Here is a 144,179-nt window from a genome sequence, read left to right as displayed (position 1 = left end):
CAACCTCAGTTCCCAAACCAGGTCTATTTAGAAGCTTTACTTTCTGGATTTATAGTGTCTGTACTAGGCCAATTTAAACAATTTCAGTCAACAAGCCCTGTATGATAGATTGCATGTAACATCCTTACAAAAGGAGACTATAGGCTTGGATTGCATTTGACCTTTGGTAGGGGTGCAATCCAAGGAGTCTCAGAGTTTCCCCTCAAAGTCATTAAAACTAACAACCAGGCAGGGAAAGACCTATCTGTAAGCCAAGAGTAGCACCTGCACACCTTGGGGGTGTGACTGAGGCATATGTGCAGCTCCAAAATAAGTAACTTGTGGTGGGTGCTGAGAGGTGGCTCAAAGGATTCTTGCCTTACCAGCTGGCTGGCTTTGGGAAGTTAAATAACCTCACCTAGTTTAATCAATGTAATGATCATATCTACATCACTTTGTGGTGTGTGTATCAAAGGAGATCAACAAAATCATAGCTAATATTTATTATGCACTTAATATGTGCCAAGAACTATTCTGAACACTTCACACATATTAGCGCATTCAATGGAAGTTGAACAGTTCACACAGTTCCCAGCCCATAGTAAGCCCTTAATAATTGTTGGGTGTCATTGTTGAAAGTAACAGTCATAACGGATTCTTTCAAAGCACACATAGTGCGTTAAGATCTGTTTACTATACACCCTTAATATGCATAACAAGTTTGTGAGTAGGTACTATTACTCACCCCATTTTACAGTTGAAGAGACAGACACTTAGCAGAGAGAAGTTTAGCACAAGGTCAAGGGCTGGTGACGGGTAGAGCTTGGATTTGAGCCTTGGTAGTTCCTGTAAAGGCTGGGCTCTTAACCACTGCCTCTCTTGCAACAAATATTGACTAAGTTCCTTCTAAATGCCAGGCACTATTCCAGAAGCCTAGAATAAATTAGAGCTACAAGCAGGGAAAAAAATATCTCTGTTCTCCACCTCCTTGAGAGGGACACAGATAATATACAAATAAAATTGTATATCTGCATCTTAGAAAGTGCTCAGTGCTAAAAGGAAGAATACAAATGGAAGAGAGAGGCAGGTAAGATATTCATTGTGTGGGAAGTGTTGAAATTTTGTATCAGAGAAAGACTCACTGAGAAAGCAATGTTTGAATCAAGGCAGAATGAAGCTGAGGGAACAGACCATGAAGATACAGGATACAAGCACTGTAGGCGGAGGGAACTGTTGCAAAGGCCCTGAGGCCTGTATGGTTGGAAATAATTCTGTTAATCGGATCCATACTCCCTCTTTGCCCCAAATTGCTGAGCTTAGCAAACCCATCCCTGGGGATAAAGGAGCAAGGGTTTGGAAGTAGATTTGGAAATATTGCTGCTTTATTACAAATCTAAATGCTGTCCTGTAGCTGAAATGACCTGTTAGGACAGTCACAGCCCCATCTCCTGAAGGATGAGTTCACATCTTTTGGTCGCCCCTGGAGAATGTGAAAGGGGGTAAAACTGAAGACAACTTTATGCAAAACCACTTTGATCTGAGGATTGTAACCATTTAGTGTTTATTGATTTGTCTTTCCTATTTTTAGGAAAGTGGGAGCATGTTAATTAAACATTTTTGAGAGAAGCTTGTTTCCAGGGCAGACGGCTTAAGTGTCCCTGAAAGCCAAATCCTTCGCTTTCCAACAGAAAGAAGCTCCTAGGAAGAGCGCATGGGGACAGCCTTAGTCACTACCTCCCAGCAGGTCGGATTCTGGAACCAGGCAGAGGGCATCTCTCTCCATGTCTCTCCTCGCCTTGTCTTTTACCGTTGGCCTCCTATGTGGAGAGTCAACAAAGCATAAGTGAAGTGTCAGTGCTTTTAACAAAAAGTAGGAAAAGTCCTGTTGGATTTACTGGAACATGGCTCCATTAAATGTGAGCCTGTCAGAACAAGACTGCTCTGGAGTCTTGGCACCACACACTGAACTGGCAGCACCAGACAGTGGTCAAAATTGGCCCCACCTCTGGCTCCTAGGGAGGCATGGGAGCTGAATGCTGGTTCTCTGCTGACTAGACCACCCAAAATGTCTTACTGGCCAAGGAAAAGAGGAGAGATGGAGGGGCTCTCACTGGAGGACTTGCAAACATACACAAACTGACTTACGCTCTCTTTAGATGTATTTCTTCTTCTCCGATGTTATATGTGTCTTTTATTCTGTGTTAAGATTCCAGTGTTGTTTTACTATACTTTCAACATTAACACCTAAAACTGAGTCCTCTACTATCCCTCTTAGGCTACTGAACTCTTTCCAAACCCTGAAAAGCATACATTATTATCTTCATTTTCCAGAAAAGGGAAGTTGGGAGACATTGTTTATTCTACTTAAGATCAAAAGTTAGTAAATGGCAGGCAAGGGTTTGACCCAGATCTTAATACTCTCCAACACATGCTCTTAATCATTATATTAAAAAGCTTTTCTTGTGTCAACTATCTAATACATGAAAATGTTTGTCTACTTACACACAAATATATATGCCTACACATTACATGCACATGTACATATTACCCAAACATCAGGTCTACTTATAGCCCCCACCAAACACACACACACTTATACATACATTCAAATATGGGAAAGATTAGAAAGAATTAACAACAATTACAAAAAGGGTGCTATGCACTGTGCACTGTTGCATGGAAAGAGTGAACAAAGAGAAAAAATGAAGAGAAAAAATTCCTCCTTGGGATGAGAATACTTAGGGTCTCTTCTCTTAAGCAACCTTCCTATATAGCGTACCTAGCACTTATCCTATCTTATAACTGCAAGTTTGTAGACCACCTTTCTCCAATTTCCCCTCTTCCCATCCCTCACCCCTGGTAACCACAAATCTAATTTCTTTTACTACTGGCCTGTTTTTTTTGTTGTTGTTTTCTGATTTAGATTCTACATATAAGTGCAGTCATACAGTATTTTGTCTTTCTCTGTCAGACTTAGATTACTTAGCATAATGCATGCAAGGTCCACCCATGTTTCAAATGATAGGATTTACTCATTTTTATGGCTGATGATATTCCATTGTGTGTGTATATATATCTGTCAACTGACACTTAGGTTTTTTCCATGTCTTGACTATTGTAAATAATGCTGCTATGTCCATGGGGATGCAGATATCTTTTCAAGTTAGTATTTCATTATATTTGGATATATTCCCAGAAGTAAAATTGCTGGATCATATGGTAGTTCTACTTTTAATTTGTTGAGGGTCCTCCATACTGTTTTTCATAGTGGCTCTCCCAATTTACAATCTCATCAACAATGCATAAAGAATTCCATTTTCTCCACATTCATGTCCACACCAGCATTTGTTATGTCTTGTCTTTTTGCTGATGGCCATTCTAATCGGCATGAGGTGATATCTCGTTACGGTTTTAATTTACATTTTCCTAATGACCAGTGAGTGATATTGAACATCATTTCATGTATCTATTCGCTTCTCATAAAACTTCTTTGGAGAAATGTCCATTCAGGACTTCTGTCCATTTTTAAATTTGTCTTCTTGCCATTGAGTTGCTTGAGTTCTTTAAATGTTTTGGATATACAACCCCTTATCAGATGTATGATTTGTAATTTTTTTTCCTGTTCGGTGGGTTGCCTTTTCACTTTGTTGATGGTTTCTTTTGCTGTGCAGGAGCTTTTAAGTTTGATGCAGCCCCATTATTTATTTTCTATTTTGCTTATGCTTTAGGTGTCATATCCAAAACAATCATTACCAAGACTCATGTCAAGGAGATTTGTTACTTTGGAATTTATGCTGCAGGAGCACCAAGCAATTTGAGGCCAATTCACCCTGCCCGCAACTTGTGCACATACGTGGCTGTTCACACCACATCTCCACCCCAGACCCTGCTTCTCTATGGCCTCTGCTGCAAGGCCCTCTTACCTACTCTTCACCTGGCTGCTCCTTCAGGCCTCTTGAAGGCACACCTGAGACATCACTTTCTTCAGCAATCCTCTTTAATAATCCCTTTACTCAATGTGCTATGTCCTTACTCTGTGCTCTTGTAGTTCATTGCATGGCCTCAACTGTCAACCATTATTTGTATGACAAGGTACAGCTCCACAATATCTGGGCCTTTGAGGGTGGGGTCATGTCTTGGTCCTCTCTGTATCCGGGACTCCAAGCCCAGTAATTAGTACAAAGTCAGGGATCAAAGAAGAACTGAGTGACTCCAAGTGGATTGTCTCAACTGTCCACACTTTCTTCTTTGAGAAGAAACTTAGATATTTAATTCTGTAATAATAAAAACAATATACAATTCAAATTGAGAAAACAAATATCTATAACATATATCTTCTGAGGATATTTTTTAACTTAACTTCTCATCCAAGAAGTCTCAGTGAATTTCTTAGTATACTTTAAAAGTGTACTGTCACTTGAATTCTATTTTTATAGCTGCTTACATGTAATTTTCTAAGTGCTTCTATATTGTGTGGTTGGGTATATGCATGCACTTGTGTAACAGAAAGAGAGGGAAGGGGGAAGAGGATAAGGGGGAGAGACAGAGAGAGATAAGGAATCAGGAGAGAAGGGAAGGAAAAGAGGGAGTGGGGAGGAAGGAGCAAAAGAGGGAGAGGGAGAGAGAATAAGGGAGAGAAAGAGAGAGAGAGAGAGAGAGAGAGAGACAGAGACTTCCTCTTCAGGTGCAAGCCCTTTGAGGGCAGGGACATTCATCACTTATCCTTGTTCGACTTAGCTAACTTGGGAATCTACAGAGAGCAAATTCTCAAAAAAGGCTAAGGCCTACTAGAGAAATATCTTTCTCCTCTGGAAGGGAATTTTAATGGATCGGTTGCTAAGTGAATTGAATCCATTCTAATGAAAGCCAGTCCACCCTCCATTTCCAGAGAGCAGAAACACCAAACATCTTGCCATTCCAGGTTGGGAATTTCCTTAAGAATTGTCTGCCTGTTGAGTCAAAATGTGCAAACATGCTTTCAGTAAAGGGAAGAAACCTCTCAGAACCAGATCACCACCTATATGTGTCTCCCTGGGCCAATGCCCTACAGTAAATTCAAATGCTGACTTCATAAAAAAGGCCTAGGCAAACCTCTCTAGCAGGGAAAGCAGTCAAGAAGGTATTGGTACACGCATGCGCACCCATTTTAGAAAAATTCTTCTTGAATTCAGTTTTCTGCTTTACTTAATTATACATACCTGATTAATGAGAGAAGCAAAATAAAACAATAGAGGTCAGAAGAGTCTAGCTGAGGACATAATAAAAACCCACAGTAAAATACAATGAAACGGAAGGAGAAGTCACAGGGAGTCATAAAGAAACACTGCCACCTTTGAGGAACTGATAAAGATTTTAGAGACTTCCAGTTAGTTTTGGGGGACTTGACCTTTCTTGGAAAACAGTAGACACTGAGGCTGAGCCACAGAGAGTTAGGGATATATTCAATTTATGTTTTGGAGGTAGAGGGTATAGTTAGTAAAGGTATAAGCTCCAAAATTAGTATTCTCAAGGATTTGTGGCAGTTTTTTCTGATTTCTTTTTTTTGCTTAAAGGGCAACCCCTCTTTTTATTTCAATAAAGATTATAAGATGACAGATTCTATGGGGTCATTTAATAAGCTCCCTGTAGTGATGGTTAAATTGGGGTGCCCCTTACAGCAAAGCAGGGGTATAAGGCCAGAAACTTATAATAAATGAGTCATTTTTGTTCCTTAGAGTGGAGGCAGCTAAGTGACCAATGGAAAATTCTAGGAGCCTCTTTTTGAGAGTCTCTAGTAATTTTATAATCAGAGTTAAATTCACAAGAGAGACTGGGCACATTCCTAAGATTCCAGCCTGTTTGGCAGAAAGAGCCCCAAGAGAGTGTCTCACAATAGGGGGAAGAGCTGGCTGCCTACCAGAAGGAACAGAAGCCAGGAGGCAAGAATGGAGGTACGTATGATCGGAGGATGAGAGCAGAGGAGGGAAGGGGAGGCTGCTGAGACACAAAGTAGCCAAGATAATATGAATAGAATGTGTTAGTGGTAGTTTATTAACTTAATAATTAATCAGGAATATCAGAAGTCTGGTAATGGAGAGAGAGTCCCTCAAGAATAAAACAAAGTTTCTTAGAGAAAGTGGTTTAGGGTGGGCCTAGGAAGAACAACTGAAATGAGGATGACCTATACCGACTACAGTTTAAGCATGCAAAAAAAAAAAAGATAGTTCTTTTTATCCATGTCACCCATCTTCATGGGAAGCTGTGAAATACAGTGGTAAAATGCATGGACTCTGAATGCCAACTTCTTGGCTTCCAATCCCAGATATTTAGCATCTGTGTGACCTTGGATAAGTGATTTCTCTGTGTCTTAGTATTCCTGTCTGTATAATGGAGGTTGTGGTAAGGATTAAACAGCTCGATTCTTGCCATGTCCTTAGAATGCTAGCTGTGATTATCTTTCTTACCTAAACAACTAGTTCGTATGGCCTCCTCCTCTGGTAACTCGAGCAGGGCTGTCTTAAGTGCAGGGTCTTTGTCTTCAAAATGGCATATCAGATATCACATATAAAACACACAGCAGGCCTTCCTAAATGTTGAATAAATGACTGAAATAATGTGCTTTTCTAAAATGCTCTTTAGCTGTTTAAGGTGAGTTTTCTCTCTAAGTTAGTTCCCTGCTAAGGAAAGGTGACGGCTCGAGAGCTAGGGACAAGTTAGGAACATGTCCTTTGCCTGCTTTCGGGGCCATGTGTGAAGAGCTAAAAGGGGATGTACCAAAGGCACCTTCGAGTCATCGCCCACTCACCTTCCTGAAGTTTATTTCGCAGTTCCGCAGGAGCAGACGGGAAAAGCTACGTGGCGATAATAAGCTATTTTGTCTCATTCCCCAAAGCACTGGCCTTTGGATGCTGAGCGGAACTGTTGTTAGATTTGTCTCCAGCATGCGCTTTGTGAAATACCTAAGGCCCCTTTGAGGTGCCAGTCATGGGAGAACCCTAGGGTGATCTCACTCTGTAGGGTGGTTATGAGATTATCTCCTTGTCCACTGGGGACTGTCAGTAATGGCAGCTCAGAACAGCTGCGGAATCTGAAGGAAGATGAAAAAAATTCTCACCAATCCCCAGCGCCTTGATGCCTTCAATGAATGCAGCCTCTGTCTCCAGCTGATTTCATCTAATGTGATAACACTCATGATAATAAATATTGTTGAAAATAAAAGTCACTCTGGGGATTGAGAATCAGTAGGACAGGTGTTCAGAAGGAGACGAGTGCAGTAATTGGGTGACTTATTCATTATTGGAAATGCCGTTTAAAATCTATTGCATTTAAAACAACAATACTTCGGCTGCTCTCTGGCCTTCCAAAGTCATTAGCTGGCATTCTTTATCTGTTTGTTTTCCTCACTGAAGGGAGGTTTTTAATGTCACATAAGAACTAACTTGACTCCCTGCCAGCATTCCAGAGTAAATGATGAAGCCTGGTGAGGCTCACACATCACTCCGCACGGTGTGTCTCCTCTCCAGAGCTCATCGTCTCTGCAGTCAGGGAGGGAGCGAGCTACTGCAACTCCTGCTCGACAACAAAGCCCATCGTGTCGTGGGGCAGGACTGTGGCTTTCTCCAGTGCACATGGCCAAGCCCCTGGAGAACTTTTAGGGAGGAGGTATGTGACTGACACCCAGTCCACTCTTTTTGACAGGAGACACAAATTAATAATACTGTTGCTGATGGTACCTTCCTCTGGCATTTTTGACGTACATCATCCAACTTTATAACAGTCATGATGGCTGTGATGGCCATGGTCCCCTACTGTCAACAGGAAGGACCAATTCCCCCTTGGAAATGATGAGCTCTTGATGCCATTCTAGCAAGTTTCGATTTGTTCTTGAAGTTGATTTGGAAACATGCATTCACATTCTTTTGTCAACATTACTTCCTAATTCTACATGGATTTCCCATGACTTGAATTTCCAAGGCTGCATTTGCTCTGGTCATTGGAGGGATCCTTACCCTGATGGGTGTGGGAAACTGGATTTGCAAACTTACTGTGGCCTAGAAGATTTGCTTACCTTCTGCAGGGATAACCTATTGTGTTCCTGATGAGCTTCACCTTCTGAGTGGACTCTTCAAGGTTTCCCTGAGTATCAAGAGAAATTCCTCCACAGGTAAGGAACCATATAGGTACATTACCCTTACCCTTATTTTGACCCTATGTAAAGTTGTCTGGAGAAATATTGCATCAAAGCTTCATTTTTAAACTTCTAAAGGTAATCCTCTGGAGTTATTTCCTGCTGAAGATATTCCTGGGATTGGAAGAGTTGGGTGAAGAGTGGGTAAATGTTTCCTATCCTTGTGGGAGAACAAGTAGATAAATTTATTTATACTGAGGTTGGAGCCCAGGACATGTTGGAAAAAAATAAACAGGAAAGCATCTCATATTCTACTGGGCTTGAGGAACAAGGCAGCATGCTGAAGACCGGGGACCCAGCGATCAAGGAGGCAGAGTTTCCACCCTCTGGGAATTCATGGGTGTTTGCCAAAAGGCAACTTAGATTCTACAGATGCAGCAGAAAGACCAACTCCAGTGTGACCAGATAGCTGCCAAGGAATGAGCTGTAGGATGGAAGACAGGAGGCTGGCATTCTACTGTCCCTTCAGCCATTACACATTCATTTCCTCTCAGTTTCTTACTGATCCTTCAATAGATCCTTGTGTGTGATTGTGTACAGCTGATCTCCCCTATCAGGCAAGAAGGGCCAGGAAGACAGGGACCATGTGTCTCTTGTACAGACTACATTCCCAGACCTTTGTGCTTGGCATCAAATAGGTAAGTATTAAAATTTGAGGGTAAATTTAAAAAGAGAAGTTTTGCCTCTATTAGTCCTGAACAATGCCAAAGCTTATACTTAACATCAAAAAGCCAAAACCCGAGCCATAAAAAAAAAAAATTATTTAGTCCCCTTACTTTATCCCATAGATGGGGAACTTTGCCTTGAATGGAAGTGACTTCTTTAGAGATGAGAACACTGTGGGAGAAGACAGGATGGGTTGCTTGGAAAGATGGTAAATACCAGTCTTTTGTGCTTGCCTTGTCCTATATTTCAACTTATCCCATCTTTTTTTTTCAGCTGATGGGCACCCATGGAAGAGGAGTTGGGAGCCTGCTCCTTCCCCACCCTGCTCCTCCCAGGGCTCAGCCAAAGTCTTACAAGCCAAGCCAAAGTAGAGACAGCCAGAGTGCATCTTATCACAGGGCAGCTTATGGGCCAGGAACTCCCAACAGGCTGCTGAGTAGAGTCTCAGATATACCAGAGGTAAATTAAATGCATTAATCTCAGTGAGAGTCACCATTGAGGCATAGAGGGCTGCACAGAAATTTCCAACAACTGGCCTCATTTTCTTCAATAACAAATAAAAAAAAAAAGGGAAAGGGAGAGTTTGGGTGGATATGGGAGGCTTTTTTCTGCTCTGTATCTCCAGACGGGTAATCAAAATGAAGTTCCAACATTGAGAATACGCATTTCATTTTATTCTGTACTTGAAAGCAAACACATTTGGCCCTTTCTCCTGTAATAAGGCAAATCCTTTATCTGTTATTCATTTAAGAACATAAAGATGATGCTATGACACCAACACCCTGCAAGCTTCATTTCAGCCTCCTCTCTGCATAAAAAGGCAGATTCATTCTGGTTAAGATAGTTTTGTGCCGAGTACATGACATTCATTCTCTTAAACCCATGGAGGCTGCAGTTATGTGGATCTGTTTAGGTTTTCATTTCTATTTTTCAATCATTTTATTTCTATTCATGGGCCTGAGAAAACCGCCTCCTAAGACAGGCACCAAGGTTGACTACACATTTTGTAGGAATTGAGGGAAAGTTCAGCACAAATTGAACCCTGAAATGCCTGACTTGGGCTCATTTTTCAGGATTTGACCAGGAATATGGAATGATGGGAAAGAAGGTAAGACTAAAAATCAAAAGAGCTGGATTCAGTCCTAAGCTGTGTTGGGCGATTTGGACTGAGTCAGTTAATAGTCACAACAAAACTTGTCTTTACTCCGTTACCCCATTTAAGCCTCAACATAATCCAATGAATTGGCACTATTACAAATCTCACTTCATATCCAAGGAAACAGTCTTACAATGGTTCAGTGAGTTGTCTTTGGGTACACAGCTGCTACGTGAAGGAACCAAGGTTTGGACTTGGCTCAACTGATTTGGGAGCATGAGTTCCTAGCAGCTGTTTCATGCTGCTTCAGGACCTCCGTTACCCTCTGAGGGAGCTGGTCTTCTTGCTAAAATCTGGTAATGCCTCTTACCGGGGAGTTTGGGGTAGAATCAACTCAGAAAATACAAGTGCATTGGAAATTATAGAAATAATATAAAGGTAAGATATTGCTATTTTTGCAGCAAGATAATAATGTATTGGGCTAACCAACCCAAATACTGGAGGGTATCCCGCTAGCAGATCACATCCTGAGGATATAGGGACAGAACGCACTCCTGGAGATACACGTGTGCTTTTCCCAAAAGGAACTGATGTGGCACACTGAGAATCCCCGTGGGAAGAGACTTAATCCTGAGGCAGGAAATCAGGAATTTGGGACATCCTGTAGAGTATAATAGGGATGAGTGGGGAAATTTCTCTACTACTAGATGTCAGTTTGTTCTGGACCCACAGTGTAGACAAGAACAGAAGCAATTAATTTGGGTTGGTGTGAGCTTCTTTAGGTCCTAGGGAGCTGGCAACAAAGAAGGAGGTTCATGTAGCGATGACCCTGGTGTAGCTCTAGTTTGTAAGCGCCCTGTTTACACCCCTTCACCCTGAACATTTCCATGAATGTCCATAGAATCCCATGGCAACCAGTGACATTCACCAGAGGGCTTTCGCTCAGGCCATTCCAGAGGGTCTTGTCACAGATGCCAAGGCGTTAATGCTCCCAGGGGAAGCCCTCAAGCAAGGATGGATGAGAACTGGAGGATAAATGCACAGTTTCTTCACTCCTGGTGGCCAACTGAGGATGTACCAGCTAGGCCCGCAGAGGCCCTCACCTGAGGTGGACCCTGGCTGCCCAGCAGTGCCCCCCTTGACAGCATGCCCTCTTCAGGCTCCCTCTTGTTCCTGTCTTACTGCCCGGCTCCTCTTCCAGGGCTTCCTGAGCTCACTTCCTACATCAAGTATTTGCACTCAAATTCCTATCTCAGGCCTTCTTCTGGGGAATCCCAGTCTAAACCATTAAGTGAGGGGGCTATTCCTACACACCTGAGGTAACACTGCAGAAAGAAGTGTGCTGACTCACTCCCCAAACCAGCAGTAAGAAGGACTTTGAGGACAATAAGGTAGTTGTTTATGGCAGGCTGTTAGGAAGAAGCACTGAACCTTTGCTTTTTGATGCTGGCAGCTGGTAAGATGCGACATCCCTCCAAAGAATCCAGCATCCCAGCCCAGGCTTCTAGGGTCAGTGGGTGGTAAGGGTGCATCTGCCCTGGTGAACGGAAACCTCATGGAGCTCTGACCATTCGATCACGGACAGTTATTCAAGGAGGAGGTACCTCAGAGGTACACAGGAAAAACCTGGACTTCCTTCAAAACTGAGAACATGCATTCTCAAAACTATTCTGGGTGGAACCAATGTGATCTGTCAATATTTATACCATAACATTATGCGGCTGGATGTAAAGGATTATTAATATTTTTTAGTATTTATTTTTTAATTAGTATTTATTTTTTTAAATCTCATATAAACTCATTTCATGGAATAGTTCTCTTTTTCTCAGATGAAAAAGAGAGGGAGAGAAAGAATACGTTTTGGGGAGGGAAGGAACATGGATTTGCAAAGTTTAAGTCTTCCAGGGCTTTGCCTCTCACTAACACTGATGCTCTGAAGTGAAGTTGCAGCACTTGGATTTTAATTCAGTCCATTAATAAGTGAATTATGCAATTAGTTGATATGCAATTAACTAGATTCACAACGCATGTAGAGCTAACTGGGTCAGCCTGCGTCTGGATGACTGAAATGTGCCTCGATGAATATGCCATCAAAGGACAGGCAGGAGAATGGGGAGTCAGATTTCTGAGGCAGGGAATCATGCCTGCCGGCTGCTGAAAGTGCTGCAGATAAAGCCTCGGTCTGAGTTGGCAGGAGGAGCCAAAGCAGCACAATTCAGGGCCCCAAGGGTCACCCTCTCTGTTGTAGCAGCATTGGTCTCCCCAGATGAGCTTGGACATAGATCAGTACATCCCAATTCCTTCTGGGCAGAAAGCATGAGCAGTTGGGTTTGGACTGGAATTTACCAGTAAATCACTAGCCAAAAGTAGTTCTGGCAGCACAAGATGAAAACCTCTCAGCACAGCACAACCATTCCCTGGGAAATAGAATTTTGACTGATCCAGATGTAAAGTCAATCAAAATACTCAATTTTGTGATATCTAATTCCAACTGGAAAATGTAAGCAAATGACACATTCAGTTGTGGTTTTGTGGGTGTGACCAATCAATGCATATCCAGGAATTTGTCTTACAGTCAAGGCTTTTAGTGTACAAGTTAAGGTTAACAGCAGAAGCTTATTGATAGCTGTGACTAAAACTGATATGTGTCATGCATGTGCATGCATGTGTGTGCACATGCTTATATGTGTGTGGTGAGTGTGTGTGTGTGTGTTTTCTCTGTAGGGAGAGGAAAACTGAGGGAATGACTAAACTAAATTCATTTAATTTTGCTTTTGAATTCTTTAAAAATGTTTCGGGATTCCCAGTCTTCCTGAATCAACCTGTACTTTAGGATCCCCACATTATTCACTTGTGCATTCTGGTTCCACCTGAGGAGCATGAATGTGAAGCACTGGGCATTCATAGGAACATTCATTGTAATAACATAGGGCATTAAGAGCTCTTCTTGCATGTGGGGGTCCTATGATGTGATGACTCATTATTGGCAGGAAGATATTGACATCACCATCCTTGGCACCATCACGGGACTAAGGACAAACTAAGTATGGTCTCTGATATGGGATTCACCACCACTGATTTGCTGCATAAATCACCTCACCTCTCAATGTCTGTTTCTTTATTTAGACAATGAGAAGATTGGCCCAGGCTGCTAGTTCCCGGCCTGTATTACTTCCATCTGTGAATATGATAATGAAGGAAGTTAGAACAACACGGTCGTTCAGAGCATGAGATTGAAATTCAATGATTTTGGGGTCAGATCTAGGTTCAGCTACTTAATAAGGGCTTGACATTGGTAAATATATTTAATCTTCTTAAGCTTCAGGTCTTCAACTATAAAGTTGGGCAATTTTAACTATTCATTTGCATGGGTTTTGAAAAATGCACTCCATGTAACCCAAACCCAACCGAGATACAGAGCACTTCCATCACCCACCAGTCACTCCTACCCACTACGCTGTACTGGCATACCAAGGGTGTGGCACAGTGGGTGGGAATGAGTGATGGGTGGTGGAAATGCTCTAAATCTTGACTGAGGTAGTACTCACATGGATAGATGCTTCTCAAACCTGTAGAACTGTACACTTAGGACACGTCCATTTATTGTATGTCAACTTTACCTCAATAAAGTTGAATTAAAAAGAAAACACCTTTGGGAGTAAAGGAGTTCTTTAGCTCTCTCTCCAGGAGCAGGTTTCCCAGTGCAATTCCTAGATCATAAGCCAAATAGCAGAGGAGTAGGCCGAGGTGAATTGAGGTTTTAGAGCATAGGATGAGTATCCATGGCAAAGGTATTGAATCTGTCTTGATGGTTGACCTTCTGGGGCTGATAAGTGCTTCATTAGTCATTATATTTAGCATAGGGTACTGAAGTACATCTTCTCTTGTGACCCATGAATGAAAACCAGTCTAACTTCCTGTGTAGTGACCCCCATCCTGGCACAAAGGCATCTGAAATCTCCAGAAGAGATGGGCAAAGGGAGACCCCTAGCGTTCCTCACGGACCTGACCACCATCCTACAGCCACCAAATGAGACTAGAGACAGACACCTCCCATTACATTCTTTCAAACTCAGAATTAGCTTAAAAACAAAATGCTCATACACAAAAAAACAGCTTCAGATTTAACCCCAAGTGTCAAATGTAAAGAAGTGAGCAAATTGCTAAAATGAGTTGAAACACAGCCTCAGGACTTCTTACCACACGCTGTTAGTCTCTGACCTGAGTTTGTGATCAGACCCAATTAGCAGGTGCTACCTGAAAATTATGGAGCTGAAAGGGCAACTTACAGATCATCTACTCAGAGGATTTCAGATTATTTTTAGCCACCAAATACTTTCCTCAAACCAAATCTTATGCGAGGATGTAAAGCAAAGAAAAAACAAAAAGAGAGAGAGAGAGAGAGAGAGAGAGAGAGAGAGAAATGCATAAGTAATACAGTAGAAGCAAAGATGGGATTTCAGTATCCTATCCAAGCACCATCCCTAGGATGACCTCTGAGGAATCTAGTTTCGCAAGCATGGGGTTTGGTCCAGTGTCTCTATTCCGTCAGTTAGAAAACTGAGGCCCTGAAAGGCTATTGCTCTACAGTTAGGCAGTGACAATCAGTGAAAAAAAAAAAAGGCTTTTTCCACTATACAAAGCTGCTCAACTAATAGCACAGAAACCCATTACTCTGGGCCAAATGATTTGTTCCATTCTCAGCCACTCCTGAGAACCTTGAGAACTCCATGCAGAAGTCAGCCAGCTCAGATTTGCTTAGCAACCATGAGCCATCATTCACTAAATATTTCTTTCCAGAGTCAGCATCCTGATTTAGAGAATCTTGTACCACCCAGACTGGAAGAGAAAAGTGTCTTTGCAGTTCAGGAGGAAACGGAGCCTGAAACAGGAAAGAAAGGAGAACAAGGAGCTCTTCATGGTGGAATATGTGACTGGTCCGGGGTGGGGAGTGAAGGGACAGTGGTCAGAAAAGCATGGGGGAGAATGAGACCCAGTTGCATCTGGTGTCTCTGAACCAACTGATGGACTGTCAGCCTTCCACAACCCCTCCCTTTATGCTCAATAGTCAAGTAAAACCACTAATACCTGGAATCCAGCAACCCACAAAGTTGAATGAAAACCCCAGCTACCCCTGAAGACTTTTTTGAAAGGTTACTCTAGCATCAAGCTCTTGGGACACAATAGGAAATGAGCCAGGGGGTGTCTCCCAGGGCAGCTCAACCTAACTGGGAGATGCAGTGGTTCTGACCCTTGGAACCATGAGCCTCACATCATCCAGGAGCCACTGATCCACCATGGAGAGCAGACCCATCCTGGAGAGCAGATTGATTACCACCCCTTAGACCGTCCCTTCCCAGATCCTGGCTCAACGTTAGTATAGGTCCCTGGTGTTCTGGAAGAAGGAGAGGATCCTTCTAGATGAGCATCAGTGTGTTCCTGATGGGCCAATTCTTGGACAGCTACTGATGTGCCCTGGCATTTGAACCCTGGAAGATACGAAGGTGCTACCAAGCAAATGCCTGCAGTCTAGGTGTTCCCTACTCTGCATTCTAAGCTCTACTCCAAATCACCACCAGCCTGCTAACAACAGAGCTTTGTCTGTCTATAGTCAGCTTCCTATGGTGTTGAGCTGAGAAGCAAAATCGACCCAAAGTGGTCCTCTGAAAAGTTTAATAAACCCCTTTTCTGTCACAGAGGGATTTGGAACCCACGGAGAACCAGAGCCTCTCACTTTTTAAAAATTGCTATCCTGGTCTAATAGCTAATGAAAGTAGAAAAAGTTCTTAAAAGATATTTCAAGATGAACTAGTCATGTTCCAAGGAGCTTGGTTGGAGTTATCCAAATATAGAATCATCTGGGTCTCTTTGCCCCTGCAGGTTATCATGGTTAATGAATTTGCTGATGCAGCCATGTGACAGCAGGGCAAGCCCAGGACTCCAGCGCGTTACCCCTTACACTAGCCATAGCCACGTGTGGCCAGTGACGACCGTACTGGGCAGGACAGACCAAATGTCCTCTCTCTCACTGCAGAGATCTTTTGTTTAGTCATTCATTTGTCTGCTGTCAAATATTTGAGTATCTACCAGATAGGTGTCAGCATGCTAGCTGTTATGTCTGATTCTCGAACTACAAGGCTGGAGAAGTCTTCAAAGAGAGGATTTACCTGACTCTCAAAACCTGAGAAGCAGTTCTTAATGGGACAGCGCTGGGGAGTAGGAAGTGCCCTCCAAGAAGAAGCACGAGCATCTGCACAGTGACTGTTCTCCCTCCCGTGCCCCCTCTGGGCTCTGAGTTTGCTCAGTTCTCGGCATTTTTGCAGCATCCCTGTACTCAGCCATCGGCTCTACTCTCTGCCTGGGTGTCCTTTTGAGCCTCAGTCTCCTTATTTGTAGAATGGGAGTAAGGCATATTCTCAGAGCATTACTTTAATTAGCAAATAAAGCACAAGAGAGGGAGGTGTGTAGCACAGTGCATGACACATATCAAAAGTTCAACAACCATTAGCTCATTTTTTTTTCTTTATCAGGCCCAAGCCTGGAGTTCTCTAGAAACCATGCTTCTGCCCAGGCCCCCGGCTGCAGAGGGCCATGTCTCATGCACAAGAGCTGTGAACAATCTATACTAGTTGTGCAGTCCAGAATCTTCTCTGGTTAACATTCAGTCTCCTGCGATGCAGCCCAGGGACAGGGAAAAACCATGAGCTTTGGAATCAGGGCAAGGATTCTTGAGCTCTATTGTTCATCTGCAACCTAACCTTAGGCTTATTCACTATGCATTTTGGTTTCCTCATCTGTTAGGTGTGGCTGACTCTTCAACTCACAGGACTGTTGCGAGGAGTAATATGATGACATACAGTAGGCACCTAATATAGTCCAGGACATGTGTTCAGGTTTGGTTCTCTTATCCTTCCGGTGTTAGGAATTCAAAAATTCTAGTGAACAGAGATGCTGTCAAGAGATCATCTTGTTTAGTCACAGCCATGTGTTGCTTACGTACCATGTGTGGGCACTCGGTTGCATGTTCTCTTTTCATTCTCACATATTATGCCATGTGGAGACGAGGGAATGTTTTCAGTCACATAGCCAATGGCAGCTCTTCCTCCCCAGCCCACAGCTGCTTCCTAAAGACCAAGGGGGAGGGATGGGTTTCCCTGCCACAGGAGCATTCCACACTTAGCATCACAGTGGGGCAGAAGAGGAGCTGGGACTCAGGGAGAGCTGGTCATGGAAAAGCACCCAGGCAGGCACTGTGAGCCCTTGGCCATGAATCCTCCCCAAGGCCCAGCGATGAGGCAAAGCTGTATGCCAGAGGCTCCGGCACTCAGGGAGCAGCCTATGTAACTGGAATTGGAAAAACTGATTCGTACAAACTAAATGAGCCAATAGGAGCAGTGGTCAGGAGTAGGGCCCGTGTCCTCACCCCGAGGCCAGTTTCTGGGGCCTCCTGCTGCCCTACTTACACACCCAGTTGTTTCCCTCGGTCTTGTCTCCACTTCATGACCCAGAGCAAACTCTGATTATCAAAACTTGCAGGCCCTCCTGCTGATTCACCTGCCCCTCCTGAATCTGCAGAACTGGAGGAAATGTGCTCCCCAGAGAGTCCTGCCTCCGGCTCTGCTCCTGGAGAGCTGCTGCTGATGTCATACCACAGGCTCAAAGTGCAGGTCCTGAACGGTCCGCTCTCAGATTCTGCACATAGTGCTTTGCCCAGGTTCCACTTGGCAAGTGGACAACTTGTACAACATACCTGCAGACACAGGGTCATGGTCTGTGGGGTATTAGGCCCAAAAAGTAGCTTCATTTTGGATGAAGACATAAGGATGACCTTCTTGAATCAGGAGTTAGAGTAAGCAGCAGTTTGAGCAATGGGGTTGGAAATATGCACATATCTATATGTCCTGTTTGCTGGTGATTCCTTCTATAGCATTTGTGATGACAACCTGCCAGGGAATGTGAATAGTGTGGTCCTGTTACATGTATAGAGTATATCATATTTTTCAAGCACTTTACATATATGAATCTATTTGTACCCATTTTCCAGATACAAAAACTGAGGTGAAGGGTAGTAGTTATCCAGATAGTTCACTCTGAGGCCAGGACTAAAGCACAATGACCAGCCCTCATTCACTCTTTCATTCAACAACTATCTAGTAGGTTCCTACTGTATACCTAATAGAGGTTAAGTGAGGGGGATACAGCAATGAGCAAAAGGCCCCAAAATCCCTTTCCTACAATAGAGCTGGGTGAGACAGACCATAAACATAACTAAGAAGTAAGTGACATATTATGTGAGGGGGACAGTGAGGTGCAGGGGAAGCAGGAAGCCACAGTGGCCTCAGGAACTTAAGTAGATTGAGGACTTGGAGATGGTAAGGGAGATCCTTCTAAAGCTATGGATTTTTCCAGGCTGCATTCCTACTCTGAGCCATGAGGTGTGCACAGCAACACTGTCTGAGAAGATGAATGGGCAATCTGTCAGGACTGAGGCCTTCTTGGCTTGCCCCAGCCAGCAGGTGGTGCCATATTGCCTAAGTGGTGCTTCTGAACACAGTAGAACAGAGGCTGAGCCCAGCCCTGCTAGGAGATCTGATCCGAGGACTGGCAAAATGAAAAGATGTCTGCATGGATACAAGAAAGTCTTAATGAGAACTGGGAGTGGAGACAGTGGCGGTGAGGTTTTAATTAGCAGAGGGGGAGTGAGGATACTGGGGCTGACCATCCTCACTGGGAGTGCAACAGCCAAGGTCAAGGTGCCACATGCCACGGCACACCACGCCTCCCCTCTGGACTGACTCCCTAAGCATCAGGAGCCCAGCTCCACTGCCTCACTCCCTCCTTTCTCTCCCTCCCTCCTTCCTCCTGGACATCTGATCCTCTCATTTCTCTTGATACCCTCATGCTCAGCTCTCCCCCTTTCTCCATGCCCTCAGGCCCCATCACCACACTGATGCTGGGTCCTTCTTCATCGTCTTCTCTTTGTGTCCAGTTCCCTCTCTACATGCCCAGCCTCTCCCCTGCTCTCCTTTCCTCTGCTGGGGCCAGGCCTGCAGCCTGTCACCCATTTATCAATGCATTCCAACTGTAACTCAGGTATTGATCTGTGTTTGTTGTTTTTTTTTTTCCCTGTAAACTTGGGCTGTAAAGGTTTCATTAGCCTGGCTCACAGTCATTACATCAAGTAATAGGAAACATCCATCTTCCTTGGGCTTCACTTCTGCACCCAATGGAGATTGGTTTGAGGAGCGTTAATCAAGCTATGAAAATCATTGGCAGCTCATTCCTTTATGATGAAAAAGCTGGTTTGCAGCCTCACTGGGTAGCAGAGCCCTGACACTTTAGAGACCTGCAGCAATTATGAGCTGTGTGGTTTCTGCTCAGGGAGACTACTTTTTGCCTAATGCCTATATGCAAATCACATTCTTGGCTTTAATGTGATTCTCCAAGTTGTGCGCAGTATGAAGAAGGCATGAACAAGGCTGGGCTTTCTGCAGATCCCTGGGCAGAAGGGAGGGTTGTCAATCACTGCCATGGATCCCTGCCACAGCCAGGCCTGTGCAGAGGTGGGGAGGCAGTCCACCAGAGTGGTGTCTTGTGTGTGATGGAAGCTCAAATATCAGTCACTTGCTTATCTGCTCAGCTCCTCCCACCCAGCCTTCCAGGTAGAACTAAGTTCTTCAAAGATCATTATGACTGCTCTGTGGTTTGTGGAGGCAGGGCAGGGGGTGCAGAGGCCAGAGAAACAGAGACACCCAGTGTTCCTGGTCAGCGGCAGAGGTGGCTGGGGCCAGGGTGGTAGGAGAAGTGATGCTGGAAAGGGTGGGGAATGTGTTTGATACCTTAGAGACATGTATCAAATACCAGGCACAACTCTGTGAGATAGAAACTATAAACCCATTTTCCAGATGAGGACACCGTGGTGCAAGCATATGAGAACCATATTCCTGCTCACAAAGCTTCCTAACTGGTCTTTCCCCAAGGTTACAGCTTGAACAATGTTTTCTCTATAGCTGTGATGGAAGCATTTATTTTATAAAAAGGGTTGGCCAGAGCTGATGAAGGGAATAGGGGCAAATGTCTATTTTGAAAAGAGGCAAGAACAATCTAATCTCCTTATTAACTACCCATAGCCATCACATTGATCTACTCCCCACAGATATATTTCCTGCATTCTTTCCTTTCTGACTTAAACATTATGGTTTATAACACAAGTCATTGAAATACCTCAAACAGCAGGGAAAAGAACTTCCCCCTCCAAGGTGTCTGAGGGGAAGCCTGGAGCAGCAAACAGCAAGGAACATTTTTAGAAGTCGCCTGTTTTATCTTAAAAATGTATACAAATGCTGTATTCTGCTTCACAATGCATCTCTGTTTATTTTAATGTTTAAAACTATGTTTTAAATTGCATTCAAGTGTTACTACTTGAAGACATAAGATAAAAAGATTTATCTTCCTGAATCATCTCTCCTAATATAGAGGTACTTTGTCACTGAGCCAGGCATGGTTTTGAGTGTGTGGTTCAAAAGGCCTCCTTCTGAGGTTTTGTTATCTCCACCTGCAGATGTGGAATTGGGCTTGGAGGAGAAAGTGACTTGTCCAAGGACACACAGTTAGTATATAGCAGAATCAGGATTTGAACCCGGATATGTCTGTTCTGACAGCTGTGCATGAGGCCACATACCCCTAGGGGTTTGGAAAGTCGATCTGGATGGTCTGGAAGTTCATGTGGAAAATATACGCTCATGTTTCAGGTGGATTGGCCACAAAGCACGCTCATCCTTCAGTTGTGGGTATTTCCAGGGAGGAGGATGACAGAGGAGAGGCTGAGAGAAGCTAATATCGATTCTGGGACTGGCCCCTGGAGGACAGTAACTGACAGATCAGCAGTCCTTTCCAAGGGCCTCATTAAAGCTCAAGTTGGTGCACAGGTGGTGGATGGTCACAGGGGCTGGGCCTACTGGGCAGAGGTGACAGTCCACTTGCAGTGGGGCCCAAGTTAATGCTGAAGCACTAAGCTCAGTTTTCAGCCTTTGCTGGAGGAGTAGGTAAGAAAAAGCAGTTGTAAAGCCCAGCTAAACAGATCACAGTTCAAGAAAGAACACCAGCTCTAAGAAGGAAACCAGTGAGCCCCATCCTCCAGGTTTAACCGTGTGCAGGAGTTGGGGCGAGGGAGAGGAGGGTGCAACTTGACCGGCATCTGAGGGCTACCAGCCCATCCAAACTCCTCACCTCAAGGTTTCTGCAGACCTCACTATCCGGCAGGGTTGAGCTCGCTGGTCTGCTGCCTTCTCTGGCCAGGTCTAGCTTAGGAGGTGGGGAGGGATCACATTGAGATTAGGAAGCATGGTGGTTATAGTTGAGAAATGTTAGTAAAGACAGCAACTGACATTACCTAAAAACGATCTCCTGTTTTGTAGCAGAGGAGGGGTCTATGCAGCCTTCCCCTTAACCTGTCAAGAGTTAAATCCCCCATCCCCGCAGTCCAGCCCACTGCAATTCTAATTTAAATTGCTGTATGCTACTGCACAGTTCAATTTTTATTTATGTTTCTGACAAAGCAAAACAGACCCATACTAGTCTCCAAATAACAGCCTTCACATTTACATATATATATATATATATATATTTTTTTTTTTTTAATATGGAAAGAATCAAGCCTCAAACCTATAAGATTTGGCCACCTTTTTTCTTTTCTCCCAAAGTTCTGAACTGTACTCATGGGGTTAAAATAGGAGCTGGATACAAAATAGAGGGAACCATATTTGAGGGGTCTCCCTGTTTCTGATAGATGTCTTGATATTTTGCCATTTCTTAGTCCCTATTCATTCCAGCCAGGGGAAAATCCAGTTTAGGTCATTTTTACTCAATGAAAGAAGAGGCTGAGATTCAGCCAAAGGGATGAACGAGTTCATTTGTAACCTCAGGGCGAGAAACACAGCTGACTGCAAACCCAAAACCAGTTAAAAGAAGGGAAGCAAAGACTAAGAGTGAATTGTCAATAACCATCCTGGGGGAAAAGGCTAATCTGGAGCTTCAGGGAACTCGTGGGAGGGCTGAGATCATTCAGGACCTGTTCAATATGTTAAAAGGCAGTCATTTCCCAGGGACCCAGGGCACCTAGTTCCAGAAGGGCTGGAGGAACAGTTAGAAAGAAGAGAAATTTATATCAAACCACATATTAACTATTTGTTAGTTAACATTTATTGAGTTCAACTCCTGTGCCAGACACTGTGCTAAGTATTTTGTGTATATTTCATGGATTTAGCCTCTCAAAAGCATTGTGGGGAAAGACTTTCTTTTTCTGTTTTACAGGTGAGAAAAGTGACATCCAGAAGATAAGAGACTTGCTCAAGATCACACAGCTAAGATGTGCTGGAATTTGGACTTCAACTGAGGTATGTATAACTACAAACCCTTTCATTTTAACCATTATATTTTACTGTCTCTTTATACTGCTTGTAATAACTTTGCTATTGTTGTCTTGAGTTGATAGTTAAACCTTGTATTATTTCAAATTTTGTGTTTGAACAGCTTGGGTTTCCTCCCTGGTTATGAGTTCCATTAGGAGAGACGGTTTTATGATTTTCTAATAGCCTCCCAAATGAAAAAAATGTCCTAAACATAATAATTTGCTTTTTCACAGTACTTCATAATCTTCAGAACATGTCAGTGTACGTATATTTCCTCACTCCATTCCTATGAGAAAAATAGACTATTATTATCTCTAATTTACAGGTAAGAATGCAGAAGCATAAGGATTTTTACAGTGTGACTCAGTTAGCAAATGAAAGAAAAAGACCTGACGTCCTTGTTCATTTTACTTCTATTCCAATGTCCTTTTGTGTCAGGCACTGTTAACTGCCATCCTAAAAGCTAATTCTCCTTGCTAACAGGCAACACCTCACCCCACATTTGTTTAGGAATAAGAGAGGATCCCTTGATTTTTGGAAATATGAGTTTAGACCCTAATCTAGCGGTGGGCATGAATCCCATTTCAGTCAATGAGATGTAAAATGAGGAGAGTTTTCCTCTCTGATGAGAGAAATACCCTGTGCTATTCATGTTTCTTAACTGGAATGTAGGACTTGATTCTCGGCACTGCTGCAGCTATCTTATGACCATGAAGAGATAAATAGCATTGCAGACATGTTAACTTGAGCCTTAACATCATTGCACTCCTGAATGAACCTAAGCTCCTGCCCACCACCACATCTTCATTATAATAAAATATAAAACAAACCTCCATTACTTGTCACTGAAAGAGTTCCTACCGATTCCACTTTCTACTTCACCAGTGAAATGGCACTCAACTGATGTGTGTTTGAAAGAATACGATCTATAAACATACTTTGTATAGCATGGGCAGTAAACAAATTCACTGCATGAATGCAAGCATCTTAATTTTATTTTAAACACTTACTGATATCCTTAATTTGTATTTGGATTCCTACAATCCAGTTCCCCACAGTTCAGAGTGAATGTACCTTACTAAGAAGAAAGGCTTCTCTGTCCAATTGTTACTGAACCATGTGCTGGGCCTGTGGTGAGAACTGTGACTGTAGGCAAGTCTTTCTGTGCCTCAGTTTTCCTTTCTGTATACTGAGCTCTCTCAGCTCAGAGTTTGGTGTACAGATGAAATAGAGATAAGAGATGAAATGCAAAGAGCAATGGGAAGGGGTACTCAACACTTACTAAAATGAGTATTAGGTTCCTACACTGTATTTGGCATTTTACTGGTGAATTCTCATTAACTGATGATCTTACAAGGTAAGTATTCTTTGAACACTGAGGGATATGTTAGGGGTATGACAGGTAAGCTGAGATACTTCAACTGGTCCCACACCAACAAAGAGCTTGAACTAGGTTATTTGGGTCCAGCACCCCATCTTGTCACCTATTAGAGCTTCAGAATGTAAAGCTGTCTGGGAGGGCCTCTCTTAGGCCAGGCTACTAGGTCACCAAGAAACAAAGTCAGTAGAATTGATTTCTTAGTGGAACAAATGAGAGTTTTTTAATCCTTGTGGTGACAGTGTGTTGAATTATAGGCTTAAAAGGAATTTGGGGGGAACATGAGCTCTGCCTCTAGCTCCATACAGTAAACAGTCACTTAGAACCAGAATTTGGCTCTCGGAGCTCTAAGAACAGCCATGTTTAAACAGAGCAAGTTGCAAAACTTGCCAGACACAAGCAGGGAAAAGATTGTTCCATGTGCAGAGAAGAGAAAGAATTCAGGGAAAACAGTATGAGTGCCAAGCAACCTTCCAGAGGCCTGGCAGCAGGGAAGGTACCCATTAGGATTCCCACACCCCACCTTCCACACTCAGCCCCCTGAGAGATTCTATGTGGTTTTAAATCAATCCCTGAACCACTGAGAGAAAAGTGCTTAAACCTTCCCTAGGGACCATTACAGATTCAATTCATAGATGAATAAAATGCGGCTCCTGCCCTCAGGGTGATCAGTGTCTATACAGAAGCTTGAAAATGTAAACCCATCAATATTAAGTGAGATGAGTATGGCATTGACCTTACGATTTATAACTGGAATCTCTGACCTGTGCTTGCTCCTTTATTATAATTGGTAAAGTCTTTCTAAAAGGCTGAGATAAAGTTTGTTTGGAATGACTGTTAGAAACATAGAGATCTTGAAATGAGGCATATTATTACTAATATTTAGGTAATATATATAAAGCATGTAATGCATTACCTATTACGCAGGAAGAAGGTGTCTGGTATTAAAAAGTTCAGGGCCCAGAGGCTGTGCGCCTGATTTCAGTCCTGCCTCCTCCACTTACTTGCTGCCTAGGTGACCATGGTCAAGTCTTCGGGCCTGTGTGTGTGCCTTGATTTCCTCATCTGTAAAATGGAATAATAATGCAACCTACCTGCTGAGTCATACAAAGGACCCAATGTGTTAACACATGGGATGTTCTTAAAATGTGCCTGGTGCAGAGTGAGTGCTCTGCAAATCTTAGCCATGAATAGGAATTGCTCCTTACATGGCAAGTACTCAGAGTAGTAGTAATAAGAGTCAGTTGGAGTTGGAAAAGCAGAAACAAATGCAACTGGTAAGTGGTTGCTTACCATTGGGACCACCGAGAGGGTGAGAAGAACATAGGCTGTGGGAACATTATACTGTCCGTGGGGACGGCTGTGATGTGATGAAGGCTTGATAAACTTCTAAATCCTCAACTCTTCTCAGGTTTGCTTCTGGCCAGAGCAGCACTCTGCTTCCAAGGAACTCCAGATAAAAAAAGCGAAGGGAAAGAAAACCATTGTGGAGATTACAATTTACTGAATAGCTCCCACCTCAACCTTAAATTAAGGTGAATTTGGGATGGGGCAAGTGCTCTGATGTAATCTGAAGTGACTTTTCGGTTTGATATAAAGCCATAGAAAATGCACAGGACAGTTTAAAGAACAGGCAAGGTGAGTGAGTTGCATTAAAATGGGAATGAAAAATAACCCAGAAAATGCTATTTATTGTAAAAATTGCCGGCATGCTTACAGCTGCTTTGATCATCTTACCTCAAAGAAAGCAGAGCCAACAAAGTGAAGTTTCAGAAAAGGGCAGCAAAATGATCAGAGGCATAATGGTGAAAAGAGGTCTTTATCCCTAGAAGGAAAGAAACAATTGGGGAAAAAAATGTCTTTGGCTTAATAGAGATCTATTGGATAATGAATGGTGAGTAGCGGCCATTCAGGTGCTGCCCTCTCCCCTGTCCCAAATCACAAGCATGAGAAGGAATTTGAAAGGACTGAAAATAGATAAATGGCCATCATATGTTTAAAGCCTCAACCGGGGGAACTGGCAGCCTCGGGGCATTTTTAAAGCAAACAATAGAGTGACTTTCTAGAGAAGATCAAAAGTTCTGCTCTTGCCCACTAGCGACTCATCATCCAGTGGTGTTTGCTGGAAAACAGAGGGGCGATGGCCCCCACTAGACCCTCTGTAACAGAGAAAGCCTCCCCTGTGGCTGTCCACGGTCTGTTGAAATGCAGGCAGAGGAAAAAAAAATGACTGAATCATTTCCCTTTTGGGATTCAGAAAATGCAACAGGATAGGGTTGAGGTGACACTTTCAGATTTTAAATGATGTGAGGTCAATTTTCCTACCCTCCATATCCCTCACCCACCTTCCTTAAGGAAGAAAGAATTAAGTGAAAAAACACTCAAGAGTTTTTCCAGGACCAGCTGTATCACCTCCCCAGAGAGCTTGTTAAAAATGCAGAATCCTAGTCCCATCCTGTACCCCCAAATCAGAATCAGTTGTAACAAAATTCGCTGGTGATTTGCAGGCACTGTAAAATTTGGAGGTTTATTACAGTCTTGGGAAATTCAGAGAAAGGATTAGGTGTGCCTCACTCCCAGCTGTGCCATCCACGCACTGTGGGAACAATCAGTTATCACCATAAATAAGCCTCAGTATCTTCATCCCAAAACTAGGAACTGAATTCCTGTCAGTATTAAATTAGATAATGCATTTACAGCACTAGGACTGGATCTGACAGATAATAAGGATTCAAAAAGTATTAGTGAATATGTAGGTTACTTTTGATACTTTTGATAACCATCCAACTACTGAGAACTGTGAAGACAGACTTAAGAATGAGTTACAAGAATAAAGAACCTATACAAGCAATAAGAAAAAGAAACAAGGACCTGACTCAACATCCTACCTGTGAAGGAGGTGTGTTAAGAGATGGATCAGGGGGGACAGGGGAAACTTGCTACTTTTTCAGAGTATGTAAGCACCTTCACACAAAGCTTAGCTGTGAACATGCTTGAGAAACAAGCGAATGGGTTACAAGTTCATTAAGAAAGACAATGTGTGGCTCTTCTGTGTCTATGTGTGTGTTTTTTCTTGGTCATTTATCAAATAATTTGATCTTGTTTGATCTGTTCCTGAAGTTGTTAAGTCAGGAAAATCATTTGCTTTAATTTATTATAAATACTGATTTAATAAAAAAAAAATACTGCACAGTAATCACCTGGAATTTCTCACTCACTTTACCAAAGCAAGATTCAATCTACGACTCAAGTTATTCCTGTAATAGTTCCACAATCCTGGTATTATCAGAAAGAAATAACTCAGTAATGATGACAATAAAATGGAGGAAAGCACAGAACTGCATCAGCCTCAAATGCCCAAAATAGTGGTTAGGATGTGTCACAATAGTAGAAATGATATACGTTGCTTTTAGAATTCACATTAAATAGAATTCTGGGAGAAGATGCCATTTGGGTTGGGAGTTAGAGCAATCAAGTGACCTGATACCAGTCTCTTACACCTGGGCCCACAGCCTGAATTGGGCAGCTAAGTATCCCATCTATGATGGAGTCACTGTAATCTCTTAGCTCATGCAATCACCATTTAGACACTGTTTGGAGCAGACATTCCCTCCCACCCTTATCCTTCATCTAATGAATAGCATGTTATAGGCAGTAATAAACAGCCGCCTGTTATTCACAGACAGATGTATACCTTTGACAAAGGTCTGAGCTAAATCATCTGGATTGTCTCTAATAACAATGTTAACGACCGTCTGCATTAGCTTCAAGTTGTAAAACATCTTTCCTTGATGTTTGTTCAATATTTTCATGAGAACTAGAAACATCTATTATAGACTCTAGGATACTAAAGGGCTCCTGAAACACAGTGCTATCATTCATGCTGGAGGCATAGCTAAAAAAACCCACAAATATTTGGAACCCAGCTCTATCATTGCCCAGAAAGAGAGAAATGCAGTCCTGAGCTATCGCCGTGGCTGTCTAGAATATTTCTCCCAAGTAATATATACGTATCCACAGTGGGAAATCATGGATTTCTAAATAGACTTGTGTGGTTCAGTAACTTTCTAAACAGAATGGACACCAAGCTATGAAAGTGAGTTTTGTGGCCAAACTGCCTACTCTAGTACTGAATTATGTATTTTGTCAGTATGTAGATATGTAGGAGTACAAATACAAGAATAACCTAACTGTTCAGAAATGTGGATTAACCAATGAAAGACCTTAAAAATAGCCAGGAGCCTATAGAGGAAGTAGTAAAGAACCCATAGAGGTTAATTTTTTTAAAAAAGGAATGTGTTCTCTATTGCCATGCTCAGTGGTCCTGAGATTATGAGACTGGAAGATGAGTAGAAAAGATATCCCCTTGAGAGCTTCCTTCCAGAAAAGTGAACAAATATCTTCTGCTTGTTAATTCAAAATTTCTTTGAACTCAGGAAACTACTTAAGTCTCATCTGGACTTTGCTGAAGGCAGAACTTTCGAATTCTAGTTCCTGTTCTCTATTCCAAATTTATCTTGCTATACCCATAAATGCCACCCTAAATAATTGTCAAGTACAAATCTTATTAAAATGACATATTCTGTCCCCTGTGAGCTGGAAGGAGATTTGATCCTCTAACCCAGGCCCTTTCAACCCATATCCCATGTTTTTGACTCCCTACCATGGTCTGCACTTGGATTATTTTATATCACCCAATGTTATCTAACTCAAGAATTCATGATCTGTCCTGCCACCTCCATCTATGTGGCTCCATTCCAAGTACCTCAAGCCTGCCCCCAGTGACTGACTCTGCTCTCAGTAGTACCATTGTACACAGTCTAGAAACTTTTTGCCATTTTGATTCCTCCTTCTTCTTTATCCTTGAATCTAACTTATTACTTGGAAATATATACTTTCCTGAATTGTCCATCACTGTTACTCTTCTGCTTAATTCTCAACATCCATTCACTTTTTCATTTAATACTTATTTGGAGGCGGGGAGCATATCTTATGTTCCAGTTATCAGTCAGCACCTTTGAAGGGCTAGACCCTAGGAGTAGGTAATACTCAGAAAGTAGCTTTTGAAGTCTGAAATCCTGCTGCTTGTTAGTTCACACTGATTGGTTTGATGTATTCTGTTTCTAAGCTAGTTGGCTGCTAGAGAGTAAAATTACTCTGCAGAAAGATGCCATAATCCAGAGCCTCTCTAATTCTTTACACTCAATGTCTAGAACAAAAAAAAAGAGACGTACTAAAAGACAAAACCAAAAGGAAAAGAAAAAGTAGAAAACAGTCACAGATGATACAGCTTGGTTTTCAGAAATGCACTTTAAAACACTGTAGTCAATACGTTCAAGAAAAAGGGTAACAGGATAGAGAATTTCACCAGAGAATTTTACCAGAGAATATGAACATACCAAACAGAAATTCCTGAACTGGGAAAAAAAAATAGAGCTCTGCAATGATAAATCCTATAGACAAATTTTGCAGCAGATTTAATCTAAATATCCTTATGAGGCCAACATAACATTTTTACCAAAATATGACAAAACCATTATACAAAAAATTAAAAAAAAATACAAGTCATATTTCTCAAAAATCACAGTTTCAAGAATTCAAAATAAAATGATTAATATAATTCAACAGACATGTATATTAAATTTAAAAATATTATCATCTCAGAATATTTGATGACAGTCAACAATTATTTTTCATATAAAATTAAAAGAAAAACTCTTTAAAAAATAGAAATAGAAAGGAGATTCCTTAATCTGATAAAAATTAATAACAACTACAAACTATAGCAATAAAAATTAATGGAATTTTGAACATTCCTTTGAGACCAAGAACAAGACAAAAATAACCACTATTACCACTTGTATTCCATATAATGGAGACCATAGGCCCGTGTAATAAACAAGAAAAAGAGGGTATCATGATTGGAAAGAGAGAAATAACCCATCATTTTTCACAGATGGCATGATAGTGAGCCCAAAAAATTTTAAATCATCTACCAAAAATAAGTGTTAGCATTAATAAGATTTAGCAAGATTATTGGATGTAAGGCTAATTATATAAAAATCAATGATATTTCTATATACTACTAACAAACAATGAGATTTTGAATATCACAAAACATATATCATTTACAATTTTGTATAGCACTGTGAGGAATAAATTTAACAAAATGTACAACACTCATTCACAAACACTACAAATCATTACTAAGAGAAATTAAAGAAATTCTAAGTAAATGGAGAACTATTACCATGTTTGTAGACTGGTGATTCAATAGTCCAATACTGTGAAAATGCTAATTTTTCTCTAATTGCTACATAGATTCCAGGTGATCTGAATCAATATCCCAACAATAACTCTTGGTGGAAATATTGATCCATTGATACTGAAATTATCAAAATACAAAATGCTAAAAATAACCAAGACTATCTGGAAGATAAGACAAAAGTTGGGGTCTTGAATTGTTAGACATCATGACTCATTATAAAGCTATAAAACTACACTAATTAAAAAAGTGTAACATTTCTTGTGCAAGTTTGGGTAGAGATCCCAGAAAGAAACCCACATACAGTCATTTGGTTTATGACAAAGGTAATACTGCGGTGGTGTGAAGAAAGGATAATCTTTTCCATAAATGATATTGAACAAATTTAATATCAATGTTGGAAAAAATAATTTTTACCCCCCACCTCCCATTATATGCAAAAAAGCAAATTCCAGATCAATTTTAATCTCAATATAAAAGAAAAACAAAGCTTTTAGAAGATAAAAAGAACACTATCTACATTACTTTTATTTAGGCAGATTTCCTGAAAAAGACATAAACAATACCAGCCAACTGAAAAGACTAATGAAATGGACTTTGTTAAAATTAAGAATTTCTGTTTTCACACCTAAGAAAGTAAAAATTCAACCCATAGAGTAGGAGGAGATATTTGCAACATATATAACCGATAGAGGACTGGACTCATAGCCAGTATATATAAAAAAATACTTTAATATCAATAAGGTAAAAGACAAAACATCAATTAAAAAGTGGGGAAAAGATTTGAACAGGCATTTCCCAAAATATGATACCTAAATGGCCAATAATCACCTAAGAACATGTTCAATTTCATTAGCCATCAGAGAAACATGAATTTTAAAATACTAAAATATCAATGCATGGCTTACATTGAAAAGATGAATGATACCAATTATTGAAGAGAGAGAGCAACTGGAACTGACATACACTAATTGTGGGAGTGTAAATTGGTATACTCACTTTGAAAAATTGTTCTGTGGCATTTTCAGAAGGTAAATGTATGACTTAGAAATTCTGTTCTTGGATAAATGCCCAATAGAAATGTATACATGTATGCACTGAAAGGCACATATAGTAGTTTTCATAGCGGCATTATTCACAGGGATACAACCTGGCAATAGCTCTAATATCTATTAACAGTCCAATGTTTAAATTATGATATATGTATGGAATGGAATACTCCATAACAACAAGAATAAATAAACTATTGCTGTATGCAAACATGATGAATCTTACATACTATTGAGCATTAGAAGCCAGATACACAATGTATGATTCCATTTGTGTAGAGTACCCCGACGGGCAGGACCAACTGATAGTGGCAGAAGTCAGGGTAGATATTACCTCTGGAGCTCAAGTAGGTAAAGAGGAAGAGACATGTGGGGAGTCCTGTTGTGTTGGTAAGGTCCTATTTTTTTCTCTGGATGGTGTTTTCATGGGAGTTTTGACTTTATAAACACTACACTTTTGATTTGTGTAGCTTTCTTTATATATTAAACTTGAATTAAAAAACGTCTTAGTAGATGGGTTTCAAAGCAAAAGCAGTGATCAACAGTGTCTAAAATGTTAAAGAATTAAATAAAGACAGTAAATAAATACCATATTTTTATTAAATGGAGGCTATCAATAATCTTAGCAAGAACAATTTTAGTTTCCTCATACTAGCTACAACACTCTCTTATTTTATTGCAGTAACCTTAGAGGTCTCCCTGACTTCAGTATTTCCCCAATTTTAATTCACCAAGATTTTTTTATGCTAGACAACCCTCATTAAAGACTTCTTTGCATCATGTGATTTCCCCAAGAATATAATGGTTTTCTATTTTTAGCCTTAGCATATCCACATTTTCCTTCTTAACATTAAGATTCCTCCATCATCTCACCTCTATCTTGAGAATTTACTTTTGATAACCTGTCATGAGTTTTCCCCCTTAGTCTGGCTGATTTCTTTACAATTCCACATACATTTTCATTGTCATTTACAGTTCATCGTGACTATTATCATTATTTACCCATTTATGACCAACATTAAAGACCTCTTTTGCCACTGCAAAATACTGCAGCAATACCAAAATGCCTTCCGGTCCTAGATGAAATTTCTGACATCTATGACTACTAAGAAGAGAACTCTTGCACAAAGATCTCAGAGTAAAAGATTTCATGAGAAGTCAAAAAACACTTTTCTTGTAATTAATCAAATTAAATTACAGTTACTCACTACCTGTGAACCCATGGTATGATAGGATTAACTAGGGGCAATTTTCAACCCAGAAAGGATCCCTGTGAGTCCTGACTTCTTAGTGTTTTATCAAAGTTATAGACAGTACTTGTTGGCTTGAAATTTATCAACCCCATCCCCTCCAAAGATATCATCACCTTCTAAAAGTTCATTTCCAAGTCTCTGCACACTAATATCATCCACTTCCTACTCACACAAGTGCTGAGACCCCTTCAGCTTACTATTCTCTTCTTTTTCACTTAATTACTTGTCAAATCCCCATGATTCTAACTTAAATGTATCTCTTCAAACAAACCCCCTGCTTTTCAACCCTACTGCCTCTGAGTTGGTTTAGGTCCTTATTACCTCTCACTTAAATTTTTGGAACAACTTCATAACTGAATTCTCTCTCTTCTATATATTCCCTTGCATTACAACTTCCAGAATACCAGAAAAAAAAAATCGTATTGGAAATAGTGTTCAAAATATCCTATTGGTCTCATATTGCCTTTAAAGTAACCCTAGTGATGTGGCCTCACATCCCAGGTCCTACATAAATACCAGTCCATCTTTAGCTTTCCCTTCCACCATGGCATTTCCTCTAATCCTTACCATACCCTTGATTTCCTAACTTACCTTTGTTCATCCTGCCGTTTCTCCTGAGGTGGCCTTAATTACCTCTATACTTACCCATTCCCTTCTATGTCTGTGGCCAACCCTCAAGCCTCTATTAAAATTCTGCTCCCCAAAAGTCATCTTGGATCTCCTGTTTCTATATTCATTTGGCTCTGCTCCCCCCATTTTGCCATGTTCTCTGACTGTGGCTTCATTTAAACATTTAGCGTATCTCAAGTATTTATGTCTCCCACTCTAAGAAGTACATCTCTAAAGTGAAGAAGTGGTGCCTTAATCACATGTGTGCCTCCCCCATTACTCTCTATCCCTATCTCTATCTCTGTCTCTATCAGGTATCAATTTATTGTTAATTGGCTGATGTCTTATGTCAATAGTCATAATCATCATCTCCTTAGGGCATAGGTTTTACTTGGATTATGCCATTTAATTTTTGAGACAACACTAAAAAGGTTGGTATTATGGTATAGAAAAAGCAAGCCAATGTAGGAGTTGGAGCACCTGGATTTTCAACTACAGCTCTGTCACTGATTTGTGGTGGCTTCGGGCAAGTCATGTCCTGCTCCTGACTCTCACGCCCTGAGCTATAAAAAGAGGAGACTGGGCCAGCTCATCATTTCCAAAAGCACGTTCCATGGAACACTGGCCCTGCAGTACACTCTCTCTACCATAACAGATTCTACAGTCAAATTAATTTGGAAAATATCACATAATACGTCTCTCTTGTAGATAATTGAACAACACCATGTTTTCAATTTGCAGGTCATGAACAATTAATAAATAGGCCATGAAATTAAGTGGAGTACAATGAATGTTTTTAAAAACAAAAAAGAATAAAATTAGAATAAATGATGTCAAAGATTATTGCATATAGTAATCTTAAATGTTGTTTCATGAAACTTTTGTTTGAGTAGCATGTGCATGTGCACTATGCATGCATGTGTCTTTTTAATTGAAAGTTTTGGCCAACCATGCTTTAGAAACACTGCAGCACATGCTCACATATTCAAGACTCTAAATTATCTTGCAGTAAATTGCCTTTTGAGTCTTTATCCCAGCCTTTGCCAAATTTAAATGTTATGTACCCACTCACCCACACACATCCATTTTTTTTTTGATATAACACTTACTGACATGTTGCCAGACATGATCATTTGAAGAAACACGTATCAGGAAACAACTATAGGTTTATATGATCTCAGAATTTCCTTTACCCTAAATACACATTCTCTGAGTTGGTGAATAAATAAGCAGAAGTAACAGAACTTTGCCTTCCGGAACATTCTGGGTTAGGACACACAGGGAGGGCAAGGTGCTCCCTGCTTACAGACGAGCTCAGGAAATCTGGATTTTTCTTTACCCATTTTCTTTCTACTTTCAGAATACTTCTCTCATGTTATGTATACACTTTCACACCAGACTGCAAAAAGAGAAACTCCCTCAGAGGGCTCACAAACCAGGACAAGGCAAACCCCCTTTGCAGGTGCAGAGGTATGATGGGCATGTCAGAGAGTAAGCGGAGCCCAAGGGCACTCCTGGCTGTCACTGATCACCCAGCCTGCCTTCATGCTCAGAGCTCTTTCTGTCCACGGTTCCTGAAGCACTCCCCAGAGGCACTGCAGCAAAGCTCTTGGCTTCCCACATGGTTTGTCCTTATTACACAAGCACAACCCCCAAAATGCTTTCTCAGCTATACGGAGATGCTGCTGGAGATGGAAACCACCAAGAGAGGGCTTGAAACAGGGCTCCTGGCTGCAGATTGCTCCCGGTTGGCATCTACTTAGTAGTAGGACTTCCTAGAATCTTCATATTGAGTCCAAACATGAAACAGTTGAAAGATTGGCAAATGTGAATAGAAAAATAAAAAATGAAGTCCAGCACAGAGAGTCCAGTTTCTAAGAAAGCTTTGCTCCCTTACTGTACCCTCAAACCTAGGTAGTTCTGGCATGCAGAGGTGCATGTGTCTTCCCCTTAATTCCCTTCTCTTTACAGATCCTGAAGTGATATGTACCTCTTGGCAAATTTGGTTGTAGAATGATCCTCAGCAGCTGTTGTTCTTGAAATGCATTCAGAGCGTCTTGGTGAACCAGCCTGGCCTCCAAGTCCATGTTTTTTCTTCACGCTGTGGATGAGGCTTTGCCCTGCTTAATTCTCGGGTGCAACTCCCTACTTTGCCATTTCAGGTACAACCAAGTCCGTAAATACAGAGACATAAACTATCATACTAAAGAGGCAGAGAGCCTTGGAATAGAGTTGTATGCAAATGAGGAATCCCAGGACCACAGCCTGATAATAGTCAAGTCAGTCTGGCATGTTTCCCTTCCATATCTGCTTTGGACAGCTGCTTGGAACCCCCCTTCTATTTCTTTCTCACTTCAGCCCCCAAACCCTGGAGCTGTTGCTCTTGACTCTTGGCAGCTGAGAAGTACAGTTTATCCTGTCTATGGCACAAACCCACTCAGGTTAAATTGTTTTCCTATTTTCAAACCACTCAAGGTCAACTCAGAGGCATCACTAAATTTTCACTGCAGATTAGCCTGAATTAAAGTCAGTTCCCCCTACAGCACAACCTGGAAAAAGGGATCAAAGTGTCTGAGACCTTTGCCGTACCCCAAAGGCCTCTCCACTTAATCCACTTCCCACCCTTTATCTCAAAGAAATTGTGCTTTTGTTTCCCACAAGTCCATCAACAACTCATAAGATGGGTGCCCATTTCCAAGTGAATGTCTTCTCAAGTCAAAGTTCAGTCAAATTTACTTATTGGGTTATTAAAGGATTAAAGAATTTTAGAATGTTAGTTGACACTTTCTCCTAGAGCTGTAATGATTTAAATGTATGATTTGGATCATGTGTATTAAGCATGACCATTTATGCTTTGTTTTATAAGAGGAGAGTGATACCTTTTAAAGAAAACAAAATGAGAAAAGGGTCTGCCATTTTCTAGTGACTAAAACAGCTTTCAAAGATAAGTGTATTACTTAGGGTTCTCCGGAAAAACAGAGCCAGTCAGTGTGTGTGTGTGTGTGTGTGTGTGTGTGTGTGTGTGTGTACAGAAGGAGTTTTGTTATATGGAATTAGGTTATGTGATTTATGGAGGCTGAGAAGTCCCAAGACCTGAAGTTGACAAACTGGAGACCCAAGAGAGCTGATGATGTAAGCTCCAGTCTGAAGATCAGAAAAAGTTGGTGTCCCGGCTCAACAGTCAGGCAGGAGGAGTTCTCTGTTTTGCTCAAGAGGTCAGCCTTTTTGTTCTATCCAGGCCTTCGACCGATTGGATTAGGGACAGCAGTCCACTTTAGTCCACAAATACAATTGTTAATCTCATCCAAAAACACACTCACAGACACACCCAGAATCATGTTTGACCAAATGTCTGGTCATCCTGTGCTCAGTCAAGTTGACATAAAATCAATCATCACAAAAGGCTTCTTGGGGCTACCATTTGGCCTTTTCCTTCAAAACAAAGAAGACAAGAAGCACCGCTACCCACTGGGCTAAGAAGAAAATGCAAAATTAATTGCCCAGAGGGTCAGCAATGATGGCAGAAATTTGAATCCAAGAGATAGAAGGGAAGACAGAGGTGGTAACCTTCAGTGTATAGTTAATGCTGTTCTTGAAGGGGTCAAGTTGGCCAGTAGTTGGTATTGTCACTGTGGCTAAGTTGGCCAGGACAATCAGAACAACATTTGGCCAAGAAGCTGGTTGATCACATAGCCAAGTAAGTGGAACAGAATTACTTAAAGTTCCAGGAAATCTAAAATCTAAGATTAGGGAGTAAATGACTAAAGGGAGTCACATCTGCATTCCCCTCAAATCCATATGTTGAAACTTTAACCCACAATGAGATAGTGTTAGGAGCTGGTAATCAGGTTTAGATGACGTCAAGAGGGTGGGGCCCTAATGATGGGATTAGTACCCTTATAGAGACTCAGCTCGTTCTCGCCGCCATGTGAGTATCTGCAAAAGAGGACGAGAACTCAGACCAAATATCAGATCTGCCTGTGCCTTGGTCTTGGACTTCCCAGCCTCTGCAAATGTAAGACATAAATGTTTGCTGCTTAAGCCACCCAGTTTGTGGTATTTTGTTACAGCCGCCTGAACTGGCTAAGGCAGGAAGACTCCGGCATTGAGTAGGGGATGCAGTTGGCCCACAAAAAGTCAGGCAGATGAGGATATCTCAGTTGTTAGTGAAGCTCATGGAAACCACACTAGTATGGATCAATTAGATACATCAAATATAAAATAGAGAAGATTAAAGTGGAATTCCTTTTCCCAACAAGACTGAAGCAAATATATCACACCCATAGTACCTGCCAGGTGCCGATGTGCACATGCAAAAATATGAGACTAACTAAAATTTTTGTTTTAATTAACAATGTCATAACAGTAGCAGCTGTAACTTTCAAAGGAAAATACTTGAAACCGTATAATTTGGACCTAAATAAATACACAGCAACATTACGGCACACTGGTAGCCAACATGCACTAGAGACATTGTTATAACATAGACAAGGACCAGCCTGCAGGGACAAAGGTGGAGCCCAGGGGGAAACCTGTGAAGCATGGGACCAACTCAAAGATTTTGCCTGCAGCCATCCATCACTACAAGAATAAGCTAATCCTTTTGTGAAACAGCATCACACCTGTGTTACAAATATTTTGATTACTGACACCAGGTTACCTGTTTAATAAACCTCTGTATGATTCAGCCATCATCTTATGTGAGCTTTTCTTAATTCATTCTTTAGTTTCAAAATCTCCCATTTTATAATCAACTTATTGATGGGTTACATGGTGGTGGTGCTTAAATTATCCAGACAATGTCCCCCCAGCCCTTATACAAACACACTTGTAACTTACTGTTTTTAAGTTGTGTATCAGTTCGTTTTTGATGCATAACAAATCAGCCCAAATTGTGGTTTTAAATAATAACCTTTATTATTTTTTTAAGGAGTTGTGGTGGGTTGCCTAGGCATTTCTTGTCTGGGGTGGTTTGGTTGATCACTGTAATCAGCTGATGGCTCACCTGGGGCTAGGATGGCTTTCCTTACCTCTTGGTTGATGATGTCTGTGGGGGCAATAAAGATGACTTGTTCACATATCTTATGTTGTCCAGCAGGCTAAACTGATAGTGGTCATGGTAGTGGTCACAGGATTCACCAGACCAGCAAAAGGGGGCAACTCACAAAATGCAAGCAATTTTCAAGCCTTTTCTTTTTTTTTTTTTTTTTGTAGATAATTATTTTTTATTGAAGGGTAGTTGACACACAGTATTACATTACATTAGTTTCAGGTGTACAACATAGTGATTCAACATTTATATACATGACAATTCTAGGTACCAGCTATCACCACACCAAGCTGTTACAATATCTTGACTATATTCATTACATCCCGGTTACTTATTATTTTACCATTGGAAGTGTGTACTTTTTTTTTTTTTTTGTGAGGGCATCTCTCATATTTATTGATCAAATGGTTGTTAACGACAATAAAATTCTGTATAGGGGAGTCAATGCTCAATGCACAATCATTAATCCACCCCAAGCCTAATTTTCATCAGTCTCCAATCTTCTGAGGCATAACAAACAAGTTCTTACATGGAGAACAAATTCTTACATAGTGAATAAGTTACATAGTGAACAGTACAAGGGCAGTCATCATAGAAACCTTCGGTTTTGCTCATGCATTATGAACTATAAACAGTTCAAATATGAATACTCGGGGGGAGGGGCGGAAGATGGCGGCATGAGTAGAGCAGCGGAAATCTCCTCCCAAAACCACATATATCTATGAAAATATAACAAAGACAACCCTTCCTAGAATAAAGACCAGAGGACACAGGACAATATCCAGACCACATCCGCACCTGAGAGAACCCAGCGCCTCGCGAAGGGGGTAAGATACAAGCCCCGGCCCCGCGGGAGCCGAGCGCCCCTCCCCCCAGCTCCCGGCGGGAGAAGAGCAGGCAGAGCGGGAGGGAGACGGAGCCCAGGGCTGCCGAACACCCAGCCCCAGCCATCCGGGCCAGAGCGCAGACACAGTACGTGCCCAGGGGACCCTGGATGCTAGGGAAACAGGGCAGCAAGAACAGTGAGCGGGCACTGGAGGCCGGGTGCCAGAGGACATAAGAAAAGCGCGCGACCATTTTTTTTTTTTTGCTTTTTTTGCTGTTTTGTTTTGGCGAGCACTTTTTGGAAGTCTTAAAGGGATAGGGCCCCCAATACTAGGGAAACAGGGCAGCAAGACCGGTGAGCAGATGCCTGAGGCTGGCGCCGGAGAATAAAGAAAAACGAGCAGCCACTTTTTTTTTTAATTAAAAAAAAAAATGTTTTTTTTTTTTTAATTTAAATTTTTTTTTTTTTAATTTAAATTTTTTTTTTTTTTTTTGTGGTCGTTGTTTTGTTTTGGCAGGTGCTTTTTGGAAGTCTTAAAGGGGCAGGGTGGGACACTTAATCCAGAGGTAGGGAATCCGGGATCTCTGGGCACCCTAACCCCTGGGCTGCAGGGAGCAGGGAGGCCCCTTACGGAGATAAATAGCCTCCCAGCAGCTCCTGCTCCAACGCAACTCCACCATTTTGGAGTAGCTGCCCGAGCCAGGCCACGCCCACAGCAACAGCGGAGATAAACTCCATAGCAGCCGGGCAGGAAGCAGAAGCCCTGTCTGCGCGCAGCTGCGCAGCACAAGCCACTAGAGGGCGCTGTTCTCCCAGGAGAGGAGGGCCACAAACCAACAAGAAAGGAAGTCCTTCCAGCCGTCACTCGTCCCAGCTCTGCAAACTATTCCTATCACCATGAAAAGGCAAAGCTACAGGCAGACAAAGATCACAGAGACAACACCAGAGAAGGAGACAGACCTAACCAGTCTCCCTGAAAAAGAATTCAAAATAAGAATCATAAACATGCTGACAGAGATGCAGAGAAATATGCAAGAGAAATGGGATGAAGTCCGGAGGGAGATCACAGATGCCAGAAAGCAGATCGCAGAAATGAAACAAACTCTGGAAGGGTTTAAAAGCAGAATGGATAGGATGCAAGAGGCCACTGATGAAACTTGAAACCAGAGAACAGGAACGCATAGAAGCTGACATAGAGAGAGATAAAAGGATCTCCAGGAATGAAACAATGTTAAGAGAACTGTGTGACCAATCCAAAAGGAACAATATCCATATTATAGGGGTTCCAGAAGAAGAAGAGAGAGGAAAAGAGATGGAAAGTATCTTAGAAGAAATAATTGCTGAAAACTTCCCCAAACTGGGGGAGGAAATAATCAAACAGATCATGGAAATACACAGAACCCCCAACAGAAAGGATCCAAGGAGGACAACACCAAGACACATAATAATTAAAATGGCAAAGATCAAGGACAAGGAAAGAGTTTTAAAGGCAGCTAGAGAGAAAAAGGTCACCTATAAAGGAAAACCCATTAGGCTAACATCAGACTTCTCGACAGAAACCCTACAGGCCAGAAGAGAATGGCATGATATATTTAATACAATGAAACAGAAGGGCCTGGAACCAAGGATACTGTATCCAGCACGACTATCATTCAAATATGACGGTGGGATTAAACAATTCCCAGACAAACAAAAGCTGAGGGAATTTGCTTCCCACAAACCACCTCTACAGAACATCTTACAGGGACTGCTCTAGATGGGAGCACTCCTAGAAAGAGCACAGCACAAAACACCCAACATATGAAGAATCGAGGAGGAGGAATAAGAAGGGAGAGAAGAAAAGAATCTCCAGACAGTGTATATAACAGCTCAATAAGCGAGCTAAGTTAGGCAGTAAGATACTAAAGAGGCTAACCTTGAACCTTTGGTAACCACAAATTTAAAGCCGGCAATGGCAATAAGTACATATCTTTCAATAGTCACCCTAAATGTTAATGGGCTGAATGCACCAATCAAAAGACACAGAGTAATAGAATGGATAAAAAAGCAAGATCCATCTATATGCTGCTTACAAGAAACTCACCTCAAACCCAAAGACATGTACAGACTAAAAGTCAAGGGATGGAAAAACATATTTCAGGCAAACAACAGCGAGAAGAAAGCAGGGGTTGCAGTACTAATATCAGACAAAATAGACTTCAAAACAAAGAAAGTAACAAGAGATAAAGAAGGACACTACATAATCATAAAGGGCTCAGTCCAACAAAAGGATATAACCATTCTAAATATATATGCACCCAACACAGGAGCACCAGCATATGTGAAACTAATACTAACAGAACTAAAGGGGGAAATAGACTGCAATGCATTCATTCTAGGAGACTTCAACACACCACTCACCCCAAAGGATAGATCCACTGGGCAGAAAATAAGTAAGGACACGGAAGCACTGAACAACACAGTAGAGCAGATGGACCTAATAGACATCTATAGAACTCTACATCCAAAAGCAACAGGATATACATTCTTCTCAAGTGCACATGGAACATTCTCCAGAATAGACCACATACTAGGCGACAAAAAGAGCCTCAGAAAATTCCAAAAGATTGAAATCCTACCAACCAACTTTTCAGACCACAAAGGCATAAAACTAGAAATAAACTGTACAAATAAAGCAAAGAGGCTCACAAACACATGCTCCTAAATAATCAATGGATCAATGACCAAATCAAAATGGAGATCCAGCAATATATGGAAACAAATGACAACAACAACACTAAGCCCCAACCTCTGTGGGCCGCAGCAAAAGCAGTCTTAAGAGGAAAGTATATAGCAATCCAAGCATATTTTAAAAAGGGAGAACAATCCCAAATGAATGATCTAATGTCACAATTATCGAAATTGGAAAAGGAAGAACAAATGAGGCCTAAGGTCACCAGAAGGAAGGACATCATAAAGATCAGAGAAGAAATAAATAAAATTGAGAAGAATAAAACAATAGCAAAAATGAATGAAACCAAGAGCTGGTTCTTCGTGAAAATAAACAAAATAGGTAAGCCTCTAGCCAGACTTATTAAGAAGAAAAGAGAGTCAACACAAATCAACAGTACCAGAAACGAGAAAGGAAAAATCACGACGGACCCCACAGAAATACAAAGAATTATTAGAGAATACTATGAAAACCTATATGATAACAAGCTGGGAAACCTAGGAGAAATGGACAACTTCCTAGAAAAATACAACCTTCCACGATTGACCCAGAAAGAAACAGAAAATCTAAACAGACCAATTACCAGCAACGAAATTGAAGCAGAAATCAAAAAACTACCAAAGAACAAAACCCCCGGGCCAGATGGATTTACCTTGGAATTTTATCAGACATACAGGGAAGACATAATACCCATTCTCCTTAAAGTTTTCCAAAAAATAGAGGAGGAGGGGATACTCCCAAACTCATTCTATGAAGCTAACATCACCCTAATACCAAAACCAGGCAAAGACCCCACCAAAAAAGAAAACTACAGACCAATATCCCTGATGAACGTAGATGCAAAAATACTCAACAAAATATTAGCAAACTGAATTCAAAAATACATCAAAAGGATCATACACCATGACCAAGTGGGATTCATCCTAGGGATGCATGGATGGTACAACATTCAAAAGTCCATCAACATCATCCACCACATCAACAAAAAGAAAGACAAAAACCACACGATCATCTCCATAGATGCTGAAAAAGCATTTGACAAAATTCAACATCCATTCATGATAAAAACTCTCAGCAAAATGGGAATAGAGGGCAAGTACCTCAACATAGTAAAGGCCATCTATGATAAACCCACAGCCAACATTATATTGAACAGCGAGAAGCTGAAAGCATTTCCTCTGAGATCGGGAACTAGACAGGGATGCCCACTCTCTCCACTGTTATTTAACATAGTACTGGAGGTCCTAGCCATGGCAATCAGACAAAACAAAAAAATACAAGGAATCCAGATTGCTAAAGAAGAAGTTAAACTGTCACTATTTGCAGATGACATGATACTGTACATAAAAAACCCTAAAGACTCCACCCCAAAACTACTAGAACTGATATCGGAATACAGCAAAGTTGCAGGATACAAAATCAACACACAGAAATCTGTGGTTTTCCTATACACTAACAATGAACCAACAGAAAGAGAAATCAGGAAAACAACTCCATTCACAATTGCATCAAAAAAAATAAAAAGCCTAGGAATAAACCTAACCAAGGAAGTGAAAGACTTATACTCTGAAAACTACAAGTCACTCTTAAGAGAAATTAAAGGGGACACTAACAGATGGAAACTCATCCCATGCTCGTGGCTAGGAAGAATTAATATCGTCAAAATGGCCATCCTGCCCAAAGCAATATACAGATTTGATGCAATCCCTATCAAATTACCAGCAACATTCTTCAATAAACTCGAACAAATAATTCAAAAATTCATATGGAAACACCAAAGACCCCGAATAGCCAAAGCAATCCTGAGAAAGAAGAATAAAGTAGGGGGGATCTCACTCCCCAACTTCAAGCTCTACTATAAAGCCATAGTAATCAAGACAATTTGGTACTGGCACAAGAGCAGAGTCACAGACCAGTGGAACAGACTAGAGAATCCAGACATTAACCCAGACATATATGGTCAATTAATATTTGATAAAGGAGCCATGGACATACAATGGCGAAATGACAGTCTCTTCAACAGATGGTGCTGGCAAAACTGGACAGCTACATGTAGGAGAATGAAACTGGACCATTGTCTAACCCCATATACAAAAGTAAACTCAAAATGGATCAAAAACCTGAATGTAAGTCATGAAACCATTAAACTCTTGGAAGAAAACATAGGCAAAAACCTCTTAGACATAAATATGAGTGACCTCTTCTTGAACATATCTCCCCGGGCAAGGAAAGCAACAGCAAAAATGAATAAGTGGAACTATATTAAGCTGAAAAGCTTCTCTACAGCAAAAGACACCATCAATACAACAAAAAGGAACCCTACAGTATGGGAGAATATATTTGAAAATGACACATCCGATAAAGGCTTGATGTCCAGAATATATAAAGAGCTCACATGCCTCAACAAACAAAAAACAAATAACCCAATTAAAAAATGGGCAGAGGAACTGAACAGACATTTCTCCAAAAAAGAAATACAGATGGCCAACAGACACATGAAAAGATGCTCCACATCGCTAATTATCAGAGAAATGCAAATTAAAACTACAATGAGGTATCACCTCACACCAGTAAGGATGGCTGCCATCCAAAAGACAAACAACAACAAATGTTGGCGAGGCTGTGGAGAAAGGGGAACCCTCCTACACTGCTGGTGGGAATGTAAGTTAGTTCAACCATTGTGGAAAGCAGTATGGAGGTACATCAAAATGCTCAAAACAGACCTACCATTTGACCCAGGAATTGCACTCCTAGGAATTTACCCTAAGAATGCAGCAACCCAGTTTGAAAAAGACAGATGCACCCCTATGTTTATTGCAGCACTATTTACAATAGCCAAGAAATGGAAGCGACCTAAGTGTCTAAAGTGTCCATCAGTACATGAATGGATAAAGAAGATGTGGTACATATACACAATGGAATACTACTCAGCCATAAAAAAGGGCAAATCCAACCATTTGCAGCAACATGGATGGAGCTGGAGGGTATTATGCTCAGTGAAACAAGCCAAGCGGAGAAAGAGAAATACCAAATGATTTCACTTATCTGTGGAATATAAGAACAAAGGAAAAACTGAAGGAACAAAACAGCAGCAGAATCACAGAACTCAAGAATGGACTAACAGGTACCAAAGGGAAAGGGACTGGGGAGGATGGGTGGGTGGGGAGGGATAAGAGGGGAAAGAAGTAGGGAGGTATTAAGATTAGCATGCATGGGGCGGTAGGAGAAAAGGGAGGGCTGTGCAACACAGAGAAGGCAAGTAGTGATTCTACAACATTTTGCTATGCTGATGGATAGTGACTGTAAAGGGGTTTATAGGGGGCCCTGGTATAGGGGAGAGCCTAGTAAACATAATATTCGTCATGTAAGTGTAGATTAGTGATACCAAAAAAAAAAAAAGAGCAGTTCCTGTGTGGTAACCTCCAATGAGTTCTACACAAGGGTATAAAGGGCATATAAAAGTGTAGGCAAAGGGTCTGCTTGTGTTTATACAGAGGATCAAAGCCTAATTTGGCTACCCCGAAAATGAACTAAGATACGATATGAAAAAGAACTTCCAACATCAGCACTCTCTGGAAGACTCATGCCAGAAGATGATCATCAAAAGACCCCAACAAAGATCCATGCACTGCTACAGCTGTAGATGCACTCATCCCACCAGTTCCTGGACTTGCCATGGGAATGAGGAAGGAGATATCTAAGCTGGCCTGTGCATACAGTAAAACAACAAATTCGACTGGATCTATACTGTTGGAACTCAGTCAAGAATTAGGAGAAGTGCAAATTGTAGCACTCCAAAATCTTACAACTACAGACTATTTACTGTTAAAAGAACATATGGCATGTGAACAGTCCCCAGGAATGGGTTGTTTTAATTTGTCTGATTTCTCTCAGACTGTTTAAGTTCAGTTGGACTATATCCATCATATCATAGATAAGTTTTCACAAATGCCTAAGGTGCCTAACTGGTTTTCTCGGTTTCACTAGAGATGGCTGGTAATTACAGGTATGCTTTGGTTATGTAACTATACTCCTATTATGTTAATGTGTGTGCACAATTTAAGTAGTAGCTTAAAACCTATACATGCTGAAGTTACTCTATAAGAAGATATGTCAAAGAAATAATCAATCTTCCCATGTTTTCTTCCGCCTGCTACTTCTATAGCTTTTCTTCTTCCTTCCTAATTACAACCCTTAAATAGAATTCGTGTCTCATATCAAATTTACCGAGTATCATAATTCTTCCAAGTGGTAAAGATACCTCAAGACAAATGTTGGGCATAGAAGCTACAGGGCATAAATATGCAAAGAAATAAAAAGCTAACCATTTCAAACAATAAGGCTTCTCTCTCACTTACCAACTTTACATTTCCCTGTATGGCCCCGGAAGATGACTGGTTAGCCAGAGACGGGTAAGATTCCTCAAGGGAGGAACAACCTAAGACAGGCACAGTCGCAGGGGGGTCATCAGGTGAGAAATTGGGGATCAACAGAGGTGAGGCTTAGAACCTCACCCCCCTGTTCTGAGAGAAATCTTCTGCATACGTGGATGTTTTATTGCCGTTGTCTAGCTTGGATTAACACATAGTCTACAGGCACACACCTGATCATCTACATTTGCTCTCTTACAACACTAAACTATGTTTTCTACCTTTATCTTGTATCTACCTACCACTTCAGCATTTTATTAAAAATCATAATAATAAAGAGAGAAATGTGGTATCCACATATAAATCAAGTATAAAAACCAAATGAGTATTCATATTTGAACTGACTGTTTATAGTTCATAATGCATGAGCAAAACCGAAGGTTTCTGTGATGGCTGCCCTTGTACTGTTCACTATGTAACTTATTCATTATGTAAGAATTTGTTCTCCATGTAAGAACTTGTTTGTTATGCCTCAGAAGATTGGAGACTGATGAAAATTAGGCTTGGGGTGGATTAATGATTGTGCATTGAGCATTGACTCCCCTATACAGAATTTTATTTTTGTTAACAACCATTTGATCAATAAATATGAGAGATGCCCTCACAAAAAAAAAAAAGTATACACTGCCAATGGTAAAATAATAAGTAACCGGGATGTAATGAATATAGTCAAGATATTGTAACAGCTTGGTCTGGTGATAGCTGGTACCTAGAATTGTCATGTATATAAATGTTGAATCACTATGTTGTACACCTGAAACTAATGTAATGTAATACCGTGTGTCAACTACCCTTCAATAAAAAAATAATTATCTAAAAAAAATATATTTATATATGAATACTCATTTGATTTTTATACTTGATTTATATGTGGATACCACATTTCTCTCTTTATTATTATTATTTTTAATAAAATGTCAAGCCTTTTCTTATGTTATATCTGCTATTGTTTCATGGACCAGCACAAGTTGCACAGGTAAACCCAGAGTCAGTATAAGAGAAAATTAAACAAAAGAAATTATTGCTGCCACGTTATAAATAGTATACTATAACTGGGTATTGCCAGTCATCCCTGCTCTTCTATTGGCATAGACTCTACCACATTACAACTCTATTATGGCAGTTGTAACAATCAATTCATATGGATTTGCAGCTATAGATTATGTGTATTATCATATCTGACAATATTGTCACCCCTACATAACACAAGTGTGGCCACCGCAAGTGTATAAAAACCCCACACACTTTAGTACAGTTCCTTAACCTCTTAACACTCCCTTGTTTTTAGTTAAATAGTAATAATTATGTGAAAAAGCTATATTCAGAATCTAGCTCTCCACTTCATGCCCTTTGATGACTCAGCATTACGTGGGTAATGTACATAAGGTGAGAAAAATACAATATACAAAATTCTTAACTTATGAAACAGTTAAATTAGGGAGGTAGATAGTGATTCATCTCCTCACAATGAAATTCTTCACTCTTACATCAGGATTCTTTAAAATAGTAAGCTCCCCTGGGGCCTCTAAAATAAAACTCATCACTAAACTTTGCATGTGAATTCTTGGGACTCTGCCCACTGCATATAGCAAAGTATTCCTGTATTGATTGTTTACTGGCTGGCTCCTGCTCGACTTAAAACTCTACATGCAAGAAGGGCTGTGCCCCTTGGAAGAGGGTATGAATCAAAGCAGCTATGCCCAGTGGACACCTATAAAGCTCATACCATTATGTGATTTCCAACATATGAACATTTCATCTCATATTACAATATCTTGTGGAACCTAACTCCCTGCCCAGAAAGGGAGAATTGAGTTCACCTATCAGCCTTCAGTTGGCAAGGGGTGTGGGGGAGGAGCAATACCAATCATGAAGACCAGGGGCAGAACTGGGGATGAGCTCTCCCTGCACTGCCCAGGCACTATCTCGAGGGTCCAGACCCCACAGACAACCTGCTTCATTCTCTCCTGCTCTGCTCCTAACTTTGCAGTGATTAATTTTCTGCTCTTGACTGACACAGACCTTAAGGAGCAAGCATCTCCTTTGTGTTGTGTGTTCAAGCATGGCAAAGCAGGAGGCACAGAATCCACTGAGGGGGAGAGCAGCAGGGCCTTGTCCTTCAGCTTGCAGCCTGCTCCTCCCCCTTGCTGGTTCCTGTTCCATTCCACTGGGGCTGTTGTGAGCCAGCAGGTTATGCAACATCCTATGGAAGGCGCTTATTTGAAACTTTGATAGATGACAGCCCAGATGACAAACAGACTTCAGTCTGTCAAGCAAACATCTTAAAGTATCTGCATTTGCCAAGCAGCTGTTTTCTTTCTCATAGTCCATCAGGGCTGCACTTGGCTATTCTGGCCCTTTCAGGGGAGGGGAACCGCTGTGTCTCAGCAAGAGGCTGTCAAATTGTCCCACTTTTCCTGCCTAATTCATATAGGGATATCCGTATTTATATTGATCCAGGCACACGAAAATCATACTCACACAAGGCATTAACTTGGCAGAGATGATCCAAAGCAACTTTACACTTACTAAAAATTGCAGGTCATCTGCAAAATGCATCCATTTAACCTGGTCAGTGATGTATTTTGTTTCCCAGAAATTGCATCAGTGATTGAATATATGTGTGATATATACATATATATATGTATGATATATAGACTGTTTCCTGTTAACTATTTAGAAACCCTGCCCATCAAGTTCCTACTGCAGCTCACCTAGACATTAAGTGACAGCAGCTCCCACTGTGAACATGTCCCGTTGGAGCTCTCATCCCACTCCACTCAGATGCGACTCTAGCAAAATGCTAATTGCAGAGGGAAAGAAGCATTACATTGACTGTCACAAGCTCCTCATGCCACAAATTCACATGTGTCAAGATGGAATGCCAACGTACCTCCATCAGTAAGCTTTCCTTAGCTCCTATTTCTACTCTGCTGTGGAAAACTTGACCCAGGTCATTCAAGCTGATCTGTTTCTTCTAGTTTAAAACTCAATGTCTTTTTGCTAAGTACTCCCAGTATGTGGCCCCCTCCCACCTCCCTGATGACAATGACCAGGGTAGGAAGGGGAGGGAGGGTGGCATGCTCTGCGTCCTCCAGGGCTGTAGGGGGAGCTGTTATCTGGTCTGTCCCCATCCTCCACATTTGTCAATTACCCATGAGATGCTGCTTGCCTCTTCCCATCCTTGTTATTAACCCTTCCAGTGATATTCACCATTCCAGCATATCCCGGGAAAGCAAGGAATATACACTCTGCATCGTCTCTGTCCCAAGCACAGGCTGCTTAGGCTCTGTCTGCTCTCTCACCCTTCAGCTCAGGACCCCCAGCTCTTCTTCCATGACCAGACTGGAGTGCTGGGATTCTGTGAGGCTGAATATATGTGTGATATATACATAGATAAATATGTGTGTGTGTGTGTGTATTTATATATGATATATCTAGTCTGTTTCCTGTTAACTATTTGGAAAGCCTGCCCATCAATTTCCTACTGCCCAGACAAATGGGGCACAGGCCCGTTGGTCTGGGCACCTCACTCACCTGTGCTACTCCACAGCTGGGGCACCCGGCTGTGTATAGTGAGTCCATGCCCGGGAAGGAGTGTGTAAGCCTTTTCTGTTGTCCTCTTATTCAACTTACATGGGATAGTCATCCACCACCCACCATCCACCCAACATTAGCTCTGGGATGGTGTGAAAGTGGGGATCCTTCGTAGGGTCCCTAACTTTGATATTGTCTGACATCCACTTCCACATCTCCCTAGAAAACACTGCAACCAGCGAGGATTTGATCACCTCGGCTGGTGGTGTGGAGTCTAACTTCTACAACATCATGTATACTCTATCCAATTATTGCTGTGGAATATATTTTCTGTGCTAATACTTTTATTCTCTCAAAAAGCCAAGTACCCGCAAATCTTAACTTTTCAGATTCAAGACTATTATTTCTGCTATACATTAAATTAAATATTTAATAAACACAATAAACTAATTTGTTTAAGTATTTGTCTACCTTCCACCAAAGACTGTGCTTATTGGAAACCATTGCATATCGGAAACCATTTATCTTGGCATAAACGTTCAAAGGTACATGAAAACTTGGTGCTCTGGGGTAGGGGGAGAAGAAAGAGTATATATCTAAAACTATTATCTACTACATTCTGATGATAAATTCATACTCAGTATTTTTTGGCACAAAGAACACTTGATATACATATGGATACTTAATTATCATCACTATAACACACAATCAGCTGTAATAATAATAATAATAATAAATGGAATATCTTTTTTTAATAATAAAGAACTTTTCATGTCTATTTTAATACCATGTGTTTCACAATACTGGTATGTCAGCATTACTAAATTTTTGTATATAACATGTCACAGCAGCTGTTAGGTGACCAGCAACTTGGCAGCAAGGGTAGCATTTACCTTTTTTGCTGTACGTCTAGTGCCCAATATAATGCCTAACACAGGTGCTCTAGGAATGTTGGAATGTAGTGGTGTTTCAAGTGGAACCGGATTAAAATATCCAGATTCAGGTTTTGCCTGCCAAATACACTCTCTATTGAAAGAGACATGAATCTATAATACATCAGAATTTTAGAATCCTTACTGAATCTGCTTCCAGGAAATGTAAGGTGGCTTGTCCAAGTGCGCCAGGACTACAGATCAAAAACCTCCACAGACTTTAGTTCAACCTTACTTTACAAACTATGTCCACTTTATCATTTATCACCTCCGAAATTATGAAAATTATTTATTTCCTAGACCCTCTTGCTCAGATTCTCTTCTACTTTGGTTTCTCCAGAATCTTGCACACAGATTAAAAAAGAACAAGCAAGCAAGAAAACAAAAAACAGAACTGAAATCCATCCAAGAAAATGGGACAAACTTAAAGCAGGCTTCTCAAGAAAAAGAGAAGTTTCTTGAGAGGGGCTTTCAGGACCAAGCCTCCCTCCCTATGTCCCTTGATAGCCTTGCTCTAAGAGCAAGATGAGAAGCCACCACTAATAAAAACTTTATTTTCACATCCCATGCTTGTGCTTGGTTAAAAAAGGGAGTCAAGCATAATATTTAAATATCAGCTCTTAACAGTGACACCTCTCATAGGAAAGACGGGTAGACTCGTACACCATCTCTCCTCAGTCCAAGATTGGTTTGTGAGTGAGTGAAAAGGAAAAATTCTTTTAAGATGTAGGAAAGGATTCCAGAAAACAGTGAGTGGAAGCATCTTTCAGACCTCAGAGGCAGCTGGAGAAAATTGATCAAAAAGAGAGGTCCTGAGGTTTGCCCCACAGAAATGAAGCATCCATAGTTCTCCAGGCTTCACACTTAGAATGGGTCCCTCAAGAATGAGCCGCTGTAGGCAGCCAACTCTTTATATGCTCAGACATTTAACCTTTCCTTTTCAGGTTCAAAACAAGGCCAAAAGCAGACAATTTATCCCCTATAATTTTCTTTGCCATATCTCTTCTATATAGCTCAAACTTGATTCCTCTTATTTTATAAAATTCCAATTTCAGTCAGATCTGTAGATAACATGTGCTATGATTTTTGAAATATTTTAAAAATCAACTTCATCTGTAGTATTTAGATACAGTATTTTAAAAATACATGTATATCAATAATAGAAATAATAGCTACACATACCTAAGGGGATTTTTGAATGTTTTATAAAAACGTAAAGTACTTTCTAAGTATTTCAGGGAGTAACTAATACCTCTAGAATCAGAATACCTGGATTTGAATCCTGCCTCTGTTATTTCCGACCTGTGTGACTTCTGGACTTAGATTTTATCTTCCATGAACTGGAAATAATAGAAATCTATTTCATTGGGTTACTGTGAGGATTAAATGAGTTAATATAAGTGAGATCCTTAAACACTGCACAGGCAATATGTGCTTAATAGATGTTAACTAATTTTAATATTATTTATTCCTTCCCACCTTCTCCTTCACCATCCCTCTTACAATGCAAAGATGTTTTTGAGGTGTCCCATTGGACACAGTCAAGATCACAGAAAATTAGAATTGGAAAGATACCTGTCCGGGACTTTCTCATCCTGAGGTCTCAGCTCAAATGGCACTTTCTGGGAATAGAGGCTTCCTTGACCACGCTGGGTGCTCTGTGCCACCTCCCACCACCATTCTCATCAGAGCACTTTGGTAATTTCATCTGTAGCACATTCTCCAGTCTGTACTGGTTTCTCTCATTTATTTACTTGTTAAATGTTTATATATTATTTAGCTCTACATCAATATACATACACACATGCATATGTATTATTTTATTCCCCTCAGGGCTGTAAAATAAATTCAAAGATTTTGCCTTTTCATGACTATCCCTAGTGCCAGACAAAGGTGGTGCATATAATAGTAAGTATCAGTTGACTGAATGAGTGCTATTATTTTGCAGGAATACTGGAGCCTAGTAGATAAGTACTTTCCTCAGGGTCACATAGTACTCAAGAGTAGGATGGGGAGGAGACCAGACTAATCCTATTGCACATACCATGTATGCAGTAGACTAGAACAGTGGTGCACAAAGTATGATGGCAGACCACAGGGAGTCCTCAACACCTATTCAGAAGTCCATGGGGGTCAAAATTATTTTCATACTTATACTAAGAATGCTATTTGATTTTTTCATTCTGTTGACATTTCCACCAGTGATACAAAAGCAAAGGTGAGCAAAAATGCTGGCCTCTTAGCAGGAATCAAGGCAGAGGCACCAAAGTGTCTTAGCAGCCATTGAATTATTCTTCGCCACCACATGCTCACAGTAAGGGAAAAAACACACATAAAAAAACTGGGTCACTTAAGAATGGTCTTTAATAAATCTTTAAGTAAAAAATAATAATTTTATTAAATCTCAACCCTTAAATACAGATCTTTTTAATATTCTATGTGACAAACTGATGTACACATAAAGCACTCATGTTGCAACACCAAGTGTGATGGGAATTTCAAGGAAAAGCACCTGTACCATTAAGCTGTGAACTCAGTGAGCCACATTTTTCTTAGAACACGTATTTGCTTGAAAGAACAAATACCAGACAAACCACAGTTATTCAGACATGGGCGTTTGGCAGGCACTTTCTCAAAAATGAGCAAAATGAGCCTGTCACTTAAAAGACAACCACTAAGAGTATTTGTTGCCAATGATAAGATGTGTGCTTCTGAGCCAAAATCAGAATTAGAAAAAGTATGTATCTGCCACCATGAGCTTGACAACTTCACACTATTCAAAGACTTTTCTTATGTGATCAGTAGATATATTAATAAATGTGACTTTTAAATCGTATATTATGAAACATGTCAATTTTTGGATGACCTAGAATAACGCAAACCAATCAGTATTTTCCAAATAGCCAACGCCTGATGTCATGAAATCACACATGGATAAGAGATCCATTGAGAGTGAAGACAAGACAATGATTTTTTCTGTAACAGACTATGAGAAGTGCACTAACATGATTTCAGATTCCATATTGCAATTAATCTTTAAGCTACTACTCCCTGTCCTACTTGAAACTTGTGTTTTTTCCTACTACATATCTGAGGAAGGCCAGATTTTCTTCATATAGTTCAACCAAAATAACCTCCTAACAGATTGAAGGCAAAAGCAGATAGGAGAATCCAGCTAAATTCTATCGTCAGACATTAAATAGATTTGCAAGATAATAAATATGGACACTTTTGTTTTTACTATTTTTTTTATTTTAGAAATTATGGTTATTTTTCATGAATGCATTTTGATGAAGGGTTTGTTGTTATTTTACATGAATAACTATTCTCTTTTTTTTTAGTTTTTTCCTTCTAGTAAGGCAAATAAAAAAAATTGGTGATAATCAACACACACTATTTCTTTGAGGATCTCAATTATTTTGAAGTGTGTAAATGGGATCCTGAGAGTATAAAGTTTTAGAACTGCTGAAGTAGAACATGCCAGGTGGTGTTAAAATCCATAAATGCTTATGGAAGTATCAGGAGGTGTCCTGGATGGTGACTTCCAAGGTCATAAAGCTCATGGCATCTTGTCATCTATGATTTAGTTCTGTGAGGCTCTATTAGTATCATCTTAGAATTAATGAGTGATCTCTGAAATTTAAAGATTAGTAAACAATATACATATCCGTATTGGTCATAATAGCAGTAAAAGAAAGTCTTCAGGGCTAAAAATAACAAAGATTTATTTTTTACTAATGCTAACTATGCTTTCCAGGTTGTCTGGGGATCTGATGTAGAAGGAAAAGAAGGGATGCAGACTCAACAGTCCAAGTAGGTTTACTGCTGAACCTGAGAGGACCTCTGTTCTCGGGATCACTACAAAGAAGGCATCTCTCACAGGCTAAGAGGCTTTTTATGGCTGGGTTTTCCAGCGGGCTTTTGAAGGGACAGGTCAGGGAAAAGGTGGGCTTGTGGCTTGCCGACGTTTCCCCCAGAAAATGCTTGAATGAAACCTAGATCTCTCTGAGATGGCGGGTGGGCTTATTCAAAACAGTGGTACTTCTGTCCCTGCTCTATCATAACGCATATCTCTTCACTCCAGGATCCAAGCGGATATGGGAAGTGCTGCTGGTTGTATTGGCAGGGAAAGGGATATGGCGAATTGTCCATCTTAAGAGAACTGGCTCTTGAAGCTCTCACCAAGAGGTGCTCTCTGGCTTTTGGTCAAAGCACATCTCATGGCCCTGCCTAACTTCAAAGTGGTCTGGGACTTGCCATCTGCCATGAGGCCCTGATCCAGAAGCAGGAAGGTTGGGATGCAGAATCTGTAGGAGGCAGTGTGCATCGGCGACACTAAAGACTGTCACAGTGCAATGCTTCATTCAAACCATAAAACCCCATTTATAAAATTGACTGATACCCCACTCTTCATTTGTCCAGACATAACTTTTCATAGTTGAATTATTTCATGCATACTATTTTGTGTTCTTTTTGTTTGACATTATTTTAAATACCTCCATAGTTATGTTATTGATAAGTTTAATGTCAATGTTAACTTTTACTCTGTTGACAAATATTTTATACATTTCTTAATTGTTGATTATTGGGTGGTAACTAGTCTTTTACTGTTCTAGATGGACTAGCAATGCACATCGTTATAAGAAAATATTTTTTTAATTTAGTTCTTTGGGTAATTTGACAAGTAGGATGGATTTTGGTGAGGACATGTGTTATAGAATGCCCACCATTTTATAAACTTTTGTGAACAAGGATCTGGCCTTATTAATTTCTGTATCTCCAGAGCCTAACAAAATATCTGGAATTTGGTAGATAGTTCACTCTTAGATCGCTTCCCAGAATTTTTACACCAATTTGCAACGCCACCAGCACAGAATTATATGCTCTAACAGACTTTTTTAATAGTTTGAGCAGTAGGTTTCTTTCCATTTATTTAATGATTAGCAAAACTAAAAAAATAATTCTAAGATTTTCCTCTTGCTATATGTATTTTCGTTCACATGTGCTCTACTTAGTAAAGCAAATCTGGTAATTCCTCTTAGGTATTTATATACTGTCTCTATATATTTTGGTTTTCAAAGATTTGGGGGTGTTGACTATGGGCTCACTGAAATAAAGAAAAAAAACTCAGAATAAGTGGAGGTGAAGCCAGTGAGCCCAGCTGAAGAAACAAAGCATAAAATTTTATTCTTGTTATTGTTAACATGTACCATTCATTGAACACATTGTATAGATATTATCTCTAGTCCTCACACCGTTACTGAAAGGCAGATCCTATTATAGCTCCATTTTTTTAATGAGGAAATTGAGGCTCAGAAAAGTTGCAATTGCCCAAGACAATACAGGTTGGAAGAAGCAAGTCAGGTTTTGGGTTTGCTTGCCTGAACTCAGAGTCTGGGCTTTTTCCCTACTTTGAGCTTCCTTCCAATACTTGCTAGAGGACCTTGTCAACAACCCAGCACAAAGTCTAGGGAGGAAGTGTGTCCTTGGGCCCACTGGACTGGCACGGTCACATGGGCTCCATGGATCAAGTGTCCACACACAGAGGTGTGAAGGCGATTCTGCCGTCATAGGAACAAGGACATCTGACCGGAGGCAGGGTCCCTGGCAGGACCCGAGGTGATACAGCACAGGACGGAATCCTCCAGGGCGTGAGTGCAGGAGAGAGGTAGATCCACAGCCCAGTCAAAAAGGTGCCATCTCAAAGCAGGCACCATGCCATGGGGGTACAGGAGGATGAACCAGCGGCATGGCTGCAGCATCGTGGCATGCTGGGCACACACACTGCCTCTTGAAGTAGGCAGCAAATTCCAGACCTCACCTCCCGCTACTAAGAAAAGAACGGGCTAGGAAGCCAACCGACAGAAAACTCTTCCTTAGTTCTCTAGTTGGCAGCCTCCGTTACATGGAACTATTTACATTTTGACTAATTAAAATGGAATAAAGCTCAAACATCAGTTCCCCAGTAATACTCGCTATGTTTCAAGGCCGGTAGTCACATGTGGGTAGAAGCTACTGCTTTGGACACAGCAGATGCAGAACAGTCCATCCTCACAGAAAGCTCTGCCGGCCAGCGTGGCTGGACTGCTGCTTCTCCAGGTGGACCGACAACAGCTGCACCTGGAAGCCTCCAGGAACCGGACAGTCTCCTGCTTTGGAAGTTTCAGAACGCAAGACCTGCAGGTGATGTGTGAACTCATTCAGGTTGAGCAGAAACACCTGGACAGGTGCAGGAACTTGGTGGCTGAGCTCTGCCTGCTGAACACCTGGGCCACATGAGCCGAGTGGGGCTGAGGGAAAGAGAAACCACCTCCAATTTGTCATCTTTATTGCAAATGTTTCCCCTGGTCTATTGCTTTTCCTTTTATTTTAGTTTGTTCATTTTTTATGAACATATTTTTGGATCCTATTAATATTTAAGAGATTGAGATAGTGAGAGCCTGCCTTGGCTCTTAGTTGGGAACAGTCCTATCCCTCGGCCCCCACCCCATCCCTCTTTGGGTCTGGAGCCAGCACCTCTACAGTCTCCCTCCCCTGAAGGGGCGGTTTCCTCGGCTCAGAGCTGTGCGGTGTTAGCTGCAACACAGAGAAGCCACTGCGAGGGCTCCGTGCCCCTGCTCTTCTGCCGAGCAACCCTACACAATGCCAGAGAGCACAGCGCTTCTGTGTTTCCAGGCAGTGATAGGGGCCCATCTTGCAAGGCCTCATAAATATTTAACAATACGCACTTTGTAAAGAAGAGTGTTATTAAGGGCGGTACTGCCGGCAGCTTCAAAGGTGCCCATCTATCAGCAGCTGCTAATGCTGTGTGCACACACCGGCCTGCAACAGCCCCAGGCAAATCAGCTCCTTATCTTTTAGGGGGCATTGGAAAATAATTTAAAGGAATTTTCTAATATTCCTGGCCTTCAGAGGAAAGGAGCAGGCTCTTCTCTGAATGGAGAATCACCTTCCAACAAATCAGGTACCTAAGAAAAAAAGCAGTGATCAGAAGAAAAAATAAGTGTGTGTGTGTGTGTGTGTGTGTGTGTGTATGCACACCCTCAAATGTCCACACAGAGAAGTGGCCTGTCCACCCAATTTTTACCAAGGCTTCTTTTATTCCAGCACTACCAGATCAATCTTTTACCTCATGGATGCCAGGCCCAGGCCACTTATTTCAACACTTTAAGCTTTAGTGTTACTGGCTCAGTTTTCTTTACTCTGTGGATTGGATATAGCACATTGCAATTCAAATCACCCCAAACACCACAGTAAGCATGAGGTGATCACATTTCCTCCTAGGTGTGAATGGCTCTCCACAGGGGCCTCCTTCTGGGAGCCTGGAGGCTGGGACAGCCAGCGTGACCTGGCAACTCCTTTTTCCCCCGGATGATCATCACTGGAGGTAAATGCTTGGGAGATTAAGGTCTCCCACTCTACGAGGTACAGAAAATATCCTCCATTGGCCATTCTTAGTATAACCTGTAAATCGCAAGGGGTTAGAAATAGAAAGGTTGTGTCTGTGCGTGTGTGTGCACTTGCACATGCTTACAGAATTTTTTCCCCAAAACAATACTTGTGAAGGGGTCTGCAAAGCTAAGTTGACTGGCTCAAGGTGACCCACAGACACCATCGAAAGAGCCATAAAACACTGCCTCCTAATGTCTGCCAGACAAGGAATTGACTTCTTAGCACTCACATGGTTTAAGTTCTGTGTGAATAAACAGTGTTTCCATGGAACTCACCTTTCACATACAGAAGCAGAATCCTAGGACTGTATGTATAAATGGGAACCCTGTACGTAAAATAGGGATCCATCTGCCTTTTGGTGAGTGATTCAACATTTTAGCCAGTAAATGGCCCAGATTGTAGCCAATCACCATGTGTTTGCTGAGAACATGTAAGGGAACCTACAGGGAACTACATGTGCTAACTGAACCACACACTAGTGTAGCCATCACAAACCCATCTTACATATTCATAAGCAAGCAGTTTCCAATGTATAAGCTTTGTTCCAAATTATAATCAAAAAGTTCATTTTTAAGTTAGTTACTTGGGACCTGGAATAAACTTTCCCATAGAAATGTAGTTATAAATAATGCTCCAACCTAGCCCACAAATGCTGGTAATGTGGTTCCAGTATTATATTTACATACAGTTGCAAGAAAACTTTGTAGGAAACAATAACTGTGCAATACCAGTAATTAAACCAAACAGTGGAACAATAAAATGAAATGTCCTTTTCTTTTTCCATGGGCGCTTATTCTTGAGGAAAGTAAGATTAATCGGAGGAGGACGAGGAGGTAGATGGAGGGTGTGTGGTGCTCTAGAAGGAGGCTTTCGGGTTACCTCAAGGGTTGTCGAGGTTGATGGCACAGGCTCTTCAAAGCGCCTCATTTCACTTCAAAACGTATGACTTGCCTTTCGCATGAAACAGGTCTATAGCTCATGCTACTTATGCCTTTCCTCTGTAATTAGACTGTTTTTATTTTTCTTTCACCAGTTGAGAAAAGAGAGCAAGAGAAACAGGGAGCAGCAGGGAAGAAAAGGGAAGGAGAGAGACTGGAACGAGGAAAAGGGGAAGTAATTTTCTTGAAGCAACTAAGCAAAATTTTGAAATGAAGAGAATGAATTGGGGGTTTAAAAAAAATCCACGAGTGGAAGATTGCCTTGGAGGTGTCAAATGAATCAGTCAGAGGAAGGGGAGAGAAAGGGAGGGAGGGAGGCCGTGGGTCCCCCCATGGAGAGGAAATGCCGTCCTCGGCAGCGTCTGGGCAGGCCGTTAAGGATGGTATCTTTGTTGCTGACTGAAGTAATGAGACAGGGGAGGCCTATGGGTGCAGGGGGCGAAGATAATGAACAACTGTCCCCTCTCCCAGAAGGGGCTACAACAGGAGCTAAAGAACACCTCCCACTTTTCTGGTGGTGATGACCCACATGGTGGCTTCCTGGTGCCGCTGTCTTTCTCATGACTCAGTACCCCAGGGCTTTCAGGCTCCCCGGATCCCTCTTCCTCTGGGTGGGAAGCCCAGGCTCCCTGCCCCTCCTCTCTCTCCTTCTGGCTTCTCCCTCTGTGCCCTAGTCCTGCATTTCTGCATCTCAACTCTCATGTGCTTCCTCTTCCTCAACCCCAAAGATACACTACCACCAACTTGGAATTTGATAGATTTCTCCAAAGATTTTGAGGTAAGAGGAATTTTAGGCTTAAAGAGAAATGGTATCAAATTCAATGCCGGATACCACTATTTATAAAAATCATCCACTCTGCCCCAGCACAAGACCCGTCCTCCTAGCCGGTCCACCTGGTGCTGCCCTGCAGCCCTAGGGCTCCGTCTCAGCCTCCACCCTCAACACTCCCTACCAGAGGCTCACTCCCTACCTTCCTGGAGTGGCTAAGTGCTTTGCCATTCTGGGTAACTTCTAGTAACTCTCAGGACAGGACAAAGACGGTAAACATGCAAGAGTCCATCATCTTTCTCATCACCCAGTGGCGGTAAAGCAGACGAGGGCTTCTCCCCAGTCTTCTCCCCCTTCCACTGGGAGAGAAAAGGTAACAGCCAGGAGACAGACTTCTCAGAAGGGCAGCCATGGTGAGAGCAGACTGTTCTCCCAGGAGCTGCCGCTCTGTGGGCCTGAACCAGTAGTAGGAAATCTTGCAGGAGGATGAGAAGAAGGAAGTGAAGAGGGCTGCAAGATGGAGGGGATGGAACCGTGTGCAGGAAAGGAGAGCTGCCGGCAGAGGGGAACCTGGAGGATCCCAGGAGTTGTGAGCGTTTAAGAAACATGGGCTCTGTTCTCAGACACAGGCAAAGACAGACGTCAAGAGATGCAAACCGAGAACTCCAGTGTGGACTCTGCTGCTTTAACATGGATCACGTGGGTCAAGGCTTCTGCTTTATTATGCATAGAGATTTAATTCTCTTTTGTCTCAATCCTCCACTGCAGACCAGGCTTTGGAGTCTAACCCAAAGTCCTATTAATTGGCTTTCCTAAACAAAAGAGCCATCTTCCCTGAGATAAAACCTGCTCTGCCTTATAATGCACAAGTGGATGAAGTCATTTAGTTTTTTAAATAGCAATCTTTTCCCATCAGGCTATACTTATTATATGTGTTTCTTTATAATCCACGAAGAGTTTTCATATAATTCCAACCTGGCAAATTCCATCCCCCAAACCAAACCCTCATTATTCAGGTAGTAGCTGTTTAACAGTAAAAAAAAAAATTTAATCACCACCAAAAGAATTAAAAATAGAAAAATATTGCCACCTGGAAGACTGGATCAAAGCCAAATGACAAGTATCTTCCCATTACTGGCTGTAAGACCCAGGAAAGGGAAGGGGCAGGTGAAAAGTAGAGAGATCAAGACATGGAGTCAGCCAGAAGTCACGCTGAAGTGGCCTAGACCCTGAGCGCAGCAGCAGTAGCCTGGAACACGAAAGGCCTTGGCCCCTCCTTGGATCTCTATGGACATCACCCCTGCCAACCCTACTGTCTTCAGCTGGAGCCCCCAAACATGGTGCCTCCCTTATTTTCTGGACTCAGTCCTCTGCATTCATCCTGCCAAGAAGGCTTCTGCTGGAGGGTGAAGGACACATGACAGTGAGAGCCCATGACCCCTCCCTCCACCCCGCGACCTCTCAGGTCATCTCTCGATGTGGGCGTGCACCTGTCCTCAGCAGGCAGGTCCCAATCCCCTGCTCAAGAGGCATGGCCCAGTTCCCATGGCCGCTCCTTCCCGACCAAGTCCCAGCGACCATTCCCACCCCAGGCTGGCTACAAGCTAAAGAGGGAGAGGAGAAAACTACTGTCGTGCTGGTAGAGGTTGATCTGATATTACTGTGGTGAATATCTTAGGCTACATATTCTAATTTCCTAACTCAGATTGCATTTATGACTGAAATAGAAGAATTGGTTACTTAAGAACCAATCTGATAGGAACCTAGCTAGGCTCTGGAGACTCGCCAGGATTACTTACTGCTGATCCTTTCTTACTGGCCAGTGTGCACACCTGTTTAATAGCAAGCAAAATAATCAAGGGCCTGCCAGGATTTTCATCCAATTGCAGTAAGGGATGTGAGAGAATAGGAAAAAACAAAACATTTTATATCTTGAGTAAAACGTGAGACCTCAGTTTTAATTTCATGTGACTGCTTCCACAAAATCATTTCAATCATGCTTACATGTTCTTTAAAGCATATTACTGGTCTCATCATTTTGGCTGGGATTTCAAGGATTCAATCCACCCAAGAACATTCTGGAACCAGGTAGGAACAAAAGACCACTCACAGATGGGACTAATTCAAAAATCAGTAATCATTTAAAACAGTTTTTCAAACTAGAAATTATGATCTATTAATTAGTTATGAAATGAATCTAGTGGGTTATGACCCAGTTAATTATTTTTAAATGAAATTGAATGGCTGGGATGAAATAGAAAAGAATAGAATAGAGTATAAAACATCATAACACATCACCCATAGTAAGGTTAAATATTGTAATATTGTTTAACAATGATTTTGTTCATTTTATGTGATATATATATATATATCTCATACATATATATGTGAAATGTGTGTGTATATTTGTCCATGTGTGTGGGGTTAAGGATATAAAATAAATCTTATGCTGCATCTCACAGTCAAAAAAGTTTTAAAGACCAAAAAACAGCATGTGCAAAATCCACAGAGAACGGGGTCAGGAATCAAAGGCAGCATCAGAAATAAAGAACAGGAAGTCGGAGAGAAGAGTGTGAAGAGGGGTCAGACGAGTTCCAGATGTGTCTTCAGCCGCCCCCTTTTATTTTCTTTTTCTCGAGTGTGAGGCAGTGCTCATACTCAGAGTCCTTAAGGGCATCTTGTACCTTTCACCTTTGTCAACAGAAGGAAGAAAGAAAGGAGAAAGAACAGGGGAAGGGAAAAGGAGAAGAAAGGGAAGAAAGGAAGAGAAGGAACAAAAACTTGACCATGATAGTGAGACAGCGGGGGAAGCTTTACCCCTTCTTACCCTTTTCAAACAATCTCAGCCTACTCAGCCTCTGGGGCACATGTGCTTGTAAAAGGACACTTTGAAATGAAGGGAATTCCAAGTTGTGATCAAGGCACAATGCACGTTACAAGATTGCCACAGGTGGCGTATAAAAGGTTGTGGTAGTAATGAGATCACTGTATAATGGAAAATGCCCTGGTGATTAACCTTGCAAACTTACTTGTCCAAACACCTACCTTGTGCTGATCAAATGGGGTATGTGGGGTCCTGTCACTCAGATGCCATCTTCCCAGGTGTATGCTAGCTGGAAAAGACCCCAGCAGAGGGGATGAGCTGCCCAAGGGCTGCCACCCTGTGTTGACTTTAGATGGCGCCTTTCCCAGTGAAATGTGAATGGTGCCCCCTGAAGTGCAACATGCAGTGGCCTTGACTGTGTGATCCCCAGCCTCCTAGGCACCTGTGGCCAGAACTCCACCTGCAGAGCTGTCTGTAGCCCGCCCTCTGTACTAGAAGTGTGGGCACAAATCCTGGGTCTTGATCACCAGAGGTCACTGCTCGGTGTTCAGCTGATCTCACCATGTCCCCTTGGGCTGGTGAGGTCTCCTGATGGCCAGGTGATGTGCATCACTTCATATTTAAACTACTCCTAAGAAATCTGGTAGGTCTAGTTTGGAAAAATCTCCTTTCGTTACAACATGCTTATAGCAAAAGACTCTCCCTGTCTCCCACCCTGACCTTCCTTCTTCAAGGGCCACCGGAGCTTCCAGACACCTTCAGTGAAGCTCTTTCCAGCTCTCTCAGCTCTCGCTGACCTTCCTCTCCTCTGAATTACCATGGCACTGAGGTTTTGCCCTACCTAATTTAATGTATTAAATACCATCGCATGCTGCTCACTGCAGTCTCATGTGTTAGTGCTCATCTAGACTGTTAGACTGCACATTTCTCAGGCTTTGGTATCCTTTGCAGCACCCAGCACCCTGCAGTGTCTTAAGGGACAGGCCACATTTAGGCTTGTCTGTATGAAGTCAGTTCTTTGGCCATCACCTCTTTATGTGTGAAAAGTGACCTGTGTACCAATAGATTCCTCTTGGAGGACTTATGAAGGGTTAGACATGGTGTCTGGAGACAAGAAAGAGAAAATAAAAGTGATTTATATACCAGACAGAATATATAGGGCTTTACATACATCATTTTACTTAACGCTGACCACATTCCCATTTGGTAGGTATTTTTAACACAAATTTATTGAAGAAAGAATGGAAAATCAAGGAGGTGAATTTCTCCAAAATCATACAGTTAACAAATGGCAGAGCCCAGAACCCAAGTCTGTACTCCCTTTATAAAAATAGCATCTTTAATGTAGGTTAGTCCTATTCTGAATTTCAAATAATTCAGGTAGATGGAAAAGTGTCTCACATTTGCTAAGGCATCATTCCAAATCCCCAGAAGGCATGAGGACATTCCTTACCAGGCAGTTAAGCTGGTTAGTTATTCAGGCACCAGCAGGACTGCAAACTGTGTCTCATGGACTCGGTGACCTGCACATTGGTCATTCATAAGAAAATTTTTTGCAACCATCAAGATAAGACGAAGGCTGCAGAAAAAAGAGAGGCAGTAAGTGAATTCAAGATCCAGAAAAATTAGAGTCAACAAATGAGAAAGAAGCAAGACAAAACTGGTGAAGAGATGCCTGGAACAAGTCAGAATATGTACCCAGCTTTCAATAGAGCTGATAATCTCTTGGAAAGACTGCTGTTTGTCATTGTTACAGGGAAAATAGAACACAGGGAAGGCCTTCATGGCCAGAAGGCTTAGTACTCTTAAGCCCAGGTGAAAGGATAATAATAATGAACTTGGGCACTCACTATGTTGAATACTATGTTACATTTTTAGCACACATGTATTATCTACATTAATGAAAACATGGTGAAGCTGACTGGTTCAGCAAAAATTTATTGATCTTTTATGATGTGCTTAGGTACTTTTCTAACCAGAGTACCGTAGTGAACAAAATGGGACAAAACTCTCTTTCCCCTACATTCTTGGAAATATTATTATTCCTATAATACAGATAAATAAATCAAGACTTTCAGAGAGGTCAGGTAACTTGTCTAAATCATACAGCTACACCATGGAGGAAGGCCTGAGTTTGAATCCAAATCGGTCTTCTTAGCTGACGCGGAGCCCCACCCCTCACCGCCTCCAGCTATACTCAGAGCACACTGTCTGGCATGTCCCCTGTTAAGATCCCACTCTTAATTATCTCTCTTCCTAGAGCATTAGACTCATGGTCTATTACGGTCTGTTCTGGCCCTTGATCATGTTGTCATTTACTATTTTCTAAAAGTTTCATGGATGTGAGACTGCTTACCTATCTAAATTGAAAATTCCTAGAAGATTGGACAAGATAATATATTCTGCAGCATTTCAGAGGGCTGAGTGCATTTCACACAGATTTTTGAGCACCTGTTAATTTGCCAAGGCACAGTGCTCAACACCACGGTGAATAATAAAAACCAAATAAAATACTGCCTTTGCCATTCAGAATCGTATAACTTAGTGAACACTGTCATTAACAATTGACTAATGGAGTTTCATTTCAACTAATCCTATTTTTGAGAATGCATGAAAACCTGGGTAAAGTTCTCAAAGACTAGAAAGAGACAAACGCATGTATATTTTTAGAAAGGCAGAAAGATTAGGGCTCAGAAAGTCAGAGACTAGTAACAGCACCTAACTTGCCCATGAAAGAGGATCTTAAGACAAATCAAGAGAGAACCGGCTGGGAGAAAGATCACTGAGTGCTGGATAATGACCAATGTGGCTTTAAAAGGAATATGTCATGTCTGACCAATCCAGTTTACGTATACCCCCAAAGAGAAAATGGACCTTGTGGAAATGGCAGAGCAATAAACATATTATAGCTTAACTACAGCAAGTTTGTTGATTTGCCCCATGTGATTTGCTGATAAACAAGGTAGTAAAATATACCTAGGTGACTATGTTAGAATGTGGGCACACTCAGACAAAACCACAAAAGGGTTACTGGGTAAGAATGGGTTGGGTCCTAAAGTATTTCCAATTTCCATTGATGACATGGGTGATAGGAGCAAGGGTGGGCTTATTAAATCATAGGTTATCCCAAATATGCAGTGCAGGCACTCCCTGTTGGACAGGCCAGGAATTCTTTACATCTCAGACAGATTACTGAGGAAACAGTTGAAAAAGGGAATGGGTTGGATTGTAATAGATAAAGGCTTGTAGGCAAACAACTTCTGCTCTTTCTCTTTTTCTCTCTTAACTTTACTCTTGGGTGACAAGTGGGGAGGGAGCCTTCGCTTGACGCCAGAGGCTGTGATGTGGGAGAGACTCCAACTTGGCTTAGGGTTGTGAGTCAGTCCACTGGGGCCTTGGTTTTCCCATCTGTGCAATGGGGTGACAGCTGGTCTAATGTACAAACATTATCATGTGTGGATTAGCTAATTAATTATCATTAGGGCCTTAAAAATGTAAAGTGTTGCATAAATTCTAAGTAGTATTATGCTTCACATAAAGGGCAAAGATCTTGACTTGAAAAGAAAATGGGAGGAAAAATTACAAGAGGCAGAATGCAGAAACACAGGAGAGAAGCTATTAGCCAGTTTGGGGAGGACAATTGCAAGGGCTTGAGCGTCATAAAACATCTGTGGTAATTTCCACTCACCTCTGCTCCTCTAGTCGCCGGGAGGGAGAAAGCAGCCTGTTGTCTTTAAGTAAAGAGTCAGGGAAGGCAATAAAATGAGGCTTTGCCCTTGCCAAGGTTGAGGAAACCTCTCAAATATCATACAGTTTTGGATATTCTAAATGAAGAAATTACTTAATCTACCTGGGGGAGTGTAGCTATTGCATAAACCAATGTAAACAAGCCTCCGGAATCCAGCTACTAAGGATCCTTTGACCACCTGGCTAACTGCTTCAGACTGACAAGTTTCCTAGGCTGCCCTTGAAACTCAATTTGCTGACACTCAGTTCATCCCAAATTAATGGAGTTGCCTGGTCAACAGCCAAAGCTGCCCTTTTGGGCTAGCTTCAAGAATCCTTCCTGGGGTATAAGGGAAGCCATAATGACAAATTCTAGATGCCCTAGTACCATGGAGTGATGTCAGTGAAATAAAATGCATTGGTCTGAGGGGAGGGAGGGGTACTCTGACTAGGTCTCCTATTGGTAGTGGTCAGCCAAGCCCAGAAGTGTCAGAGATTGGGGGTAGGAGTTGTTTCAGAAGCCAATGCCTCAAGCAAAAAGAAATACACTGTTTGCCCACTTTTTTCCTTCCTGGTTCCAACCACCTGCCCTCTGAAGCATCCCTCTAATAAATTACAAGAGACTTGTCAAGTAGTTGATCCTATTGTTAATCAGACATGTGTCTTTCCTGGGCTTCCTGCAAGATCAAGGGACTGTCAGCTTCCTCCACAGGGTCCCAGAGCCACTTAGGTGTGCTCAGCAGCCTTCGTGAGGGCAGGAGAAGGAATATGATGCCCTTAATGTGGCCAAGTGCCCCAGGAGAGGCCCAATGACAACTGCATGATCACTGTCAGAGTCTTCTTGGTGCCATCCATCCCAGGTTACCCAAGGACACTGGTGCTATCCAAGACTGTGGAATAGAGAGGGCACAGTTTGGACCTTAAATATCCTATCACAACAGACAGTTCTCCAAAAAAGAAATACAGATGGCCAACAGACACATGAAAAGATGCTCCACATCGCTAATTATCAGAGAAATGCAAATTAAAACTACAATGAGGTATCACCTCACACCAGTAAGGATGGCTGCCATCCAAAAGACAAACAACAACAAATGTTGGCGAGGCTGTGGAGAAAGGGGAACCCTCCTACACTGCTGGTGGGAATGTAAGTTAGTTCAACCATTGTGGAAAGCAGTATGGAGGTACATCAAAATGCTCAAAACAGACTTACCATTTGACCCAGGAATTGCACTCCTAGGAATTTACCCTAAGAACGCAGCAATCAAGTTTGAGAAAGACAGATGCACCCCTATGTTTATCGCAGCACTATTTACAATAGCCAAGAATTGGAAGCATCCTAAATGTCCATCAATAGATGAATGGATAAAGAAGATGTGGTACATATACACAATGGAATACTACTCAGCCATAAGAAAAGGGCAAATCTAATCATTTGCAGCAACATGGATGGAGCTGGAGGGTATTATGCTCAGTGAAACAAGCCAAGCGGAGAAAGAGAAATACCAAATGATTTCACTTATCTGTGGAATATAAGAACAAAGGAAAAACTGAAGGAACAAAACAGCAGCAGAATCACAGAACTCAAGAATGGACTAACAGGTACCAAAGGGAAAGGGACTGGGGAGGATGGGTGGGTAGGGAGGGATAAGGGGGGGAGAAGTAGGGGGGTATTAAGATTAACATGCATGGGGGGGTAGGAGAAAAGGGAGGGCTGTACAACACAGAGAAGGCAAGTAGTGATTCTACAACATTTTGCTATGCTGATGGACAATGACTGTAAAGGGGTTTATAGGGGAGACCTGGTATAGGGGAGAGCCTAGTAAACATAATATTCATCATGTAAGTGTAGATTAGTGATAGAAAAAAAAAAAAGGGCAGTTCCTGTGTGGTAACCTCCAACGAGTTCTACACAAGGGTATAAAGGGCATATAAAAGTGTAGGCAAAGGGTCTGTTTGTGTTTATACAGAGGATCAAAGCCTAATTGGGCTACCCCGAAAATGAACTAAGATACGATATGAAAAAGAACTTCCAACATCTGCACTCTCTGGAAGACTCATGGCAGAAGATGATCATCAAAAAACCCCAACAAAGATCCACGCACTGCTACAGCTGTAGATGCACTCATCCCACCAGTTCCTGGACTTGCCATGGGAATGAGGAAGGAGATATCTAAGCTGGCCTTTGCATACAGTAAAACAACAAAATTTGACTGGATCTATACTGTTGGAACTCAACCAAGAATTAGGAGAAGTGCAAATTGTAGCGCTCCAAAGTCTTACAACTACAGACTATTTACTGTTAAAAGAACATATGGGATGTGAACAGTCCCCAGGAATGGGTTGTTTTAATTTGTCTGATTTCTCTCAGACTGTTCAAGTTCAGTTGGACAATATCCACCATATCATAGATAAGTTTTCACAAATGCCTAAGGTGCCTAACTGGTTTTCTTGGTTTCACTGCAGATGGCTGGTAATTACAGATATGCTTTGGTTATGTAACTATACTCCTATTATATTAATGTGTGTGTGCAATTTAAGTAGTAGCTTAAAACCTATACATGCTGAAGTTACTCTACAAGAAGATATATCAAAGAAATAATCAATCTTCCCATGTTTTCTTCCGCCTGCTACTTCTATAGCTTTTCTTCTTCCTTCCTAATTACAACCCTTAAATAGAATTCGTGCCTCATATTAAATTTACCGAGTATCATAATTCTTCCAAGTGGTAAAGATACCTCAAGACAAATGCTGGGCATAGAAGCCACAGAGCATAAATATGCAAAGAAGTAAAAAGCTAACCATTTCAAACAATAAGGCTTCTCTCTCACTTACCAACTTCACATTTCCCTGTATGGCCCCGGAAGATGACTGGTTAGCCAGAGACGGGTAAGATTCCTCAAGGGAGGAACAACCTAAGACAGGCACAGTCGCAGGGGGGCCATCAGATGAGAAATTGGGGATCAACAGAGGTGAGGCTTAGAACCTCACCCCCCCATTCTGAGAGAAATCTTCTGCATACGTGGATGTTTTATTGCCCTGGTCTAGCTTGGATTAACACATACTCTACAGGCACACACCTGATCATCTACATTTGCTCTCTTACAACACTAAACTATGTTTTCTACCTTTATCTTGTATCTACCTACCACTTCAGCATTTTATTAAAAATAATAATAATAAAGAGAGAAATGTGGTATCCACATAAATCAAGTATAAAAACCAAATGAGTAGTCATATTTGAACTGACTGTTTAGAGTTCATAATACATGAGCAAAACCGAAAGTTTCTGTGATGACTGCCCTTGTACTGTTCACTATGTAACTTATTCATTATGTAAGAATTTGTTCTACATGTAAAAACTTGTTTGTTATGCCTCAGAAGATTGGAGACTGACAAAAATTAGGCTTGGGATGGATTAATGATTGTGCATTGAGCATTGACTCCCCTATACAGAATTTTATTGTCGTTAACAACCATTTGATCAATAAATATGAGAGATGCCCTCACAAAAAAAAAAAAAAAAAAAAAAAAAGGACAGACTTCCAATGGTAAAATAAATTAGTAACCGGGATGTAATGTATAGCATAAGGAATATAGTCAAGATATTGTAACAGCCTGGTAGGGTGAGAGCTGGAACCTAGAATTATGTATATAAATGTTCTACCACTGTGTTGTACACTTGAAACTCATGTAATGTAATACTGTGTGTCAACTACCCTTCAATAAAAAATAATTATTTAAAAAAAAAAAATATCCTATCACAAGACTCATTGGACTTTTTACCAGATTGCATAGCTCTAGAGAGTTGAGTAGCAGTGAATTAACTTTCTGTCCTTGGAACTCAATTGTCACTATGATAATGCAGTACAAATCATCCCATGCCCAGAATGCAACAGAAATTAGGACAGACAAAAATGAAACAGGCAGGATTTTAGACTACTTTTTGAAACTTGACCTTTTCTAGGATATTTTCATGGGTCATGGGACATGGGCACTTTTGTTTAGGAATTAACATACATTTTCTTATGTTGGCAGGGACAGAAAGAAGCCAAGAACAGTCAAGCTGTCAGTAGGCAGAAATGAATGTGAATGGAACATTTTTCACATCAAGTCAGCAGCACTTCTTGGGAAGCCCCATCACTTTTTAGCTCCAACTAGCCAGCTAGAGGAGCATAAAATAACAAAAACAGAATGAAAAGGATCTTGCTACTTAAATTTTTGAGAACACTAACACCCCCAACTCAACTGGGAGCTACTCCAAAGCAGACACTATTTTAATGCCTTTTTTGAAGCCTCTAGCACATGCCTAGCACACAGTAGGTCTTCAACAGAGATTCGTGAATGAGCAAAAAATTAAAGAGCAAATTACAAAGTGCCCAGAAATGTAGTATAGTAACCCAACATTTGCTTTAGAAAATGGAGAAGATCATGTATTAACTTTATAAATGCAACTTCAACAAATGCATTTTTAACAAAATGCAATCCATGTTAGGTCCTGGAAGCCCTCTTAGAAGTAAATTTCTTCAGGCTCCCCTTGGTCCGTTAGAACACAATGGCTATTTCTCCCCCTACTCACATCATCTGCTCAGAATATCTAAGATCTGTGCAGCTGCTTAGGCTGTCCTGAGCATAATTTATGTTGGTTTAGGAGTTAGGCTTATAGGATTAGGCTGATGATCATAAACCTTACCCATCATAAGATCCTGAAATCATTATTCATTTTAAAAGGAGTATAAAACCTTAGGCAAAACTAATAACAAATGTATGCCAACTCTAAGACCAAGATGAAGCCTAAATCCTGTCTAATTTGGAGAGCTCAGGCTGGAGCAGATCATGGAGAGAAGCTGAGGATTCTCCTTCCCTGAAGGACTCGCGGATGAGGAGGACAGGCCCACTGCTTCTAGCCCAAGCCAGGCATCTGACGAGGATCCACCTGACAGTTCTCTAGTCTGTAGTTTGAACAGAGAAGGATAAAGAGGGCTAGAATCCACACTCTTGGGCTGAGGAATGCCCAGGGGGAGAAAAAAGAGCTGGGATCAGGACAGTATCCAGGGAGGGGAAGGCAACAGTCCTTAGTTATAGGTCTTGAAATTGCTACCTGCCTTTCATCGGTGTGAAAGACAAGAAATGGAAGAAAAACATACATTGGCATCTTGAGGATGGGGCTCATGATCAAACAGAAAAACTTGCCTCCAGCAAGACAGACTGTGAATTTGCCCATGCAAACAGTCCACTGCAGAGCGCTGAGAGCAAGATGCACAAATGAGGGGGAGGAGAAGCCAGTCTCAACTAGGGGTGTGTGATTTACAGCCCAAGTTCAAAGTGACGATAATACCATGTTTTTACTTTTTAAATTGTTTTATCCTATTTTTCCAGCCCATAAGGAATGCACCTTGGTGTCAACAGAACTCCTTTGTCTTTGTAAGCTATTTTGAAGCAAAATATCAGTAAATTACTTCCCAAACCACCACACAACTAGATCATGCTGAGAAAATGGGCTTTGCAGGAACGCAGTAAATTGTTTCTGTCACAGAAGAAAATACAACCAGTAGAAATCGTTATGGATGAGTCATTATGAGAAGGGGCCAGAAAAATTAACCTTCATCCGTTTTCTTTGTCTTTGTGCATGCAGGGGAGGGTGTGTATGTATGGGTATGTGTTTATTTGAATTCACCAGCCACACTTAGGAGTCTGGAGCTAGGAAGTGTTTCAGCGATAAGCAGGGCTGGCTCCTTCATTGGCACGTGTGCTACAGGATGGGGAGAAAGAGGAAAAGCCGACTTCAGATATGATACTGCTGAGAAGGTGTTCACATGATAGAAGGACCAGGGGCTCTGTTATTAAAGGAGAAGGGAGGAAACACTTTCATTTTGAAATCTTTCTTTAGTGCTCTAGACTGAACGTGCACCCAAATTTATACACTGAAACCTAATCACTGGTGTGATGGTATTTGGAGGCGATGAGGCCATGAGGTCGTTGGGTCATGAATGGGATGCGGGCCCTGGCGACAGAGACCTTGAGAGCTCCCTTGCTCCTTCCACCATGTGAGGACACAGCATCTATGAGCCAGACACAGACTCTGTCAGCATGTTGCTCTCAGGCTTCCCAGCCTCCGGAACTGCAAGAAAATAACGTCTATTGTTATAAGCCACCCGGGCAGTGTATTGTTACGGCAGCCCACAGGGACTAAGACGTTTAGGTTCACGATATAGTACCAGACACAGGGCTAAATGTACATATCACTTCTTCTAATTCTCCCCACAGTTCTATTTGACAGGTGCTCTTATTAACCCCATTTGACAGATAAAGAAATGGAGGTTTGGTTTTTCAGGTGCTTTGTGCAAAGCCTCCGAGCATGAAGTGGCAGGACTGGGATTCACATCAAGGTGTCCTGGTTTCCAGCCAGTGCCTTCAGCAGTCTTCTATACCTCCTTGGATGGGGCCTATGTGGGATATGGGCTACCGCAGACAAAAGCCAGCATTCTGGAGACAAAGTATACCCCTGAAAGATGTGGAGGAAATTATTCCCATCCTCCAGGTTTGAGCAAATATTTTCATAATTGCCTGGCAGATCCTCACCTGGTATTTCCCTTCCAGAACCCTCCTGTCACCAGGAGCCCAGATAGGGACCCCCAAGCATTCCCAGGGACACTCTGAACTCACTTCACTTTGCTCCAGCCTCCCCCACTTCCCCTGGATATAAAATCCATTTCCAATCACATGATAATGATTTTTTCCTGCCCCCTGTATGCAAACAATGGTACAGAAAAATGCTCTTATTAAAGTGTTAAACATGCCTTAATGTGTTGTGATTGATTTCACATATGGAATCAGGGACAGGGTAACACTGTGTGACAATGGATTTGACACAGGCACCGTCTGACTAGCTGAACACAGCTGCAGGGAGCTGGTTCTCTGTGTGAGAGGTGATTGCCCAGTAGTCCTGGCCAAGGGGTCTGCTTCTGTAAGCAGTGCCCTAGGTGGACAAGACAGGACTCAGAGGTTCACCTTAGACCTGGCAGGGACCATTCATCTCCTACCCAATGGCAAGTCAGATCAGTTTACAAGTGACAGGGATTTGAGGGCTCTGTCCTGCCACATGAATTTGTGGTACAAAGCCACCTCTGAAGTCAGCCAAGCTCTGGAGACACCCTGAGGCAGGTGCAGGTCAACACTGGTTGCCTGGGGCTCAAAAAACACATAAATTGGGGGAAATGGGACAGGTAGGACCACACTGCACAAACTGTGTCCAGTGCTCACCAACAGCACCCACATCTGGCTTCCAACTCAGAGATCCTCTGTTTAAAACCCAAAAGCAACCAGAAACATGCGTATGCCTAATGTCTAGTTTGCAAAGAATTTCCACAAACAGGAACACATGTTCAATTTTCTCGTCAACCTTGCAAGGCTGGGATGCTTATCAACATACAGAGAGAGCTAGATTATTCTCCATTAGGGTTATTGTATAGGTACCTGGGATGTTTTTCAGGAACAACCAATACCTCCACATGCCCTACAGGATCCCTCCTCAGTTGATCTGAGATGGGGGTCAGGTACTGGTATTTATCTTTGTATGTATGGCACAAAACTTCATTAATAGATACTGAAATAGGAATTTTCATAGTATTACTTTTATTTTGATTTTTTTTTCCAACCATTTAAAAATGTAGAACCAATCTTTGCTGTAGAAACAAAATAGACAGAAGGCTGGATTTGGTCCATGGGCCATAGTTGGCCAATCTTGCTTTGAAACAACCTATATTTAACTTTAGTTTGCTAGGATCTCTTCTTGCCTCTCACCCCATCTCCCTCATGAATGGTACACCCCCAAATCACCTTTGCAGCCTCCTTTGCAGGACAACCTTACCCCAAGCATCCCCCACTCTGTGCTGACCCCTCCTTCCTTTCTTTCTGATTTCCTAGGTATAGTTTGCCAGCCAGCTTTTTTTTTTGACAAATGAAAACTGTATGTTTTAAGGTACCCAAAGCAATGTTGTGAGGTGTGTATATATTGTGAAATGATTGTCACAAGCTAATGAACATAGCCACCGCCTCACAAAGTCACCTGTGTGTGCAGTAAGAACAGTCGAGGTGTGCTCTCTCAGAGACCTTCAATACACAGTATGTCAGTGTTAACTATGGTCACCGTGCTGTACATTAGGCCCCCCAAACACATTTATCTTACAACTGGAACTTTGTCCCTCTGATCAACATCTCCTCTTGCTCTCAGCCCCCAGCCTCTAGGTGCCATTATTTTTTTAAAGTTTCCCCAAATGATTTTAACATATAAACAGGCTGAGAGCCACCAAACCAGACAAACATAAATGAGTTGATTGAAGAGAAATGTGCCACAACTGGAGAGGGGCATCACATCCAAATAAATAAATTTAGGAGATAAGAGGAGAAAGAGCAAAAATGCAGGAACACTTAAATCTGGCCTGGTTTGACAGAAGTTAGGGAGGATAAAGTCCCAATGCCTGGTGCAAGGTGAACACATCCTGTATCTCATTAGTGCAATGCTCTCTCCGGTGACATGCCACTGTCCCCGAGTCTGCTTCCAGCCCTGTGACTTAGAAGAGAAAGAGGAGAGATGTCCTCTCAGAGGAAGGTGTGCTTGGTCCAAAGTGAGCCCAAAAGAAGCCTGAGGAAAGAACTGTTCTCTGTCCTTGCTTTATTCTCTACAGATTTACTCAAAACAATTTTTAAAAATGTCCTCAACTCCTAAGGGACTCATTTAGCAGCACACAGTCTCCTTTCATGAACTGTGAATTGTACTGATATACTAATCTCCAGGCACGGAAAATACTCTTTGCAGCCTGAGTTTCCACAGAAACTTGGGACAATTCCTACAGGATTAGACGAATAATAATAATAATAATAATAATGTCAACGACAATGTCTACCACTTGTTGACCACCTGCTCTGTGCCATGACCATGCAGTGTACTTTAGAGGGACCCTCTCCCTCTCCTTTTCTCACACACTCTCTCTTGAGACAGGTGCCATGAACATCCCAATTCACAAATGAGGAACATGAGTCTCAGAAAGGGTGAGTGCTATGCCTGGTGTCACAGACCGACAGGCACCAGATCCGGGGCGTCTAGACATGCCCGGCTCAAGCCCTTGAGGCTGACGGGAGCAGGTGGGCGGCACACTTTGTCGCCTGCCCCTTGCAGGAGGAAAAAATTAACAGTAGGAGTTACTGTTTCCTAAGCAAATACTTAAGCCTGGCACTATGCTAAGCCATTTATATATACATTCTCTTATTTAATGCTCACAAAACCCTGAGAGGCAAACATTTCATCCTCAAGTTACTTATAAACCATTACAGGTTCAAAGCTGATGGGAGAGAGCCCATGGCTGGTAAGAGGACATTCTTTGACCTGCTGGGCTCCCCCTGCCGCTCCTCAGCCCACGCCTGGGTGTACGCATGCGCGGAACTATCCCTCCTCAGCAGCACGTTCACCCTTCAGGGAGGGAGGCGATTCTTCCTTCTAGCTGGGAACATTCATTCAGCCTGCTCCGTCAAGGTGGTGCTACGACCACCATTCCTTTGGCACAAGACTGTTACGTGCCGAGGGGGGCTCAGGGCCAGGATAACAGCTGGAATTGTGGCCCGAGCAGGGCTTCGACGATCAAGCCAACTGGGGCTCAAGTCCTGGCTGCATTGCAAGAAATGAGTGAGTCCTCTCCCCTCTGGGCCTCAGTTTTCTCATCTGTAAACCAGTGACTAAAACAGCAAGTTCTCAAGAGTGTCAAAAGCGCTATAAGAAATAATGTATGCAAATACTTAAAGTGCTCAGTCTAGTGCCTGATTGCTTGATTAATGGAAGCTATTATTTCTCTTAATGGCTAAGGGAATGGAGGCACCGACCCCATATTTTGCCCCTATTTCCAATAGTGGGAAAAACTCACAGTTTTCCCATTAGTAACTGTCATTTCTATCCCCTAGAGAGAGCCCAACTACACCTGGGCTTGAAAGGATGCTGAAGCCCAGAGGTAGGTATGGAGATAGCTAAGACTAGCAGCCCTTGCGTCTTGTGGCATGCCCCTCTGCACATGCCTGTACACATGGCCCAAGCACCCTGGCCTGTAAGAGCCAGTGACAATGCACCCAGGGTCCCTGAGGAGGCAAAGGTGCTATACTGCCTCCCATCAGCACATTCCATGTACAAACATACGAGTGCACACACCACACACATGCCAACATGCACATGTGCATGGGACATCCACATATACTCACCCACATGCACACATATGCATACATACAACCCCCCCACCATGCAGCCCAGTCAATATTCACTGCAGAGACAGCTGTGTTTATCAGGCACTGGAGCTTTCTGGGGGATGCAGCAGGGGTCCTCTGAGGGATTTGCAGGCCCTTCCATGGCTTTAGAAATCTGCTTTCCCATCAGCCTTCTTTCTGCCAGTCACCTTCTGTCAAGGAGCGATTATGTCCCTTTCTGTCAGGAACACTGAGTGATTGTGGCAAGAAAATTGCCTGCAGCGATAGGGATTTAAGAAACGCTTTCCCTGAAAATAGTGCTCAAATTAATTAACTTGGAGGAAAGGTTTGCTTTTTTTTTTTTGGAGGCTGGATTTAATTTATTTTTTTCCCAAAGAGTTTTTTGTTGTGTGATAAATGGTGAAGAGAGTGTTAGCTCCGTGGACATCATCTAATGTCAGGGAGGCCGTGTGGAAGGGAAGCCAGCCCTGTGAGAGAGCTGCACAGAGGGCAAGGAGGCCTGGCTTGGGGTCGTTGGAGAAGAGCCTGGCTCACACAGGGGAAGCAGGACATATTTGAAGGTAGGAGTAAGTACTGATGAAGAAAAATCTACAGTAGGATTGTGAAACAATACTCGTAGTGGAACATGCACAAGGGTAAGCCTGTGACAGACTGGATGCCAGCGCTGTCGGATACTAACGTAATAAATGCACTTCGTCTCTCAGCTACTGCTCCTTTACTTATACAATAGGATAATAATTTAGATCAGTTCTGCCAGTTGGGCTGGTCATCCTGAGGACCAGGCGAGGTCTACCTGCAGCTGCATTTTGTGTTCAGCTCTGTTACTCCTGAGCTGAAGGGTGGTTCAGGCAACAGGGCAGAGGCCAGTGGACAGAAAACACAGGTTATGTTGTCACGAAGACCGGAAATCAAAGTCAGTGCCTCTGCATAAGCTGTGTGATTCTGGGTCTGTAATTTAACTTCTCTGAGCTTTTATTTCTTCACTGCAAAATGCAGCTAAAAATAAACACATTAGAGCATCACTGTGGAAAAATAATCAGTTGAAAGACCTGACCAATAACTGAATGATAAATATTGGTTCTTCCTTCTACCCTACTACAACTATTAAGCACTCAAAAAGTATATGTGTATGATGAATATTTGAATGGACACAAAAGATTACATATGATACATGCATTTATTCTTAACAACTGTTTCTGTGATTTATTTTTCTCATGCACACTTTGGTCCCAGTCAGACCAGAATGCGAACCATTAAAATATCATATGAAAGAACTCACAGTTTGTGTGGAATTTTCAGTTTAAGATGCTCCAAATCAACTCCGTAATCCACATTGGGTTACCAGTCTTTCTGGTAGCTACCTTTTCTGGGTCTTGTCTCCAGCTTACACTCAAGAAAAACAAAAACAATTCTTATCTACTCTACCAGCATTTCTTAACCCAGAGTGCGTGGATGGACTTTTCAGGGTCCGTAATCCTTTGAAACCTAAAATATTGCATTAAGTTCATGTGCATATTCCTGAGGATTACATTTATAGCTTTCCTTGGGACAGGGGTGGGGGTGATTCGTGATACTGCACAAAAAACTAAGACAAATTGCGATTTGTCTATCACCCAATAGAATATCAGTGGCAAACCAATTTAGAATATATAAAATTCCAAGTTGAGTATTACATAAAGAATGTTGCAATACTTCTTTTATATCATTTTTAAAGCTGATTTGAAGAAGGCTCTTCAGAAATCATTCTTCTTAAAGTCCACATGCCCACATTCAGATTTCACACCCAGACACACACACACACACACACACACACACACACACACACACACACACACACACACACACACACCCTCGCAGCTTCAGGCTTGACACTTCCTATGGCAGCTGCGTATCACAGAGAACCAGAGCCCTGAAGAGTTTATGTTTCTGCAGCCTCCTGCCTCTCAAGAACATGCAAATCTTTCAAAGCATCTTTCTGGCCTTGGCACTGCTCTAGGCTGGTTGTTCACAGTTTGCAGGTGAAGCAAAGGGAAGGAAAAGATTTTGCCCTGAGATACACAGCAAGGATTATTCCTCTAAGCCCTGACTAGTAGGCCATAATTAAGAGAGGGACACAAGAAGCAGGATTTATGCAATAGAATGACTAATGAGGACTTTTAAAGCATAAGAAGACAGTTTTCTCACTGGGAGCTTGGCAGGGACATTGGGGTTCATACCCAGTCCTCTGGGAGGCAGCCCTGAGACTCTGGCTATGGTCAGAAGCAGTTTGACAGGCTTGCAAACACCATTCTGATCAAAGGTGAGAGTGAGGCATGATGTCTTTCCACTTTCAAAGAACTGCCGAAGGAAAGCCATGCTCTTAAAGGTGATTCGCATCATTTCCATACAAACTCTAGGGCATCCTAGGGTACAGACCTAGACTTGCATTCAACGATTACTAATATAGCTACTAATATATTACTCTTATTTTCACGGCTTGTTTGTGTGCTTATGCAGTATTGGAAAACTCAGCATAGGAGAAGCGAGTGGAGAAGAGGGTATTCGGCATTCTGTGAGTGGGTAAATTACCCCAGGTTCAAAACTGAGAGGAGCAAATAAAGAAGGGTGTAAACCGGTTGGCACAGCCCTGGTCTGCTCTATTTCCCTGCCTCACACTCAGTGCCCGGCACAGAATTTCACATGCAGCCAGTATTCAAATACTTGCGTAATATCAAAGGGTACTCACACCTTCTTTCCTCATTCTCATCTCAAGAATAACAGCCTTTTTCATTTAAGGATGGAGCCTCAGAGTGAAGTTCATGGACAACCTGCTTTAGAATCACCTGAGGACCTTGTTTAAAATGCAGCTTCTTGGATCCTTTCCCAGACCCACTGAACCAGGATCTCTAGAGATGAGGTCCAAGGGAGCCTTATGTTTTTTCAAGTTTGAGAACCACTGACTTAGACAAATGATTATTTGTTGGCTAATACCTTTACATCTTCTCTGAAAGTCCTTAGTGAATCAATTAAACCATGTATTGAGGCATCTTTAGAGATCTTTAGAGATAACCCTCTACAAAGCCTTTCTTCTGACTGATTTAGAATTAAGTATCAGAGGGTTTAGACACACTAACTTTGAGGGTAAATTTCACTTGTACTGCCAGTTCCTTCATTAAGGCCATCTGCCTCCAAGCTAGAATGGTGGTCCCATAGTGTTCTTCTTGCCTCTGTAACTCACCTTCCCGGGTGACTTGGGCACACGCCTGAGAGAGGACCACTCACCAACTGCCATCAGCTTTCCCTCAGCTGGTGACTTTATAGACTGACTCTACTGGCCACTGCCATTTTCTTGATAAAAATATTATTTAGGGAGGGATCAGATAAGATTGAGAAATGAAAGGAGATGAAAAGAAGAGGCAAGGAGGGAAGGAGGGGGAAGACAAGGCTGGTTCTCTAGCTGGAAGAGCTCCTGTTGTCTTGAAAGTATTCTCATCAGCAAATCCTTTACTGGAGAGGGGATTGAAGGACAGCTGGAGGAACAAAAGGGAGAAATGAAAGATGACAAATGGAAAAAAAAAGAGCGAAGAGAAATAAGGACTGGCAGGAATAAAGTGGGAAGTACAAAGACTCCAGACAAGTGAGAGGGTTTTTTTTTCAACTTCACAAACACTTCATTTTACTACACTTAATTAATCATAACACAAGAACATAAATGTTTAAAGGGTGAAATAAAATGTACAGAAAAACAGTCAGCTCAAAAAAAATGATAACACACAAATTTAACATAAGCTTGTCATCCCTGTCCAATCCAGCAGTGGGATTAGAGCATCTCCATCTCAATCCCTCCCCATCATGAATGAGTTTATAGCAATGAACCCCTCTTTTAGGGCTGGCTAAAATTATTAAATGAAATGCAGATGGAAAGAGAAAAAAAATGCTCCAAAGAGAGGGCAAGGGCAGAGAAAAGAGCAACTATGTCAGTGACAAGATCACTTCAGGCCCCAAAAACCTCTCCCCTTTGTCAGTTATAAAGCCATCTGGATTTTCCATCTTCCTGCCCAAAAGCTTTCTGTTCCAAGTGACATTTTATCACTCTAGCCTGTGAACTCAGGCCTGCGTAGGGGTGGGACCAGAACAGTCCTCCCTGGGGGCAACTGATGGGTCCTTGGGGGCAGTTCAAGTTGACTTGTTCGCGGGCTGTCCCCTCTGATGGATAGTCTTGCATCTGGTAATGGAGGATGCACAGGGCTGAGGAGTGGGCACCTCTTACAGTAACTGCCCTCCTTGTAGTCTGATCTCTACAGGACCGATGCTCTCCGTCTCCTTGTTGCTGTAGTCGCCTGCTCCCCAAGACCCAAGTCCTGCCATAGTGTCCCCACTCCATTCCAGGCTGACTGCCCTGGTGGATTTCTATTACCTCATTACATTTCCCAGTTGCTTTTCCTTCCCTCCCTTCTCTGGTACACACCACCTCCTTCTCACTAGATCTGTGTAATGCGCTCCTCCCCCCTGTGAAGTCCCTGTGAAGAATAGTTTCTGCTTCTCTTAAGTCCCCAGGACTCCATAATTGTTCTGCGGAAGCTTTATCATTATTATGCAGACAGTCATCAGCTAATGCCAAGCTAGGGAGACCTTTTACTTTGTCAAGAATTCTGCCACTGCTTCCAGCCAATCTCTGTGGCTCACAGGGCTAGGTTCCACCAAGCCCTCTGAACCTGCAGAGCACCCTCAGGGCCCACTAGCTAAGGACACCATTCCTGCAGCACGCAATCTTTGTCCTCCCTCACAGCTTCCAGTTCCCTCCACCTTCTATCTTCCAGAACTATAGGAGAGCCCCCCAAATATGATTTTATCCATTCTCTGTATGCAGGCTCAAGTGTGTTAGCAAACATGCCATTCCTGAAAATTTCTAGTAGTGTAACCACATCACTCAGCCTTGAGAACCCCAAAACTGACAAAAATACCCTGTATCTTAACCCAGAGACACTCCAAGGACCCCACATGCTGCCTCATGTTCCCTTCCCTGTAGGAAAGAACAGAAGCTCTCCTGACAAAGGCCTGCAGCTCTCTCGCCTTTCAGTCAGTTGATAGATGTTCATGGGCCTTGTAATTGGGCTACAATGACTCACGAGGGGTCCATATTAATACCTGAGGGAGCAGAGTCACCTATTATTAGCCCTGCAGAGCACGCCCCCTGCCCTCCGAGGGGCTGTCGTTGCTGAGCTATTTCCGACTGTCCCTAAGTGCAGTGCAGAGTGATAGATCTCAATTGTAAATCCAATTCTGAAAGATTCTAAAGTCACTTCCAAGTTAATCAACAGAGCAAAGTAATCAATTAATGGTGTTTATTTTGGCCACTTGAGGGAGAGGAGCAATATTTCATCAACAGCCCTTAGGGCTGGGAAGTCAAGCACTAGTCTTCGAAATCTGAGATCACCCTGATATCCTGGAAAATGTGGACACTCATACAGTTAGCCAGGACCTGATAAGTTGATTGCAAAATGGCTCAGTTATTTCCCTTTTTTTATCCAGCATCTTATCAACCGAGTCCATTCGTCCACCTCTGGAATCTGTTCTGGGGTTCTTGTGACATGCCCATAAGATACAAAGCTCAGCCAATTCTGAGCCTAGGGGCCTTGCAACCTACTGTGTGCTCTTCTGGAAGCCTGTGTCTGCACAAAAGCAAACCCAAGCTATTCTGCAGATGACTGAGAGACCATGTGCACTGAAGTTGGCCTGTCATATCCGAGGCCATCCAGGACCAGCCATTTCCCAGATGAGCCACCAGCTGACAGCAGACCCACTGGAGTCCAGCTCAGAAGAGCTGCCAGTCGGCTAATGAATGGTCATTGGTTTATGCGGCTGGGCTTTGTGTGTTTTTGTTTGGTTTTCTTACACAGCATTATTATGATAACTATAATAATATTATAAATTATATATTCCACTTATTATAATAGATAATGGGTAATAAAAGGTAAAAATAGATTACATCCTGAGTCCAGCCAGCCATAACTACTGACCATTAATTTATGATTTCTTTGAATTACTCTTCCATGTATAGCAGATTCAGTCCAAGACAAGTGTTTAAACTACTGCTTCTCTAACTATCTGTAGTGAAGGACCAGTTATTTATTTTTATGTGTTCCTTTGCTTATTTTTCTGTGGGTTTTTTTTTTACTTTTTATTTAAAATAATTAGAGATTCATAGGAAGTTGCAAAAAACAGAATAGCACAGAAAGGGCCAGATTTTTGGGGCTTTAAATTTTTTTTTCTCCAATCTGTTGTGGATTAAATGCTTATAAAATACAACAGAAATGAATTACCAGAAAAAATGAAAAAAAAAGTTGTATAAGACATAAAGTACTAAGCCAAATGCTTTATCAGTTTCAACAGACGTAAAATTACAGGAATTTTTAGGAAAATTTCTAAATGCTTATTTTCATTTGGAATACGTATCTCATGCACACCAGTGATAAATGCTTCGTAGCCTGGCACATATCCACAGACCACAACTAAGTAGCATTACTTTAAACTGTTCTGGAGATCCTCTGAGACAAGAAATGGGAACTGAGTTTGAGTATAGCAGATAATTTTGGTCTCAAATGATCCTATCACAGAGGTCTCCTGGTGAGGATATTTTTAAAATATCTTTTACAATAAGTGCTATAAAAGAGTGTTTTTGTGGTTATCTAACCCTGGATGCTGGGAAGAAAAATCATAAAGTATGCTTCAGACTCTATACAGGAATTTTCCTCTACTGATTTTCTTTTTTAGGCCCACCAGGGAGCAAATAAGCAAAACAAACAAAAACAAGGCCATGTCAGTGTTGAAGTACAGATATTCAGTACTCTTGGTTCTAAATAATGTGAATCAAACAAAAATTATTACTGGCCAGTATGCTCCTGATGGAAGAATGGACTTTTATGTTGTTTGTGTGTGTTTGTTTTGTTCTGTTTTGTTTTCTTTTGCATTAAACATGCATCTCTAAGTAAAAGAGATGTGTTGAGCCAGTAAGAGTTGGACCCTAGTATTCCCCACCACGATTTCCAGGACTTGGGAGATAAGTCCCCACTTCTTAGATAACTCAAGGTGGAGATCCCATGAAGTACTAGTTTTGTTCCAAAAGGCAGAGGTGGGAGAGGAATTATAAAAGGTCTGGCTACACACCAGGGTTGCTGAGATTGGTCTAGTCCAAATTCATTAAGATAATACCTTGATACCCACAATCCCCTGGCTCTCTCCAGGAGGAGAAAGGTAGGGCCTTGTTCCAGAGGCATCATGGCCTCTGAGCATCATGAGTCATGTCCCCCCTGAGGGGAGTCTCAGACATTTGGTATCAAGCAGGTAATGCATGCCATTTTCCTTTCTTTTTGTCCACTTACTTAATAAATGGACTTCTGTTCCCTAAGTGTTCCAAAAGAAGGTTTAATTTGGTTGCAGCATGAGAAAGGATTAGAGAATGGCAGAGACCATCTGTAATTTATTGAAATCTTAGCTCTCTTTCACCTTTCTGTGACATTTTCCTGCATCCATCCCTACCTTTTTACAGTCCATTCTGCTTCCAGAGGAAAATCTGATCATGTCACGATCATGTTTCAAAAGGATTCAGTAGTTTCCCATTGACCTTAGTTGCAGTCTTCACAGTGGCTCCTATGGTCCAGCGTGGTGAGGGTGCTCATCAGCATCTCACTGCCGTATGATGTCCCTCTCTCTCACGACGGCCCATTCACACTGGCCTTTTCTCTTTCCTGAAACTCACCATGCTCCTTCCCACCTCTGCATCTCTGCATCCAACCCCACTCTCACTCCTTTTCTCCCAACTTCTCACCTTTCATTTCTCAGCCTTCCATACCCAGATTAAATTAAAATCCTAACATTAGTTCTGAGCACCTTAGCTCTTTTCCCCTTTAGACGGTTTCCCATAATGACTATGTGATTCCTCTTCAGTCCTTCTCCATCACTGTATTGTGAGCTCCATGAAGACAGGGGCCAAGGTGCCATGCACACCTTGATCATCTCTGCGTCTTCATCACCTAGCATTATCACCAGTTCATTCAATGTATTTTTTGGATGAATGCAAAGCCATTTTAGTGCCAGCTCTACTGCCAGGACTAAAAGCCCACAGCCCACACACTGTCATGTTCTGCATTCTAGTGACAAAGAAAAGGCAGCAGAAGACTGTTTTCCTCTAGAATTTGAACTCAGATGAACATAAAACAGGAGCACATATTTTTTCCAGAATAAGAAAAAAAAATTATAATAAAAAAGCAAGCTTTCTTGAACTTGTTTTCAATACCAAGTGTTACCCAATCTCTAGGTAGTCTAATATATTCCCATAAAGACTAATAATAATCTTTTCTACCCTAATCCGTGTAACATTAGTCAGTAATTACATAGGTCCCTCAATAATCCCCAAGAACAATTTGGAAACCATGTGCCTATGCTATATGCCTTGCTGTTAGTTTGCTCTCTCTGTTTGACAACTCTGGCCTTGACATTTGGCAGTACAGTATCCATCTGTAAAACTTCTGAAATATGCCATATAGGGAAGCCCTAATGTGACAGTTTACCCAGTGTGTGACTCCTTTTAGAGATAACCCAACAAAGTATCCTGATGGCTTGTCCAAAAGACCTTCTAAAATGCCTGTTTTGTCCCTTTCTTTACCATGAAACCCATGAGTTTTAGCCTCACACCCTCACAGTTTTCAGTCCTTTTTGCTTCCCAACCTGAGAAACTAAAAGACAAAGTTGCACAGATATTTTTTCTTTCTTCCACAACTTAAGTGGCTGCTCAATATCTTTGCTAGGGAGGAATCCCTGTAGTCATGCTTCACGCCTCAGTTACTGCAGTAAGGATTCAATCAGCATTCATGCACACACACATGCAGTGCCCTCACCCAGGAAGGTGCAACCTGTGTCCCTCAGAGCTGCAGGGCCTCCAGGATCTATATCATAAATGTTATTAGACAGGCATGAATGTGGAAAGAAATGACTGTGTATTAAATCCATACTTAATTATGAATTGATACAGTAATTTTGAGTTTTTAGTAAACATCACTTTAACTATATTCTTACCAAATAATAAAATAACTGGACATTAGTATACAACAGGATGCTTTGGCCAACCCATTTTAGTAAAATTAATAATGACTCATTTTTAAAAAAACCTGCAGATTATGCTATTTCTTTATAATCTCATGATATGAAGCATCATTGTACCCAGAGTAGCATCACTCCATGAAACAGGCCAGAGATCACTGAACCTACTAGCATTCTTTCATTTATGGTTCATTTATTGGTTGGAAACTAAACATTTTGTCATAGTAGAGCCCACTATGTCCAATGAAGAGGTTGCATGTAAATGTATGGCAGGATCCCCTTGTAACAGTGCCTCTTTGAAGGGCTGACAATACCACTGTTTTCTAGCCATGATGGTCATAATAAAGACTGGGTTTACATGACCATAATAAATAACTAGAAAACTCAACAAAATGTATGGACCAACTGTCTTCAGCCATTAGACAACAGAGAGGAGAAAATAGTGATTCCTGAAAGAAATTGAACCCAGAATTCTGCCTGAAGACAATTTCTAAACTAGGTGATCAGGAAGGGAAAACAACCCTCAAAGAGTCCAATAGTCTTAGTAAATTAAGGAGAGAGAGAGAATGGAATTCCACAAACCTGTGGCAGCTGGGAGTTGTAGGACTCCAGAAATGTCTTGCCTGAGGGTTTCAGCCTTGGGTATGTTCACTATGGATCAGTGAAACTGAGAAAATGGCAACAGAATATTCTTGGGGTAAAAGGGTTTATACCCAGCTTTGTTCTCATGGCAGTAGATCGAGCACTAGAATCATGTCTGCGTCCAGCAGTCTACGGGTCCATAATCCACCTCCATCTCTACCCCTGCCCAGAGCACTGGGCAGAGCTCTTTATATAGTGACTCAGTTAACAATAGTTCATTGCCAACAGATATGGAAGCATTAGCCTAGCAGCAGGACAATTACGTCATCAAGTAGTTTGGGGTCAGGTGAGGATCCTAGCCATAGGAGGATCCATTTTCGCCACAAGAAAGAAGGCAGCTATATAGAAAATGAGCTTTAGAAATCTATATATGGATCACCTTGAGTCTTTATTGAATACTAGACTATGGAAAAGAAACTGTATTGCCTAAAATATTTATTATCCAGTGAAAAAGTTTGCCAATCCTTGTCCTAGAAATTTTTTTAAAAAGCAATATTTAAAGTGAAATTGACATTGGGAAAAATTAACAACAGATTAGACCTTGCAGGAGAATAGATCAGGAAATGTAACAGAACTTATGCAAAAGAAGCCAGCATAGAAAAAAAATGCTGAGAATAAAATGAAGCAAGCCTTAGTGACTGGTGAGAAATATCAAGTAGTCTATTATACATGTGATAGGAGTAGTAGAAAAAAAAGGGAAAAGAGATGAAGTGTAACAGTATTTTATAAATATGACTCAAGTTTTTCCAAATATGTTTTAAAAAACCTACAAACTCAACTGAAATAAGGTAAATGAATTCCACTTAGTATAAACACCCACCCAGTATAAACAAAAAGGAAACCCCACAAAGGTACATCATAAACAAATTACTTAAAACCAGTGATAAAGACAAAATATTAAAAGCTGAAGAAAAAATATTACATACAAATACAGATCATGAGAAGAGAACTATGCAAGCCTTAAATTGGTAGAACAAGACCTTTAAAGAACTGAAAAAGAAAAAACCCTTTCAACTTTGTATTTTATATTATCTTGCCAATGAATTTCAGCCCTGGTCAAGTTCACTATGGATTCAGTGAGATCTAGGAATGACAATGGAACATTCTTGGGGTAAAAGGGTTTATTACCTAGCTTGCTCTCCTGGTGATAGGTGGAGCACTAGAATTACGTCTGCATCCAACAGTCTGCAGGGTAAACTTCCTTCTTCTCTGCCTCTGCCCAGAGCATTGTGCAGAGCACTTTATATAGTAACTCAGCCAATAATAGCTTATTGCCTATGGGTGTGGAAGCAGTAGCCTAGCAGTAGGCCAGTTACATCGTCAAGTAGTTTAGGTTCAGGTGAGGATCCTGGCCAGAGGAACCTTCACTTTATCCACACTCCACCCCTCCAGGATTCTCTCTCACCTCACAATCCACTCAGTCTTCTGTAATGGTCCCTGTGGAAAAAAGCTGGAGCATTGTAACCAGATTCCACAACAGCAACAGAGGATAACAACAAAAGAAAGGTAATAACAAAAATTAAGATACAACAACATATTGATACAGGTAACAAAAATTATAGTAATCCTCAATACTGAAGAGGTTATTTCAACTATATTCAAGACCAATGCTACTCAGATGAGTTCATGACTCATATTTAGTAGTACTGATAGGGAGCTCCATGCACCCCAGCAAGTAGCAGTTTTTTTGCGAGGGTGTGTGCCCAATCCACAAACACCTTAAGGATGATAAGACATGTTTTAATGACACCAACATAGGCAAATCTTGTCCATCAGGTAGGATGCATGCAAGTGAGTGGTCCTGTGATAGGACTGTGGCAGGAATGGGGTCCTGTCCAGATCTCGTATACCATACCTTTACTCCTCTCCCTGTGGGGGTTACTGAAGGGTCTATATATAGAGCTACTGGAGGTGCATGCACTGGCCATAATGATAAAAAAAAACTCCCCAGTAAGATGCTCCTACCTTCTGGCTCTTTGGGGACCACTCTGCTGTTATTCCAGGAATACACAGGAGGTCAGCTTCCAGGCCTTGTCCCCAAGGTGCCAGGAGGGCCAGCCATCATTGGTCCATGTGTCAAAATGTCCAAAGACACGTCCACTCAGTGGAATCTCCAGACTTAAGTGCAGTTGGTGCTGGCAGCAAGATATTATTCTGGTGGCCAAACCTCACCTTCATTGATTCCTCCTTGGTTTGTACTTGCAGTTGTATAAGGGAGGAAGCCATATGCATCAACATGTCTATGGGGCTCAGGACTCCCTTTCAGGGTTTCTCATTCAAACACCATAGCACAATCCATAAGTGGACTGACCATCCCTGCAGGCTACTGATGTCTGACCTCAGTCTAGATTATAACAAACCATTGTACCTCTCCATCATGCCTGCTATTATAGGATTGTATGGCACGTGAAATTTCCATTTGATTCCCAGCTGTTGCACCCATTATTGTAGTGCATGTCCTGTAAAGTGGGTGCCTTGAACACTCTCAGTTGCCTGTGGTCGGCCATGGGCTGCAAAGAGATGTTGCAGGCTTCTTTTGGTTGTGCATTGTTCTGCACAACATGTAGGAAAACCAACCAGAATTCCAGTAGCTGTATTCACACAAGCCATGGCATATTGGTACCCATCTGCCATGGGCAGAGGCCCAATATAGTCTATCTGACACCCGATGAGGGTTATTGGCCCTTTAGCTATTGTCCCATGTTGCTGTGAAATTCAGTGTAAGTCCCTTTTAGAGCATATGATACACTCCTGCCAGGCTCTGCTGATTTCTTCAAAGGTCAAAGGCAAGCCCCATCAATGGGCAACAGCTCACATTGTCTTTTGTCCCATGTGCAACAAATGCTGATGTAACCATTGGGCTATAAAAGAGGCAGGCTTTCCTTCTAGCCAAAGTACATGGGCCAGTTAATCTGCTTCATCATTTCCTGGGGATGCCAAGGGCAAATGACCTGTCACATGGTAGACTGTAACTGTTTTCATCTGACTACAGGCCCATAAGTCTTGCCACAATTCTTGTCCCCAAAGGGGTCCACGACCAACCAACCAGTTGGCATGGTACCATATCAGTAGCCACAGGGTCAAGAAATGATGGAAAGCCCAATTTGCAATGCAGACAACTACTGGGGAAGGCTGCTGGCTGATCACAAGCCATACTGCATGCAACTCTGCCCATTGGCTGCTCTTCCCCTCACCATCTTCCATTCATATCATCACAGTCTTAGGATGGAAAGCTACGGCACTCCATTTTGAGGGCTGCCCATGGCTGGAGCCGTCTGTGTACGATGCATCTTTGGGCATAGGGGCTCTTCCATCCTGATAAGTTCTCTCTGCTACTAATGGTTATAAAGTAAATTCCTCTTGTTTTTCACTAATTTATGTCACTGACCCCAATAAGCATTGGGATTCTTCACTCAAGGAGCTACTAAAGAGGGTGCTACACTGCTGTAGTCTGCACCCCACTTGACCAGTGTGGGCATGTGTGCCACACCACTCCATGGCTTTTGGGTCCAGTCTCATACCTACCCCATGATGAGATAGGTGGTTATTACCTTTATTGCGGCCATTCCAGTTATGGGTTCTGTAGCCAGCAAGGTATCATACACGGCAGCCAATTGTTTTTCTATCAAAGTGTATTGTACCTCCGCTCCTTTCCAGAGTTGTGACCAGAATCCAATAGGTTGGCAAGTGCATTCAAGCCGCTGCCAGCGACCCCAACCATAACCGTCTTCAGTCACATGAACATCCAGCTCACAGGGCCTTGATGGGTCTGTCACACTCAAGGCCTGCACTGCCCATTTTGCTGTAGGAAAGGCAGATGCACATGTCTCATCCCAGTCCCACCTGATGCCCTTTAATACCAGCCAGTATAAGGGCTTCAGAATTTGTGCTAAGTGTGGGATAAACACTCTCCAGTAGCCTAGAAGACCCAGATACTCCTGTAGCAATGCTACAGTTGTAGGGGTGGGAAAGACCTGGACTTTTTGTAGGACTGCTTCTGGTATACCTTTAGTCTTGCCTAACCAGATGGCCTCCAATAATTTGAATGACAAACCAGGTCCCTGAACCTCGGTGCTGTTCACAGCCCATCCTTTCTCCTGTAGGCATTGCAGCAGTCTAGGTGCTGCACCTTCTAGATCTGAAAGAGAATCAGATGTGAGCATTACATCATCAATATAATGGTACCGCTGCACCATTGGAGGTTTCTCCTGTGCTGCCAAGTCCTGGGCTACACGTCCATGGCAGATGGTGGGGCTATGGAGGTATCTCTGTAGAAGGACAGTGAAAGTTCATTGCCATCCTTCCCATGTGAAGGCAAGCTGTTCCTGACTTTCCTGCTCGATGTCAATGGAAAAGAAGGCATTAACAAGATCTACAACATAATGGTATGTTCCTAGTTCATGGCTGACGGTATCCATCAGGTCTGCAATAGAGGGGATGATAGCATGCATACTGGGCATGACTTTATTCAGTTCTCTGTAATCCACAGCCATATGCCACAAGCCATCCAGCTTTTTTACTGGCCACACTGGGGAGTTGAAAGGACTATGGGTAGGCTTTATAACACCTACCTTTTACAGTTTCTGGAGGGTTTTTCCAATTTCTTTATGCCCTCCAGGCAATCTGTGTTGTTTGGTATTAGTCACCCACTAAGGCACAGGCAACACTATGGGCAGGATATTTATCCTCAGAACATATTTGGGGATGGGAGATATATACACAGTATATACTCCTTTGGGGGTAGAGCCCCATTCTCAAAGGGATTTGGCTTGTTTCACTCTGATAGCCTTATCCCTATATCCATCTATAATAGCAGGGGTCCTGAGAAACCACTCAGGTTTGCCATAAATCAGTGAACATCAGCCCCTGTGTCCACCAGAGCCAGGACATGTTGTATGTTCACTGGGGACCAATGGACAGATATTTCATCATGTGGTCTCCATCCCCCCCTGTTCCCTCAGGGCAGGTACCTCGACCTTCCCTTCAATCAAACCATGTTCTCCAGTCATCTTCCTGTGTTGGTTCAAGTGAGGTTGGTTCACTCTCCAGCAGAGTGTCTTGCAAACACACAGGCCTCTGCTTTGTTCTTAATGGCTGGAACTGCTGCTCCAATTTCAGTTGTTGCCACAGCTCCAGTAAGATTCTATTTGACTTCCCATATAATTTCCTTCTGTCTGCCCCTGCTCATATTAAATCAACCCACATCTGGCTATTCGTATCCTTCACGGGGCCCTTTAAATTCTTCCTCTGAGTAGCAGTTCTTATTACTTTCTGTGCTTTCATAGCTTCAGCCTCTCCTAAGTCTGCTACTGTACATGTAACCTCACTTATTGGCTGCCCTAAGTGAGGGGCAGGAATGGCCACTAGAGACCCAAAGAGGGATAGGGAAGCCATTTGAAATACATTTCTCATCCCTGCAGTAAAAGGCTCCTCATCTGGGCTATAATTCTCTGGATTATAGATAGCATTTTTCAGGCCTAGCTCCTGTAACATCTGTTGGAGCTCAGCATACATCTGCCATCTAGCACGGGAGGATGATAAATCACCTTGATTGGGCTACACAGCATGAAGTGCAGCCATAAGCCAATAGAGGAGGGAGTGACTTCCTGGGGTTTATTGTGCATTTTGCAATTGCTGTCTCAAGGCAGGATGAACTGTCAGGGAAACCAGCTTTCCCATCTCTGATTCAGACAGAACAATTCCTTCCACCCCTAAATTCTACAGAGCAAAGCTGATATCAACCCCAAGGGCTTCTGCCAAAACTGGAAGCCCAAATCCACCAGCTCAGCCTGAGTAAAGCAGTGGAGCATAGAGTGCTCCACGACCTAGGGAGGGGGCTATACCTGTCCTAGAGGAACCCTTGGTTTCTGTGTCTTTATTTTCATTACAACTACTGGGCATGCTTTCAATAGAGAAGGTGTTGGTGCCTCAGGCACCACCCCTTCATCCTTCCCAGCTCCTCCATTTCCAGGACTGATGGCACCTTTCTCTCCCGTCCCACGAGTGTCTCCTGTGCTACAGTCTTTATCTTTCCAACAGTGTGCCTTGCAGCAATGCTAGCTCAGTCTTCAAAAGCTCTCTTACTTTCACCTCAGTACCTTGCAGCTGGTGTTCTCATACTACCTCTTCCTGTGCTTCCCTCAGGAGTACGTCCTTCTCCTCCTCCTCTGTGGCCTTTGCCTCATTCAGAGCACCTGGCAGTTCTGCTGCCTCATCTTGTGAGGAATCTTTTACACCCTCCACTGGACCTCGCAGCTCACTGCAAGGATTCTCACACTGCCTTTTCTTGTGCTTTTTTTCAGGGATCTGTCCTTTACCTCTTTCACAGTACCTCATAGTGATGCCATCTCACCAATAAATTTTTTACCTCCTCAACAGCACCTTGCAGCCAACATTCTTGTGCTGCCTCTTCTCATATCAATGCCATTTCATTTTTCAATGAATCCACAGCAGTTTGCAGCTTGCATTCTCATGCTGCCATTTCTTGTGTCTCTTTCAGGAACATGTTCTTCTCATCTTTAGACTTTTTAATACTGTGAGAAGCAGCCAACCCACAGTTCCCACTGCCTCATGGGCACTGTTTCTCAAAAGACCTACTTACTATACCAAGGGCCACCCCTACTGCCTCAGGTGTCACCTCCAACTGCCTCCAGTCCTGGGGTGAAGCCCAACCCTCTAGGAGGCAAGCCACCTCAGGCCACATGCCCATTGGGGGATGATCCACTGTTTCACCAGTCATAGGGTCAACCTGCTGAAGCACCCCTCCCATAAGGATGGCCTGTTCTTTTCCTTGGTCAACAATGAATCCTGCTGACTATGCCAAGTGTCTTGCCAATGGGTTTCAGTCCTGGGCAAGTTCATTGTGGACTTAGTGACACTAAGGCATGACAATGGAACATTCTTGGGGTGAAAGGGTTTATTACCTGGCTTGTTCTACTGGTGATAGGTCGAACACTAGAATTACATATGCATCTAACAGTCTGCAGGTCTGTAATCCTCCTTCATCTCTGCCTCTGCCCAGAGCACTGGGCAGAGCTCTTTATACAGTGACTCAGTCAATAACAGCTTATTGACTAGGGTATGGAAGCAGTAGCCTAGCAACAGACCACTTATATCATGAAGTAGTTTAGGTTCAGGTGAGGATCCTGGCCATAGGAATCCCAACTTTCCCCACAGTATGCACCTGTGAAAGAGCCTGAAAATTGCCCTCCAATATAATCTGACCAACCTTTTTTCTTTAATAACAGAACTCCTGCCTTTTTCCTGTGAATATTAGTAAACAGCTAAAGGCTGTTTCTCAGCCTCACCTATGTGACTAAGAGCTGCCACTTCTTGATTGTTCCTTAAAAGGAATAATATGTGAGCTTCTGCTGTTGTCCACCTTTCCACTTGCTGAGAAACACTTTTAATACAGTTCTAAGCGCCCTATTGAGTGGATCTCTTTGTAACAGCAGCTTGGAACAAATTCAAACTAATGCAGTGCTTTAATTTTCTTTGCCCAAGAGAACTGGTAACTATGAATAACAGTCAAATGTCTCATGTGATCCCTGTGTTATCCCTATTTAAATGAAATAATTAGAAAATTTCTATCACTTTTTAACTTGGGACAAGGACTCTGAAAAAAAGAATCCAACCCCTGCTTCCTTACTTTAATGCTTGCTAACTTTATCCATGATACAACCAACCTATTTCTTAAACATATGGCAGTTTACTGCTAGACTTTAACAAAGTGGAGATCCTCTAGGGATAGACACTAAATGTAGTTTTGCAGTAAAAGAAAAGAATGTACATCTGTAGATTCAAGTGTCAGTGTGTGTGGCATGGAATGAGCCCCACATCCTTCTAAGCCACTGTTGGTTTTCTAATCCGTGAAAGGAGAGTAAGTATGACTGTGTCCCACACTCCGCAGGCTTTCTGATCACCTAATCGCTAGCCTGGCACCAAACACAGCTTTTTCTGGGCCACAGGCTTCCTGGTCTTCCAGGTCCGGCTGCTCCTATTTGCAGTACTTTCCTTTTATTCTCAGGCATTGTTTCTTCAGTGGTCATTATGGAGATCCTGCTATTCTCAGTCTCGGTATGTTAGGATCAGAATAATTAAGATAATGGGAAGAATCAAATTGTGGAACACTCAGCGAAGCTGACTCAAGTTCTTTGAATCTTTCCAAACAACCAGGGGTATATGCTGTTGAGCCTCCCAGCCCCTGTGTAGTCTAGGACCTATCTAACCCCTGGAAAATCTCTTCTCAAGATGATCACTATCTCACATTAAAACCAGGAGTCCCAGGAGGGGCTGTTTAGCACTTACATGTTGTCTTACTTAATAAATTAAGCCATGCCTTCTCTGGTTCCTAGATGGAGAATAATAACGAGGATTGTGTGGAGGCCCCTCATTTTGCTTTCTATGAAACTGCTTTATCAGGAACAAGCCCCAGGGTGGCATTACTTAATAGCAGAGAGGCAGAGAGAGAGAAAGAGTTCACAATAAGCTGATTGCTGCATCTGGTTTCCTATGAGCAGTTGAAAGACTAGTAAAAGTTCTCTAATCTCATCAAACAAGCAGACAGATTGGTTTTGAGTTTATTAATAGTGGCTGGGGTGGATGAGAGAGAAAGGAAGAGGGGAAAATGAATGCATCGTTGGTACCTACACCCTTAACAGAGATCAAGGAGTTCTTTAAAAGCTGCTCGTGGCCTGCTGAGAGCACTGGACCAGAATGTCTGCTCCCTGGCCTAGAGCCAGGGTCAAATCCAAGACCACGGAGGAAGGCACAGGACCTCAGAACGGGGAACATGTACTTGTAGATTTGTCTACAAAGCACCTAAAACTCCAAATGCAATGGAAAAATCTGAGTTATTTTCCATATATTTTGTTTATATCATATCAAATAGCTTTCCATCCACATACCTGGGAACATGTAGATTTATAGGGGTATTTCAGTTAGCTCAAAGTTACCTATCAGCCTCATCTGCCAAGGAAGAGAAACTGAAATGTACCTGAAATGGACATGAAGTAACAAAAAGTCAATTTGATTTTGGGTGTAGGTGCTTCTAACTCAATTCAGAACTGGTAGAGGTCAAACATATCTATCTAGACTAGCCTGTCCCTCTAAGCTCTTTTTTATTCCTATACCTGCTAAACATTATGCTAATGGTCTATAAGCATTAGTGACTCACCAAAAAGTTCATATTTTTAATACACGTATCTTGTTGCTTTATTCTTTGAAAGTTAGATACAAATCAATTCAACAGTAAAATACATGGAAATAGGAAAGTTCGCTTAGAGGAATAACAATATTTTAAACAGATAACGAATTTACAGTATATCAGATTGTTCAGATTAAGTTTTATATATTTTGCTTTCTTTATACAACCTTAACTATTTACCGTTAGTGTGAGGTTCAAAGGCAAGCAAGATGTCTTTCATAAGGGGTCAGTTTGAATTCCACAGCAATATTCTACTAGGTGACAATCCCTGAACTCTCTTTTCCTCTTAACAGTCCAACATAATTTAAGATTCCTTCTTCATTAACTGCACAAATATTTACTTTCCATTATTGGCAAGATATTGAACAACTGTTCATATGAGTGTACATGCTCATATAAATGTAGTCTTCCATCTCAAATGACTCAAGACTTCTCATAAGGGTTAGGAAATCACTCTGGGAGGACCCAGCAGGTAGAAATCTAGACTAAAAAGGCATGGGCTAATAGATGAGTAGGGCTTGCCCTGGGAAACAGAGGGTGGTTATTCCAGCAGGACCAACAGCTGAAATGAACCTGAGGGAAAGAGCAAGGCACATCTGAGGACCTCAAGGAGTACGGCAGGAGTACAGAGGGGAAGGCAGAGAACAGCAACATAGGAGGCCAGGTGCACATGGAGGGGATGCTGCAGAACTCATAAGGAATGGATGTAGATTTAGATGATCCTCAGGAAGCAAGAACGGCTCTGAAAACTTTCTCACAGAGACCTGACAGATTTGGGTTTAGGAAAGATAATTTTGACTACAGAAGGCAAAATCCATGGTGGGGATGGGTGAGACTACAAAGCAGGAGGCCTGCTAGGAAGATATTGTAATCACCAGGCAAATGGGCAATTACGGGAGTAAGTACACACAGCCCTTATCATTTGCTGACCCCTCAACCCCAGTACTTCCAGCTTGGTGCCCCAGCCAGGCTTCACCCACCCTGCCCCAGTGCTGTGCACGAGATCTATCATCAGACCATTCTGTGCTCCCATTCTCTAGACTCTGTTAGTGAGGCAGCAATTTTCCTGGGCCATAAAAAGCTAAAGACAGTAATAACAATGAAATTAAACCAGGTGCATTCTAAATCTTCGGTAAAGTAGGCAAAATTTTTCCTTGTGGAGAGAATAGTTTAAGACGAACAGCAGAAACTCTGTGAATAATTCAGCCTATGACCTTGATGCTTATTGATTCCTGCAGCTGTTTATCTTTCTCTAGGCTATCCAAGTAAAAAAAAAAAAAGACCCTCCAAAAAACAATTATCACTTAATTATAAAATTGCTTGGCTTGGGAGAGCCTTCTGGTTGGTTGCTGAACACTCCAAGGGGATAAGTTAATCTCTATAAGCCATCCAGCCCTACTGAAGCGGCTGCTTAAAATTCCTGACCATAGCCTTCATTATTCTCTGGTATGGATGAAAACACAAAGAAGGAAAGAAAGAAACTCCCACATTTTCTTCTCCTTTTCAGACACTTAGGATGTTTAGCCAATCAGATGATTTGAACAGCTGGCTGTTTCTCACCTATAGGATTTGAATACCGATGGATTCCAGCCATGGGGGCAACCAGATGCGAATCACAGTGAGCACCCGATGCTTGTTAGCAGTAGAGGTGGTGTTTGCGGGGAGAGGGGGGAGAGGTGTTGGTAGTCGTGGGTGTTGTGGCAATTGCAATACTTCAGATCGGGCTGCAAAAGGGAAAAGGAAAAGGACAAGATATATGTGTTATCTTTACACACAAAAGCCTCTTCTCCAGCTTCAGTTGGATGAAAGGTAGGACCCTAAACCTAGCCTTGATTTTCCACAGTCATTTCTTGGGAGATAGGTATTTCTCACCCCTAGTGTCGGTAGCCACTCTGAGCAGGAGGCTTGATCATGTCCGTGGGATAGTGAGGAAGTCAGCCAGCTGGACCTTTGGAGTTGGAGCTGATACACTCCTAGCCCAGCTTTCCCTATTCCTTTACATTTATTACTTGATCTCAGTGATCATTAAAAATGCTTGGCTAGCAAATAAACAATACTATTTAAAAATGGGCAAAGGACTTGAATTGTCATTTTCCAAAGAAGATAAACAAATGGCCAATAATCACATGAGATGCTCCACATCACTAATCATTAGGGACATGAAAATCAAAGCCACAGGGCAGCACACCTTACACCCACTTGTATGGCTACCATCAAAACAACCCGAACAAAACCAGACAGACAACAAACAAACAGAAAACATAATATAGAAGTGTTGGTGAGCATGTGGAGAAATTGGAACCCTTCTGGCCTTTCTGTAGGAGTGTAAAATGGGGTAGCTACTATGGAAAACAATGTGATGATTCCTGAAAAAATTAACAATAGAATCACCACATTACTATTCAGGAATTCCACATCTGGAAAAGAAGGAAGATAGGGTCTCAAACAGATATGTGTACACCCATGTTCAGAGCAACATCATTCACAATAACCAAAAGATGGAGGCAGTCCAGGTGTCCACTGATGGATGAATGGTTAAAAATATATGTTATATATATTTAAAATGAAATATTATCCAGCCTTAGAAAAGAAAGGAACTCTGACACATATTATGACATGGATGAACTTTGGGGGCATTATACTAAGTGAAGAAAACCTATCACAAAAAGATGAGTATTACATGATCCCACTTATCTGAGGTACCTGGAATCTCTCAAATCCGTAGAGACAGAAAATAGAATAGTGCTTGCTAGTGGCTAGGGATGGGGGAAATTGGGAGCTGTTGTTGAATGGGTACGAATTTCATTCTTGTAAGATGAAAAGATTTCTGGAGGTTGGTTGCACAACAAGGTGAATGTACTTAACACTTCTGAATTGTACACTTAAAAATGTTTCAGATGTTATTTTCTGCTATGTGTATTTTACCATGACTAAAAATTTTTATAGAATGCTTGGCAAGCTTTTGGAAATGAGTCATATTCAGCAGGAAAATGGACAGAACTGTGGAGCCCTATCTTGGCTTCTGTCCCAAAAGTTGACTTACTGGAAGACTTCAGACAAAGTGCCTCACATTTCCCCCATTTCTAAAATGAGATGGACAGTAGTATCTAATTCTTATCTCATTGAGGAGTGGGGTTTGGGAGAAGGTGTGTAGACTCGGAATGTCATTGTGACCAGCCTCCTGCCTCTACCTAAGCCACGATGGGAAATATAGCTCACGTGCTCACCTCTGGCAAAGGGGAAGTTGCCAGAACCCTGAGTGTCTGTTTCTGTAGGAATCTTACCTGCTTTTAGCACTTGCTACTTTGGCGCATATATAACCACACAACATCATGACTGTGCCACTCTCCAGCCTTGTCATTGTGGACACTGATGTCTAGGTGTAAACTTGAAGCCACAGCCTATGACTTCAAGTCCAGAGCACATGCTATGCTATCAACTTTCCACCTTCCCTCATGATCATTTCCCATGTATCCAATGCCCTGATTTCTTCTGAGTATCCACATGCTACCCATCTTCCAGACACCATTCAAATCCTCCTCCACTCCTAACCTTCCCCTTCTCTGAGCCTCTTTACAACATCAACAACCCACTCTTGTCCATTGCTGCATCCAAGCCCTTAGTTCCTTCCACCCCCACCCCTTGACCCCTTAGCTTACTTGTAGTTTTATAAACTCAGCAGATATATTCTAATATCTGGGGCTTTTGATGATTCCTCTGCCTGGCCTGATGTCCATATGACTTCTCTCCTTCAAATACTTCCCTGGCCACACCACTTAAAATATTAGCCCACCACTGTTACCCTTGGAAACCATATCTGCTTCTCTGAAGATAAGGATTTTTGTTTACCATACTTATCGCCATCTCATTTACCAGATGTTTTATATATTTACTTATTGCCTGTCTCTGCCCAGGAGAAGGTAAGCCCCAAGAGGTCAAGGATTTTTGTCTTTTTATTTATTGCTATGTAAGGGTCTGCTGCATAATAGAAGCCAAAAAATATTTTTGAATGAATGAACCCTAAAGTTTTACACAAAACCTAACATATATAGCTTACATATAACTTTGTATTGTTTACGGTTTGTTCTGAGAAATGATAGCTCTATGGAGTGTTAATAGTTGTTATGCAGAGAAGAGCATTGTCCTACCAATCTAAATTAGCAAGCACTAAGCTACATGAAGTCAAACTTTTTTTTTCCCCTCTTTTCCTTCAGGACTTCTAAAATCCTTTCATGCTTTGATACGTCAGCACGCACGGCAGGGCTCTGGAAGATGGGCTATGCTTCCCACAGATCTGCCTATACATCCAACTTTGGAGGAGCATCCACACAACACCCTGGAAATGCTGCGTTCTCTTAGAGCTCAACCTGGTGGTGAGTTTCTTCCTCTTGTGTTGACTCAAGCTCTTGATGTCTTTACAGTTCAGAAAAGGGTTCTGATTGTTCTAAGTCTTACTTTGATAGTAGGATTTCAGTCTCAAAGAGCTGCTTTTGCTTTCGTTCACTCAAAGGTTATACAGGAATGCCAGTTACATCCCCATCGACACACCATTCTATCTGGTCATATGGGAGGTTGCAGAAAAGAGGGAGAATCCTGAGCTTAGAAAGTTCCACCCAGTGCAGCCCCTGCCCTGCTGGCCAGTTAGCACAAAATAGGAACTGATAGGAAGAGTGGCCCAGGGCTAAGTGGGGGACAGATTAGGTAAGGTTTCTGCTCTGGCATTAGAACAGAAACAACTGCAGATGCATAAGAGGTCCATGCCTGGGGTCTGATCTATGGCACCACACAAGTAAGAAAGCCAGTTGCTTACACCTCAGAGCCAGAGCAGACTTCAAGCTCCCTAACTCAAGAGTATGTTGGGATGTGTCCTGGGCACCCGTCCCTGCTTAGCCTCTCACAGCTGTCAGTTGCAAGCCCACTAGATGGCAACCTCAGGTAACTGTAATGACAGAGGTAGTATGTGACAGGCAGAGACAATGATTGATTAATGTTTTCTGAGTGCCTACTATGCATCTGGCACAATCAAAAGCATTTCCATATCTTTTTCATTTAGTCTGCATACTAACTGTGAAATACATATTATCTCTCTTCTGCAAATTTGAAAACTGAGACTTAAGGAGGTGAAATAATTTGCCCGAGGTCACACAGCTAAACCTCCTGGCCCTAAGGCAATGCTCCCTGCACCTCAGGAGTATCTGAGACTGTATGAAATAGAGGAGACACAAAGTTGGAGGAAGGGTAGAGACACAGAACCTAGTGGTTCCTCAGCCATAGGCCTCTTGAGGTTAGATGAGCATGTTGGGTTTCATCTTCTCCATAAGACCTAAAGCGACTGGGACAGTTTGAGGGATTATATTAATCCCAGGTGAGGAAATCCTAGCTTTGAGGAGGGAAACAGGGAGAGAGGAGGTGGTGACAGAGCATGTGAAGAGTCTAAGTTTCTAATTCCTTCAGATGACCCATTGGCCCCTCCTGAGTGTCAAACATAACCCAAGTTTCAATGTCCACCTGGTAAACTTGGTGAGGAAGAAGCAAGTCCTTTGGAGTAAGACTGACATTTAGGAAGAATGGCATTTAAATAAGTCAATTAAATGCCGCGATTTATTGAGTTTTCACAGCATGCTGAGACCTTGACTGGGCTATGGAGAAACATGCAAAATGGTCTCTACCCTTAAGTGACCTAAGATAGACTGGAGGGCTGAGGGAGAAATCTCACATGAATAGCTAATTGAAGAAAATGGAAGTTCCTATGGCCAGGATCCTCACCTGAACCTAAACTACTTGATGATGCAATTAGCCTACTGCTAGGCTAATGCTCCCACACCCATTGGCAATAAGCTATCATTGGCTGAGTCACTATATAAAGAGCTCTGCCCAGTGCTCTGGGTGGAGATGGAGATGGAGGTGGATTAAGAACCATGCAGACTGCTGAATGCAGATATGATTCTAGTGCTCAACCTACCACCATGAGAATAAAGCCGGGTATAAATCCTTTTACTCAAGAATATTCCTTTGTCATTTCCCAGGCTCACCAATTCCACAGTGAATGTTCCTGGGGCTCAGGCAAGGCACTAACAATGCAAAACAATATATAGGAAATGCCAGGAATGATAAGCACTGTAGGGTTTCATCAGAGTGGATCCAGGATTGAAGGAAGCCGTCAAATTGGAGGTAACATAAACTGCACTTTGGATGCGAAAAACACACAGGAGAGAGCATTAGGCAGGGAGTAGAAGCACTGGGCTAGGTCGACAGTTTGCAAGGAGACAAGGCAAGGCCAATTTGTGGGGCCTTTTAATGTTTGTCTTAGGAGTTTAGACTTTAACCTCTAAGCACAAAGATTTACAAATAAGAAAATTAACAGATCATAGCATATATTTCATGAGCTTAGAATGATTGCAATATGCAACCAGGATGGCCCCAGGGGGAAGAGGTGAGAAGCAAATGAAAAGTCTTTGCAGTGAATTCAGGTTCTTTTCAACTTCTCAGTATGCATTTCCCCTTCTCCTGGTCACTATGCCTGTATTTTCCTTTGGGAACCACTTCTCATTGGTCTCAAGCTCTGTGCTTCGGGTGGGGCTGACTCCACCCCTACTCTCTTTCCAGGGACAAATACATGACCCAGGCCTAGCCAGGCAGAAGGGCCTCTTCCCAGACCACACAGAGAGATTAGAAAATAAGCCATGTCCTGACTTGGTCCTGTGAGAACCAGCCACTGCTTTTTTCATAATCATTGTGATGAGGCATGTTCTTTGCATTGAGTTTGCCAGTTGAGAGGCTACAAACCTCAGGGCTGGTAGCCCTTCTGCCAACACTGGAGAAGAGAATGAACCTGATACAGAGGAGAGGAGAGTCCAGAGATGGGGAGAGATGTTGCTAAAGTGACTGACCCTGGATTAGCCATGTCTGATACATGCTCATGGGGGGAGGGGGGCGGAATCAAACAGGGAAAAAGCTCGAGATTGCCAGAAGGAAAGGACAGCGGTGGTCAGGGGTGACCTCTCTGACAAGGTGACTTTGGATGTCTTTCTCATCTTCGCTCCTTGCAAGCTTTCCACCTAGCCCAGCTAGTCTACACTGAAGGAAGCAGAGGGGTGAGCAACACGGGTGTTCAGGGAAAGAATCCCCCAGAGAGAGGGAAGAGCAAGGCAAAGCCCTTGGCCAGGGCATGCTTGGCACGTCCGAGGAGCAGTGAGGCCAGTGTGGGAGAGGCACAGGCTAGGGGGTCAGGCCATGCACAGCTTTGTTGTCCCTTGAAGGGAGCTTGGCCTCTATCTCAGAATGAATGGCAGCCATTAGAGAGTTCTGAGTTAAGGAATGACATGATGCAACTGACGTTTAAAAGGGTCACTCCAGTAACCCTGCATCTGAGAATAATGGAAGCATGGCAAGGATAGAAAGCAAGGAGACAAGCTGGAACACAATAACCACCCTCCTTTTTAAACATCCCACTCAGTATTATTTAGATTCTGTCTCCAGTCTAGGCACCAGGTCATTAGAAATAAAAGCCCGGAGTAGCCTGGTGGCTAGGAAAGGAGATGAAAGGGAGGGCTGAGCAGGAAAAATCCCAAAGGAGCAGGTACACAAAAAACAAGGCAGGACTGAGGTTAGTGAGCTTGCGGCTGGGCCAGACAGGAGGGGAGCATAAGGAGCCAGCAGCTGGCCTTTCCTGGGGCAGGAAGGGCCCTGGCGCTCTCTCGCCTGTGCAGAAACTGCTGTGCTGAGTGCTGGAGGGGCTGAGTCCTGCCTAGGCAGGACAGGCACGCCGGTCCGGCTCTCAGCCACAGTGCAGCGGCCTCGTCCTCCACGCTATTCCTGAGCTGTGAGGGAGATGGGCTGTGGCAGAAGTGCACACAGAGTTTGTAAAGGACTTCTGGACAACTGCCGTGTCCCCAACTTGCCTCGGCCCTGTTGGCATGGTGTGGGGTCATCCAGGTGCCCTCAGCAGTCATGACCCAGTGGTTCCCCTACAACCTGGGGCCAGCCACTTCCTCCCTCTATCACCATTCTTCCAACTCTTCTTTTCTCTCCTTTTCCCAGAGAGACCAAGTTTAAATGTCCACTTGGAGGGACCCTGGCCATCTGACGGGTTTGGAAGCACAGAGCTGAGCCTAAACTCCAGCTGAAATATGAAGCCACAGTCGGTTCTATTGCTAGAGGCACCTCCACCCGGGTCAGGAGGCTTCTCCTCTATGGAGGAACAGTCAGAAATTGATCTTGCTTTTAGCATTTACCAGGCATTCTCTGAAGAGGCCACTTCATCATCTGCGGGGCTTATCTTTGTGAAAAAACAACTTACTCTGCCTCGTCCCTCCCGTCCAGTGACTGCTTGTTACCTCTCCCTCCTTGTCTTCTGTCTCCTGGTTCCAGCTCTGGATCTGCACATCTCATTCTATCTGATTCCAGGCTTTCAAACTCACATCTGGACCCCCAGTCCTGTCTCAGTGTGTGGTGTATAGTGGGCACTCAGTAAACACCTCTTGTTAGATGAATTATTGCCCTTGACTGGCAGCCGCCTTGTTCATTAACTCTGCCTCACCTCTGCTCCTTGTGCTTCTCAGGAGAAACCAAATCATAGTTCAGGAAAGTGTGCAGAGGCACTCTTGTCTTATAACCCTCTCTCAGTTCCCTGGGAGAGGAAACCAGCCTATGGCCTTAGCAAGTATAGTGTATCTATATAGTATATATATCTATGTAATATGTCTATAGAGCATATAGATGTACATCTTTGTTTTTCTCAACAAAGGAAGCATATATACTGTACATGTAAATAACATAGATGTATATGTTTACATAACCATTTGTGCAACAGCCCCTGCCTTCTAGAAAATGGGGCTGGACCAAGGTCCACCACACTGCCAGGGAGACTTGGACTCCAGGTCTCTGCTCTCCAGTAACTTTGCCTCTGTGACTGTGGACCAGTTTCTTGCCTTTTGAAATCTTGGTTTTCTTATCTGTAAAATGATGGACGATATGCAGGACCATTTCAGTGGAGGCATTGCAGGGTTGGAAGCGATGTACCACTTAAGGCAATGACACTGAAATACCACAGAGCAAATGAGAGGTGGCCTGGTGGGAAACTGACGTCAGAGTCCTGGAGTCTGGAACACTTGGCTTCAGGCCTGGTCCTGCCACTGGTTGTATGACTTTCAAGGCACCACTTAAGCTTTCCAATCATCAGTTTCTCCCTGTGTAAAATACAAATAGTAATAGCCCCACCTTCATAGGGTTGTAATGAGATTAAATTAGTTAATGTATATTAATTTGTCAAGATCTTTAACTATAACAGAATCTCAGTAAATCAGCATGCTTAATGATCAAATCAGTAGTCTAGACCAGCACTGACCAATAGAACTTTCTATGACAATCAGACTGTTCCATATCTGGGCTATCTAATACCAAAACCACCAGCCACATGTGACTACTGAGCAGTTTAAATGGAACTAACATAACTGAAAACTGAATTTTAAACTTCCCTTAAATTTAATTATGTTAAATTTAAATAGACGATTTAAGTTTTATATAGCTAGTGACTAATGCATCAGCAGAGCAGGCATAGACATTAAGAACTACCAGAGTTTTAAAAGAACAGTGATGTGTGATACATGCAAACTAGGGAATATTAAGCAACACTAAGAAGAAATGGACCATCAAGTCACGAAAAGACATGGAGGAACCTCAAATGCATATTACAAAGTGAAAGAAGCCAATCCAAACAGCTACATACTGTGTGATTCCAACTGTGTGGAATTTTGGAAAAGGCAAAGCTATGGAGACAATAAGAAGATCAGTGGTTGCTGGAGGGTTGGGAGATGAATAGGTGGAGCACAGGGGATTGTTAGGGCAGTGCAACTATTCTGTATGATCCTAAAATGGGGGATACATGTCATTATATATTTGTCAAATCCCACAGAATGAAGAGTGAACCCTAACATAAGCTATGCATTCTGGGTGATAACAATGTGTCAACATAGCTTATCCGTTATGGCAGATGTACCACTCTGGTGGGGGATTTCCACAGTAAGGGAGGCTGTGGGTATGTGGGATATGCTCTCTGCTCAGTTTTTCTGTAAACCTAAAATGGTTGTAAAAAATAAAGTCAATCTAAAAAGTTGAATGTGTGGAAAAAGCAGGATTTAGTAAGTTGTCAGGAATAAGCAGATCATGACTAGCAGAGACTGTATTTGCCATGCCCAGCAGACTTCAGAGGCTGTGAGAAAGGCCAGGGCAGAAACAACTGTATGAGAGAGAAGTAGGAAATAGGCTAGAATATAGCTGGGCAAGACTGAATTCCAAGTGAGAGAGCCTAAGAGGTATTCAGCAGGCAATCGAATCCCCAACTGAGATACCCAAAATGAATTTTAGAAATATTAATATCCTAAATAAGCATGCAATTTGGGACTTCATTTTTTTTGAGGGTCAGGTTCATGTCTTTAAGTTAAACTATGTGAGGTTCCTGCTATCTTGTCAGGAATTCAAAAGTGCTTAAAAAAATTTAAATCAAATAAATAGATAGTTTAGCTCAGAATCATGCTGCTTTATAAGAATCTTCCATTACCAATGTGGTATGTCCCATATTGCCTGGAAAATTATAGGCTTTTAGAGACTCCTGCTTGATGGATTTGTCTAAATGCGTCTGAAAGGAAGTGTACAATGTGGACCCTGTCAGCACTGGGGACCCAGCATTCAGAACGCTTAAGTATCAAGAAAAGATTTTCATTTGCACTCTCCTATGGCGCACTATCTTCAAAGGTCCCCAGATTTATTATTTCATCAACAGATCGGAGAAGGGAGTTTGTATGAGATCAAACAAACATGAGTACTATGGGTAGGCTGGCAGGTGATAGTGGATAAATTGGCCGATGGAAAATGTCAAAAATTGACATCAGAGCCGTGGGTGGGTGGGAAGCACATGGAACTGAGAACAAATGACCGTGCCTTTTTGAGAACCGATTCCTTATACAGTCCAGCTAATTCACTGCCAGAAATTGGGGCTCAGAATCCCACTGAGAACCCACTGAAACCCATTAACTCAAAATATATCCTTTAATAAAAAGTTTTTAAAAGCACCTCTTCATTCCTACATCTGTTTTCATCTCTGTTATCTCCCTGTCCCTTTCTCTCTTGTACACACACTCCTGTATGTTTTCTTTTTATCTACCCTGCATATATCCCTTTGTTTCCTTTACATCTCATTCTTTACATCTGCTTGGCCAATCATTCATGAGTAGTGTCTTAATAGTTAAAGCATCTTCCAAGGAAGAAAATTATATACCCTTCCTCACTGCAAGATCTTTGCAGACCCAGACACTTAGAAAAAAGAGAATTAAAATTTCTCCTCCCAACCTCTGAGTAGAGGCTTTGTCCTGAATCAGCTTCTGTGTATCTGAATAAGAGTAACAAAAAGCAATGGAACATTTAGCTCGGGTCGTTTAGCTGAAGGCTAGCATGCATTTTTGTCGATCAGCTCCCTTCCTCACCTCACCCCCTCCCCCAGTCTTTGGTCAAATGCCATTTCCAGTGAGTGGGCCTTTCCTGGCCGCCCTACCTAAAATAACCATCTACATCTAGGCAACCATCTATCTCTTGCTCTGCTTTTATTTAACAGCACTTTCATTCCTTGACATCGGAATTAATATTTATTTCTTTGTAGATAGTCTATCTCCTCTGTTAAGGTGCCAGTTCCTTCACATTCTTTAATCCTCAGCAACACAATGAAATAAGGACTATTAAGAACTGCATTTTTCCAGATGGGAACACTGCAAGATTATGGAACTAAGGGATGTCACCAAGGTCACGCAACTGTCAGTGACAAAGCAGAGATGCAAACCTAGGTCTGCTTCCTACTGCATGGTCAGCGTGCTCGACCGCAGCGTCCATCTTCCTCAAGGCAGCAGGAGGTGGGTTCACATGTAAATGGGAGTCAGGCTAGAACATGGCTTCAGTGTAACCCAAATGACCTAAAAATGTTGTTCTCAAGTTACCTTCTCTGCTTCTTTCCTAGAAGGAGTGCTAAAGAGTAGCAACTAATTCTAAACTCCTATAAAAGCTTGGACTATCAGAATTTCTCAGAATGCATGTTCTTTGAGGGCAAAAATGTTTTATTTATAGGCAGAGCTCTGTAGAGTGGCTAATATAGCATGGAGCTTAATCAACAATCTGTTTATGTTTATTCCCATGTTTCTTTGAGGTTCCTAGCCTCTCCAAGAATATGTAGCTGGTATGCCACCGGCATCTAAGTGTCACTTTATTTCTCAAAATCATACTTAATCTGTTGTAAGCTTGCAGCTATGGTCTTGGTAGCATGGGGCTTCCTTCCTCCTTCCCTCCACGGAATCGTGTCATGGTCCCAATCTTTATTTTTCTTAGTGTTGCAGCCAACTGTGGATATTGCTGCTCAGCACTGGCCCTTGTCCTTGTCATCCACCATCCGTCTCTTCGGCACATGTTCTTTGCAGTCGGCCTCATAGAATCCAGCCTTACCCGTGAGGCATGAAGAACTGGACTGTCCTCTTAACCTGTCTCTGGGAAACTCCAATCCACCTCTGAGCAAGCAGCCTCCACCTCTCTAATGCAAACACCATCTATGCCTCCCTTGCTAGGGACAGCCCCACTCCATCTTCCTCAACAAAACTTCGCAAACCACATCCTGCCCTTCTGTCCCTGGCGTTAAGTGAGAGAGGAGATACTATAGCCAGTTACATTTTTTAAATGGGCTCATTACCAACCGTTTGTGTATTAGATCCATGGACTATTATGAAGTTTGCATTAATTCTCTCCACATCCTGATCGTTTGGACTGCCAAATGCCTACCACATTTGGGAGACAAATAAGTCTGCTGTGGCCAAGAAAGAAGCAAACTTCCTTCCTCACTCAGATAACATCAGGTGTGCGATTTTTCCCAAGATTCTCCCATGCTGGCGCTTCCCCTCCGTGGCTGGCCGCACCCCCAATGGCTCTCCGTGAAAGCAGAGCCTGAGGGGGTGAGGTCCCAGCAGCAGGGCTCCTGTGGGGCTTCCAGCTCAGTATGAGCTAGTGCAGCAGCAGTGCTGACACTGCTCACAAGTTAACAGCTGAACAGAACCCCCGCACCTTCTGTTCCCAGCACATTGCTAACACCTTTCATAATCCACAGTTGTTATCAAAAGGCATTTGCAGCTGTGAAGAAAGGTGAGGGGGGGCAGGCTAAACAAATTAGTAAATAGTTTCTTTCTATGTAGAGTCCTTAGCTCAGCACAGCTTGAAATCCTACTATGACCTAAATAAGGCAACAACCTATGGAGGCTTCTTTCTTACCTGCCCTCATACAGGATAACATATTGCTAACATCTGTCCATCAGGTAGTAGATACAGGTATAGAGCACCTACTGCATGCAAAGCAATGTCTCTGTGTTGGTGAACAGACAGTAACTAATGGAAAGATGAAAACCACTTAGGATGGCCCAGACCCAAACACAATGGTTCTTACACATTCTGAACATGTAAAGTGCATTATGAATAATGAACAATGAGCATGTATTAGAGGGGAACTTCAAATTGAGCAATGGCAAAAGAAACACCCTATGCTTTAATCCTGACATCTCCTGTGTGACTCCCTCTGTCTTTTGAGTATTTGAATTGTGGAGGAGATTGAACATTGAGGGCTCAATCACTCAGGACTCCACAGAAGAATAATCAAAAGTAGCAGATCCCTCCCCCAAACGGTTTACTAATTTCTGAAGATTTGGCTGAATGGTTTCTGATGGATTTTAAGCTTTAAATATGATCTAAGTTAGGATGTCAACAGGAGAAGGTAAATGATGGGGCTGAATCACCAATGATTAATGTAGACAGTCAGCCAGACATGTTATAGACATGTATTGAGTATTTATTTCATTTCTTCTATACCAGGCACTGAGGATAAAGGATGATTAAGATATATTCCCTGCCCTTGAGACACACACGCACTAGTGAATGAGACAGAGAATTAAGCAAGTAATTTTTATATGACATAGGATGTCATGGAGCCTGCATGGGATTCTGTGGAAGGCAAATGGAGTGGGCAATAGAGGAGAGAGTTAAGGAAGATTTCTAGAAAGAAGAGGTCCTTGAGCTAAGTCTTCAAGGACCAGAAGATGTTAGGCAGATACACAAAAATGGGAAGGACAGTCCAGACAAAATGTACACAGGTGCAAAAGTTTATAAAGGAATGAGGAAACCAAGAGCATTTGGAAAATTTCCACTGATTCTGTGTGATTGAAATATAAGCTCAGTGTGGGAGTGGCAAAGAATAGGTCTAACGCATATTAAGAATGTCTTATGAATCATGCAAATGAATTTGAACTTTGTCTCAAGGTTTGAGAGGGATCCTTAGCAGCCCTGAAAGGGGGCAGGTGTGGAGAAATTTGTACCATGGAAATACCAGTCTCACATAATTGTAGAGGACAGAGGCTGGATAAATAGACAGGGTGGGGACCAGAAACAGTGAGGCCTATTTAGGGACCATTAGAAGTATTTAGATAAGAATAGATGAGGTCCTAAATTGAAAAACAACAATAAATTTCAAAGATGAACATTTAGAAGTCTTTTGATTCTTATGAGTAGTTTCTTCTATTGAGAGTGAACCTCGCAGAATACCACTAGTGGTGATAATTTCCCATAATAACAGTATTACTGCAAGTGTTACAAAAGCAAACTCATCTAGAAGCCTAGCCAATATACGTGGTACTTTTTCCCTGACATTTCTAACATCAGGAGGAAGGCATATGCTTTTGCTTTTGCCTACAAAGTCTCCTATTTCAGTCCTATTTGGGTTGAAATTGGAACTCATGGGGAAAGGCACTCCTTCTTTAGTGAATTTGGGTGCTGGTGAATGTGTGCACACTGAGGTGTGAACTGGCTCGCCACATCCTTCCTCCTATGTGCTTCCCCATCCACTCCCTCCCTGTGACCAAGATTTAACTTGAGCTAAAGATGGACTCTGTAATTATGGAAAGTCTGGTGTGGCTGGTGTTCAGAAGAGGAGAGAGTGGAGAGAGGTCCTCCGGATGTTCATGAAGTCACACCTGAGGCCAAATTGGAGCACAGAACGGCCTTACCAGCAGCCTCGCCATAGCGGCACCATCGTAGTGGTGTCCCCAGTTAGGGAGCATGGAGTGGACCAAGACCCAGGCCTCACAGGCAGACAGATCTGGGAGCCAGTCCCAGCCTGGCTTCTTGTCTGTCAGGTGGTTGGAGAAAAGCCTGTCTCGAGGCACTGGAGACAGTACATGAGAAATGCCCAGCAGAGCGTCTGGTTTTCTCAGCCGCGGGTGATTTTGCCCTCCAGAAAACATTTGACTCTGTCTGGATACATTTTGGTTTCACAGCTCGTGTGGGGGTGAGGGCTGTAGGGGGGTGCTACTGGCATCAAGCGGATAGTGGCTAGGAAGCTAGTAAACAACCTAAAACACACCGGATAGCCTTCTCCAACCAAGAATTATCCAGCTGAAACTCCAAGGGCACTGAGGCTGAGAAACCTCTAATTCAATAAACATTCCCTTTAGCTCCTCTCTGTGGAGGTCACATAAGCTGTATGTCCTATGTTTATATAGGATATCCTATATACTATATAGCCTATGATGCCCTAGAATACAGAGGGAAAGGAACACCCAAAGCAGAGAGCTCCTCCCAGGGGATGGCCTCTGGCTGCTGCCTGCAGAGGTGATCCTCCCCCGTCTTCCCATCATGGTTAGAATGCCTGCTTTACAAGGGGTTGGCTCAATTTTCTCTTTACTGTATTTTGAGTGAATTTTATTTTCCACAGAATAAAGCAAGAAGCCCTGACCCCTTGCTGAGCTCGCCCCTTCTCCGCACTGTGCTGTCCTGACCCCTCAGCCACAGTCCTGGTCTTTCCCTTACTCCATTCCTTCACTGCTCCCTCCCTACAAGCCCAGAGAAGACCACTGGCTGGCCACAGAACAGGTATGGTTATCAGCAAGCATTCCCAGGGACCTTGAAGGACTTTTAGTTTTTCACATTTGTAAACCATCTTGTATAATGGGCTGCTCTGATTAAGAGGCGACTTTGTAGATGGGGTCCAAGCCCAATCCCCTCCTGTACCCCTCTGCATGCGCAGTTGGTACTGGAAAGCTCTGTCCCGCTCTGAGCTGGCATTCTCCAAGTAAGGCTGCCTTCCAGGCCAAATGAGTACAAACCGGTGAGAGAGAAGGAAACAGCCAACTCTTTTCATGACTCTTCATCTTTATATGTGCATGTAGGCAGGTAGGCATCTGAACACAGTGACATTATTCACCGGCATAGAGACCCACACGCACAAAAGGGGAAAGAATGGTGTTCTGGGCATGAGGCTCAGAAACAATGCCAGTGCCAAAGCAGCCTTGCTTCTGCCTATGGGGCCCCAATGGCTGATTATTTTACCAGTTCTGCCTGAGGAACTTGAGACTGTGAGCTCAAAGAGCCGTTTCCTGTCCCTCCAGGGCAGCCGCCCCGCACCCCCCATGCCCCATTTCAGCTCTCATCATGGCCTCTGCTTCCAACCATTCATAACCTATCCTTCAAAATCAAGCAATGTGGTGATGGACACCGAGCAGGGTCCCTAATTATTATCTGTTCAAGATGCTCTTTTTAAGACCTACCTCCCACCCCCATGTCCAAGTGCTGGCTGATCAACTAGTGACAATGTGAGAATTTAAGGGAGGGAATAAGGGGCAAGGGTGATGGGACAGGGACAGTTCAGTCACAGATGGAAGTCTGTGGGTTCCTTCCCCTTTCTCTGGAACTGTTACCCCTTTGGGGGACAGAAGTTGTTGTGGGGAGATAGACTTGTCTCTTTGTCCCTCTCCCAGGTTTTAGGAGCCTAGCCTAATTAGGCTACAGTGATGGGAAGGACCTACAAGGCCCAGACAAGTAGAGGACGTGCTATTACTGAAGGATTGACCTTTCATGTCAGAAGTCCCTGGTTAAAACATTACTTCCTGCTCTCTTACTTCACATAACATTTTAAGCTATCAGTATTTATTTTTCAGAGCTGAAAGGTTCATGGAAGCCAATCCACAAAGAGCCTCAAATTGACTCCACACCCTGTGTCTCCCTTGAGATACAAAGTAGAGGAATGGGACAGGTTTCTCCGAAGGTCAGTGGCCCACCTGCTAGTGCCCTCCATCTTGGAGGCATTGCCCACTGATGCCAAGCCCTCCCGCAAAGCTGGGATTCCATGTGGCGTGGGAAGAGTGCTCCCAGAAAGCGGGAACCAGCCAGGAGGCAGGAGAAGGGCGCTGCCAGGAGTGCTGTCTAAGGAGGAAAGTTTCAAGGTTGAGTGGAAGTGCTCCAGGGGACACAGGAATCAGGGGAGAAGGAACACTGCCTGAGAGAACAGCATAAGTATAGGTGATAGGGCATGAAGCAAAACGGGCAGTGCTGAGGTCTGTAAGTGCTCAGCAGGACTGGATCATAACAAACGAGGCAGGCAAGAGTGAGGAAGGAACCCAGAGCAGTGGGCTGGGGCAGCAGCAGCGATCATGGTGGAACCGGCAAAGATGTTTAGACTTGATCCTAAGGATGCGCAGAAGCCCTGAGGGGTTTAAATTCTGGAATGAAATAATCAGATGAATTAATTGAGCTGGGTCTCTCTGGCAGCTGCATGGGTGTGTCGCCTGGTCAGGGGTGGGCAGTGGGGGTGGCATGTAGGGTGAGACATGAAACATTGTTTTGTTTTAACATGGAATTTTAAAGTCTCTGAGATTTATTCCTAATACATGGGTTAGTGCTACGAGGAAAAGGAATGGGAACGTGCACTCAGGAGTCTGTGATGTCGACCCTTGATTAGAGCCAGAATCAGAATTCAGCAGTCACAGCCAGAGGTCCCAGGCTCTGGACTGAGACCACCACAAAATGAAATTTTTTTATCCTTTTTTACTCACAGCAATCTGGTAGAAATGGCACCTGCTTATCCCCATGCCAAGCCCAACAAAATACAGCCTTCATCATTTGTTAGTGTACATGTACAGCCCATGCAGAGGCACAAAAATCAATGTGCATTGATTCCTAAGCCAGGAATTCATAAACTTCTTTAAGGTCATGGATTGATTTTTTACTTTCAGTAAAAAATATGTGAGACTTCAAACCTCACCCTTCATCTCTGCCGTCTTTCTCTTCTATGGGGCCACAGGCTCAGCACATATGCGCTTCCTCCTCTGTGCACCCTGCCTTCCCTTCCTCCTCGCTGCCATCAGGAGGGAGAGGCGTGTAGATACACAGAGGGAGAAGGAAGACTCAAACACTCCTCCCACGACATCAAGGACCCCTCACACGGGCCTAATCCCTGGATTAGTCAAACAATGGAACAGAGGTTTTTGGATTTGAAGGATGGCACCATAAAAATGAGAACAGTGGTCAGAATAGGCTCATTCACATTTGCCAAATCAAAGCTGGGCAGCAAGGGGGTCACACCAGCGATCCATCCTAACATTGATTCTGTGCAAGGCACCAAGTGGTGCGTAGGCAGACACTTGAGCTTGCATCCAAAGGTGGGCACCAGCTATGTTGCCAGGGGAGCTTCCATCGTGTGGATCTCGGTTTGCCTACATCTGAAAACATCAAGAAAGTACCTGCCTCATGTGGTGATTATGTAGACCAAATATGCTGATAAATGTAAATGCACTGTTTAGACTGCAGTATCAGATGAGCCCAAAATAATTATCACTCCTGTGACCCAAATCTTCCTTACTTAACATTTAGAATCAGTAAGTTTTAAAGAAATTCATGGATGAATGATGGATGGAGTCTTCATGAACCCCCCACCCCATCTTTCTTTTCTTTTTTTAAAAAATTTTACTTTATTTGTGGTAAAAACACTTATGAGATCTGCCCTCCCAACAGATTTTTAAGTGTTCAATACAGTATTGTTGTTTATAGGCTCAATGTTGTGCAGCAGGTATCTAACTTACTCATCTCACAAAACTGGAATTTTGTGCCCACTGATTAACAACTAAGCGTCCCCCACCCCCACCCCAGCTCCTGGAAAACCACTGTTCTAGTCTGTGCTTCTATGAGTATGACCATTTTAGATACCACCTATAAGTGAAATCATAGAGCTGTCATATGATGCAGCAATCTCACCTCTAGGTATTTGCCCAAAAAAATTGAAATCAGGATCTTGAAGAGTTATCTGCACTCTGTTCATTTCAATACTATTCACAATAGCCAAGATGTGGCAACAACCTAAATGTCCATCCACTGATGAATGAATAAAGAAAATGTGGGATATAAGTACAATGCAACAGTATTCAGTCTTAAAAAAGAAGAAAATCCTACGTGTGCAACACCATGGATGAATCTTGAGGACATTATCCTAAGTGAAATAAGCCAATTACAGGAGGACAAATCCTTTTTTTTTCCTTCCTTTCTTTTCCAAATTATATTATCTGAAGCTGTCAATCATAAACTCTGGAGAGAAGTCCCACAAGTCACAACATAGCCTTACCCCTTGTAAGTTGTTACCTGGCTACCTAACCTGCCTGGGTCCCAGGTCTCACTGCCCCTTAAGATGGGGGTTACAACATGTACCACGTAAAGTTGGGGAGAGCATTAAGCAAAAGAACATACACTGAGCAAGGTGGCCTAGAAGCCTGCAGGTCCTGAGCCACATATGGGGGCTGGTGCAGTTCTCACTGCCATGACTGAGCAATGCCATCCCGCCAGCCAGCTGGAGGGCCTGTGGAGCGAAGTGTGGCCTGGGAGCCAGGTCTGCCTCGGGAAGGCTGCCAAGCCCCTTGGGTCCGTGCTGGCTCGGGGGCCCTGCCCAGCCTGCACTCCCTGGCACTGCCAGCTTTCTCGGCAGCCCGTGGCAGTTGGTTCCCCCGGCTCCCCAGTGAGCCAGGGGAACCGGAGTCTCTGGTCTCAGCTGCATGCGGCTCACATGGTTTTCCTGTGTCAGGCTGCTCAATTAGCAGCAAATCAAGATGTTCAGATGGTGCAGCCACACACTGGGCAGGCCAGGTCCCCCCACCTCCTCACTGAGGCCAGCAGATTGCGCCTGTGTTGGCTACCAACCCCCTGTCAGCCGTGCTAGACTCTTTGTTGCATGCCAGTCTCCTCCCTGAATTCTCGGAGTCCTTCCTCCCCTCTGGCTCCACTCCTGCAGGCTGTCAAGGCCTGTCCTCAAGAGCTGGGGCTCAGCGGAACCTGCCAACAGGTTCCTCTCATTAGTGGAGGCCCCTGCTGGCTGGGGGCAATGCAGAGCAGGCGGGGAGCCCCGTGTGACTACTGCTACACCCAAGCTCCAGGTCCTGCCCCCAGAGGCCCCAGCCTGCTGCCTCCCTGGCCTCATGCTATCCATATGACCCTTTTCTCTGCCCAGCCTGCCTGCGTCACAGCCAAGGTTCATAGGAAACTTTGGCAGCTATGCATCCCCCAGCATCGGGAGATAATGTACTCTCTCAGGCATGACCGGAGCCTGGAGTTGTCTGTTGAGCATGATTCTGGCAGAGGGGAGTACATCCCAGGTGGAATGGAGGCGCCCCAGGAGGAGATAAACCCTGTTCCGGCCAACAGGCCTCTGCCACCACACACGCAGCGAGTCTGATGGTCACACGTACCCAAGAAGCTCTTCCTTCTCTAAAGCAAAGCATAGCATTGCTCTCCACCCTTCCTACATACCCTATGGATTTCCCTTTATTATCTCCTTTTTTGGCCTGTATACCAAGGGTAGGGATTGTGGCGGGAGGGGAGCCTATGGAGGGGGAGAAAGACCAGGTGCTACCCTCCCCTGTTCCCATGCTCCCTAGTCTGTTAACCGCCTCAGAGCCCTGCACTAGGCCATGTAGGGGGACACAGCACTGTGACCTCTGCACCCAGGGGCCTAGGGCCAGTGGGAAAGGCAAGGATCGTGAGCACTGGTACAGGTAGGAGGTATCGAGGTGTGGTGGGGAGTGACCTGGTCCCGAGGCAAAAGGGTTTCAGAGAAGGACCAGCATCACAGGCAGAGGCCTCACATCTGTTAGGCCTTGAAAAAACAAGTTTAATCCCAAACTGTATTTCCCTTGGGTTGCCTTCCAAAACGTGAGTACTTCAGAATTAACAAATTCTTTACTGTGAGTCCTTGGAAAACATAATTGGGAAGGGGAAGAAACACAAGCCCACCCATGATGGGAAGATTGGGGCATATGCAGTTACTGCTTCCTAGGAGATCACAATCTCTGTCCACTTCAGCCTCCAGCACAGAGCCTGCTGGGTCTGTTTCCTGAAGAATATTCTTGGTCTTCCTTCTCTGATACCTCCTGTAGTCCCAGCAGGTGCCCACAGAGATGCGATTCAAGTTTGACTTCAGACTAACTCACCCCAATGATCCTAACACAAAATATGTAGAAAGGATAGTGTGGAATACATGTCTTCTCGCTCAGAGCGAGGGCAGCGTGGAGTAGGGCCTGGCCATAGGCAGTGCCTGAGCAGCACCTCTTTGTGGGGAGGTGGCTGGCAGTGGGTATGGGGGTGTAGGATGCACAAACAAGGTTCCTGCCTAAAGAATTGCTGGGTCCTGCTTTTCCACGTGGCATTGTTACGGTAGCTCATCTCCTTGCCCTCTTCATCTCAGTTCTCTCCTTTTCAGTGTTCCTGCATCCAACTGGGGGAAATGTTCCCTTCTCATCACTTCTTCCTGTGTTCAGTGCAGCAGTGCAGGCTAAAGAAAGCATACACTGCCTGTTTTGCTTCAAGTTGGAAATGTGCTGCTGTTTTATTTAACCATAATGGCACCTAAGCCCTTTCTCCTCCATTGGTTTTATTTCCAGGGAGTGGCTACAGCCCATAGGAAGGCCTTGGGAAGTGGACACAAGATACCTAAAGATTATGCAGGGTCCCTGACCAAAACAGATGGGCTAGAGCTGTTAGCAGGGGCTCTAAGCCCCAGGACACCAGAAAGAAAGCCCAAGGCTTAGAAGTCAGTAAGAGCAGAGTGTGGAAAGTTTTTGCAACAGGCAGTGTAGACAGAAAAGGCCAACGGCTACTCCTTTCTTGAACAATGATCTAATGATTTTAAGAGCAAACTCTACCCCCATCCTGCCTTCATCCCTAATATGTCCAGGTCTTGTAGGGTCTTTTTAAAGGGGTCATGTTAGAGAGCTACGATTGTATGGGAGGAGTAAGGACCTCTTTAGCCTTTTTCTGTCTTCATAAATAATTTCTGGTTATTCTCTGGCCCCCAAAGGCAAATTTAGGTTCCAGGCCTAACTTTTCAGATGGCTGTGAAGGGTGAGGCCAGTGTTGTCCTGAGGGCAGGTTGCAGAACCCGAGGGAGCAAGAGCTTCTGGGGCCTGCAGGTCCAGCAGGGCATTCGCAGGGAGCTGTCAGATGGGAAGAGGTACCAGGGACGGAGTCATCTCTCCCGCAGCGTGCTGCAACCTCCTGCCCTCCTTACCCGGCTGGCTTCTGGAGTTTCTCCAACCACAGCAGCAGGCACCAATGGCTAATTGCTCTGAAATAGCTAGTCTCCATTTCAGGGTGCTGCTTGCTCTTGCTTTAGTAGCTGGCAAATGAATCCTCTTTGGGATTATAATAACCCTGTCCTGGCTGTGTTCCCTGGAATCTTGGCCTCTTTCCCTGGCACTCATCCCAAAAGGGATGGAAATCTCTTAGTATTTATCCCCTCGAAGATTCCCCATGCCTGCCTGGCTCCCAGCCACTCTGTGCACAGACGGCCCACTTCCTCCCTTTCTTTCTCTGTGCATCAGATCCCGTGCCCTGGCTCTCTCTCCCATGTGCCCACCACCCCTGAAGGCTGCTGTCTTCCTGCTGGGCTGCTCACCATCGCTTCCTCCTCCCTGGCCTCTCTATTCACACTTTCATCCCAGGGAAGCAAAAATTCTTTTTCCCTACAGTATCTTTTCCACCAAAAGGCCAAGGTCCTGAGGGGAGACCAGGATGGCTTCTCTGACTGAAGAGAGGAACTCACCACTGCAGAAACTAGCAAACGGAGTGATTCCTTCTTCCAGGAGCTGACCGCCCTCCATCCTTCCTCCTAACAAACACGACTAGGGAAGGTAATGGGTTGACATGCTGGTTCTGCTCCTGAGAACATTAACAGAGACTACTGACAACGAGGACAAGCCAGAGCACAGTGAAGGGAGCAGCCCACACCGCTCACTTGCCACATGATGTTGCTGCGGGTTGTTTCGTGTATCGATCCCTCCTCACCCACCACACTAGACTGAGCTGCATGAAGACAAGAACTAGATCTTACAATTCTTTGCAGCTCCTACCATCCACTCCTTCCCCCCAGTCACCAAGGATGGGGTGGTGGAGGAAGTACCTAACCCAGGACTAGCATATATTAAAAGCTCAGTAAATCACTGGTGAATGAATGAACTATGACAGTCAGCTTGTATGCTCTTAGCAAAGCCCTTCCTTTCACAGAGCATTGAGTTTTAGTGTAGGTGAACCCTGCATGTCAATGGCCACTTAAGACTGTGAGGCTGGCCAGTGAATAGCAACGACGTCCACATGGGGCATTTTTATTTCACTCGGTCCTTGGCCTCTAATTATAGTGCGAATTGGGCGAGAAAGTACGGGGCTGGATCCAGGCAAAGCCATCATTGCTGGAAATAGCACTGAGAGCGCATTGGGCGTGTTGATGTAGGAAGTAGAGCATATTTTACCGAGCCAGTCGTGCAAGCACTGTGCAACACCTGAGAAGCGTCTCACCTGCTGGAGCCAGGGGCACTTACCCTAAACAGAGGCCTGACTGGGCAACTTGATGCAGACTCACAATGGCACACTAGCCACACCAGTCAGTAAGACTGACTTCTGTTGCTCCGCAGTGCTCCACTTTGTAGTCCAGGCCTCCCGCTCCCTGAAAGCAGTATAGTAACATCATCTTTGGCTGCCCTTTGCCAAGTCACTACTGGCTCTCGATGGCAATTCAAATACAATTGCAATAAATAAACAGTAGCAATTAAAGCAATGTATAATAGATCACAGAAACCTTTATATGACTGAAAAGCCCAGTAAGTAGTATTTTATAAGAGAGAAGGGAGGTGGACCAGCTCAGAGGGGGTGTGATTGGGAAGCTAAACTGTTTGAAGCAGCAGCTATGAATTCCCCACACTCAAAATGAATTCATGGTTTCAACCGCGCCAGAGTCAGACTGATTCTCCCCATGCAACCAGTTGCACAGGCTGTCAGAAAATAGAACACAGTGCATAAGGAGAGCCTGCAATTCAGTCAGAAATGGTTTGGTCCAATCAGATACTTACTCAGAAGGCATAACACATGAAGAAGGTGAACGCTACTTGTTCTCCCTTGCAGGGTCAGACAACCTCTGCAAAAGAAGATAGAAAATCCCTACAGGGCTGGACGTCGCAGAAGAGGCTGCTGCTGGTCAAGAGGTCAAAACCCCCTCTCCCTGTTCATCTCCCTGAGAAGGCAGCTCGAGGTGGGAAAATGCACATTTTAGGACCAGAGAAACGCTGGTTTGCAGGAAAGTCTTCCATTTATTAGCCCAAGCTATCTTAATGTCTCTAAGCCTTTCCTTTTCTGTTAAGGGAATGGAAACACCGACTTCATTTATTCTGAGAATTAAATGAAGTAACAGATGTAAGGGACGTAACAGCAGTGAGCACATACTAGGTGCTAAGAGATGTCAGTCCCCTTCCGTGGAGTCCTTGGCATTAGAACCCTCACTCACCGGGAAGGCTAGTCGCCTTGGGAAAAGGCCCTCTCTGGCCTCATTCAGGGCCTGGCTTCTGTCTTGGTATTGCCCTTGGTGCCAAGGAAGTGAACAGAGTCCAGATCTCAAAAAGAAACTGCAAACTAACGGAAGAATCATTCCCTGGATTGCGCTGCCTATGCTGGAGGGCCGCAGGGAATCAGAGGAGGAAGTTATTAAGTCACCCTAGCAGCAAAGAGGGGTTGACTATTGAGCTGATCTGTGAATAAGCCCCAACAAAAAGAAAAGGAATTCCAAACGGAGGAAAGAGCATGAGAAAAGGCATAGAGGAATACGTGCGTGTGGCGTACTGCAAATCCCTTGGAAGCAGTGGAAGCCTGGGGGCAGGAGGAAAGCTATGGATGTGGTGGCCTCTTTCTGCTTCAGCGTCCTCTCAGGCCTGCCTTTCTCACAGGCCCCAAACACTGCATTTCTTTAGAGGGCTACCATCCCTTCGGAAACTGAGGGAAGTGGGAACCTGTGAGAAAAGGTGTGCGGGCGTGCACCACAGAGGGCGCTAGCAAGCCAGTAGGTGGGGTTCTCCAGATTTGGGACCTGAACCTGGGGCAGCATTAGAAATGGGTGGGTGTTGGCAGGAGGGAGCAAGCTGGCCCCATCGTTCCCTAACTGAGCTGTGATCCACTGTCCCCCCCACCAGTTTTTAACACCTTGTAATATAAAGAGCAGAAATTTAAGCAGAAAGCCAAAGATGACAGTTGTAGGGTAGAAAAGGTGTGGGAAACATGTGAGGAACAGAAGGCTCAGAATTCTGCTCTGCTGTTAGTGACTCAGGGGGTGTCCTCAAGAGTACCACACTAAGCGGCTGTGGGGTGGAGATGGAAGCATGGGCCCTGGGGAAGTGGGGTCAGAATCCCTGACGATTTTTGACACGTCCTTTCATGCCCCAGGCAGGAAGAGGCTGACCCCGCTGTCAGGACATAGCACCACCTTCACGTCTCTCTCTTTGGTAGGGACTGTGATGGAGATGCTGTCAGCTAAGTCCTCAGTACTTTTAAAGAAAGAAGCATCCCACAAGCCTCCAGTGAAATCATAGACACACGAATTAGAAGGTGAGTTGTGCCAGTTTAGCAATTCCCCGAAGAAAGATAAATGAGAAGGAGGGAGTTTTGTCTTTTGAACCAAGATGGCCTGTTATCTTCCATTAGCTAAGCCCTTCTTCAACAGAGGGAGACAGAAAGGTCTGTGTTACCCAATCCACATGCCAGGTTCTCCCTAAGTCCTATACCTTCTTTTCCTTCGGTCATTGAGAGTCCAGCTTCTCCAGGTCTCCAGGGCGCTCAGCTCTCCCTGACCTGCAGCGGGTGGGCAGCAGGCCCCTCCCCACATGATGCCCCTCCAGACCACATTTACGGCCTTCGGGTGGCCGACCCCATTGACATCCCCATCCCTCCTTCCCTGTCACCAGACCCTCGTCTGTCTACCTGTGTGCCCCCAGGGAGAAACCAGGAGAGTGCTTCTGTCGAGATAAAAAGCTATGAAAGATGAAAAGTCATTTCTGGAGACAAACATGGGTATCTGAAGTCCAAAGCAGCATCATTTAATACAAGAAATACCTCACCATTGGCTTTATTCGTGGCCGCAATAAGCAAGCAGCAGATCCAGGAGTAAATGATGGGCTGGGATTTGAGCTGAAGGGATAAACAGGGGGAGATCCATGCCCAGCTGTTGACTCCTCTTAGTATCTGGAGGAACCGTCCCATCCGCACAGGTGTCACACCACTGGAGTCTGCCTAACATCAGAACCAGCTTTCAATTAGCTGAACAAATGTGTTTAGTGTTGTTACAGATAATTTTAAAGCCATTTATATTTGGCTTCATAATGTATTATGGCACGGAGGTGGGATGAGGGTGGGAGGTGGCAGTGGAGAGGTCTGGGTAGGAGAGGGTTGCTGAAGATTTATCTTTCTAATTATGCTTTGCTCAGGGCTAATATTAAAATTAGTTTTAATTCCCTGAGCACACAGCAGCTCAGGAACATGCTGGGCATTGGGGAGGCTGGCCTAGGGTTTTAAATTTGCTTAGGATAGACACACATGGTAAGGGCAACCTGGCTGTTAAAGCCTAGCTCTTCTGCTGCTGGGGCTCACCTGAGACCTCCAAGCATCCCTACCAGTCTGGCTGTCCCTGTACTTCACACAAGGACGACAGAAAAGAGCAGCCACACTGTCTATGAGTGGCACTGGCAAATGGCTTCAGCAGACAAACCACGCAGGTTGGTTATTGTTCTGTGATGCAATAACCCTAGATACGGTAAGTAATATGCCATCATCAAGCTAATACAGAATGGTGTGTCTCCTTTCCCCACAGTGTCAGGATGTGTTGTGTTAATGACTTTTGCACCTGCTGAGCGTAATTAGTGAGTAATCTGCATGGGTGTGTAATTACTGGGTAAACACATGATATTTACCAATAACTTCCTGCTAGGTAAGCACCAATGAACACTAACAGGTCGCTATTAGGACTAAGCTCAGGTAAATGAGAACTAGCCCAGACTTCGGCTTAAATCTAGGTTCTAATGAAAACTTATTTTAGGGAATAGAATTTAATTTGTGAGCAAGATCTCTACCAACAGCTTTTTAATCAGACCTGGAAGCATAAATACCAAACACCCCAAGGTATCTTATTCATATATGAGAAATAGCTGTGTTAGGGCATCAGGAGAGCTCTGCAGAGAGGTTGAGTGAGACACTCGAGGACATCCCCAGGTTCTTTTTATGTAAAATGGAGATAAGCCTATTTCATGGGCTTGTTCTAGCTAGCAAATGAAACAATTAACACAAGGGCAGGGTTAGATATATAAAAAGTTTCAGAAGTGCATGTTATTAAAACTATTATTCCAACCTGGCTGACACTACGGGGGCCTGGAAATCTTATCTGGGAAATTATAGGAGACAAAGGTAGGGACTAGACACCCACCTTCCACCAATCTCCCACCTTCAGTGGTATCTAGAAAAAGTACTAAAAGGGGAAGTAAATCCCATTCATCCTGCATCTCCCACCAAACACACACACACACACACACACACACACACACACACACACACACACCACACCTTGCATGACACACTGACAAAACTTCCTCATGCACAAAGTATCATGAGTCCCAATCTTGGGCAGAATGCAAAGGACGAATTAATGCCAGGTGTCAAGACCCCCAGAATGTGCTCAGGTACTTAGCTTGAACTCCTCCTAAAGCTTTTTAGGCATGTTAGCCACACCTATAGCCCTATCCTAACATACTTACATACTTGTGCCAACACTAGCCGTCAAGTCTAAGCATCCAGAGTATGAATGGAAGAGGCCATGTGCAGGGAATGGGAGGAGAGGATGTTGGACTACTGATGAAAACAAGGTTGTCCTCTAACAAACTCGTTGCTGCCAGTGGGGGATATTTGCATGCAAGATTCCCAAGAATTGTGATTCCCAAGTTCTTCTCATCTCAGGCACGGCCCTACTGACTCCACCTTTCACCATCAGTCTCACCTGGGGGCACATCTGACCACCCCTCCCACCCAGATGTCTTTCTATTTGGCCATGAACTCTGTGGCTCTTGTCACTCTCTCACCCAGGGTTGGTACTGCCAGGCCAATGGCCACATTCCCAGTTAGCTGATAGGGGTGAGAGGTGCCACCTGTGCCCCTGGAGCAGCGTGGAGTCAACTGGCCATCTGTGGTCGGCCCCAAGACCCCAGCTCCCTGGGGCTGGGTGGCAGCCAGGTGGGCTCCCTCTCCACAGGCACACGCAGCATTCACACTGTCACACTGCTGCTTCTGGGAGTTAATCCTTGGTGAGACGGTAACAGACACAAACTAAGATAATTTTTCTCTGGGTATTAACATTTTAATACATCAACATTTTATTTCTGAAGTATATTTGCCAGGGTGTGCTTTTCCCAATATTTATGTAACTTCTTAGAAAGTAATAGAAACTCCTTTGGTTTGCACTAGATACAGTCTCTATTTTTAATTTTATTTGTTTTACTTTAAATAGCTGGTCAATACATTCCCATAATTCAAAACTCAAAGATAGAAAGGGTACCCAGAGAAATCATTTCCTTTAATTTCTGAACCACCAAGTTCCTGTCTCTGGTGTCACCCAGGTCATGATTCTTTATGAATTGTTCCAGAAATAGCCTACCAATAATAGCAATGTATACATATATACATATGCTCTCTCTCCCTTATTTCACAAAGATGGTAAGATATGATACATGCCCCTCTAGGTAAAGTCTCTTTAATGGAAATCTTCAAATTATTTTAAAATGACAAAACATACATTTCTGATATAAACTTTTTATGTCCTAAAGACTGGCCCTCAAATCAGATGACTCCTAGAAGATTTTTTCCAATTATTTTTTATTTTCTATTTGCATGAATATCCACCCACTGCCAGAGTGCATAGTAGGACCAGTGCACTATCTTTGCTTTTTCAGCAAACACTCTATCTTGGGTACAAACGTGGAGGTGGCAGGACTAAAAGCAGCCATCTCTTCACACAAAAATGCACGCAAAATAATAGCTGAGTTTGCTGGTTCCTTTCACCATCTTCTTTAGCAGAAGCAGTGACATCTGATGATGACTGCTGAGAACAAGGGATGCAGGAAACAATTAATTCAGCACCTGGTATTTGCTGAGCAACTGCATGTGTGGTCACCCTTGCCTTCCCTGTTATTCCTGTACATGAAGATTACTATTTCCACTTTCAGGTAAGAGAGTGGGGCTCGGAAAGGGAAGTTTGCTTAGGGACCCTGGTTCATTGGTGGGGGACAGGATTTGAAGTCAGAAATGTTTTCTAAGCCCAAGCTCTTCCCTCCTTACCAACCTGCCCCACTATATCTTAAAAGTGCTGGTAGTCCAGCAACACGTATGAATGTTAAAGTGAAAACAATAGTCTGACTTATGCCAAGGCTTTAGTGAGGTGCCACAAATAAATCAGAAAGCAGCATTTTTGCCTCGCTTGGCAACTGGAACGCCAGACTTCCCTGTAGAGAATATTCACCTGGAACCCCTTCTCTATCCACATGGAACCCCTGCTCTATCCACTTGGAACCCCTGCTCTTCCTCTCCGCTGGGCAGCACCTGCCCACATGTCAGGTGTTCTCCTAGAGGCTGAAAAGTGGGGGCCATGTGGCCACCGGGCATGGGATGCGCCTAGAACTGCTGCCTATTCACTTTTGTCTTGATGTAAAATAGAATACCCTTGCATTTTGATCCTGCTCTTTATTTTTGTCTTCATTTCATACAATTTCAAAATTGGTTTATACAGGAAAGGATCATTTTATCCATTATATCCCTAAATTATTCTGGAGAACGACTCCTTTCTGATTTCCTCATTTTCCCCTTCCCAGATTCCCTGGACACAGGTCAGTGTCAGCTGTGGCAGCTTTCATCGGGGGGGACGAGAAGATGGAGACATATCTCCACCTCAAGTCTTAGCTGCTACCTCACCCCCTGAAGTACCCAGAGAAGGTGTACAGCTTAGATTCTTCTTTCCATTTGGCAAATACGAAAACTAAGGCACAAAGTGCCTAAGAAAGAGTCCCCAGTCTTCATCTGAGGAATGGCTCCCTAGAACTAGTCTGCGTGCAGGGTCTCATCTGCAGGAGCCTGTGGGCTGAGCATTGGGTGGAGGAAAGAAAAGGAAGGGAAGGAAAGAAATGAAATGTCTCCAATTAATAGCACAGGGCCCTGAAAACAGTGTGCACATTGCTGTGAGTAGCTGAGAATCCATTTCATTCAGCAAATATTGTTGGTCCCAGACAAAGCACTGGGTCGGGAATTTCCCACCACAGTGGGAGAATCACATTTCGCCAGCTGCTTCGAGCGCAGGATGCAATCTCCAGCCGCCAACACCCCTCCCACCTCCAGAAATAGTAAACATCTTCCCAAAGATAGTCCGTTAGCAAAATCCCCACTTCTAGGGATCACCGGCTGGATTTCTTCTGAGCTTGCTGAGTGTCTCGCTCCTCCCTGGCAGTGATGTGCTATTTCTCTCAGTCCGCTGGAGCGAGCCCGGACACACACCGTGGGCCACCCCGAGCTGCAGCTTCTCCCCTCACCTCACCCTAGCACCCTCCCCTCCAGGAGCACAAACTAGAAGCTGTCACATTCCTGTCAGCCAGATGGGAGACCAGCCACAAGGCTGCTAATGCCTCTTGAAAGGACAGGCCCTTCTGTCACGAGCAGGCTTTCCAAGGGCCTCCATGCAGGGGTGGGTGGGGACCTCGAGGTCACTGTGTCACTGTATGGCAAAGCGGCCCTTTGTCACCAGGTTCTCATTTGGTGACCCCCTTCATTCCTCCTCCCCCTAAATATCCCCTCCCTGTCCCTTCCGCTCTCACAGCTTAATTGCAACCGCATTGCAACAGCATGCTGACAGCCGAGTGGCTCCAAGAGCTGCCATTCCAGATGTCAGAAGCACGCTCACAGGTAGGAGCCCTGTAGGATAGTTACAGCTTTAATTCCTCAGCAGAGGTTTTGTTCTGTCATGCAGCGACATATGAATTGCTGCTCATTTGCTCCTGTGTTTCCATGTCAGTGGCAATTATGGAAGGGCTGCTGGCTTCATGTCCGACCCCACAAGTTATGATCCCAACACATTTCAGACTGAGGGAAGCTGGAAAGGATTGCAAACACCAGTGAAAGAGGGCTGGGGGATGACAGAGCAACAGAGAAGAACAGGCTTCCAGCCCCCAAGGCGGTTGTCACCTTGTAAGGACAGGCAGGAACTTGCCAAGTGTTTCCAGGCTGGGGACTGTGAGGTGGGGCCAGTGTCTGAAGATGCAGATCAGGCAGCCTAGGCTTCCTGATCAGGTCTGTGAAGAGGCCTGTGAGTGGCGGCGGGGGGCCCAGCTGAAGAGTATTTCTCTGCTCTACCCAGCAGCTATTATCCCCTTTGTTCACTTGTGACCTAGGGAAAGTCATTTCCCTTGCCTGGCTCCTACTTTCCCAGAAATGAAGATAGGCAGCTTCCAGCCTCCAAGGAGGGAGGAAGAATTCACTGATGCCTGTGCAGGTGAAATATTCTAACCAAAGACCCGGAGTCCTGTTGCTCTTTGTGGAACAGGGGTGTATTTTGGCTTATCCAAAAGCATTTTTACACTTAGAAAAGGCTGTCAAAATCCAGCATGCCACCAACTGGAGAGTATAAGCCCCCTCCCCCCTTTTTTGTTATCTACAACAAATTCAAAAAACAAAGAGGCTTTTTTATTTCATTTTGTCAATAAACCTGGCAATGGAAATACCAATTTGAACAGCAATTTTCCCCCTGGTCTGGTCTGAGCTGAAATTGGCTCTGGATGAATTGGTTTTCAGTTTTTACATGCAAATTCTCTCCAAACCCCTCACTTCTGTGAATGGTCCTGGGACAGCCTCCTGCTTTCATGGCCACTTCTCTGCTCAAACCTTTCTATCCAGAGAAATGACACCCCTTCACACTGCAATGACTCCGATGCCTTCTGCTCCAAAGCCCAGTCACAAAAGGTATATTGCCGCCAGGAAATGTGGGAAGACCTGCGTGTACCACCTAGGCAGCGGACAAGGAGAGGTGGTAGCCTGTCAGGTTGGAGTTATGACTAGAATGAAGATGTTCTGAGGTCCAATCTAGGCATGTCTACTGTATTGCACTGACTTTCCAGAACGCTCCTCAGATCCCAGTCAAGCCCTAAATCATAGGTTTAGGGTCTGGTAGCTTCTAAACAATTTTGCCATTGATGACTTCCTATAATAGGGTTGTCAGATTTAGCAAATAAAGATATAACAAATAATTTTTAGTGTAAGTATGTTTATAAGTATAAATTTTTATGAGATATAGTTTTACTAGAAAATGAGTCATTGCTTATCTGAAATTTAAATTAAACTGGCCCCTATATGAAAGAGGCTTTGCCTCCTCCAAAGATGTTGGCCTTTGTCTTTAGGACAAACTAGGCCCAACAAGTTGGAAATCCAAGGGAGGTCAAGCTCTGGAGAGATGGGTCAACTTCCTGTCCTGGCTCTGCCATTCAGCAAAGGTATTGGTCAAGCAAAGGCTTGGGTCAGTCAGTCAATTTCTTTAAGCCTTAATTTATTCATCTGTAAAATGTAAACAATAAATAGTATCTACTTCAAAAAAATTTTATAAGGATTAGACAATATGTATATATTTAATGCAGTGGCTGGCATACAGAAAACATTAATAGTGACTATCACTGATTTTTTAAGTTTCTGTAAATAAAATTGAGTTTCAAACAGTATAATGACATGTTTGAAACTCATGTTTGTACAGGGTTTGTACAAAATGACATGTTTGTAACAGGTAAACTAGTTACAAAAATTTTCTCAGGTGTCATATTGAATTCTAATAACAATGAAATGTATTATGGTTCCATTTTATAGATGGTTAAGTAAATTTATAGATCCTACCACAATTAAATAACAAAGTTGAAAGTTTGAACAAAACTATTTGACTCTTAGCTCAGAATTTTTCTTATATATTTCAGTTGTCCTGCCTGGTCCCTACCCTCAAGTAGATTAGCATTTTCCTCGAAGGTATAATGGATGTGGAATTGTTCCCCAAAACAAAACTTGTGACACTGTCTTTGATTGCTGCTTAAACTGGGCTTTGGGGGCTTAACCCTTTACCTTAGTATTCCTTGACTTGGGGCTATTCTCATCCCAGTTGGGAACAGTGTGAGGAAACAATAACCTCAGAGTACTGGTGCACAGTGTGGGTGAGTGGTCAGTTTAGGAAGGGAATCTGCATTCTCTCCTTAGTTCCACAGGACTTCAGGTGTCTAGACTAGCTAGAACTCTCTCTGAGCTTTTACTCTTTTAGAAATCTATTGGTTTTCTACACAATCTTTGGATTCAGATTAAAAGCTAAAGAAGGTCCAGGCATCCCATGCTTGCTGATACCTTCTTACTTCCCAGGTTCTCTCTCCTGCTCTGTTGGAAGTCAGATATACTGCTTCAGTGTATCTCCTATGACTGGAAGCAGAGCGTTCCAGAATGACACATGTGAAAGCATCCAAGCCAGGCCCCTCTGAGGGCCATACTCCCAACATAGCAGTGACCGCTCCATTCACCAAGGCAGAGAATGGGCCAGAGACGGCGGCAGCTGCATTTGGTGACTGTACAAATCATGGTAGTCCTTCCAGAAACAGCATCTACTCATCCAATGTCTAGATGTCATTAAAGTCTTACTTTGATCACCCTATTATTTTCACATTTTAAACTCTCACAGCAGCAGTGATGGGTGAACAATGCATTAATATATCAAAAGAACAAAGAGAATGGCATAAGAAAGCCCAACTCCCTGAAAAAAATGCTACACTCATTCCACAGCTTATAGAAATCCATATCTGAAACCCAATGACCAGTTCCCTTCTTAGCATTTGCAGCCTAAGACATTCTCAAGAATTCTAACTTCCCCTTAGAATAATCTCAGACACTCCAGGTTCATCTTTTTTTACTTTCCTAGCCTACTTCTAATCAATTTTCTTTCACACTTTCCTGTTCCCCAGATAAATCAAATGCCAATTTATCTTCTTCTCCCATATTTTCTTCCTCCTTTCATTTCATCTCTGGCTCATCACTAATCAGCCTGTGCAAGCATCCACATGTACGTTCAGTGTATATTTGATATTTCTTGTTTGCAGTAAGAAGTGGTACCTCAAATTCATCAAGTAGTCAAGCAATAAGGAAGAACACTATTCACTGCAAGGAAGCAAAGTAAAATGTTTAAAGCAATTAGAGAACAATTCGAGCTAGTAATACAATTAATGGCTAATAATGTTTGCGTGCAGCTTTACAGGACACGAAGCCCGTAACAGCCTGAATCCTATTCGATCCTCACAATAATATGTGCTCCAATCTGACAACACAAAGAACAAAATGGTGGAGTGGAAGGAAAATGGCATTTATCATCACATAGATGAGGTTTGAATTGTTAACTCTGCGAGCTGCTAATTCATTGTGTTACTTTTCCAGTACCGTGCAACCTTAGTTTTTTCAGCTCTAAAATGGGATAAAAATATCCAAGATGCAAGTGTTTGTGATAATTAGTAATCATGCATACAACCACCAATGCCTCACTCGTGGTTGATGCGTTATTATCCTCATTTAACGTATAAGGAGAGTCCGTAATAATTTTATAAGCTTATTCAAGGTCACATAACTAGTAAGTGGCAGAGCTGGGACTCAACCCAAGCTTTTCTGAATTAAAACCTCTGCTTGGCCCATCACATCATGACTAGATCCTTCAGTTCAATGTTTCTCAGAACCTAATGTGCATACTAATCCACCTATATCCTTGTTAAAATGTAGATCTTGATTAAAGACAAGGTTCCCTGATATTCTGCATTTCTTAAAAGCTCTGAGATGATGATGCTTATCCTGTTGGTACACGTTTTGAATAGTAAAGATATAAACTATAAGGATTAACCAGAATTTAGGATTATCCCAATGTGAATCAGCTGAGCCTTTAAGAATGAATACTTTTAATGTTAAGAATAGGATGCAAAGGGCCATGACCATTTGTTCAAGGTGCTGAGTGATTACCACGTGCAGGGCACAGTCTCAGTGAGGAGGATACAAAGATGGACAGCATTGCTGGGAAGCACATGTATAAACAACTAACTCCAGCAAATGGGCCTTCTGTATTTGGAGTGCTAAAAGACCCACATGAAAAGAGAGGAAGGCAGAACACACATATATAAAATAAGGACGGATTATGGGAAGCCTGACTCATTTATAGAAGAGTCTAACTTGGGTCCCTATCAACAGAGATCCACTGTAGGTTCAAGAACAAGTCATTCAAGTTTAAATCTAGACTGAAGTAGACAAATCAAGAAAACCTCCATGAGGCTGTTACAGCAAAGCGGAGGTGAGCTGATGCGAGCATAGATTTTGGTAGAAACTGTGGTAATGAAAAATGAGAAACAAATATAAGAGATACTGAAGACAGCCATGTTGCAGGGAGCACTGGACTTGATGCTCAGGGAGACATGGCTTCCCTCACAGCTCCTCCTCATGGCAGCCATCTGATTTGGTCCTCTCTCGGCTTCCTTCTCTTCATCTGTAAAATACACATCATCTTCTTCAGGACACACTGTAGGATGAAATAAGGTAATGCATGTGGATACCCTTGGAAAGCTGTAGAGTACTATATAAATTAAGGAGCTATTATTATTAAGTTCTTCATGCAGTATCTGGCCAAATTAATCAAGCAATAAAGAATGGAATGTGATGAATGCTTGAACGTGAAGAATGAAGGGAAGAAATAGCCAAACGTGTTCTCAAAATATCCATAGTACTAGAGTAAGAAAATAGTTGTACTGCATTTAATGGAAATGGAAGGAGCAGGGAATCCACAAGGGAGTGTGATGTGTTAGGCGTTCATGAATCTTACGAGAGACTTGGCCCTGATAAGACTGAGAGTCGCAGAAGCAGGACATTTCTCTGACTCTCAAAAGCAACACTCGGATTCCTAATAGTGGTGGTAAAAAAACTTCACTTGATTTTCATCATCCCTACTACCACCCTTGGCCATTTGGTGCCCACTGGATGGTCTTAGACATGATTTGCCCAGCATCCATCTCTTCATCCGTATAATGGATGCACAAATAACAACAACCTCAAAGGATGCCATTAGTAATGCCTACAATTAATAACTCTTGTAAAGCTCCTCATCCAGTGCACAGCACGTCCTGGGACCCGTCTTCTTACCGCTGTCATCATTGTTATTATGGTAATGTTTAAAACAGAGAAACCTGGAAACAACACATGTCCAGATCAAAACTCAAAGGGCATTAAAGCTAAAATGGACCCAAGAGGCCATGGATTCAAATTTTCCCCATCCACAACACACTCTGTTTTACAAATGTGGAAACTGAGGCCCACAGCAGAGACTAATGATCAACATTTCTTCCTTGGGACAAACTCCCAGTGGCATTGGTGGGGGTGGGGGACAGTGCAAAAAATCTCCAGGAAACTGTAAGGGAAAAATGTGTGCTGAGCGCACTGATTGGGGTGAGCTTCTCCATGGTTAAGGCCACCCTTTTCATCTGAATAGAAGTATATTCCTTCCAATCATCCAATAGTTGGACTGTTAATTAAAATTCAGCGATGCTAATTTTACTACCTACTTAGGAGATTCTTATTACATTTATATTCCAGGTAATGGCTGCTTGTACAGGAGTTCAAGTAGATGTCTTTTTTAGATGGTGCAATAGATCAGAATTATAATAGGTACCTTCCTCACCCTTCTTTTTCTCCCCTCTAATTCTGAAGCCTGCTTAAATTACACAGAGCTCTGCTCTCTCCTTCTCCCCCCACCCTTTGTTCTTGCTGTGTTCTTTCCCTCTCGTCCAATGATAGGACCCACAGAGGCATGCAGTATCAAAATAGTTTCTGTTTTGTTGTTCACAATTTTATCATACCATTTCCCCCTCAGAGGAAGAGAACCAAAAATAATCCCTTACATATGTATGCGAATATATACAAAGCACTCTTCCTTGTATCATCCATCTTTATCCTAATTTATATCCTCAGTTTGCAGATGAATAAAATTGACACTCAGATGAATAATTTCCCCAATGTCACACAACTAATAAGTGGCACATTCTTGTTCCATCTCTTATTTTTTAATCTTGGCCAAGACAAACTTGCAGGAAAAATTGTAATACTTGAAAAAAGGAAAACAGAGATAATGAGAAGAGGCAACTTCACCCTCCAGGAAGGAAGGCATCCCGCGTGGAACCTCTCGATCCATCTCCGAAATCAGAGCACTCTTTCTCCCTCCTTGTGTCATGGTCTCCTCTCTTATTAGGGGAGGTTTTCTCTCTTCACTACAACACTGAATTCCACGATGACAGCTATGGGCAGGAAGAGCCACCCCTGAAGGCACCTTTGTGGGAAATTGTTCTAGAAAGCACCTTCAGGAGGGAGCAGCAGGTGCCTAAGTGCCACCAGCCTCATAGCTGAGCTGCAGTGCACACTGAGATGCTTGGACCTTCCAGACAGAGGGACAGTTAACCATATGCTGGGGAAGGTGATGGTTGGCAGGCATGATACTAAGCATTTTGCATGCTTTATCTCCATTTGTCCCAATAATCTCATAAATTGGGTGCCATTATGATAAGTAGATCTATTTTATGAGTGAAAAAGCTGTAGTTCAATAGGTTAAGTAGCCAGGGTGAGGTCATGTGGCTGGAAGTTAGTGGAGCCAGTGTTTGAACCTGGGCGTCCCTGCCTCCAGAGCCCCTATGTACCAAATAGCTCGGCAAACTGCCTTCCTGGAAGTTTTGTTTTGTCTAAATCCCTTTGGTTTTAAAGTAGTCTTAGGTAAAGTGGCAAGGGCAGAGGTATCAAAACCACAAGGCTTACATCTCAAGGAAGGTGTCAGTTTATCCAACAGGGCCCTGGAAGAAAAGATTAGTTTGTCTATTTAATTTTAATGTCATCCTTTGAAAATGTGGCTTTTATAAGGTAAATAACACATTATTACAATAATACATATATAATTTATAAATAAATATAGGGTCTTTATCAAATTTATTTTACAGATGGGGATCAAGAATATTATCTTTCTTGAGATAAAGAATTGGGAGGGAAATTTAGAACATGTAATCCAACCTCCTGCTTTCACCCACCCTGGCTAGGATTTCTGGAATAAGCTTCCAAGCTTTCTTTACTAACTCTGAGTTTGCAGCTTTCTAGCTGGTCTTCTTTGCCACTATTTCATAGCAATGAGATATTAACCCCTTCTTTTCTCTGAGTCACATCTACAGATCCAGCAAAGCACTGTGCACCCAGCTGACTCAGCAAACCAGAGTGGGATGAGGTGTTGCATCTGGACTCTCAGGTAGGCAGTGCCCCAGAACGGCTCAGCGTGGCTACTGGGCATATGTACATGGGAAAATCAGCAAAAAGTAATCATGAGACATCAGAAACCCATGAGCACCCTGAACACAGAAATCCCCGCACTGGCGAGTCCAGAGCCAGCCAGCCTAGGGAGTGAAGGAGAGCATTGGTTTTCTCCTGCACTCCCAGCCCCTCTCCATCATTTTCTTGTGCTTGTGAGTTGCAGAAGTCTTCCAGCAGCACAGCTGAACTGACTCTCCAAGAAGGAGGCCTTCAGGGCACTAACAGAGAGCTGGTGGAGATGCAAATGATGCAGCCAGGGAGGGGCTTGGCAGTGATGTGAAGGCTGGGGAGGTAGTCACCAGGGCCCCAAGAAGGCTAGAGCTGTGACTGGCAAGGAAACCACGGGTGTTCTTAAAGGCTTGAGCAGTTGCAGAGAAATTGCTCAGTGCCAGCTGGCTCGTGCATGAATGGTTCTCTAGACAGGCTGTTTGTTACCTAGGAGGGTGTAGGCTGTCTCTGAAACCCACTTCCAAATTACTAACACCCGATGGGTTTTTTATTCACCGTTGAGCTCTGGCCTGAAGAGAGCTGCCAAATATCCTAGGCCCTCTGGTCCTTCCGCAGTAGCAAGCACTGTGATCACGGTCGACAGAAACCCCTTAGCACCCATATTGCTGTTATCTATGACGGAGCCATTCCAGGTGGAGTCCAGAGCACAAACTGTCAGGACAGGGCATCAGAGTTCAAGTTCTTCTCTGCCACTTCTAAACAGGCCACATCTGGAAGCTGCTGAGCCTTGCCCTCCCTCCCTTTCCTACTCTACACAAGAGGATAGTGTTGCCTCCCTTGATGGGATGCCATGCAGGTAAAATGATATGGGGAGTGAGGCGCAGGTGCGTACCTGTGCTGCATTCCTGCATCACTCTGCCCAGTGCTACCTTCCGTGGCCATGGTGGGGACTGTTTTGCCAACACTAAGTGCTGGCACAAGGAGCCCAAGAATCAAGGCCTCCTGAAGCAATGACTGATGTGACTGACATATAAATGTCTTATTCCCTAGCCTCTTGGGTTTGGAAACATGGATGTGTATATTCAACACTGGGCCCAGCATTTCCCTGGGTTACATTCCAGGCACCAATGGTGGGGACTTGCTCGGTAATGATTGTGTATTGGCTGGCTTCCCTTCCTTTCCCGTCTCAGTCCCCGCTGTCCTACTGGCATACCCTGGAATCACCTCCCCAAAACACTACCTTTACTTGAATTCTTGTCTCAGGGTTTGCTTCTAGGAGACCCCAACTAAGGAAATATGCATTTTCCTAAATACAGTGTTTGATAGAGCACTGGCAGCTGTAACATGGAATCTTATGCTAGGGGTGGACCTCATCCCTTAAACCTCTACAATTCATCTTACACCCTCTTTCTCACCATGCCGGAGTCAAGGAGTCCAGTCTCTAAGGGAGTTTCCTTTAAGGCCTGAGTAGGTGCTGTTATGAGTACAAGCCAGGCCAAGTCAATTACCCAGCAAGAATTTATCAGATGATTTGCATTCCCAACACTGTGCGAACATCTGTAGAAGACATGGCTAAAGATAAGGTCCCTTCTCTTAGGCTAGGGGGACGGGACATACAAAATAAACATCAATGCATTTCTAACCCACAGGGATCGGACAGGAGTGGTGCTTCTCATCACTCAGGCTGCTTGTGGTGAGGCCTACAATGCTCTGAGCAGGTCCCCTTCAGGACGTGGTGCTCCTGTGCCCCAGCCCAGGCTTTGGTGGGTGACTCTCAGCTGTCACCCACAGAGTAATGCCCTTGGCCAAACCTTCATCTGAACGGCTACTGCCCACCACTACCAGCCACTCTTCTAGCTCAGGTCTGTGTATGTGTGTGCACATATGGGCACGTCTGTGTGTGTGTGCATGCGTGAATCAGGTGGGAGTGGGGGTAGTCAAATAAGTAAATGAACAAGAGAAGATTAAAGCAAAAGTGATATGGTTAAAATGAAAAATAAACCAATTTAGGAGCGACTGGGACCTACTTCAAGTTGGACATTCAGGAAAAGCAGTATTAGAGCACTGCTGTGCCGGAGCCATCTACCGATCTAGAGCAGGTTGTGAAGATTACCACAGTTTTGCAAGCTGTTTGACATGACACTGGTAGCTTTAAGTAGGCCATGGCAGAATATCTACACAAACTGGCAAATGCTGCCAGTCATGGCTTCTTTTTTTCCAGAAAGCTGGCTGTTAAACATTTACCAGCACACTGCTACATCTTCACTAAAGCCTAAATGGCATGGAGACAGCAGTGTGAAGATCCAGGGGAGCATCTTCTAGGCAATTCATGCAAATTCTCTATGATGTAGAATGAGTTTGACATGTTGGAGGAACACAAAGAAGACTGGAGTTTGGTGACACAGTGGAAAGGGCACAGGATGAGGCTGGAGATGAGCAGAAGCTTGCATCATATGGGACACGCTGCCATGACTTTGGGTTTTTATTTTAAAGCTGATGGGGAGTCCTTGGAGCATCTTAAGCATAAGGATAGAATAATTTGAATTGTGTTTTTAAAAGGATAACCTTGGTTGTTAGCAGACTGGAGGAAAGGAAGAGGGGCAAAAAATAATTCAGCTAAGAGTTTAGTGCTTATGGAGCAATGGTATATACTAGGTTGTTCATTGCACAATCGTGGAATTGTAAAGTATTGGAAACAGCTTAGATGTCCATCAATAGCAGGGAAAGCAAATTGATAATGGTGTATCCATATAATGAAACTGCTGCTCAACAGTTGTTTAAAAAAAATAAAGACACTCTTTACTTCCTATTAACAAAATATCTGTGAGATATATTATTAAGTTATAAACAAGTTGGTACAAACAAGATTGTAATGAATGCTGCCTTTTGTGTAAGATGGGGCAGGAGAAACTAAATCAATGGTGGCATCATCTGTGAAGGTAAAGTCCAGCCAAGAAGCAGGTTTGGTGGCCAAAAATCAAGACACCACGCAACGTTAAATTGGAGAGGTCTGCAGAGTCTCAGGTGGATATATCAGTTAGGAACTGAGGCAGACAATTTGGGGCCCAGGGGAGAGTTTAGGGCTTTGAGCTATAAAATCAAGAGTTATCCCAACTGTCAGAAGGGAGAGAAAGATATTTTTAAAAGAGATGCTGGCAAACTTCAAAGGCCTTCCTTTTCTCTTTGTCCTGGAACATCATAGAAGTTGCACAATAGCAAATTAAACAATGTCAGGGAGAAATGAGTAAACTAAAAAAAGTCTGAACAAGTTTCCTCACATTTAAACACCTGTGTGCCTCCATTTCATGTATTATTAGATCCACATGAGCCCACAAACATCATCTAGAAAGTTGGGAGGAGAGGTTTTCAAAGGCGGCACCTCAGACGGGAGCCAATAGCAGAAACCAAGGGATGGAAGGTAAATTCCTGAATGTCAAGTGCTGCAAATCTTCCCACTACTTCAGTGGGAGGTGTGGAGGCACAAAGTGAAGTTCAAACAGGGATAAAGCTGAAGTGATTCTGTCTCCCCCTCAAACTCGATAATCCAAGTGTAAAAAAATAACTCAAAATTAGATTCAGTGATTGAAAAAGGCAATAAACTGACAGGGTCACATATAGGACTGGGAAGAAAAGAAGTGACAAAAACAAAGTAAATGGAAACAGGATCAAAGTAAAAACTTTTGTGAGATCTAATAATTGGGATTCTCTGCCTAGGATTTGGGCTCAGAAGCCAGCAGGGTTGGAGGGAGCTTGCCTGTGGAGAATGGAACAGTCTGGTAGGTTTGCAGAAGAGGCATTTTCTGCAAACTCAGGGTCTCAACACACACCTCACACACTTATCTTCAGAGAAGACGGTCCCCAGGCACTTCTGGTGAGTGTTGAGCTGTTAGCCTTGCAACCTCAGTCAATTCTAAAAATGGATAATTAAATTCTGTCACACTAATGAAATTTCCCCTGTCGTTTACACTGCAGAAAGAGTACATGAAGGCTTCGGGGAGACTGAGGGGGAGGGCGGGGGAGGGGAGAGCAGAGATCATCTACACAGCACTGAACAAAATAGACATGAGTCATTAGCTCATGAGGGTAGGAACTGAGATGACTCAGGTGAGAAATTCAGGACTGAAACTGGGCAAGATTCGATCAAAATTTCACATGCTCTGGGTGCTGGGCTGTCCCCACTGAACAAAATCCAGATAATTGCCAAATGTGTACTGAATTCGGTGTTGTGAACATCTGATCCTGTGGCTCACCCTGGAGAGAAATACACATATATTAGTAGTCTCACAGCTCTCGTCTACTCAGAAATCTTCCACAAAAAGAGGGTATGACTGTATATAAATATGTACACTGTTGTTAACGCTCAGTATCAGTATTTTTGGATCTATGACTGACAAGGAAGGGAGATGGCATGAAACACACACAATTTTAAGTGTGCATATATTTATTAATATGCATTTGTGGGTTCTTATTGAAAACCAAAAGCTCGGTGCACTGAAGATTCTTACAGAAAAAGAAAGGAAATATCAACTCATGCTCCCTCTTTGGCTGTGAGATTATTAAGGCCCTCAAGATTATCTTGGTGCTCTTAGATTGGTGTGCCCAGGTCAGCAAGACAGAACAGTCCCAGGAAGGTGTGGGTGTGTCATCTGTGTTTGGTTGTTATTCTAACAATGAGAATAAGACCACTGACCCTTGCAGGGAGTACTTTAAAAAAAAAAAATCTTTGGGATCCAAAGAGATATCAAAAAAATGTACATTAATATTATAAATCTAAGACAGGAACAAGGGGTAGGTGGGGGAGGAATGAATTAAGGGAACCATCATGACAGTGAAATGCATTATTACCTAGTTATTCATGCACTCTTGGCTTTTCAGTTGATGAACTTTTCACACCAGAAGTGGGGAAATTAATCAACTTTTTTCTCTCTGTACATCTTCTTCTATCTTCTCTGCTGTCTCACCTAATTGTTTTGTACTCAGTATGGACAAAGACATTGTTCTCATTTCAACTTTCTCTACAAAGCTCAGGTGCCCTTATCTGACCCTGAAACACACCCTCACCTCATCCAGGATAATGTGCCTGTAATTTCTGCAGCATTCCTCAAGCCGACATGAGGAGGGACGTGTCTTGACTTCTTTTGTGATATTAGTGTGATGCTGGACCTCTCCTCCTGCTTGGTCACACCAGTAAAACCTCTCCGTTTCTTTTTGCTCCATTTGACAGCCTCTTCTCTCCTTTCCCAGTCACCTAGAGGAAAACTGAAGTGTCCAAAGCGGTTTCTGAAAACTATGACTGGGCCTTGAGAAAACCCTAAAAAATATCTAATCTGTCTGCAAAGCGATGACCTACCTGTGAAAAACTATCAGATATTTCTCACTCTGTCTACCTGATTAACAAGCAACTGAGAGGTGGGAGACATTTTAGATAGATTCAGTTTCTGAATATTTCATGATTTCATGATAGACTGGACTATTGGAAGGCTAAATAAACTTTGTAATTATTACCCAGGTTTTCACATTGTGTAGATGATCTCCTGTCTTCTGTGAAACAACCCATTTACATGCCTTCTAAGTCATCCTGGGAATTTAAGACCTTCTGAACATTAAGGCCCTGGACATCAACTGTCAGGTTTAACAACCATTTATTTCCAGGTGGTGTTGACATCACTCCTATGTGACAAATTTACAAAGGAAGAGACACAGCCTAGTACATGAAATATAAGATGAGCCTATGTCTTAAGTACTTAAAGCCTATTACCAAAATAGGTGTGCAATGTTGCCATTATAAATATCATGCTTAACATCTTTTGATTCTTTTTACTCTGAAGTGTCCAACCTATTATGGAACAAAGAAACGCTGCCTTTAAACCTCGTTCACTTGGGCTTCCTCAGAGATGGATGTGCCCTCTCTGAAGCTCAGCCTCACATAAAAGCACGGCAGTGCACTGCTGTAAATCTGTTTTACATCAGCTTTTATGTGAGCCAGGCCTGAGCTAGGCTTCATTATCCTCTTTTCTGTTGTGTTTTGTTTTGGGGTTTTGTTTTTTTTTTGACTAAAAAAAAAAAATGTCCCTAGCCACGTCAGACGGTTTGCTTTGTAAATATCATGAATGCATTTCCTTTAGAGAAAACCTCTGGGAACACCTGGACCCATGGTCTGTTCTGAACAGATGATGATGATCTGAACCATTGGCTTATGCAGCTGCCCTTTTGGGCCCCCTTCTAGGCACCGTGCTCCACCTGACCACAGCCAGGATCTCCGCACCACATCACTTTGCTCTGGTGGGACTATCACAGCCCTAATTCTGCAAGGGCAGGCCCCCAAAATGCCATGTTGAAATGAGAGGAAATCATTCCACATCTAAATTTTGAGTCTACCATGTGGTCACCAAAGAAATATACTAAAGAGTTTGAGTTTTATTGTAAGTTACTTTTAGAAGTTATGGTTCTGTGATACGATCACATTTGTACATCATGAGATGTGCCTATAGAGATACAGCCCTTTAACAGCCAGTTAAAGGATATGAATCATATTTTAATCAATACCAATTTAATTAAAATTGAGGGTGGTGCAGTGAAAAGAACAATGGAATAAATGAGAGAAGATTTAGGTTCATTGGCTGTGTGATTTTGGCATGTCAGCTTCTCTGAGCTGCCATTTCTTGATTCCTAAAATGAGAAGTGCATACCATCTCATCTGAGAGGTTTTATCTGATTCTGTCTGCTTCTCTGGGGCTGTAGTTTCATGATCAGTGGGCACCTATCACAGAGAACTGCTAGTACTTAGTACTCAACTGGATTTCATCTAGCTCACTGTAATATTAATTGCTTGGATCCCTGACAGTTGAATCTATAAAATGTTTTCTTTCTCAGATAGTTGTCCTATCCAGAGCAGAAATTCGGAAGACTTAGGAATAAATTGGAGCTGAGAACATTCCATCTAGCAATAACATCTTAAATTACTCTTCTAGAATTAAAATGATGGGCTAGATACACACTAGTTTGCCTCTAGTTTCCTCTAAGACACAACTGAAATATAAGTACAGAAGTGTCAAAAGGATGAAATAATATGTAATAGCTATGAAAAGAGGACTTGGATATGGGAGTGTCTTCAACAAACAGATATTTTAATGCATTTATTGGAGTTAGAAAGTAGGGCTAAATAATGAAACAAATACGAAAGGCCACCATCTGCAAGGGTCTAACAGATGAGCTGGGATCCAGCCTGCCACGTGGAACCCAGTGGTCCCCATGCAGCCTCATGGTGAGGTTCTGGGCTGGGAGGGAGCAGACACAGCAGAGGGAGGGAATGTAAAGTCAAACTGTAGACAGAGGAGGAAAAAACATATGTCAAAAAAGTTGAACAAATTTTGGAAAGTTACAGCTTTTGGTTAAGCATGTTAGTATGCTTCCTTATGTCCAGAGTCCAAGGTCAGAATTCCCAATTATTGTTTCTTAAATATTAATATGTGAACAAGGATCATGTGGAATCTGAGAACCAGGAGCAGAAAAGAGTAAGGCTTAGATAAACAAACAGAAAAAAAACAACAAAAAAAAAGAACCCTGGAAGAAAAAGACATGATTTTGTAAACAGAAAAGAACTTTCATCATCATCATCATCATCATCATCATCTTGAAGAGATTTGAAGATTATTTCTCCATTATAATAAAGCAGAAAAATTGGAGCATAAGAATGAGCTTGCAAATATTAAAAATACAAGTGGTAAGTTTAAAGTGCTACAACTAGAAAACAAAGTTAAGACAGTCTCCCAAATATAAAACAAAAAGTCAAAGACAAAGAAATTATGAGGGTAAATTAAGCTAAAAAGGATCAATTCAAAAGCTCTAATATAATTGATCTGAATCCTGGTAAGGGAAAATACAATAAATGTAAGGAAAGAATAATCAACAAAACAACAGATGAGAGTTTCAAGAGCTGAAAGCTATGAGTTTTTAAATGAAAATAAAAAGACCTGTGTCGCTATGTCATTATTGACAAAGAGAAGATTCAAAAAGTTCCCAAAGGAACAAAATTAAGTTACCCACAAAGGTATGAGAATCAGGAATGCATACCATCTGATTTCTAATTAGTGAACTGGCTGTAGGAAGATGGTGCAGCAATGTTTTCAACGTTCGGAGGGAATATACTTTTAAACCAGGATTTTATGCTCAGCTAGACAATCAACCAATTGTAAGGGTAAAATAAAGTCACTTTTAAAAGGTAAGGGCTAAAAAACTTTACTTCTCAATTACCTTTTCTTGGGAAATTGTCTGAGAATGTACTCCATAATCCCTGAAGAGGAAAATGTCTAATCCAAGAAACAGAGGATTTCATTTAACGGAGCCACAGAGGATGTTTCATGACAGTTGCTGTGTGTGAAGCCTGAAGAGGCACCCATAGAAGTTGGAGGGACAGGAGGGAGGTGACCAGGAAGAAAATGGAGACTAATGAGGAAAGAAGGTGTAACTGAGAGTTTGAAAAATAACTGAAAACATGGCAAAGTCAATGGCACAAGAGAAAGGTGGTTAACTCCTCATGAAAAAAATACTGTGTGAGAAATTCATGTTCTAAATAAGAAGCGATGTAAAATGAGGAATGATTTTAAGCAAATGATAGGGGATGAGAAAGGAGAATCTATTTGACTTTGAATCCAGAGATAATCTCCTAGAGGGGACTCCCATAGAGAAGGAAATGGAAGCCCAGCCCTCTCCTTGGCCAGAGACTGAGTAATACTTTTCATGGTCACAATAATGCAAATGCTGTTTATTAGTTTTTGTCTTTTAAAGGACACCTGTGGACAGAAAATACAGATGCCTTGTTTGTGCTGCAGACCAGAATGTAAATGATTCATTGGTCTTATCAATGTGAGACAAAAGCGAAGTGATACAGAGGAGCTGAAGAACAGAGTGAGGGCACCAAAGCCCTCATCTTAACCAGAGAATGTTCTAAGGATACTGTCTAAAGTTGATGCTATAAAAATAAGGATTTAGGTATATTTGAATACATATTTTTAAATGTAACCAAATGGGGTAATTTTTAAAACAACTTAAAAAACTGAAATCTTGAGAGGACATGTTGTGTGTATATGAGAGGGGGCATTAAATATCTAAATTCTCACCATATAAGAAATAAGTTAATATTGACTAAAATGAATAAATCAAGGAAAGGAGGCTTAAACTTGCTTCTGAAGTTGTGGGTAGGTCGTAGATTAGAACGCAGTCTCAACCTGGGCTCCACATCAGAATCACTTGTCAAGTTTTAAAGGCTACTGATGGCTGGACCCCACCCAGAGATTCTGACGTCTTTCCTGCGGGGTAAGGCTGAGCTCTGAGGTTTACTCAAGTCCCCAGGCAGCAGGAATATGCCATCAAGCTTGAGAGTCTCTGCCCTGAAAAGGCTAAAATGGGATTAGAGGGGTTGGGATGGAGCCAGGGGTGGTTTATTTTCATCATCAGCTGCTCTATTCTGTTATATTTATTACCATATTTACCATATTTATTACCATATGCATACATTGATAGAAATTGAATTTACAACTTTAAAAGTGGGTGTAACAGGGAGCATAACTGAAATACAGACCACAGGTGAGGAACGGGGGTTTCAGAGCACTATAGCCTTGAGCTTGGGGGGTCCTCAGGTGTCCTCACACCCTTCCTTCCTTCACAAAGGATCCTGGGGCCCAGAGAGGCTGAGTAATACGCTGCCCCAGGTCATGAAACTAATTAGAAGCAGAGGCAAGGCTCTCAGGGGCTAGCACGCTCCTATCCTCTGTCTTCCACTATTTAAACACCTCCCTCTCCCTTTTCCTCTTTTAGTTCCATTTTTATCCTTCCCCTGCAAGGGAGCTCTTTTAACCTTTTCCTCTCATTTTTACATCCTCCCATTTTCCTGACTGCCTCCTCTGAAGTGCCCTGCAAAGAAAACTCAGAATAGGACACACACCTCAAGAAACACAGTTCAATCTTACTCAACTGGCCTCTGTTTTCTTACTGCTATAGTGGATATGCTTATTAATCTGCTGAAGGTCACTCTCTATTTCAACATAAGCTGTATTATCACGTATTTTACTTCTGCTTGCAATGTAATTTCTCTGCATAGGTAGGCCTTCGGAGAAAGGGTTCTTCATTCCAGCTCGAAAGAGACCTCCACTCCAGAGAAGAAGAAAGCTAGGTGTCTCACCTCATGTTACACAACATATAATGGAGTCACTACATTTATTTTTTTCCCAGCTGTTTCTGCTCTTTATTTCTTCTTTTCACTTATACCAATGGGAAGGACATATATATCTCCATCATTCTCCCCACAGTTATGGAGAAATATGACAGGACCAAAAATGAAGGGAAGAGGTTTATAGACCCACGAGATCCCAATTAATAAAAACCACGAGGA

The sequence above is a fragment of the Manis pentadactyla genome, chromosome 13 (assembly GCF_030020395.1).
Source record: "Manis pentadactyla isolate mManPen7 chromosome 13, mManPen7.hap1, whole genome shotgun sequence".
Lineage (NCBI taxonomy): Eukaryota > Metazoa > Chordata > Mammalia > Pholidota > Manidae > Manis > Manis pentadactyla.
Note: the sequence above shows the minus strand (reverse complement) of the source record.